The sequence below is a fragment of the Loxodonta africana genome, chromosome 13 (assembly GCF_030014295.1).
Source record: "Loxodonta africana isolate mLoxAfr1 chromosome 13, mLoxAfr1.hap2, whole genome shotgun sequence".
Taxonomy (NCBI): domain Eukaryota; kingdom Metazoa; phylum Chordata; class Mammalia; order Proboscidea; family Elephantidae; genus Loxodonta; species Loxodonta africana.
Window position 1 is genome coordinate 80,970,589 of NC_087354.1, and position 144,179 is coordinate 81,114,767.

Genomic DNA, 144,179 nt, shown 5'->3' on the forward strand with positions numbered 1-144,179 from the left:
TTTGATTTTCTAACTCCAGATACTCGCACCTTTAATTATACTACTTTACCTTGTCTTCTCTAGCTGCCCTTTGAAATCTTCTCTTCAGCTGTTTTATCTCATCATTTCTTTCTTTTGCCTTAGCTACTCTAGGTAATTCATCTAAGGAATGAATTGGCCCCTTTTCTTGAAGGACTAATTAAAACAAGTGTACTGTACTTCCTGCTACGTTGTTTGAGTTCACTGTTGTGACTGTTTTGTCATCTCATTGAGGGCTTCCCATATTTTATGACCATCTACTTTACCAACAATGTTGTTCTTTTGGTCTTTCCTGATGTCTTATCCGAAGTAAACAAGCCAAGCCTTGCCATCCTCACTTCTAAGTAGTATTATTATGCATAAAACGCCAGTAACCCAGTGCCATCAAGCATGCTACTTTATTTTCTCCAATTATACATTAAAATTAATAACTTAAAATCTGATTTGAGTTATTAATCATGTTTTCTTATAATCAAATTAACAAAAACATTGTTAATTTGAAAATACAAAGTTGTGAGGCTTTAGACTCAGGTTAACCTATTTAAAGCACCAAAATTCTTTTTTTTTTTTTTTACTTCTTTAATGTATATATTTTTTTATTGCACATTAGGTGAAGGTTTACAGAGCAAATTAGTTTCTCATTAAACGGTTAATACACACATTGTTTTGTGATATTCATTGCCAAAGCCACGACATGTTGACACTCTCCCTTCTCAACCTTGGGTTCCCTGTTACCAGCTTCCCTGTCCACTCCTGCCTTCTAGTCCTTGCCCCTGGGCTGCTGTGCCCCTTAGTCTCTTTTTGTTTTATGGGCTTGTTCAATCTTCGGCTGAAGGGTGAACTTCGGGAGTGACTTCATTACTGAGCTGAAAGGGCGTCCAGGGACCATAGTCTCAGGGTTTGTCCAGTCTCTGTCAGGACAGCAAGTCTGGTCTTTCTTTTTGAGTTAGAGTTTTGTTCTACATTTTTCTCCAGCTCTGTTCAGGACCCTCTATTGTAATTTGTGTCAGAGCAGTCGGAGGTGGTAGCCAGGTACCATCTAGTTGTATTGGACTCAGCCTATTGGACACTGTGGTAGTTGTGGTCCATTAATCCTTTGGACTAATCTTTCCCTTGTGTCTTTGGTTTTCTTCATTCTCCCTTTTTCCAGGTGGGTGAGACCAGTGGGGTATCTTAGATGACCGCTCACAAGATTTAAAGGCCCCAGACGCTACTCACCAAAGTAGGATATAGAACATTTTCTTTATAAACTGTGTTATGCCAATTGAGCTAGGTGTTCCCTAAGATCATGGTCCCCGTAGCCCTCAGCCCAGCAATTCGGTCCCTCAGGGAGTTTGGATGTGTCCATGGAACTTCCATGACCTTGCCTTGGTCAAGTTGTGCTGGCTTCCCCAGTATTGTGTACCATCTTACCCTTCACCAAATTTACCATTTATCTATTGCCTGTTTATTGTTTTTCCCTCCTCACCCCTCATCTCCCTGATAACCATCAAAGATTTTTTTCTTTATGTGTGTAAACCTTTTCATGGGTTTTTATAATAAGGGTCTCAAACAATATTTGTCCTTTGGTGATTGACTTATTTCACTGAGCATAATGGCTTCCAGAGTCACCTGTGTTTTGTGACGCTTCACAGATTCATCATTGTTCTTTCTCACTGCATAATACTCCATCGTGTGTATGTACCACAGTTTGCTTATCCATTCATCTGTTGATGGGCATCTAGGCTGTTTCCATCTTTTTGCTGTTGTGAAGAATGCTGCAATGAACATGGGTGTGCATATGTTTATTTGTGTGATGACTCTTATTTCTCTAGGATATATTCCTAGGAGTGGGATTGCTGGATCATATGGTTTTTCTATTTCTAGCTTTCTAAGGAAGTGCCATATTGTTTTCCAAAATGGTTGTATCATTTTGCATTCCCACCAGCAGTGCAAAAGAGTTCTGATCTCCCCACAGGCTCTCCAACATTTGTTATTTCCTGTTTTATTGATTCGTGCCAGCAATGTTGGGGTGAGATGGTGTATAATTGTGGTTTTGATTTGCATTTCTCCAATGGCTAGGAATGGTGAGCATTTCCTCATGTGTCTGTCAGCCACTTGAATGTCTTCTTTGGTGAAGTGTCTGTTCATGTCCTTTGCCCATTTTTTAATTGAATTATTTGTCTTTTTGTTGTAGAGGTGTTGGATTTTCTTGTAGATTTGTAATAGCCGATATTTTTTTCCCAGTTTGTAGGTTCTCTTTTTACTCCTTTGGTGAATTCTTTAATTTTTAGAAGATCTCAGTTGTCTAGCTTATCTTCTGGTGTTTCCGTGTTGTTAGTTATAGTCTGTGTCCTGTTTATGCCATGTTTTAGGACCTCTAGCATTGACCCTATTTTTATTTTCATGATCTTTTTATTTTTGGGTTTTATATTTAAGTCTTTGATCCATGTCAAATTAGTGTTTCTGTATGGTGTGAGGTATGGGTCCTGTTTCATTATTTGCAGATGGACATCCAGTTTTGCTGGCACCATTTGTTTAAAAGACTGTCTACTCCCAATTTGATGGACTATGGGCCTTTGTTGAAGATCAGGTGACCATCAGGGGATAGATTTACATCTGGGTTCTCAATTCTATTCCATTGACCAAATGTGTCTGTTGTTGTACCAGTACCAGCCTATTTTGACTACCATAGCTGTGCAGTAGGTTTTGAGATGAGGTAGTGTGAGCCTTCTTACTTTATTCTTCTTCTTCAATAGTGTAAAGAAACAAAATCCTCTTTTTTTAGAGTATTTTATATTTTTAATTTACTTTTTTATAGTACTTTAGATGAAGGTTTATAGAACAAACTAGTTTCTCATTAAACAGTTAGTACACATATTGTTTTATGACATTGGTTAACAACCCCACAACATGTCAACACTCTCCCTTCTCAACTCTGGGTTCCCTACTACCAGCTTTCCTGTTCCCTCCTGCCTTCTAGTCCTTGCCCCAGGGCTGGTGTGCTCTTTAGTCTCATTTTGTTTTATGTGCCTGCCCACTCTTTGGCTGAAGGGTGAATCTTAGCAGTGACTTCATTACTGAGCTGAAAGGGGGTCCAGGGGCCATACTCTCAGGGTTTCTCCAATCTTTGTTGGGCCAGCAAGTCTAATTTTTTTTTTGAGTTAGAATTTTTTTCTATATTTTTCTCCAGATCTGTCCAGGACCCTCTATTGTGATCCTCTATCAGAGTATTCAGTGGTGGTAGACGAACACCATCTAGTTGTCCTGGACTCAGTCTGGTGTAGTCCATAGTAATTCTGGTCCATTAGTCTTTTGGACTAATCTCTCCCTTGAATCTTTAGCTTTCTTCATTATTCCTTGCTCCCAAAGGGGTGAGACCAGTGGAGTATCCCAGATGGCTGCTCACAGGCTTTTAAGACCCTAGACACTAATAACCAAAGTAGAATGTAGAACACTGTATAAACTATGTTATGCCAATGGAGCTAGATGTTCCTTGAGATCATGGTCACCACAGCCCTCAGCCCAATAATTCAGTCCCTCAGGGAGTTTGGATGTATCTATGGAGCTTCCATGACCTTGCCTTGTGCAAGTTGTGTTGGCTTCCCAGTATTGTGTGCTTTCTTACCCTTCACCAAAGTTACCTTTTATCTATTGTCTATTTAGTGTTTTTTCCATGCCCATCCCTCCCCTCCCTTGAAACCATCAAAGATTGTTTCTTTTTGTGCATAAACCTTTTGACGAGTTTTTACAGTAGTGGTCTCATACAATATTTGTCCTTTTGTGATTGGCTTATTTCGCTCAGCGTAGTGCCCTCCAGATTCATCCATGTTTTGTGGTGCTTCACAGATCCATCATTGTTCTTTATCGTTGTGTAATACTTCATTTTGTGTATGTACCACAGCTTGTTTATCCATTCATCTGCCGATGGGCATCTAAGTTGTTTCCACCTTTTTGCTATTGTGAACAATGCTACAATGAACATTGATGAAGCACAAAAATTCTTAACTGTTGAAGAGTAGATAGGGTTCATGGTAATTTTAGCTCTCGGTTACTTGAGTGGTTGTTTAGAGAGTGCTAAGGCAATGGATGGACATGCTATCTTTTGGGTGTTCTTTTTGAATAACTATAAATTACTTATGCATTACTTATTTTTCTTTTTTAAATTTTTATTGTGCTGTAAGTGAAAGTTTACAAATCAAGTCAGTCTGTCATACAAAAACTTATATACACCTTGCCATATACTCCTAATTGCTCTCCCCCTAATGAGACAGCCTGCGGCTTCCCTCTACTATCTCATCATGTCCATTCTGCCAGTATGTGACCCCCTCTGCCCTCTCATCTCCCCTCCAGATAGGAGATGCCAACATAGTCTCAAGTGTCTACTTAATCCAAGAAACTCATTCTTTTTTTTTTTTTTTTTTAATTTTTATTAAGCTTCAAGTGAACATTTACCATTCCAATCAGTCTGTCACATGTAGGTTTACATACATCTTACTCCCTTCTCCCACTTGCTCTCCCCCTATTGAGTCAGCCCTTACAGTCTCTCGTTTCGTGCCAATTTTACCATCTTCCCTCTCTCTCTATCTTCCCATCACCCCTCCGGTCAAGAGTTGCCAACACACTCTCGCGTGTCCACCTGATTTAATTAGCTCACTCTTCATCAGTATCTCTCTCCCCCCCACTGACCAGTCCTTTTCATGCCTGATGATTTGTCTTCGGGGATGGTTCCTGTCCTGTGCCATCAGAAGTTCTGGGGAGCATTGTCTCTGGGATTCCTCTAGTCGCAATCATACCATTCGGTGTGGTCTTTTAATGAGAATTTGGGGTCTGCATCCCATTGGTCTCCTGCTTCCTCAGGAGTTGTCTGTTGTGTTCCCTGACAGGGCAGACATCGATTGTGGCCGGGCACCAACTAGTTCTTCTGGTCTCAGGATAATGTAGGTCTCTGGTTCAAGTGGCCCTTTCTGTCTCTTGGGTTCTTAGTTGTCGTGTGACCTTGGTGTTCTTCCTTTGCCTTTGCTCCCGGTGGGTTGAGACCAATTAATGTATTTTAGATGGCCGCTTGTTAGCATTTAGGACCCCAGGCGCCACAATTCAAAGTGGGATGCAGAGTGTTTTCATAATAGAATTGTTTTGCCCATTGACTTAGAAGTCCCCTCAAACCAAGTTCCCCAGACCCCAGCCCCTGCTTCGCTGACCTTTGAAGCTTTTCATTTTATCTCGGAAACCTCTTTACTTTTAATCCAGTCCAATTAGGCTGACCTTCCTTGTTTTGAGTGTTGTCTTTCCCTTCACCCAAAGCAGTTCCCATCTACAGATTGATCAATAAAAAGCCCTCTCCCTCCCTCCCTCCCTCCCCCCTTTGTAACCACATAAGTATGTGTTCTTCTCCGTTTTTTCTATTTCTCAAGATCTTATAATAGTGGTCTTATACAATATTTGTCCTTTTGCAACTGACTCATTTCGCTCAGCATAATGCCTTCCAGATTCCTCCATGTTATGAAATGTTTCAGAGATTCGTCACTGTTCTTTATCGATGCGTAGTATTCCATTGTGTGAATATACCACAATTTATTTACCCATTCGTCCGTTGATGGACATCTTGGTTGCTTCCAGCTTTTTGCTATTGTAAACAGAGCTGCAATAAACATGGGTGTGCATATATCTGTTTGTGTGAAGGGTCTTGTATCTTTAGGGTATATTCCGAGGAGTGGGATTTCTGGGTTGTATGGTAGTTCTATTTCTAACTGTTTAAGATAACGCCAGATGGATTTCCAAAGTGGTTGCACCATTTTACAATCCCACCAGCAGTGTATGAGAGTTCCAGTCTCTCCGCAGCCTCTCCAACATTTATTATTTTGTGTTTTTGAATTAATGCCAGTCTAGTTGGTGTCAGATGGAATCTCATCGTAGTTTTAATTTGCATTTCTCTAATGGCTAATGATCGAGAGCATTTTCTCATGTATCTGTTGGCTGCCTGAATATCTTCCTTAGTGAAATGTGTGTTCATATCCTTTGCCCACTTCTTGATTGGGTTGTTTGTCTTTTTGTGGTTGAGTTTTGACAGAGTCATGTAGATTTTAGAGATCAGGCGCTGGTCTGAGATGTCATAGCTGAATATTCTTTCCCAGTCTGTAGGTGGTCTTTTTACTCTTTTGGTGAAGTCTTTAGATGAGCATAGGTGTTTGATTTTTAGGAGCTCCCAGTTATCTGGTTTCTCTTCATCATTTTTGGTAATGTTTTGTATTCTGTTTATGCCCTGTATTAGGGCTCCTAGGGTAGATCCTATTTTTTCTTCCATGATTTTTATCGTTTTAGTCTTTATGTTTAGGTCTTTGATCCACTTGGAGTTAGTTTTTGTGCATGGTGTGAGGTATGGGTCCTGTTTCATTCTTTTGCAAATGGATATCCAGGTATGCCAGCACCATTTGTTAAAAAGACTATCATTTCCCCAACTGACTGACACTGGTCCTTTGTCAAATATCAGCTGCTCATACATGGATGGTTTTATATCTGGATTCTCAATTCTGTTCCATTGGTCTATGTGCCTATTGTTGTACCAGTACCAGGCTGTTTTGACTACTGTAGCTATATAATAGGTTCTGAAATCAGGTAGGGTGAGGCCTCCCACTTTCTTCTTTTTCAGTAATGTTTTGCTTATCCGGGGGTTCTTTCCTTTCCATATGAAATTAGTGATTTGTTTCTCTATTCCCTTAAAGTATGACATTGGTATTTGGATTGGAAGTGCGTTGTATGTATAAATGGCTTTTGGTAGAATAGACATTTTTACTATGTTAAGTCTTCCTATCCATGAGCAGGGTATGTTTTTCCACTTAAGTGTGTCCTTTTTAATTTCTTGTAGCAGAGTTTTATAGTTTTCTTTGTATAGGTCTTTTACATCCTTGGTAAGATTTATTCCTAAGTATTTTATCTTCTTGGGGGCTACTGTGAATGGTATTGATTTGGTTATTTCCTCTTCGGTGTTCTTTTTGTTGATGTAGAGGAATCCAAGTGATTTTTGTATGTTTATTTTATATCCTGAGACTCTTCCAAACTCTTCTATTAGTTTCAGTAGTTTTCTGGAGGATTCGTTAGGGTTTTCCATGTATACGATCATGTCATCTGCAAATAGTGATAGCTTTACTTCCTCCTTACCAATCTGGATACCCTTTATTTCTTTGTCTAGCCTAATTGCCCTGGCTAGGACTTCAAGTACGATGTTGAATAAGAGCGGTGATAAAGGGCATCCTTGTCTGGTTCCCGTTCTCAAGGGAAATGCTTTCAGGTTCTCTCCATTTAGAGTGATATTGGCCGTTGGCTTTGCATATATGCCCTTTATTATGTTGAGGAATTTTCCTTCAATTCCTATTTTGGTGAGAGTTTTTATCATAAATGGGTGTTGAACTTTGTCAAATGCCTTTTCTGCATCAATTGGTAAGATCATGTGGTTTTTATCTTTTGTTTTATTTATGTGATGGATTACATTAATGGTTTTTCTGATATTAAACCAGCCTTGCATACCTGGTATAAATCCCACTTGATCAGGGTGTATTATTTTTTTGATGTGTTGTTGGATTCTATTGGCTAGAATTTTGTTAAGGATTTTTGCATCTATGTTCATGAGGGATATAGGTCTAAAATTTTCTTTTTTTGTAATGTCTTTACCTGGTTTTGGTATCAGGGAGATGGTAGCTTCATAGAATGAGTTGGGTAGTATTCCGTCTTTTTCTATACTTTGAAATACCTTCAATAGTAATGGTGTTAAGTCTTCTCTGAAGGTTTGGTAGAACTCTGCAGTGAAGCCATCTGGGCCAGGACTTTTTTTTGTTGGGAGTTTTTTGATTACCGTTTCAATCTCTTTTTTTGTTATGGGTCTATTTAGTTGTTCTACTTCTGAATGTGTTAGTTTAGGTAAGTAGTATTGTTCCAAGAATTTATCCATTTCTTCTAGGTTTTCAAATTTGTTAGAGTACAATTTTATGTAGTAATCTGATATGATTCTTTTGATTTCATTTGGTTCTGTTGTGATGTGGTCCTTTTCGTTTCTTATTCGGGTTATTTGTTTCCTTTCCTGTTTTTCTTTAGTCAGTCTAGCCAATGGTTTAACAATTTTGTTAATTTTTTCAAAGAACCAGCTTTTGGCTTTGTTAATTCTTTCAATTGTTTTTCTGTTCTCTAATTCATTTAGTTCAGCTCTAATTTTTATTATTTGTTTTCTTCTGGTGCCTGATGGATTCTTTTGTTGCTCACTTTCTATTTGTTCAAGTTGTAGGGACAGTTCTCTGATTTTGGCTCTTTCTTCTTTTTGTATGTGTGCATTTATCGATATAAATTGGCCTCTGAGCACTGCCTTTGCTGTGTCCCAGAGGTTTTGATAGGAAGTATTTTCATTCTCGTTGCTTTCTAAGAATTTCCTTATTCCCTCCTTGATGTCTTCTATAACCCAGTCTTTTTTCAGGAGGGTATTGTTCATTTTCCAAGTATTTGATTTCTTTTCCCTAGTTTTTCTGTTATTGATTTCTAGCTTCATTGCCTTGTGGTCTGAGAAGATGCTTTGTAATATTTCGATGTTTTGGATTCTGGAAAGATTTGTTTTATGCCCTAATATGTGGTCTATTCTAGAGAATGTTCCATGTGCGCTAGAAAAAAAGTATATTTTGCAGCAGTTGGGTGGAGAGTTCTGTATAAGTCAATGAGGTCAAGTTGGTTGATTGTTGTAATTAGGTCTTCCGTGTCTCTATTGAGCTTCTTACTGGATGTCCTGTCCTTCTCCGAAAGTGGTGTGTTGAAGTCTCCTACTATATATGTGGAGGTGTCTATCTCACTTTTCAATTCTGTTAAAATTTGATTTATGTATCTTGCAGCCCTGTCATTAGGTGCGTAAATATTTAATATGGTTATGTCTTCCTGATCAATTGTCCCTTTTATCATTATATAGTGTCCTTCTTTATCCTTTGTGGTGGATTTAAGTCTAAAGTCTATTTTGTCAGAAATTAATATTGCTACTCCTTTTTTGCTTATTGTTTGCTTGATATATTTTTTCCCATCCTTTGAGTTTTAGTTTGTTTGTGTCTCTAAGTCTAAGGTGTGTCTCTTGTAGGCAGCATATAGATGGATCGTGTTTTTTTATCCAGTCTGAGACTCTCTGTCTCTTTATTGGTGCATTTAGTCCATTTACATTCAGCGTAAGTATAGATAAGTAAGTTTTTAGTGCTGTCATTTTGATGCCTTTTCATGTGTGTTGTTGGCCATTTCATTTTTCCACATGCTTTTTTGTGCTGAGACGTTTTTCTTAGTAGCTTGTGAGATTCTCATTTTCATAATGTTTAACTTTGTGTTTATTGAGTCGTTACGTTTTTCTTGGCTTTTTTCTTGAGTTATGGGATTGATATTCCTTTTTGTGGTTACCTTTTTATTTACCCCTATTTTTCTAAGTAAAACCCTAACTTGTATCCTTCTGTTTCGCCTTGTATCACTCTCCATCTGGCAGTTCAATGCCTCCTATATTTAGTCCCTCTTTTTGATTATTTTGATCGTTTATCTATTGATTTCCATGATTTCCTGTTGTGTGTATGATTTTGTTTATTTATTTATTTTTTAGAATTAGTCTTAATTTGTTTGTTTTTGTGCTTTCCCTGTTTGAGTTGCGTTGATATCAGGACGTTCTGTTTTGTGACCTTGTATTGTGCTGGTACCTGATATTATTGGTCATCTGGCCAAACAATCTCCTTTAGCATTTCTTGCAGTCTTGGTTTAGTTTTTGCAAATTCTCTAAACTTGTGTTTATCTGTAAATATCTTAATTTCTCCTTCATATTTCAGAGAGAGTTTTGCTGGATATATGATCCTTGGTTGGCAGTTTTTCTCGTTTAGTGCTCTGTATATGTCGTCCCATTCCCTTCTTGCCTGCATGGTTTCTGCTGAGTAGTCTGAACTTATTCTTATTGATTCTCCCTTGAAGGAAACCTTTCTTTTCTCCCTGGCTGCTTTTAAAATTTTCTGTTTGTCTTTGGTTTTGGCAAGTTTGATGATGATATGTCTTGGTGTTTTTCTTTTTGGATCAATCTTAAATGGGTTTCGATGAGCATCTTGGATAGATATCCTTTCGTCTTTCATGATGTCAGGGAAGTTTTGTGTCAGGAGTTCTTCAACTATTTTCTCTGTGTTTTCTGTCCCCCCTCCCTGTTCTGGGACTCCAATCACTCGCAAGTTATCCTTCTTGATAGAGTCCCACATGATTCTTAGGGTTTCTTCATTTTTTTAAATTCTTTTATCTGATTTTTTTTTCAGCTATGTTGGTGTTGTTTCCCTGGTCCTCCAGATGTCCCAGTCTACATTCTAATTGCTCGAGTCTGCTCCTCTGACTTTCTATTGCGTTGTCAAATTCTGTAATTTTATTGTTAATCTTTTGGATTTCTACATGCTGTCTCTCTATGGATTCTTGCAACTTGTTAATTTTTCCACTATGTTCTTGAATAATCTTTTTGAGTTCTTCAACAGTTTTATCAGTGTGTTCCTTGGCTTTTTCTGCATTTATCCGAATTTCATTTGTGATATCTTTAAGCATTCTGTAAATTAGTTTTTTATATTCTGTATCTGATAATTCCAGGATTGTATCTTCATTTGGGAAAGATTTTGATTCTTTTGTTTGGGGGGTTGGAGAAGCTGTCATGGTCTGTTTCTTTATGTGGTTTGATATGGACTGCTGTCTCCGAGCCATCACTGGGAAACTAGATTTTCCAAGTAGTCGGCTAAAAAAAAAATGCAGTCAGATCCCTATCTGAATTCTCTCTCTGGCTCCGGGTATTCGGATGTTAATGGGGTCGCCTGGGGAGGGTGGGGGAGGGATCTGAGAGCTAGGAGTGTAGCACCACAGAATATAGAGCTGAATACCACGTTCACGCTCCGCCCCCGTTCGCCTAAATCTGGGCTGGACGGGTCCCTGGCTAGGACACTGCTTTCCTTGCTTGGAAACCAGTCACTTCCTCCTGGGGACTTCCTCCGGTGCACGGCACCGCTCCTGGGCACTGGGTGGGCGTTTCCCGCACGAATGGGTGGGCCCGCCCCCAGGGTCTATTCAGGGATTATAATTGGGTCCCGCGGTCAAGCCCCGCCCGTGCGTGCGCCCAAATCCCAGCGGGATGACTTCCGGGTTGAGATGCTGCTTTCCCCGTTCCGGAACCAGTCACTTCCTCCCAGGGACTTCTCCTTCCAGAGCGCCACACCTCTTGCGCGAACTGGGTTGGCATCACCTGCACGGCCAGGTGGGCCCGCCCCCTGGGTCAATTCAGGGTAATAAAAATGGACCCCGCGCTCATGCCCCGCTCGTGCGCGTGCCCAAGTCCCAGCAGGACGGCACCCCGTCTGGGACTCTACTTTCTGCGCTTCGGGACCAATCACTTCCTCCCGGGGACTTCTCCTTCTGGTGTGCCACACCTCTCGCGCAAACTGGGAGGGCTTCACTCGCACGACCAGGTGGGCCCGCCCCCTGGGTCAATTCAGGGTAATGAAAATGGACCCCGCGCTCATGCCCCGCCCCGAGGGTGCGCACGCGCGCCCAGATCCCAGCGGAATGGCTCCCCGTCTGGGATGCTGCTTTCCCTGCTTTGAGATCAGACACTTCCGGGGATTTCTCCCTCTGGTGTGCCGCGCCACACGCGTGGACTGGGTGTGCGTTCTCCCGCACGAACGTGTGGGCCCTGCCCCGGGGTCACTTTAGGGAAATATAGTTGACCCCCCCCCGCTCGCAGCCCGTCGGCTTCTCGCCTAACTCCCGGCGGGACGGCACCCCAGCTGGGACGCTGTTCTCCCCCCTCCCAGATCAGTCACTGCCTCCCGGGTGCTTCTCCCTCCGGCTGCGCCTCTACGCCGCCCGCGCCAACCTGCTAAACTTCCTCCCGGGATGGGTTCGGGGGGGAAGGGGTGGGCCCCCTTTCTGTGCCGTCTGCCCCCCTGGGCTCTGCCCCAGATCGGGCTCCGAAGGTCACCTGCCTGGTGCGCTGGCTCCTAGTTCTGAAAACAGTTGCTGTCTGCCCATATTTGTTCGTTTTCCGTCTCTAAGTCTGTGCTTGTTGTTCAGAGTTCGTAGATTGTTATGTATGTGATCGATTCCCTTGTTTTTCCGAGTCTTTGTTGCAAGAGGGATCTGCGGTAGCGTCCACCTAGTCCACCATCTTGGCCCCGGCTCCCAAGAAACTCATTCTTCACGAGCATCTTTCTCTATGCCATTGTCCAGTCCAATCCCAGTACGAAGAGTTGGCTTTGGGAATGGTTTCTGTCTTGGGCTAACAGAAGGTCTGGGGGCCATGACCACCAGGGTCCTTCTAGTCTCAGTCAGACCATTAAGTCTGGTCTTTTTAAGAGAAATTAGAGGTCTGCATCCACTGCTGTCCTGCTCTCTCAGAGGTTCTCTGTTGTGTCATCTATCAGGGCAGTCATCGATTATAGCCAGGCACCATCTAGTTCTTCTGTTCTCAGGCTGATGTAGTCTCTGGTTTATATGGCCCTTTCTGTCACTTGGGATCATAATTGCCTTGTGTCCTTGGTGTTCTTCATTTTCCTTTTCTCCCAGTGGGTTGAGACCAACTGATGTACCTCAGATGGCCGCTTGCTGGTGTTTAAGACCCCAGACCCCACTCTAAAGTGGGATGCAGAATGTTTTCTTAATAGATTTTATTATGCCAATTGACTTAGATGTTCCTTGGGACCATGGTCCCCAAACCTCCGCCCCTGCTACTCTGGCCTTTGAAGCATTCGGTTTATTGAGGAAGCTTCTTTGCTTTTGGTTTAGTCCAGTTGTGCTGACCTCACCTGTATTGTGTGTTGTCTTTCCCTTCACCTAAAGCAGTTCTTATCTACTGTCTAATTAGCGAATACCGCTGTCCTACCCTCCCTCCCTCCCCCCTCTCATAACCATCAAAGAATATTTTCTTCTCTGTTTAAACTATTTCTCGAGTTCTTATAGTAGTGGTCTTATACAATATTGCTCCTTTTGCGACTGACTGATTTCACTCAGCGTAATGCCTTCCAGGTTCCTCCATGTTATGAAACGTTTCACAGATTCATCACTGTTCTTTATCGATGCATAGTATTGCATTGTGTGAATATACCATAATTGATTTATCCATTCATCCGTTGATGGGCACCTTGGTTGCTTCCATCTTTTTGCTGTTGTATACAGTGTTACAATGAATACGGGTGTGCGTATATCTGTTCGTGTAAAGGCTCTTATTTCTCTAGGGTATATTCCAAGGAGTGGGATTGCTGGATTGTACGGTAGTTCAATTTCTAGCTTTTTAAGGGAGGGCCAAATCGATTTCCAAAGTGGTTGTACCATTTTGCGTTCCCACCAGCAGTGTATAAGTGTTCCAGTCTCTCCACAACCTCTCCAACATTTATTATTTTGTGTTTTTTGGATTAATGCCAACCTTGTTGAAGTGAGATGGAATCTCATTGTAGTTTTGATTTGCATTCCTCTAATGATCATGAGCATTTCCTCATGTATTTGTTAGCTATCTGAATGTCTTCTTTAGAAAAGTGTCTGTTCATAACTTTTGCCCATTTTTTAATTGGGTTATCTGTCTATTTGTAGTTGAGTTCTTGCAGTATCGTATAGATTTTAGAGATCTGGTGCAGATAGGAACGTTAGAGCTAAAATTTTTTCCCAGTCTGTGGGTAATCTTTTTACTCTTTTGTTGAAGTCTTTGAATAAGCACAGGTGTTTGATTTTTAGGAGCTCCCAGTTATCTAGTTTTTCTTCTGCGTTGTTACTAATGTTTTGTATACTGTTTATGCCATGTATTAGGGCTCCTAACCTTGTCCCTATTTTTTTTTCCCATGGTCTTTATTGTTTTAGATTTTATATTTAGGTCTTTCACCCATTTTGAGTTTGTTTTTGTGCATAGTGTGAGGTATGGGTCTTATCTCATATTTTTGCACATGGATTTCCAGTTATGCCAGCACCATTTCTTAAAAAGACTGTCTTTCCCCCATTTAACTGATTTGGGGACTTGGTCAAATATCAGCTGCTTATATGTGGATGGATTTATGTCTGGATTCTCAGTTCTGTTCCGTTGGTCTATGTGTCTGTTGTACCAGTACCAGGCTCTTTTGACTACTGTGGTTGTATAACAGGCTCTAAAATCAGTTAGAGTAAGGCTTCCCATTTTGTTCTTCTTTTTCAGTAATGCTTTACTTATCCTGGGCCTCTTTCCCTTCCATATGAAGTTGGTGATTTGTTTCTCCATCTCATTAAAAAATGTCATTGGAATTTGGATAGGAATTGCATCGTATCTATAGATCGCTTTTGGTAGAACAGACATTTTTACCATGTTAAGTCTTTCAATCCATGAGCAAGGAATGTTTTTCCACTTACGTAGGTTTCTGGCAGTAGTGCCTTGTAGTTTTCTTTGTATAGGTCTTTTACATCTCTGGTAAGATTTATTCATAAGTATTTTATCTTCTTAGGGGCTACTGTAAGTGGTATTGATTTGGTGATTTCCTCTTTGATATTATTTTTTTGGTGTAGAGGAATCCAACTGATTTTTGTATATTTACCATGTATCCTGATAATTGCTGAACTCTTCTATTTTTTTTCTATTAGATTTCAGTAGTTTTCTTGAGGATTCTTTAGGGTTTTTTGTATAAGATCATGTCATCTGCAAATAGAGGTGCTTTGACTTCTTCTTTGCCAATCTGGATGCTCTTTATTTCTTTATCTTGCCTAATTGCTCTGGCAAGAACCTCCAGCACAAGGTTGAATAAGAGGGCATCCTCATCTGGTTCTAGATCTCAAAGGGAATGCTTTCAGGCTCTCTTCATTTAGGATGATGTTGGCTATTGGCTTTGTATAAATGCCCTTCATTATGTTGAGGAATTTTCCTTCTATTCCTATTTTGCTGAGGGTTTTTATCATGAATGGGTGTTGAACTTTGTCAAATGCCTTTTCTGCCCAATTGATAAAATCATGTGATTTTTGTGTTTTGTTTCATTTATATGATGGATTACATTAATTATTTTTCTAATGTTGAACCATCCCTGAATACCTGGTATCAATCCTACTTGGTCATGATGAATAATTTTTTGGTATGTTTTGAATTCTATTGGCTAGACTTTTGTTGAGGATTTTTGCATCTAAATTCACGAGGGATACAGGTCTGTAATTTTCTTCTTTTTTTTTTTTTTTTTGTGATGTCTTTACCTGGTTTTGGTAGCACGGATATACTGGCTTTATAGAATGCTTTTGGGAGTATTCCATCATTTTCTATGCTCTGAAATACCTTAGTAGTAGTGGTGTTAACTTTTCTCCGAACATTTGGTAGAACTCTGCTGTGAAGCCATCCGCGCCAAGGCTTTTTTTTTTTTGATGGGAGTTTTTTGATTACCTTTTCAATCTCTTCTTTTGTTATGGGTCAATTTAGTTGTTCTACCTCTGTTCATGTTAGTTTAGGTAGGTAGTGTTTTTCTAGGAATTCATCCATTTCTTCTAGGTTTTCAAATTTGTTAGAGTATAATTTTTTATAGTAATCTGATATGATTTTTTAAATTTCTGTTAGGTCTGTTGTAATATCACCCATCTTATTTCTTATTTGGGTTATTTGCTTCCTCTCCTGGCTTTCTTTTGTCAGTTTGGTCAACGGTTTATCAATTTCATTAATTTTTTCAAAAAAACAGCTTTTGGTCTTGTTAATTCTTTCAATTGCTTTTCTGTTTCATTTAATTCTGCTCTAATTTTTATTATTGGCTTTCTTTTGGTACCTGAGGGTTTCCTTTGTTGCTATCTTTCTATTCGTTCAAGTTGTAGGGATAATTCTTTGATTTTGGCCCTTTCTTCTTTTTGGATGTGTGCATTTACTGATATAAACTTACCTCTCAGCACTGCTTTTGATGTGTCCCAAGGGTTCTGATAGGAAGTGTTTTCATTCTCATTGGAGTGTATGAATTTATTTGTTCCATCCTAGATGTCTTCTATAATCCAGTCTTTTTTGAGCAGGGTATTGTTCAGTTTCCAAGTGTTTTGATTTCCTTTCTCTGCTTTTTCTTTTATTGATTTCTACTTTTATGGCCTTATGATCAGAGAAGATGCTCTGTAATATTTTGATGTTTTGGATACTGCCAAGGCTTGCTTTATGACCTATTATAAGGTCTGTTCTAGAGAACGTTACATGTGCACCAGAAAAGAAAATATACTTGATTGTTGTTGGGTGGAGTGTTCTGTATATGCCTATGAGGTCAAGTTGGTTGATTGTGGCATTTAGATCTTCTGTGTCTTCATTGACCTTCTTTCTGAATGCCCGGTCCTTCACTGAAATCTCCTGCTATTATTGTGCAGCTGTGTGTCTCACTTTTCAATGCTGATAGAGTTTGTTTTATGTATTTTGCAGCCCTGTCATTAGGTGCATAAATATTTAATATGGTTATATCCTCCTGGTATATTGTCCCTTTAAACATTATATAGTGTCCTTTCTTATCCTTTCTGATGGATTTAACTTTAAAGTCTATTTGGTCAGAAATTAATATTGCCACTCCTGCTCTTTTTTATTGTTGTTTGCTTGATATATTTTTTTCCATCCTTTGAGTTTTAGTTTGTGTCTCTAAGTTTAAGGTGTGTCTATTATAAGCAGTATATAGACAGATCGTGTTTTTTAATCCATTGTGCCACTCTCTGTCTCTGTATTGGTGCATTTAGTCCATTTTTTAGTGCTGTCATTTTGATCTTTTTTGTGTGTTGTTGGCAGTTTCTTTTTCCCACTCTAATTTTTTGTGCTGAGTAGTTTATCTTTACATATTATCCTTTCCTCATATTTGTTGTTGCTGATTTTTTTTCTACTGATTCTCTATTTTTTTCTTGTATTTTATTTTGAAGAGTAGGATAGTTTGTCTCCTTTGTGGTTACCTTAATATTTACCCATATTTTTATAAATTTAAACCTAACTTTTATTTCTTTTGTATTGCCTTGCCTTCCTCTACATATGAAAGATCTATGACTACATTTCTCAGTCCCTCTTTACTTTTTTAATGTTGTTTTCTTTTACATATTAACATCGCTGTTTCCCTTGTTTTGAACATTATTTTATCTTGATTCATTTTTGTGATTTCCCTGTCTGGGATGACGTCTGATTGCTCTGTCCAATGTTTTAGTCTTGGGTTGATACCTGATATTATTGATTTTCTAACCAAAGAACTCCCTTTAGTGTTTCTTGTAGTTTTGATTTGTTTTTTTTTTTTGAATTCCCTAAACTTCTGTTCATCTGGAAATGTCCTGATTTCACTTTCATATTTGAGAGACAGTTTTGCTGGATATATGATTCTTGGCTGGCAATTTTTTTCCTTCATTGTTTTATATAAGCCATCCCATTGCCTTCTTGCCTGCATGGTTTCTGCCGAGCAGTCCGAGCTTATTCTTATTAACTCTCCTTTGTAGGTGACTTTTTGTTTATCCCTAGCTGCTCTTTAAATTCTCTCTTTATCATTGGTTTTGGCAAGTTTGATTATGTCTTGATGATTTTCTTTTAACATCTACCTTATCTGGAGTTCGATGAGCATCTTGGATAGATATCTTCTTATCTTTCACAATATCGGGGAAGTTTTCTGCCAACGAATCTTCAACAATTTTCTCTGTATTTTCTGTTATCCCTCCCTTTTCTGGCACTCCAATCACTCATAGGTTATTTCTCTTGATAAGAGTCCCACATGATTCTTAAGGTTTGTTCATTTTCTTAAGTTCTTTTTTCTGATTTTTCTTCAAGTATATTGGTGCCAAGTGGTTTGTCTTCAAGTTCAGAAATTCTGCCTTCAACTCACTCAATTCTGCTCCTCTGACTTTCTATCAAGTTGTCTAATTCTGTAACTTTATTGTTAATCTTCTGAATTTCTGACTGCTGTCTCTCTATGGATTTTTCCAGTTTATTAAATTTTTCATTTTGTTCCTGAATAACTGTTTAATTTCTCAACTCCTTCGTCTGTGTGTTCCTTGGCTTGTTCTGCGTATTTCCACATTTCCTTCCTGATATCTTGAAGGGTTCTGTATATTAATCTTTTGTTTTCTGCATCCAGTAATTCCAGGAAGGCACTTTTATCTAAAAGATTCCTTGATTCTTTGTTTTGAGAGCTTTTTGAGGTCATCATGGTCTGTTTCTTTGTGTGACTTGATATTGACTGTTGTCTCTGAGCCATCTATAAGTTACTGTATTAGTTTATTTTATTTTTGCTCACTATATCCTTGCTCTTTGCTTTGTTTTGTTTTGAGATGCCCAGATGTGTTGCTTGAGTGAGCTAGATTGATTATTTTCATCTTTGGAGCCCTGACATCCTGTCCCCAGATGGCTAAAGCTGTTATCAGGTATATCAGTCTAGGAGTCCATTCACTTTTCTTGTATGAATTCAGCTCAGGTTTCCAGGTAGCTGATCATCAAGTCTGTGGTACAGGATCTGTCCTACAGCCCCTACAGGGGTGACTGGTGTAGGTACCAGTATCTGGTTGCAGCAGGGGTCACACTCTGAACAAGGCAGGGGGCTGTGAATCACCCCCCAAGTGTCTCTGAGGAACGCATGCCCCTCTTCCCTGTAGCATACAGGTGAGTGGGTTCTACAGATGGGCTATTGGCACCCAGTGTTTTTGGTTGTAGGGACTGGGAGGTCCCAGTTATCCTTGGGCCTCTGTTGCAGGTGTCTGGGTGACCTGAGTGGAGCAAGCAGTCCTTAGGCCCTTGATGTGGGTAGGTGAGGACCATGTTTAATAGGCAAAGTGGTGTCAAACATCAAACACCTAACTCTCCACTACACAGCTGAAACGGTTGCAGTCTGCCAACAAGGGCCTATTATCTTGAAATAGGCCCACAAAAGTCCATGCGGGGGGAAAGGTACTCAAAGCCCAACGACCATTTATAACTGGACAGGAGCTGCTTCTGTCCTGAGTTCCCATGGTTAGTGGAGTTGGCAAATTATCTTTTTCCCCAGTTGTGAATTTATTCCCTCTCCAAGGCTGGGAGGATGGGTCTAGGCACTCAACAGGACCTATCTCAGTCCCAGGGAGATCAACAGCCACGAAGCTGGCTTGGGGGTGGGTGGGGTGTGGTAAAATAGATGCAAGTACTTAGCTTTTGCCAAGAGTGCCATTCTTCTCTGGTTCTTGAGGTGTGAGTAGGCTGTGTGGCTGGCTGCTTCTCAGTGAGGAAACTGCAGCTGAACGCTACTACCAGCCCATCACAGCCACTCCCAGGAATGGTGCCTGAGGGTTCCTGGTGATTCAGGCCCAGTAACTCCTCTCTGCTTCTGAACCATCTCTTCCTCCCCCTGCTGCTCAGTTGGTTTTCTAACTTTGCCTTTGATGTTCAGGGTTCCTAGCTTGTTGTAAATATACTCGTTTCACTTGTTTTTTGAGGCCTTTGTTGTAAGAGGGCTCCCCAAAAGCATCTGTCTATTCTGCCATCCAGGCCCTGCCTCCCCTATTTATATTTCTTTATCTGGCATGAAATGATTAACAGTTTGACTGCTAACTGAAAGTCAGTGATGAGAATGCACCAGGTGCTCCTCAGGAGAAAAGACTTGGCAATCTGCACCCTGAAAGATTACAGCCTGAGAAACGCTATGGGGTAGTTCGAGTACGTCCTATAGTATTGCTATAATCAGAATTGACTCAATTGTACACACAACAACAACATACTAAAAACGTATTTCTTGCATCAAAATGAAAATGAGTCAAGTAATTTCTATTTCATTTTTTGTTTCATGACTGTAGTTAAAAGATGTTGACTTTTTTATACACACAGAATTCTTCTGAATTGTACATTCATATGCTGATTAAATGAAATGCACATCTTTCGATTTTTAACACAGGAAGCAACTGTTCTTTGTACACTTTGAGTAATATACTTATGAAAATGTTACATATCTGTGACAATGATCATTAACATTTATTAAATATACCATAGATACTTCTAGTCATTTGTGTATTCAAAGAGCATATACCAAGCTGACGAGTTCAGCCTTCTGAAAATGAAAGTTTTCCTGGGGAGTTTGCTGATAAGCTTCCTACTATAATTGAATGCTATGGTCTGCCATAGGCTCAGTCTGTGGGAGGTTTCTGCTTGTCACTCAGATGTAGCAACACTATCAGGGAAACTGCCTCTGTTTAAACACTCCTGTAGTTTTGAGCGGAATATTGAAAGTATTCTGTTATTGGCCAAAGTAAAAGGGCTTTATTAATACTTAGCTTGTAGGCCCATGAAGTTGCAAAATCAGTATCCATACAGTACATGACCCCGTGGATAAAGGTTACCTGGACAGGGTCAAATTCTCCAAATAGTCTCCATGCAATTTCACGCTCCTGTCTGTTTTTTCAACTCCTTTTGCAAAAAATATTTGGGAGCTCTATTTTGGAGAGATTTATCTGACTACTTGAAACAAAAGTACTGATTTATTATTATTTCCATAACCTTGGGGACTATCTAAAGGAGCACTTTAAGTTGTGTTTAGGGCATCTTCTAAAAAATAAAATAAAGCAAAACAAGAACATCTATTCAAAGATACCAAAAAATGTTGAATATTAAATAGGCACAAGTCATGATAGATAATATAACATAAATGGCTAAAAACAATTCCCATGTGGATTTTACATGTTCAAGGGAAAATCAGATACAAGAATTTTGTAAACTACAAGAATTGTAACATTGATGATTTTTGCTACATCTTTCAAAAGTGACCACTAGGTTATTTGCTAGATGAATCTCTTGTGTACTATATGGCAAAACAAATGTGACAATCCAAGTGGATGCTGGCAAAATGTAGAAACAAATATTTTAAATAAACAGTATTACAATGGAAAAACAGCATATGGCCAAAATCTATGTAATATTTTCAGTAAACCAAAAACAATAAGAAATATTCTTACATTGCATTTGGGTCCAACATTCCATTTCCTAAGAATATCACCTTCATCCAACAAACATAGAATACCTAATGTGATTGAGATTCTGTTTCCCGCTGAGTAGGCTACATTAGTGAGCAAAAGAAAGCTTCCTATCTTGATGGAGCTTTTGGCTTAGTAAGTAGTACATGACTATAAACCTAATAAGTAAACTACCTTATGAGTTTAGAGATGAAATGTGCAATGGGAAAAGAAGCAGAATGTAGTTGGAGGGATCAAAGGTACTGTGCTTTAGAAGATGATACAGGTTGCAGTCACAGGACATTCAAAAAGAAAAAAAAAAAACAGCATACACCTAATTTGGAAGGTGAAATTTGAATAAGATTTGACAGTGGTGAGGGAATTAGTCAAGAAGAAAAGCATGTTCCAGGCAGACTGCATAGCCAGAGCCAAGGCCTTGGGTGGAAGTTGCCTGATTTTGAGGAGGAGCAAGAAAGCTATTGCAGTTTGAGTGCTGTGAGAGAGAGGAAGAAGAAAAATCAAAAGAGGCTAGATAATACTGGGCTTGAAAGCCATTGTAAAGATTCTGTCTTTTATTTTAAATAAAATGGATAGATTCTACAGGTTTGTTTAATTTATATTTTAAAAGGTTTACTCTTGGTTACTGCAATGAGAATAGACTAGTAGCTGCATGTAGGCAAGTGAAGGAAATAAGAAATTGTCGAAGTCTACAAATTTACTTTTAAAGGTTGAGCCAAAAGAATCTTCTGGTGGATGACGTGGGTTGTGAGACAGATACAGAAGTCAAGGATGACTCTGTGATTATTGACCTGAGCAGACAGAAGGATGGAACTGATATCAAATGAGATAGACAAAGTTTTCTGTGGAATAAACAAGGAAGGTTAGTTCAGTTGTATACACATTAAGATTGCAACGTATTAAGAGTCCCTGGGTGGTGCAAATGGTCAAGTGCTGGACTCCTAGCTGAAAGGCTGGAGGTTCAAGCCCACACAGAGTTACCTTGGAAGAAAGTCCTGGTGATTTGCTTCAAAAGTTCACAGCCTTGAAAACCTTGTGGAGCACAGTCCTCCTCTGCACATGTGGGGTCACCATGAACCAGAATTCACTTGATGGTAACTAACAGCAATAACAACAATTAACCATCAGGTAAAGGTGTTGAGTTGGCATTTAGAGATATGAGCCTGTTGTTCTAGAGGGAAGCTCGAGCTGTAGATAAACATTGGGGAATCTCTAATATTAAAAGCTATGGGAAAAAGCAGAGGAATTATCAATAGAATGACCAGTGAAGTAGCAGAGAAAGCAAGAATGTAAGATTCCTTGTACCCAAAAGAAGAAAGTTAGTCATAGAAGAAGAGTGATCAACTGTGTCAAATGCTGCTGATGGGTCAAGTAGGATGAAGGCTGAAAATTGACCATTGGACTTACCAATATGCAGAGGTAGTGATGTGGTGGGAACAGAAGTTCAAGGAGTTTAAGAGGGATTGCAAGAAGAAAAATTCGAGTATACACAAGTTTCTTAAGTTTTGCTGCAAAGGAAAACAATAAAATGACACTGAAATGGAAAATGTGATCATTAAATTTTTTCATAACATAGAGAAATATCATGTCTGTTTATGTACTTATAAGGAGCTTTGGTGGTGCAGTGGTTAAGCAATCAGCTGTTAACTGAAAAAGCTGGCACTTCGACCTCACCAGCCACTTCTTGGAAACCCTATGGGGTGGTTCTACTCTCTCCTATAGGGCCACTATGAACCAGAATAGACTTGACAGCAATGGGTTTGGGGTTTTTTTTTTTTTTTTTTTTTGGTTTATATACTTCTAGGAATGATGCAGTAAAGAATGGACAAGAAATCAAAGTCATCATCCAAGAATAGAAATAAGGGTTTGGCAAGATAGTGTGGAAATTGGTCAAACAGATGGTCTAGGAATATATGACTTTTTGGCAATGTGAAGGGCCTACTTAAGGTTCATGGTTCTGATATTAAAGTAAACCTATTAAATATGGTTTTGATTTTTTTTTTTTCTCCAGTCTGTTGAGTTGCCAGAGTACAAGCATCCAGTAAATGGAGAAGGAGACCTAGCCAGGGTAGTACTTTGGCCATAAGAGCATGACAAAATGAGAAGGAGCAAGCGAACTGAGAGTAAGTACAGCTGGATGATGTGGGGTGTGAGGAGAGGGTGTGAGGCATAAAGGCGATGAGGGAAAAGAGGTGTCAGCTCAATGCATTAGAGATCCCAGAAAGATCGTTGAGGTCAGGAGAGCAGAACAAGCGAGCAGGAAAGAGCAAGGTGGTGAACAGAGAGAGATATGCATGAAATTAAAATTATGAAGGTTATTGACTTTGGGGAGATCTAGGTTAGTGCTGTACAATGGAAATATAAGGTGAGGTTGCCTTAGTTTCTTAGTGCTGTTGCAACAGAAATACCACAACTAAGTTACTCCAATGAACAAAAATGTATTTTCTCACAGTTCAGGAATGTAAAAGTCCACATTTATTCTGTCACAACTGCCTCATTTCATGTAGACTCTACAGCAACAGGTTTTTTTTTTTTTTTTAACATTCAGTTATTCTGTAATTGTCCTAGGCAAATTAAACAAGAACACAGGGGAACTTAATAGATAGACCGTTCCCACCAAGCTCAGGTCAAAAGTCATCACTGTACTCTGTTGGAACAGTTGTTTCACAATTGTATGAATAGGCAAAAACATTGAGAGAACAGAGGCATTAAAAAGTTTGGTCATCATAGGCCAGCAAAACTCAGAAAAACTTGTGCTGTGAAAATTGTATAGGTCACATTGATTGGTATAGAATCACAGTTGCATAAAGCTGATCACAGTTTCAACAGAATATTAATTTTTTTAATTAAATTTATTGAATATACAGTTCTATTTGTATATGTTATAAATTTGCTTTGAAGTTAAAATTCTATAAAAGGTACGAGAGTCTTAGATCTGATATTACGTTTGCATGGCTGTCTCCTCACCATTTATGGCTCCAAGTTCAATCTCTCAGAGGGTGAGACTCTCTGTTATTTCTTGTCTCATTGCCCTATTTTATTTTCTACATAGACAACATTATGATCTAAAATTATCTTATTACTTAATTTGTTTTAATTTCTATTGTCATTTATTTACCCCTCATTATGGGTTTTAGCTTCATGAAAGAGTATATCATATCACCCTGTTCACCATATTAATCACAGAGCCTAAAACACTGTTTGTAACATAGTCATCCTCCTCAATATGCTGAGTGAATTAATGTCTTTAGTGCAAATTTAGATAACCTTACAAATATATTTTAAATCAACACTTAAGACTGCATACATTTTAGAACAATATTTAAAGAATTATTGATCCTTGATGGTGCTAAATGACTTAACTTCTAAAACCTACATTTCCTTTACATTATTACTGGAAGAACTAACCATGGGTAACATATGATGAAAGTCAATTATCTTTGTTTCAAAGTTATGAAGGTTTAAAATCATATGATATTTGGGTAGGAAGTGATGGAAAATGGGATCTAAAAAACGACACAAATATGAGTCTTTAAATGTCCTATTTATATTTTGTTGTATTAACTTTGAATATCTTTCTTTTAATTTGGGTGTTCAAACGGGCCCAAGGCTTGAGGCAAATTTGGAACTAGTGAGATTTATTCTGTCACAACTGCTTCATTTCCTGTAGATGCTAGTAAACTTGCCATAGGTGTAAGATTCTAGATATTGCAATTTTGTTTACAAAAAAAATATAAGTTGAAACATAATTAAATTAACAAATAAAAACACACTGAGGTCAAGTCAATTGTTACCACAAAATTAGTTTCTTTATTGCTTGATATAATTAAGGCTATTCCTAGATTTACGTCAGTGTAAAACATGGGAATTTATCCTTGATAAAAAGAAGAATAAGTAAAGGTGTGTTACTGCAGTCTAACACTGGGAATTATAAGGCAACCTATGAAGAAAAAAGAGCAAGGACTTCAGAGTAAGAGAGATATTGGCTCTGTCAACTATCAGCATACGTATTCTTGACAAAGTCAGTTCTCAGAGGGTTAAGTAAAGAACCACATGAAACAACCCTAGGGCAGTGCAGTGTCTGGCATATAGCTATTTCAAACACATAGTTTTTTTTTTTTTTTTCCTCTCTTTTTACTTACTGAATTTTCTCCATTCAGTTCTGCAAATTATTTTCCAATTGTTTAGGAGTAATTGATTTCATCTTGGACTCATAAGAATACAAAATGCCCAGAAGAGAGCTACCTGAAACTGAGTGATTTTTACTGAGAAGGTGCTCAGAAAAAGTTGTTGGCTTGCTGACCAGCCTGTGTGCAAAGATTTAAGTATAAATACACTGCAATCCATGGCACCTGAAGCTTCATAACTTTAAAACAAACCTCACTGACTTTTTTCATGTGTTACTCGTGTTTATTCTTTTCCATGTTCCAAAATTCTTGTCAATACACTTCTACTATATTAGACATCTAAGCTTTTGAATTCATCTTTGACATTGCTCAACAAAGGGTGATGGCAAGATGATATTTAAATCTGTTCAGAAATGTTCACTATGTTGTTGATATTTACCAGGCTCACTATGGGGTACAAAACTTTTAAAAGAAAGTACCACAGAGTGCATGCCTAGAGAAAAGATAGCCCAATGAGAAAGCCAGGCACAAAATCAAATGATGATAATTAAATGTGCTAAGTTCTAAGAATGTAACTATGGAAAAAGTCTAGTGGAACTACAGAGGAGGAAGAATATGCTTTCCCTGGGGTATTATGGAAAGCATTACAAATGAGTAAGAGTCCAGAAGTTAGAAAGGCAAGGAACTCAATCTAAACATGGGGAATTTAGGAAATTTCAGGATAGTCTCTACGCTCTGTTTTTTGGGAAGAGATGGGAAAATAGAATCTGAAAAAAATGACACAATCTGCTTTACGGCAATGAAGTCTTTGGGCTCTATGCTAATGAGTTTGAGCATTATGCAGATTTTATTAAATTTTTTAAGTGATATAAGTTAATCCTGGTAGCACAAAAATTTACTCCCCCTTTCCTTTTCAAAGAATGGTTTCACTATTTGAATAGTTTACAAATTTTCCTGACTTGCAAGCCACTTTCAAAGTATAATAGAATGAGTGATATGAAATTGCTGATATTGAACCATTTTGATGTATAGAAGCATCAACTTCCTATGGTTCAAACTGTATATTATGGCTATAATGCCTAAAGTTCTCACCATTTACTGTTTTTAAGATAAAATGTGATTCTTAGAACTTTAAAAAAAAAGTACATTAATATTGTATCATAAAATTTATATTAATACAATTCATAGTATATAGGCAAATTTTAAGCATTTCTCACTTAAATAGTACATGATTTTAAAAAATCATTTAATTATATCATGAAAAGTAAAACAAATGAAACAAAAGACTCATTATAGGGTTTTAACAGTAAATTTGAGCTAGAGAAGAAAAAATTAGTGAGCTTGAAGATAGCTCAATTAAAATTATCCAGTTTGAGGAGCATAAATAAAAAAGAATGAAGAAAAATGAACAGACTCTTAGAGACCTGTGGCATAGCATCAAGCATACCATCATATAAAAAAAAGTAAATGCATTATGGAAATCCCAGAAGGAGAGGAGAGAGATAAAGGGTCACAAAAAATATCTGGAGAAATAAATGACCAAAAACTTCCCAAATGTGTTAAAAGACACAAATTCACACATCCAAGGAACTCAATAAACTCCAAGCAAGATAAACAAAGAGACCCATACTGAGAAACATCATAATTAAATTGCTGCCAGGACAAAGAATTTTGAGAGCAGAAAGAGAAGCAAATATTCACATAAAAGTTTTCCTCAAGAAGATTAACAGCAGATTTTGTATCAGAAATCCTGGAAGCAGGAATGGAATGGGAGGACATTCCTGATGTGCTGAATGGAAAAAGAAAAACTTGCTAAGAATTCTTTTTCTGGTAAAACTATTCTCCAAAAATGAAGGACAGAAACTTCCCAGACACACCCAAGCACTACTACCCAAAGTGATCTACAGATCTAATGCAATCCCAATCCAAATCCCAGCGGCTTTCTTTACCAATGTGAAAAAATTAATCACCAACTTTATATGGATAAGAAAGAGGCCCCAGAGAAGTAAAGCAATATTGAAGAAGAACAAAGTAGAAGGTCTTACATTACCTGATTTCAGAACATGCTACACAGCCACGGTAGTTAAAATGGCCTGGTACGGGTACAATGACAGACACATAGATCAATGGAACATAATTGAGAACCCAAACATAAGTCCATCCACCTATGGTCAGCTGATCTTTGACAAAGGACCAAAGACCATTAAATGGGGAAGAGACAGCCTCTTCATCTTCAATAAATGGTGCTGGCAAAAATGGATGTCCATCTGTAAATTGTGAAACAGGACCCATTCTTCACACTTGGCTTATTCACCTAGTGCTGCTATAACAGAAATACCACAAGTGGATGGCTTTAACAAACAGATGTTTATTCTCTCACATTCCAGTAGGCTAGAAGTCCAAATTCAGGGCACCAGCTCCAGGAGAAGGCTTTGTCTCTCTGTCGACTTTGGAGGAAGGTCCTTGTCATTAATCTTTCCATGGTCCAGGAGCTTCTCTGTGCAGGAACCTCAGGTCCAAAGGATGCGGTCTGCTCCCGGTGATGGCTTTCTTGGTGATATGAAGTTCCCAACTCTGTTCACTTCCCTCTCCTTTTATCTCTTGTAAGATAAAAAGTGGTGCAGGCCACACCTCAGGGAAACTCCCTGTACATTGGATCAGGGATGCAAACTTAGTGAGGGTGTTACAATCCCACCTTGGTCCTCTTTAGCATAAAGTTACGATCACAAAATGGAGGATAACCACACAATATTGGGAATCATGGCCTAACCAAGTTGACAGATATTTTGGGGGGACACAGTTCAATCTATGACAACACCATACACAAAAGCTAACTCAAACTGGATCAAAGACCTAAATATAAAACCTAAAACTATAAAGCTCATGGAGGAAAAAACAGGGACGACACTGGGGCCCTAATAGATGGCATAAATAGAATACCAGACATATCTAAAAATGAACACACAGCACAAGATTAACTAGATAAATGGGACCTCCTAAAAATTAAACACTTAAACTCAACAAAAGGCTTCTCCAAAGGAGTCAAAAGAGAACTCACAGACTGGGAAAAAAAAGTTTGGCTATGACATATCTGACAAAGGACTAATCTCTAAAATTTTAGAAAACTTCAACATCTCAACAATAAAAGGACAATCGAATTTAAAAGTGGGCAAAAGCTATGAACATACACTTCACCAAAGAAGACATGCAGGCAGTGTCATGGATTGAATTGTGTCCCCCCAAAATATCTGTCAACTTGGCTAGTCCAGGATTCCCAGTATTATATGATTGTCCACCATTTTGTCATCTCATGTGATTTTCCTATGTTTTGTAAATCCTATCTCTCTGATGTTAATGAAGTGGGATCAGCAGCAGTTACGTTAATGAGACAGGACTCAATCTACAAGATTAGGTTGTGTTTTGAGCCAATCTCCTTTTTTTTAAATTAACTTTTATTGAGCTTCAAGTGAATGTTTACAAATCAAGTCAGACTGTCACATATAAGTTTATATACACCTTACTCTGTTCTCCCACTTGCTCTCCCCCTAATGAGTCAACCCTTCCAGTCTCTCTTTTGTGACAATTTTGCCAGCTTCCAACTCTCTCTATCCTCTCATCCCCCCTCCAGACAGGAGATGCCAACACAGTCTCAAGTGTCCACCTGATAAAATTAGCTCACTCTTCATCAGCATCTCTCTCCTACCCACTGTACAGTCCCTTTCATGTCTGATGAGTTGTCTTCGGGGATGGTTCCTGTCCTGGGCCAACAGAAGGTTTGGGGACCATGACCGCCGGGATTCCTCTAGTCTCAGTCAGACCATTAAGTATGGTTTTTTTGTGAGAATTTGGGGTCTGCATCCCACTGATCTCCTGCTCCCTCAGGGGTTCTCTGATGTGCTCCCTGCCAGGGCAGTCATCGGTTGTAGCCGGGCACCATCTAGTTCTTCTGCTCTCAGGATGATGTAAGTCTCTATTTCATGTGGCCCTTTCTGTCTCTTAGGCTCTTAGTTATCGTGTGACCTTGGTGTTCTTCAATCTCCTTTGCTCCAGGTGGGTTGAGACCAATTGATGCATCTTAGATGGCCGCTTGTTAGCATTTAAGACCCCAGACACCACATTTCAAAGTGGGATGCAGAATGTTTTCATAATAGAATTATTTTGCCAATTGACTTAGAAGTCCCCTTAAGCCATAGTCCCCAAACCCCCCCCCAAAAATTTTTTTTTTCACCTAAAGCAGTTCTTATCTACTAATTAATCAGTAAAAAACCCTCTCCCACCCTCCCTCCCTACCCCCTTCGTAACCACAAAAATATATGTTCTTCTCAGTTTATACTGTTTCTCAAGATCTTATAATAGTGGTCTTATACAATATTTGTCCTTTTGCCTCTGACTAATTTCGCTCAGCATAATGCCTTCCAGGTTCCTCCATGTTATGAAATGTTTCACAGATTTGTCACTGTTCTTTATCGATGCATAGTATTCCATTGTGTGAATATACCGCAATTTATTTAACCATTCATCTGTTGGACACCTTAGTTGCTTCCAGCTTTTTGCTATTGTAAACAGAGCTGTAATAAACATGGGTGTGCATATATCTGTTTGTGTGAAGGCTCTTAACTCTCTAGGGTATATTCCGAGGAGTGGGATTTCTGGGTTGTATGGTAGTTCTATTTCTAACTGTTTAAGATAATGCCAAATAGATTTCCAAAGTAGTTGTACCATTTTACATTCCCACCAGCAGTGTATAAAAGTTCCAATCTCTCTGCAGCCTCTCCAACATTTATTATTTTGTGTTTTTTGGATTAATGCCAGTCTTGTTGGAGTGAGATGGAATCTCATCGTAGTTTTAATTTGCATTTCTCTAATGGCTAATGATTGAGAGCATTTTCACATGTATCTGTTAGCTGCCTGAATATCTTCTTTATTGAAGTGTGTGTTCATATCCTTTGCCCACTTCTTGATTGGGTTGTTTGTCTTTTTGTGGTTGAGTTTTGACAGAATCATGTAGATTTTAGAGATCAGGCGCTGGTCGGAGATGTCATAGCTGAAAATTCTTTCCCAGTCTGTAGGTGGTCTTTTTACTCTTTTGGTGAAGTCTTTAGATGAGCATAGGTGTTTGATTTTTAGGAAGCTCCCATTTATCTGGTTTCTCTTCATCATTTTTGGTAATGTTTTGTATTCTGTTTATGCCTTGTATTCGGGCTCCTAGGGTTGTCCCTATTTTTTCTTCCATGATCTTTATCGTTTTAGTTTTTATGTTTAGGTCTTTGATCTACTTGGAGTTAGTTTTTGTGCATGGTGTGAGGTATGGGTCCTGTTTCATTTTTTTGCAAATGGATATCCAATTATGCCAGCACCATTTGTTAAAAAGACTATCTTTTCCCCAATTAACTGACACTGGTCCTTTGTCAAATATCAGCTGCTCATATGTGGACGGATTTACATCTGGGTTCTCAATTCTTTTCCACTGGTCTATGTGTCTGTTGTACCAGTACCAGGCTGTTTTGACTACTGTGGCTGTATAATAGGTTCTGAAATCAGATAGAGTGAGGCCTCCCACTTTCGTCTTTTTCAGTAATGCTTTGCTTATCTGAGGCTTCTTTCCCTTCCATATGAAGTTGGTGATTTGTGTCTCTATCACTTTAAAAAATGACATTGGAATTTGGATCAGAAGTGCATTGTATGTATAGATGGCTTTTGGTAGAATAGACATTTTTACTATGTTAAGTCTTCCTATCCATGAGCAAGGTATGTTTTTCCACTTAAGTATGTCCTTTTTAATTTCTTGTAGTAGTGCTTTGTAGTTTTATGTATAGGTCTTTTACATCTTTGGCAAGACTTATTCCTAAGTATTTTATCTTCTTGGGGGCTACTGTGAATGGTATTGATTTGGTGATTTCCTCTTCGATGTTCTTTTTGTTGGTGTAGAGGAATCCAAGTGATTTTTGTATGTTTATCTTATAACCTGAGACTGTGCCAAACTCTTCTATTAGTTTCAGTAGTTTTCTGGAGGATTCCTTAGGGTTTTCTGTGGATAAGATCATGTCATCTGCAAATAGAGATAATTTTACTTCCTCCTTGCCAATCAGGATGCCCTTTATTTCTTTGCCTAGCCTAATTTCTCTGGCTAGGACCTCTAGCACAATGTTGAATAAGAGTGGTGATAAAGGGCATCCTTGTCTGGTTCCCGTTTTCAAGGGAAATGCTTTCAGGCTCTCTCCATTTAGAGTGATGTTCGCTGTTGGCTTTGTATAGATGCCCTTTATTATGTTGAGGAATTTTCCTTCAGTTCCTATTTTGGTGAGAGTTTTTATCATAAATGGGTGTTGGACTTTGTCAAATGCCTTTTCTGCATCAATTGATAAGATCATGTGGTTTTTGTCTTTTGTTTTATTTATATGGTGGATTACATTAATGGTTTTTCTAATATTAAACCAGCCTTGCATACCTGGTATAAATCCCACTTGGTCGTGGTGAATTATTTTTTTGATATGTTGTTGAATTCTATTGGCTAGAATTTTGTTGAGGATTTTTACATCTATGTTCATGAGGGATATAGGTCTGTAGTTTTCTTTTTTTGTGATGTCTTTACCTGGTTTTGGTATCAGGGATATGGTGGCTTCATAGAATGAGTTACGGAGTATTCCGTCATTTTCTATGCTTTGAAATACCTTTAGCGGTAGTGGTGTTAACCCTTCTCTGAAAGTTTGGTAGAACTCTGCAGTATAGCCATCCCGGCCAGAGCTTTTTTTTGTTGGGAGTTTTTTTATTACCGTTTCAATCTCTTTTTTTGTTATGGGTCTATTTAGTTGTTCTACTTCTGATTGTGTTAGTTTAGGTAGGTCGTGTTTTTCCAGGAATTCATCCATTTCTTCTAGGTTTGCAAATTTGTTAGAATACAATTTTTCGTAATAATCTGTTATGAGTCTTTTAATTTCAGTTGGGTCTGTTGTGATGTGGCCCTTCTTGTTTCTTATTTGGGTTATTTGTTTCTTTTCCTGTATTTCTTTAGTCAGTCTAGCCAATGGTTTATCCATTTCGTTAATTTTTTTTAAGAACCAGCTTTTGGCTTTGTTAAATTTTCAATTGTTTTTCTGTTCTCTAATTCATTTAGTTCAGCTCTAATTTTTATTATTTTTTTTCTTCTGGTGCCCGATGGATTCTTTTGTTGCTCACTTTCTATTTGTTCAAGTTGTAGGGACAGCTCTCTGATTTTGGCTCTTTCTTCTTTTTGTATGTGTGCATTTATCGATATAAATCAGCCTCTGAGCACTGCTTTTGCTGTGTCCCAGAGGTTTTGATAGGAACTGTTTTCATTCTTGTTGCATTCTATGAATTTCCTTATTCCCTCCTTAATGTCTTCTATAACCCAGTCTTTTTTCAGGAGGATATTGTTCAGTTTCCAAGTATTTGATTTCTTTTTCCTAATTTTTCTGTTATTGATTTCCACTTTTATGGCCTTGTGGTCTGAGAAGATGCTTTGTAATATTTCGATGTTTTGGATTCTGCAAAGGTTTGTTTTATGACCTAATATGTGGTCTATTCTAGAGAATGTTCCATGTGCGCTAGAAAAAAAGTATACTTTGAAGCAGTTGGGTGGAGAGTTCTGTATAAGTCAATGAGGTCAAGTTGGTTGATTGTTGTAAGTAGGTCTTCTGTGTCTCTATTGAGCTTCTTACTGGATGTCCTGTCCTTCTCCGAAAGTGGTGTGTTGAAGTCTCCTACTATAATTGTGGAGGTGTCTATCTCACTTTTCAGTTCTGTTAAAATTTGATTTATGTATCTTGCAGCCCTGTCACTGGGTGCATAAATATTTAATATGGTTATATCTTCCTGGTCAATTGTCCCTTTTATCATTATATAGTGTCCTTCTTTATCCTTTGTGGTGGATTTAAGTCTAAAGTCTATTTTGTCAGAAATTAATATTGCTACTCCTCTTCTTTTTTGCTTATTGTTTGCTTGATATATTTTTTTCCATCCTTTGAGTTTTAGTTTGTGTCTCTAAGTCTAAGGTGTGTCTCTTGTAGGCAGCATATAGACGGATCATGTTTCTTTATCCAGTCTGTGACTCTCTGTCTCTTTATTGGTGCATTTAGTCCATTTACATTCAGCGTAATTATAGATAAGTTAAGTGTTTAGTATTGTCATTTTGATGCCTTTTTATGTGTGTTGCTGACAATTTCATTTTTCACTTACTGTTTTGTGCTGAGACGTTTTTCTTTGTAAATTGTGAGATCCTCATTTTCATAGTATTTGACTTTATGTTTGCTGAGTCGTTACGTTTTTCTTGGTTTTTATTTTGAGTTATGGAGTTGTTATACCTCTTTGAGGTTACCTTAATATTTACCCCTATTTTTCTAAGTAAAAACCTAACTTTTATTGTCCTATATCGCCTTGCATCCCTCTCCATATGGCAATTCTATGCCACCTGTATTTAGTCCCTCTTTTTGATTATTGTGATCTTTTACATATTGACTTCAATGATTCCCTGTTTTGAGCACTTTTTTTTAATTAATCTTAATTTGTTTTTGCAATTTCCCTATTTGAGTTGATATCAGGATGTTCTGTTCTGTGACCTTGTGTTGTGCTAATATCTGATATTATTGGTTCTCTGACCAATTTCCTTTAGTATTTCTTGTAGCTTTGGTTTGGTTTTTGCAAATTCTCTAAGCTTGTGTTTATCTGTAAATATCTTAATTTTGCCTTCATATTTCAGAGAGAGTTTTGCTGGATATATGATCCTTGTTGGCAGTTTTTCTCCTTCAGTGTTCGGTATATGTCATCCCATTGCCTTCTTGCCTGCATGGTTTCTGCTGAGTAGTCTGAACTTATTCTTATTGATTCTCCCTTGAAGGAGACCTTTCTTTTCTCCCTGGCTGCTTTTAAAATTTTCTGTTTATCTTTGGTTTTGGCAAGTTTCATGATAATATGTCTTGGTGTTTTTCTTTTTGGATCAATCTTAAATGGGTTTCGATGAGCATCTTGGATAGATATCCTTTCGTCTTTCAGGATGTCACGGAAGTTTTCTGTCAGCAGATCTTCAACTATTCTCTCTGTGTTTTCTGTCCTCCCTCCCTGTTCTGGGACTCCAATCACATGCAAATTCTCCTTCTTGATAGAGTCAAACATGATTCTTAGGGTTTCTTCATTTTTTTAAATTTTTTTATCTGATTTTTTTCAGCTATGTTGGTGTTAATTCCCTGGTCCTCCAGATTTCCCACTCTGCATTCTAATTGCTTGAGTCTGCTCCTCTGACTTCCTATTGTGTTGTCTAATTCTGTAATTTTATTGTTAATCTTTTGGATTTCTGCATGCTGTCTCTCTATGGATTCTTGCAACTTATTAATTTTTCCACTATGTTCTTGAATAATCTTTTTAAGTTCTTCAACTGTTTTATCAGTGTGTTCCTTGGCTTTTTCTACACTTTGCCTTATTTCATTTTTGAGGTCATCCCTGATGTCTTGAAGCATTCTGTAAATTAGTTTTGTATATTCTGTATCTGATAATTCCAGGATTGTATCTTCATTTGGGAAAGATTTTGATTCTTTTGTTTGGGGGGTTGTAGAAGCTGTCATGGTCTGCTTCTTTATGTGGTTTTATATCGATTGCTGTCTGCAAGCCCTCACTAAGATATTGTAGTGATTTATTCTATATTTGCTCACTGAGTCTTATCTTGTTTTGTTTTCTTTCAATATATGTGGATGGGCTACTAGATTGTGCTGTCTTGATTGTTGTAGCCCTTGACTTACTTATGACCTATTACCAGCTGGCTTGGGCTGTTGCCAGATATATATGCCTGAGTCTATTCACTATTCTTGTGTAGAATCTGATTTTGGGTCATCAAGTGTGTGCTGCACCCTAACACCTATCCACCTTGAGAAGTAGTGGTGATAGTTGTGTGCACCAGATTCTATTAGCAGCTAGGATTCACACTCGGGGGGGAGGCAGGATGCTGACAGGCTTCCCCCAAGTGTCAGTGAGGTAGGTGTGTCTCTATTCCTAAAGCACCTTGGTGGGAGGGCTCTGCAGCTGTACCTTAGGCCCCCAATGCAAGTACCTCTACAGATTGGTAGGTGTCACCCTCCTTAGACCCCTAAGGCAAGAGGCTATGTGGTCTGGGGGGAGCTTCAGCCCTCAGTTCCCTGTTGTGGGTCAGTTAGGGCTCTGTTGAATAAGCAGAGATATCAGACCTGGGAAACTTGTTTTTCCAGTAAATCCACTAAAAAAAAATGCAGTCAGATCCCTATCAGAAATGCCTTTGCATTATAATAGCCACCTTGTTCCCTGTAGTGATGAAAACCCGAAATATGGATCATATATGCTTGGCTGGAGCTGGTTCTGTGGTTTTAGTCCAATTAGGGAAGGATTTTTGGTCCCTGGGTTTTTTGTGGTTGCTTCTCTCAGGCCAGAAGAATGGGTTAGGAAAAGACCAAAAAAAAAAAAGGGAAAAGAAAAGCTGCGGAGCCAGAGCCATTCTCCCTCTGGCTCAGGAACTTCCAATGTTAATGAAGCCGCCTGGGAAGGGGAGGGGAGGGTTCAGAAAAACAGGAGGGAGTAGCACCCTGGAATATAGACAAAGTTGCTTGTCTTGCTTGGGATGACTATTTTATCTGAGACTGCCTAGGGGCCTGTCGCCTATGTGTGCTGGCTGGGTAGAGATTGCCCCCCAAGGGTCTGGCCCGCAGAAGCCACGGTCAGTTCCTCTGCTGCCAGTCCAAAGCCCAGCGTCAAGGTTCCCCTGCTGGAATGCTGCACTGTCGGCTCCAAAATCAGTCACTGCCTCCCAGGGACTTCTTGTCCTGCCAGCCCCGTCACCGTGCCGCCCCCGCAGACCGGCTGGGCCCCCTCCCAGGGTTAGTTCAGGCGAGTAGGGCTGCACCCCATGTTTCCGCCGTGAGAGGATGCCGTGCTCAGCTCTCCCCTGCGCCCAGTCCTAAGCCCGGCACCAAGGTTCCCCGGCTGGGACACTGCACTCCCGGCTCCAAAACCAGTCACTGCCTCCCGGCAACTTCTCCTCCTGGCAGCCCCGTCGCCATGCCGCCTGCACAGACCGGCTGGGCCCCCTCCCGGGATCAATTCAGGGGGGTAGGGTTGCGCCCCGTGTTTGCGCCGTGAGAGGATGCCATGCTCAGCTCTCCCCTGTGCCCAGTCCTAAGCCCGGCACCAAGGTTACCTGACTGGGACACTGGCTCCAGGCTCCGAAAACAGTCGCTGCTTCCCCGTAGTTGTTCATTCTCCATCTCTGTCACTCAGGTCAACTCTTTAAATCTGTGTTTGTTGTTCAGGGTTCGTAGATTGTCGTGTATGTGATCGATTCACTTGTTTTTCCAAGTCTTTGTTGCAAGAGGGATCCGAGGTAGCGTCTACCTAGTCAGCCATCTTGGCCCCCTCCCTCTGAGCCAATCTGTTTTGAGATATAAAAAAGAGAAGCGAACAGAGAGACAGGGGACCTTATACCACCAAGAAACAAGAGCCAGGAGAATAGTGTGTCCTTTGTAGCCAGGGTCCCTGTGCTGAGAAGCTCCTTGACCTGGGAAGACTGATGACAAGGAACTTCATCAAGAGCAGACAGAAAGAAAAAGCCATCCCTTGGGGCTAGTATCTTGAATTCGGACCTCTAGCCTCCTAGACTGTGATAGAATAAATTTCTCTTTGTTAAAGACATCCACGTGTGGTATTTCTGTTATGGCAGCACTAGATAACTAAGGCAGCTAACAAACAAATGAAGAAAGGCTCATGATCATTAGCTATTAGAGAGATGCAAATCAAAACTAAAATGAGATACCGTCTCACCCCAACATTACTGGCACTAATGAAAAAAAATAACAAATATTGTAGAGGCTGAGGAGAAATTGGAACTCTTATACACTGCTGGTAAGAATGTACAATCTCTTTGGAAAACGGTATGGCACTTTCTAAAAAGCTAGAAATAGAAATACCATATTATCCAACGATCACACTCCTAGGTATATACCCTAAAGAAATAAGAGCAGTGACTTGAATAGATATATGCACACCCATGTTCATTTCAGCATGATTCACAGTAGCAAAAAGATGGAAACAACTTAAGTGCCCATCAACAGAGGAATTGGTTAACAACTATGGTACATGTACACGATGGAACACTATGAGATGATAAAGAATAACGATGAATCTTCAAAACATCTTACAAAAGGAATGAATTTGGAAGACATTATGCTGAGTGAAATAAGTCAATCACAAAAGGACAAATATTGTATGAGACCAGTACTATAAAGTAACAAGAAAAGGTTTACCACTTAAGAAAAAAAAGAAAAAAAAAAATTTTGATGGCTACCAGGGATGTCTTAGATAGAAGACACAATTTAATATTGGTGAAGGGAAAGGCAATACATTATATGGGGGAAATCCGTATGACGTGGCCAAGGCAAGAGAGGACACTGAGAGGGATATAAGAATAAAGGGCAGCTGGAACCCCTGGTGGCGTAGTGGTTAAGTGCTACAGCTGCTAACACAAGGGTCAGCAGTTCGAATCTGCCAGACACTCCTTGGAAACTCTATGGAGGCAGTTCTACTCTGTCCTATAGGGTAGCTATGAGTTGGAATCAACTCGACTGCACTGGGTTTGGTTTTTTGGTATAGGGGTGCTATGAGTCCAGATCGACTTGTCGGCATTGTGTTCTGGTTTTATGGTAACTACTATAGCTTAGCTTATGCAATCATGCAGCAATGCTATTAAGAAACAAAAATTTATGAATGGGCAAATAGATAGATAGATATGCCAAGAGGTGTGGCAGAATGTAAGGGAACTCACCCACCAGCAGATATGGGTTTGGTGGTAGATATTTCTACATACATGATTATAGGGGACGCTCATTAAGAGCACACATGGGGTAAGTGAAGGAACCGTCTTAGACATAACCAAACACCTTGCAAAATGAAGTTCCTAAGCTAGAAGACATAGACTTGGCAGACATCTACGTCAACTGGCACAACATAATACGTAAAGTCGATGTTCTGCATCTACTTTGGTGAGTAGTGTCTGGGAACTTAAAAGCTTGCGAGCAGCCATCTAGGATACAACTATGGGTCTCTTCCCACTGGAGAGAGGGATAGTGAAGGAGACCAAAGACTCAAGGGAGCAGTTTATCCAAAGCCTATACAACCCTGAGATCAGAAGAACTACATACTGCCTGGCTACCACCATCAGCTTCTCTGACTGGCATCATAACATGGGATCCTGGACAGAGCAGGAGATAATTGTAGAACAAAAAAAATCAAACTCACAAAAAAGGCCAGGCTTGCTGGTCTGTCAGAAACTGGAGGAACCCCGGAGGGTATGGCCCTAAGACACCCTTCTGACCTGGAAATGAAGTCATTCCTGAACACTACCTCCCAGCCAAACAATAGAGAAGCACATAAGATAAACAATAACACCCCAGAGGAATGCACTCCTTAGATAATCAGTTGTAAGATGAGAAGGCAGGAAGGGGTAGATAATCTGAGAGAAAGAAAATGTGGAAACCAGGGTGGAAACGAGGAGAGTGCTGACACATTGTGGAGAAGGAAACCACCTTACGTACAAACTATTGAATAGGAAGCTAACTTTCCCTGTAAACTTTCAACTAAAGCACAACAACAAAAAAAATCAAATTAAACAAAAAAGTTTACTGTAAGCATGAAAGGGAGCAGTAATAAAGTTTTAGCCATTCTCACTAGTTACACTGGAGTGGAAGTCCACAGACTCAAACAATAAAATTCCTCTCTCCTGGTCAAAAAAAAAGGCAAGGATCTGATCACTTCTCTGAGGAATTCTACCAAATATTTACATACAAAAGTGATAGGAATTTTCTTAAACTCTTCTGAAAAACAGAAGGGAACACTTCCTAACTTATGCTATGAGGCTAGCATTACCCTGATAATAAAACTAGACAAAGACACTAAAGGAAAAGAAAACAACAGACCAATATCCCTTGTGAATATAGATTTCAAAATCATCAGCAAAATACTAGTGAACTGAATTCAAAAGTATATTAAAAGGATGATACACCATGACCAAGTGGGACTTATCTCAGAAATGTAAGGGTAGATTAATAAAAACAAAACAAAAACAATGTATTATACTACATTAATAATGAAAGAAAAATAAACACATATAATCATCTTAACTGATGTAGAAAAAATAATTTGACAAAGTCCAATAGCATTTTGTGATTAAAAAAAAAAACTCAGAAAAGCAGGAATAGAGAAAGTATCTTCAACATTATATTGGGCATTTTTCAAAAACTCACAGCTTAAAATAAAAAATTTTTTTTTTTTTTACATCATACTTAATGGTGAATGACTAAAAGCTTTTCCCCTAAAATCAGAAAACAGACAAGAATACCTGCTATCACCACTTCTATCGAACATTGCATTGGAAGTTCTAGACAGAAAAATTATCCACCCCACCCACTGCTGTCGAGTCGATTCCAACTCATAGCGACCCTATAGACAGTAGAACTGCCCCATAGAGCTTCCAAGGAGTGCGTCTGGTGGATTCGAACTGCCGACCTTTTGGTTAGCAGGCATAGCACTTAACCACTACACCACCAGGGTTTCCAGACAAAGAAATTAGGCAAGAAAAATAAATAAAAGCTATCCAAATTGGAAAGGATACAGATGACATGGTTCTATATATAGAAAGTCCCCCCCAAAAAAATCCGCAGAAGAAATGCTTAAGTTAATTAAGCAGCAAAGTTGAAGCATGACACATGAATACACCAAAATCATTTGTGTTTTTATATACTACCAATGAACAAAGTAAAAAATGAAATTAAGAAGCAATTACATTTACGATAGCACACAAAAGAATTAAATATCTAGGGATACATTTAACCAAGGCGGTGAAACGCTTGTATCTTAAAGAATAAAAAACAATGCTGGAAGAAATTAAAATGAACTACATAAGACATGACATGTTCATGGATTGGAAGACTTATTATTGTTAAGATGGCAATAGTACCCAAAGCAATATATAGATTAAATGCAATCCCTATTAAAATTCAAATAGTCTTCTTCCATAAATGGAGTAACTGATCCTCAAATTTGTGTTGAATTGTATGGGATCCAAAATAGTCAAAACAATGTTGAAAAGAAGAAAAATTTGGAGGACTCACATTTCCTGATTCTAAGTTACTACAGAGCTACAGTAATCAAAACTGCGTAACTGGCATAAGGACAGATATATAGACCAAAGTACTGACAGTCTAGAAATAAACCCATACATTAATGACCAATTAATTTTTAACAGGGTTGTCAAGACCATTTAATGGACAAAGAACAACATTTTCAACAAATGGTGCTGAGACAACTTGATATTCAGACACAAAAGAATGAAGGTGGACCCTTGCCTGACACAATGTACAAAAATTAACTCAAAATGGATCAATGATCTAAATATAAGAGTTGAAATGATAAAATACTTAGAAGAAAATATAGGGGTAAATCTTCAGGATCTTAGATTTGACAATTAATACATAAAACATACATATTAATAATTAATTAATTGTCAAATCAACAAAATAATGAGCAACAAAAGATAAATTAGATTTCATAAAAATAAAAAAAAATGTGTATTAAAGAATATTGTCAAGAAAATGAAAAGACAACTTATAGAATGGGAGAAGGTATTTTCAAATCATGTACTCTAGCATCCTGAATATATAAAAATTATTACAACTCAACAAACAAAAAGGAAAATAACACAATTTAAAAAAGTGAAGACTCTACTGGACATTTATTCAAAGAAGTATTCACGTGTCCAACAAGCACATGAAAATATGCTCAACATCATAAGGGAAATGCAAATCAAAACTCCAATGAGATGGCACTTCACATCCACTAGGACCAATATGGAGCCCTGGTGGCTCAGTGTTTAAGAGCTCTGCTGTTAACCAAAAGGTCTGCTGTTCGAGTCCACCAGCTGCTCCTTGGAAACTCTATGGGGCAGTTCTACTCTGCCCTATAGGGTCACTATGAGTCAGAATTGACTCAACAGCAATGGGTCTATTTTTTTTGTTGTTTTTTAGGACCAATATGTAGCATCATGATAAATGGAGAAAATATTGAAGTAGTCAAGGATTTCTTTTTACTTGGATCCAAAGTCAGCGCCCATGGGAGCAGCAGTCAAGAAATCAGACGACGTATTGCACTGGACAAATCTGCTATAAAAGACCTCCTAAGTGTTAACCAAAGATATCACTTTGAGCACTAAGGTGTGCCTGACCCAAGCCAGTGTACTTTCAACTGCTTTATATGCATGTGAAAACTGGACAATGAATAAGGAAGGCCAAAAGGAGAGTTGATTGATGCCTTTGAATTATGGTGTTGGCGAAGAATATTGAATATACCACAGACTGACCAAAAAACAAACAAATCTGTATTGAAAGAAGTACAGCCAGAATGGTGCTTAGAAATGAGGATGGCGAAACTTCATCTCATGTGCTTTGGACTGTTATCAGGGAAGACCAAACCCTGAAGAAGGACACCAAGCTTGGTGGGTCAGCAAAAGAGAGGAAGACCGTCAACAAAATGAACTGACACAGTGGCTGCAACAATGGGCTTACACAGCTATCACTGTGAGGATGGTGCAGGACCAGGCAGTGTTTTGTTCTGTCATACATAGGGTCACTCTGAGTCAGAACCAACTTCGACAGCACCTAACAACAAAAACAGGATAGTTATATTTACAAAAATGGAAAATAACAAGTATTAGTGAGGATGTGGAGAAACTAGAGTCCTCATACATTACTGAAAGGAATGTAAAATGATTCAGGGGCTATGGAAGCCATTTCGGCTGCTCCCCAAAATGTTAAATATAAAATTACCATCCTATCCAGTAATTACACTCCTAGGTGTATACTCCAAAGTATTGAAAACAGGAATTCAAACAGATTTCATGTACATGAATGTTCACAGCATCGTTATTCATAATAGTCAAAAGGTGGAAGGAACCCAAACATCCATCAATGGAGGGGTGGATAAGCACATGGAGGCATATACACAAAAACCAAACCCATTGCCTACAAATCACTCTGACTCATAGTGGCCTATAGGACAGAGTACAGCTGCCCCATAGGGTTTCCAAGGGGGAACTGGTGGATTCGAACTGATGACCTTTGGGTCAGCAGCCGAACTCTTAGCCACTGTGCCACCAGGGTTCCATACATATACAGTGGCATGCTATTCTGTCATAAAAAATTAAACCCCTGATGCATTCTACAACACGAATGACCCTCAAAAACTTCACGCTAAGTAAAAGAAACCAGACACGAGGTCATATATTACGTGATCTCATTTACATGAAATTTCCAGAATAAAATCCATTCAGACAGAGATTAGTGGTTGCCTGGGGCTGAGGGAAGGGGAATGGGGAGCAACTGCCTAATGTGTGTTGAGTTTCCTTTTGGGGTGCTGAGAATGTGCTGGCATTAGATGAAAGTGGAGGTTGTGCAGCATTGTGGCTGTATTCAATGTCACTGAATCGTTCACTTTAAAACGGCTAATTTGACCCTATGTGGATTTCAAAACAAATAAAAAGGTCTAATATTTCTATAGGGAATAAAAGATAGTTTTATCTCTCTCACCAGTATGCTGACCAGTAAATGAAGGACATTCCCTTGGCCCAAAAGGCTCTCGTCCCAAAAGGAGAATAAGTTATTTAGTTACACTCTTTGTAAACAAACACCTAGCTGAACAACAAAGTTGAGAAAAAAGATACCAGGCATTCTCTGCTTATAAGGACTCCGTGGGAGGGCACCAAGAACGTTGACGCTGCCCCTTCTCCAGACAGGCCGGTTGTCTGGTGTGTAAGCAATTCAAGGGTCATCTGTGAAAAGTCAAAGGAAATATGAGCAATAGGATGTTTGGGTTATTTCCCAGTTCTCTCACAACAAAGCATTTTCATGTTGTTTATACTCCTGGTTAACCCTAAAATCATGATTTTATTACCCTATAATAAATTAAAACATGTTAGTATTAAACATGTTATAATTTATTAAACATGTTGTGATTTATTACAGGGTAATAAAATCATGATTTTTGGGTGGATCATAACCTTCAAAATTACAACAGACTTTAAATATCTTCATTTCTTTTAGTGAGGAAGCAGTTATACACAGAGCTTAACTGCATTACCACATATGACACAGCTAACCAGCGGCAGAGCCAGGACTTGGAATTCGGTTTCCAACTCCTTGTTACTTTAGTAAATTAAATGAAAACACCATTCTAGAGGGTGCAATAAGTGGGAAATATTTTCTCTATGTATGGTTCTCAGTGTGTACCAAGAGCAGAGGTGGTGAAGCTTCTACCTGGCGAAACAGCCTTTGAAGCAATTGTTTAGAAGTTATAATAGTAAATTATGTTTTCTATAGGAGGAAAATTTATGACATTGTTTAGAACTGTACACTCATGGCTATTTTTGTTTTAAAATTTTCTACAGACAATAAACCCCAGCACGAATGGTTCCTACTGCCCTGCCTGTGGAATGCAAATGATGAACATAAAGTTAATAGCACCTGTTCAAATTCCAAAGCTATGTGTCAGGAGCTTAACAGCTGATCACAATGAGGTGAGATTTGGGCTAGAAGAATTCTATTAATAGAAGGAAAGTGGGGATTTTGAGCATGCATTTTGTATCTATTATACAAAGAATTTGTTTTCCCAGATACATGGAAGTTCAGAGTTTGGTTTAAGCCAAGCCTTATAAGAGTATCTAAATGTGAGAAAATAAATGCTTAGATTCTACAAGCTCATCGTGTTATATATCCTAACACTATGCCAAGTGTGTTCTTCAAAATGAATAGTGAAGTACTTCCCCCTATTTTTTAAAAAACTTGTCTTCTATTTATCTATTTAATGTTTATTACTTTGAATATAAAAACAAAATTTGGCAAGTCAGATGATTCCGTCCGGCAGAATGGCCTCACTGTCCTTGCAAACAAACCGTCAGCAAGATAATCCACTCTAAGGTTGACAGGGCTTCAGCGTCTGTACCAACTGAAGTGGGAGCCCAGCCAAGAGTACACAAAAAATACTCTTTGGGTAGCTGATTGGCTGGCGCGGGAGGCACAGGACACATAAAAGGCAGCTGTGGAACATCTGGGAAGGTCAATGAGATTTACCAGGAGAAAAATCTACGGTGCTGTTCAGACAGGGAGTGTTCACCATGAGTGGGTGCCCACTTTTAGGAAAGAACTTGGGGTGAGTATTACTTCTAAGTGTGGCTAGATTCTCAGACGTGACAAGGGTGAGTACTTTAATTTCTGAGTTTATTTAGCATAGAAAACTGTCACCTTTATTGGCTTGTTTAATAATCTGCTCTGAAAAAAAAATAGTAAAATAATTTTACATACTCTAGTTAACTTGGAAACCCTGGTGGCATAGTGGTTAAGTGCTACGGCTGCTAACTAAAGGATCGGCAGTTTGAATCCGCCAGGCGCTCCTTGGAAACTCTATGGGGCAGTTCTACTCTGTCCTATAGGGTCGCTATGAGTCAGAATCGACTCGACGGCACTGGGGTTTTTTTTTTTTTCAGTTAACTGTGTTTTCTCAAGTGCTGATTTTTTTTTTCCTTTTCATTTATTGAATTTGCAGATATGCTTTTAAAAAACTGTCTGTAGAAGGAAGCGAAGAAGACAAAGCACAAAATGGTGTGAATAAAGCCAGCAAAGGGGGCCTCATCTATGGGGACTACTTGCATGTAAGTGGCGGGGTCAGTGGCAGCGTCCATCGTGAGGAATTAAATCCTGCTGGGGTAACATTTTCAGGTTCATTTTTTAATTTTATTATTTAGTTGCCAAACAGTTTTCTAAATCTAAAGATATTGCACAAATGCATGCTGTTTCAACTTTTGTTAGAATTCAGGAGACACATAGGTGAAAATTCCATCCAGCAGAGTATGGGATCCAGGGTCTGGGCAGAGGATTATAAATAAGATGCAGTGGAGCTAACAGGCAGACCTTGCACAACTTGTGTACATAAGACTTGGTCAATAAATTCCAGCCTAGATAGCTGCAAATGCATCCAGAAAAAACTTACCTTCAAACCCCCTGGTCACGAAGCAGAATTGTTGAAGGCACAGTGAGAGTTTTCTTGAAATCATCAATTAATAGAAAAGGGATGATAGTGAATGAGGTATTGATACATTTATGCCAGTTTCTCTTCTGTTCCTTTTAAGAAGCAAAAGGTTAGAGCCCTTGATGGGCTTCTAAAGTTGAACTGATGGAGAATGTCCAATTCTTTTCAGAGTAGGCTCTCTGGGGGAATACAGGACAGCAGGTGCGCAGTCAGCTGAGCATGGTGACAGGCTTTACCACGCATTTTCATAAGCTAGGAGGGACGTAACTTCTCAGTGAGTGTAATAGCCTTTGTTATGATAGAATCCATAGAATATCATTTTTCTAAGAATAAAAATAAGTTCAACTCACTCTTTGTGACCAGACTCAAGCATAGTTAAAAAAAAAAAAAAAAAAGCTTGGTTCCTGAGAACTTGGGAATATGGGGGACTTTTTGGGTATTGTATTCTACTTATTACTGGAAACCCTGGTGGCGGAGTGGTTAAGTGCTATGGCTGCTAACCAAAGGGTCGGCAGTTCGAATCTGCCAGGTGCTCCTTGGAAACTCTATGGGGCAGTTTTACTCTGTCCTGCAGGGTCGCTTTGAGTTGGAATCGACTCGACGGCACTGGGGATTCTACTTATTAAAGTGGATAAAAACCAAGTTCTGCCATTTCAAAATCAGCCTTTCTGTTTTCCTTTTAAAGTTGGAAAAAGTTTTGAATGCACAAGAACTTCAAAGTGAAATAAAAGGAAATAAAATCCATGACGAGCATCTTTTTATCATAACTCATCAAGGTAAGTTGCACAAAGGATCAGAGAACAACTATTCCACAGACATTTCTTATCAACAATAAGGGCATCTACAATTCTTTTTACTGTAAGATGGTGAAAGATCAAGGAATCTACTTTTATTTGAAATGCTTGAAAATATCTTGCTACCAGATAAATTTGAATAAGACTTCCTTCCAGGATTTATCACCTCATTCTTTATGCTGCTTCGTTGATAATTGAGTCAAGAGGGACTTTAGTTTTGTCCAAGAGACTTTCCATCCAAGTTTCACAATGAATTTGCAAGCTAAGATACTACCATTTCTCAGCTTAGAACTTTAAAAAACTTTTTGAGAAAGAAAAATATTTAAATTTCTTGAGGATTTACATAATATATAATTCTAGTACTAGACAAAAATATAAATTTTGAGCACACTGTGTGTTTACCTTATCCAGCCTTCTAATCTCTAGGTGGTCCTTGGCTGAGAATTAGGGGTTGAGAAGATCTCTCAATTCTTTGAAATTATGTGCAAAATTTCATGAATATGTGTCTTAAAGTAATCTGTGATCTCCAAATATTAAGAACATTTACTCTGAGGTTGTCAGTACATACTACTACCCCTTGGCTGACCAGGGCCCAATGATTTGTGCAGACATGTCCCCCTTCTCCACCAATTCTTGGTGTGATTTCCTCAATTGGTTGCTGGCCTCATTGATCAGCTAAAATGATAAAAGTCTTTGAGTTAAGGAAGTAAAAATGGAATAATAATTGGTTTAATGAGTTATTTGTCCTGTTTTTATATTTACATTTTTATTGGTGGCTTGTACCAAGTAAAAACCAATAGGAGAAGGATCACAGTGTAGCACAAATTTAGAATTAAACAATTTCAGAATCCCATCTCTCTACCAGTATAAGTTGTGTGATCTTTGACAATTTGCTCATGTCTTAGAACCTCCATTTCTTCTTCTGTATATTGGAGGTAATTATTTTATCTTCTTGCTCATAGGGTTCTGGGAAGATCCTAAGATAGAATGAGATAATGTACATTAAGCACTTAGCCCAGGACATGACACATATAAGCATGTGTCAAATAGTAGCTATCTTTATTAAAAAGAAAGTGAAATTTTCCTATGGCACAAAGTTAATCCTGAAAAAAAGCTTGTGTAAGCTGATACACAATTATTTGCTTTGCTCTTTGTACAAATATGAAAATTTGCATCCCCAAAGCCTCTCTAAACAAAATTTGAAGTTATAGTTGGATTTCCCTAGTTAGTACAGGAACATAGCCTTTACTTAAGTGACAGTTCCAAATTGGAGGCACTAGAGAGCTTTAAGATTATTGGACTTCTATGCTTACCTGGAGCCCTGGTGGTGTGGTGGTTGAGGGCTTGGCTGCTAACCAAAAAGTTGGCAGTTCTAATCCAACAGCTACTTCTTGGAATCTGTCCCATAGGGTCTCTATGAGACGGTACCTAACAACCTAACAGCAATGCTCATCTAATAACCACATTGATTATTTAATTCATTTATTTGTAAAATTATCACCCAGTGCTTACCTTATGCCAAACACTGCTACATTCTGAGGGAAAATAGATGCATATGACAAAGTCCTTGGTTTTTGGTTTCTAGAGGCTTGCAATATTAAGAGAGGACCAGCTTACAGGAAGAAGTATTTTATGCCCTCCGTGAACAGTCTAAAGGAGTCAAAATGTCTCCCCACATCTATCACAGTCTTAAGATTTTGTATAGTAGGTTTCTGTTTGTAGACGGGTAACTCTTGGCCATTTTTCAAAAGCGTTAACTGAATTTCAGGGAAATAATTTTTTTTTTTTACCCCAGGAGACATTGTTAGTAACTTCAGATGAACTGATTCCAACTATGCTTCTTCCAGTGTATTACATTGTATCACCCTTCTTTAGTGCCAATGTTATTATTGAGAAGGCCTTCAAGGAAGGGGAAAACAAATTCAAAGCAAAAGTCCCTGCCTAAATCCTTCAACAGAAATGCTTTGGCGGGATTCAGGTTTAAACAAATATCCTTGGACTCAAATGGATATTCTAAACAAGGATATACTGGATAATGCCCCTGGGAATTAGCCATGAGAATAATATGAAGTTCTTGTCACTATCGACTTATCACAAACATCTGCCCCCCTTCCCATCTACTCTGTGTCTATACCTGGCTAAGATTTTCACAGATAGACAAAACACTACATTTTAAATAACAGCTTTAAAATTTCAAGGTCTTTAACCATCACAGTCTTTCACTTAGTTTGGTGAATATTAATTTCTTAGTCTGTAGCTCTTAACCACTACGCCACCAGGGTTTCTTCTCAGTCTGTAGGTAGGGTTAAGTATCACTTCTGCTTTCCCACATACCTCCAGTTTGCATAAGAGAAGTTAGAACTGGGTCATGTGTTACATCCTTAAAAGATCTAAATTAGAGGGATGTTGAGAGGAATAAAGGTAACAATAATGAACATAAGACATTTAGACAATGTGCCTGGCACTCTAAAGGATTCAAAGAAGGAAGGCATTATAAATTTATTATTAATATGTATTTCTGGCATAAAATAGGGCTGAATTGGCCTTTGTTGATTTTAAAACTTCATTTTCATTTCTGTTTTAAAGTGTTATTCATGTCACTCTTATAGTCAAAGAGCTCTCCACATAACTCTTTTCTTCTTTTTTTTAACAGTTTATGAACTCTGGTTTAAGCAAATCCTCTGGGAATTAGATTCTGTTAGAGAGATCTTTCAGAATGGCCATGTAAGTTATTATGTCACAATATTGGTTTCATATGTTTTTTGAAGAATATAGAAAATGTTTAGTATTGAACAAAATGTAACACCAACTGTGGGGTTATTAAAATTTTTTTTTTTTAGTAATAAAAGACACTTTTCTGAGAGGACAGAGTTTAGACAGGTTTCCCCAGTGGCATGGTTGCCCTGGCTCTACTCAGAGCTCTAAGGTTTCTTTCAAATCTGTTTCAAGTCCCTTGTTCAGGACTCACATTTAAAAATATTGTTATAAATGACAATTACATCCCAGCTAGCTAATACCAGTCATTTAGCTGCTAGATACCAGAGCTGCATTTCTAATTAGTATGGGTCTTAACTGTGGAAAGATAGGACCAATAATGAGGAAAGTCAAAAATGAAAAAAAAGAAAGAAAGGAAAAAGAGGAGATGGCAAAAAGAGTAGCAGGGGAAGAAAAAGATGAAAAAAAATAAGAAGGGGAACGAGAAAGAATAAAAGGAGCAAGGAGAGCCAGGAGGACAAAGAGAGGTGGGAGAGCAGAGATCAGCAATCCCGGAAGTTTGCACGGCTCTCCCTCTGTGCTTCCTGCCACCTCGTCCCATACCCTTTCAGGCTGAGGCCCTCTACCTCAGCCCTGCTCCAACAGAGTTTAGGGAACAGGAAACATACACACAGAGACAATACTCTCCTCCAGTATGTAAACACAATTTTCATTTACGTCAATGGCATCTTTGTCCCTAAAGTAAAGTGCAGATTTATCCAGCTGTTGCTTAATCCTCACCCAGTAGTTCACATGTTACCTTGACCCTTATTCTGTGAAGCAAAACAAAGAGAGAAGCTGGTTTTGAAATCAGTGGGAGTTCTAGTCCAGAATTTACTTTTAACTTGCTTCCACGTAATTTTCTATTTTTAAAGAAAGAAAAATTGTTCTTATTTGCAGACATTTCTTGAACACAACTCAGAGTTGCTGTTAGTTCAACACATACTTACGGCAAATTTTAGTTCCAATGTTCCTCTTTATTATAGACATAACCAGAATGGAAATAATGAGAATGCTGACACATTGCGAAAAGTGTAACCAATGTCAATGAACAATACGTGTAGACATTGTTAAAGGGGAACCTAATCTGCCATGCAAACCCTCACCGAAAGCATGATAAAATATAATAAAAGGTAGAGGTAAAATTAACAGGAATGCAGTGTTAGTTGCAGCTTATTTTGCATCTTCTGTAAATCATAGTTGATGACTTGGTATTTTATTTCTTAACCATCAGGTCAGGGATGAGAGGAACATGCTCAAGGTTGTTACTCGGATGCATCGCGTGGCAGTGATCCTGAAACTATTGGTACAGCAGTTTTCCGTTCTGGAAACAATGACAGCCTTGGACTTCAATGACTTCAGGTGTGCATTTTTTTTTTTTAATGCGATGGGATTTACCTTTTCATTCTGGTGAGATAGAAGAAGCATGTGTCTGCTGTGTGATATCAGGAGCCTCTCCTACTACTGACACTTTGCCACTATAAGCACGTGTAGAGGTTTTTAACAGCAAACTAGTTAAGAAGTTATTAGGTATATTTCATCACCCCTTTTTACATACAAATATAATAATCAGTTTATTTCAATTCATCATTGTGTACCTTTTTTTTTCAAAAAAGGTTTTAGGCAAATTAAAAAAACGACTAAAACAGCTAATACAAGGTAGGTAATAAAATTAAACAAAATAAAGATAAAAGAGAAACAGTAGTGATATATAAAGAAGCAGGTCAGAGAAGAGTGTCAGTATAATTTATGGACTGGAACATAAAATCCTGCTCTAAATTTTCAGGGAGCCAAAGCCAAATGGAATGAAAACGACGTAATTTTCTTGGAGAAAAAGCTTTCTTTGGTACCAAAATTTGAGAAGAATTTCTTTTTAAAGAAAACTTATAATGAAGTCCCTGGGTGGTGGTTAAGCATTCAACTACTATCCAAAATGTTGACGGTTTGACCCCACCCAGGGGCAACTTGGAAGACATGCCTGACAATCTGCTTCCAAAAGGACACAGCCTTGAAAGCCCTAAAGAGCAGTTTGACTCTGCACACAAGGGTCACTATGAGTCATGAGTCGGAATTGACTTGACGGCAGCAACAACATATCTGTGCATGATACGACGTAACATACGGTGTCCCTAACATGTTTGACAATCAATGGAAGAGTGGTAAAATTCTCTTATGCTGGATTTTAATAAACTTAAGTCTTAGCACTATTTTAATAAAGAAGGTTTACAAGAATGTAAGAGTTTGGGTGGTTGTCAGAGGTGAGAGTATTAGTGTTTTTTGAGTGTCTACTGATGGAGCAGTGGTTAAGAACTACGCCTGCTAACCAAAACGTTTGCAGTTCACCAGCCACTCCCTGTAAACCCTGGGGGGCAGTTCTACTCTGTCCTATAGGGCTGGTATGAGTTGGAATCAACTAGATGGCAATGGGTTTGGTTTTTTGGTACTATGTGCTAGGTAACATCCCATTCAGTTTACTTTGTTAAACTCACTGGCACTCAAAATAATAATAATAATAAAAAAAACCAGGTAGTTAAAACCAAAATCAACCAAACCCAGTGCCGTCAAGTTGATTCCGACTCATAGCAACCCTGTAGGAGAGAGTAGCACTGCCAGGTAGTTAGATTAATGGTAATATTCAAGATATTGATAATAATGATAATATTACTTGTGGGTGGGGTTGAATAATATCTATAAATAACTTTTTGGCATTGTGGAATTAAAAAAATTTGTACACTGTCCGCCTGTCTTTATCTTGGGAAGAATTTAGTATGTGGGTGTGTATATATGTCTGTGTGTGTTTAGTATGTAAGTGCATATATATATACATATATATCCGTACACAGAAAAAAAAAGTCATTGTGGTTGAGTCATTTCCAACTCATAGCGACCCTATAGGACAGAGTAGAACTGCACCATAGGGTTTCCAAACAGCAGCTGGTGGATTCAAACTGCTGACCTTTTGGTTAGCAGCAATAACTCTTAACCACTGCATCACCAGGGTTTCCTCTGTACACGTATATATCATATATGCATGTACATACACACATGCATATGTTTATGTGTGTGTGAGTGTGTATATATATATATAGGAAACCCTGGTGGCATAGTGGTTAAGATGTATGGCTGCTAACCAAAAGGTCGGCAGTTTGAATCTACCAGGTGCTCCTTGGGAACCTATGGGGCAGTTGCCCTCTGTCCTATAGGATCACTATGAGTTGGAATCGACTTGACAGCAACAGGCATATATATGTGTATATATATGGAAACCCTGGTGGCCTAGTGGTTAAGTACTATGGCTGCTAGCCAAAGGGTTGGCAGTTCAAATCTGCCAGGCGCTCCTTGGAAACTCTATGGGGTAGTTCCACTCTGTCCTATAGGGTCACTATGAGTCAGAATCAACTCGACGGCACTGGGTTTGGTATTTGGATATATATAACAAACTTTCTTACTTTAAATTGACTAACAGCAAAAAATGGTGTTTATGTAGATTTCCTTATTTCAGTAAGTCCAAATCATACTCTAGGCAGTTGTGTGTCTCCTATTTTTGGTGATATTTGTTGTTGTTAGGTGCTGTCCAGTGGGTTCTGACTCAGAACAAAACATTGCCTGGTCCTGTGCCATCCTCACAATCTTTGGTACGCTTGAACGCATTATTGCAGGCACTGTGTCAATCTATCTGGTTGAGGGTCTTCCTCTTTTTTGCTGACTCTGCACTTTACCAAGCACAGTGTCCTTCTTCAAGGCCTGGTCCCTGACAACATGTCCAAAGTATGTGAGACAAAGTCTCGCCATCCTTACTTCTAAGGACTATCCTGGCCGTACTTCTTCCAAGACAGATTTGTTCATTCTTCTGGAAGTCTATGGTATATTCAATATTCTTCATCAACACCCTAGTTCAAAGGCATCAATTCTTCTCTGGTCTTCCTTATTCATTGTCCAGCTTTCACGTGCATATGAGGTGGTTGAAAACACCATGGCTTGGGTAGGTGTACCATAGTCTCCAAAGTGATATCCTTGCTTTACAACACTTTAAACAGATCTTTCACATTAGATTTGCCACTTCCATGGGCATTGATTGTGAATCCAAGTACAATGAAACCCTTGACTTCAATCTTTGCTCCGTTTATCATGATGTTGCTTATTGATCCAGTTGTGAGGTCATATAGTCATAGTAGTGTAGTCATAGTAGAGTAAAATTGACTTCTCACTAGAAAAGTCACCGTTACAGTGATTTACAATGTCAACGCTTCCTTTTTCTTCTCTTTCCCCATTTATTCTCAAAGAGAGTACTTATCTGCAGCATCAGGCTTCCAGAGTTTTCAGTTTCGCCTATTAGAAAACAAGATAGGTGTTCTTCAGAGCATGAGAGTCCCTTACAACAGAAGACATTATCGTGATAACTTCAAAGGAGAAGATAATGAACTGCTTCTTAAGTCCGAACAGGAGAAAACACTTCTGCAGCTAGTGGAGGTACATGCTCAAATCCTCTTTCTAAAATTGATTCAGTGCTTCTTGTTAATTCAACTTTTGCTAGATTACATGTTTAAAATTCATACAAAAGTTGCATCACTTGCATCAAGAAGGACAGAAATAATTTTTAAAAAATACTTAAACTGACAAATTTATTGAAATATTTAAAATATTGAGAAAAAATATAAAGGACCTTTTCAAGAACATCAGAAATCTGTGTATAATTAATTGTAGGTGAATATTTAAAAATGTCCTCATCTAATTAAAGCAGTATTTTTAAGCATTCCTATTAAGCAGCCTTTATTTAGCTGATTTTACACTGAATGTGGCTAATTATTTAGCAACTTGTATTTCTTTCAAATATTCCATCATTGAAAATTGCCTCCTGTTTAGTATGTTTCTTAATGAAACTAAATCCCTAATAGTAGACCCTTCAGAAATTTTTTCACCTTCATATGCAGATTCTCTATAAAAAAAATCTGTTGCCTTTGAGTTGATTTTGACTCATAGTGCCCCTATAGGACAGAGCTGAACTGCCCCACAGAGTTTCCAGGAAGTACCCTGTTGGATTTGAACTACGAACCTTTTGGTTAGCAGCCGTAGCACTTAACCACTACACCACCAGGATCTCCAGATTCCCTATAGGTGTATAAATACTCTTGTGGAATCATCCATTTGTTTCTTCCAGGTAAATTTACAAATAAAATGTGTATGGTTTTGATTTCCTTTGCAAAGTCTTTTCCTTTGCAAATTAAACTTTTTTTCTGGTGAATTAGACTGCTCATTAACCCCTTGGGTATTATAAATGTGGATTTTGTGTAATGTCTTATGTGTAATGTCATATAAGGGCTTATGAAGGTAGGGAGAGATTCACAAAGGTTATTTAGAATCTAAAAATAAGGTAAATGGGAACCCAGAGAGATGCATGAATTGAGTTCTGTTTCAGGATTAAAAAGTGTTGTAGGATCTTAAAATAATTTTGTGGGCAGCTGATTTCAAACCTCCTAATTACACAATATCCTTGCATTTTTTTTTTAAGTCATACCTTATATATGTTGTAATTCTTTCAACTACTAAAACATAAGGTATTTTGAGAAAATAAACTGGAAGACCTTATTTAAAGCAATGTTTAGATGTCTTCATAGACTTATAAAACAAATTTGATGTTCTCGTAATCATATACTTTAAAAAAAAAGAGAAAATATTATTAATCATGATTGCCCTAAAAATTTATAAAATGAAATATGATCAATTGCTATAACATAACTGAAGAAATTGAAGTGAAAGAGAAATATTTACAAATAAAAACTTATGACACATATTTTTCAAAACTATAAAGATTTACTGGGTAAAGTTCATACATTTTAGTTATAATGTATATTTTACATAGTTTAAATATTATCATATATTCACCTAAACATAATATTTGCTTAAGGAATGGCTGGAAAGAACACCAGGTTTAGAACCACATGGATTTAACTTCTGGGGAAAATTTGAAAAAAATATTAAAAAAGGCCTGGAAGACGAATTCACAAGGATTCAGGTATTTATGATACTATGAGTAAATGTACATTTATGCAGAAGAAATAGTGGAAATTTTATTTTAACCATTCTCTACTTTTCTCTTTTCATTTTTCTTACATTCTTTTTCTTTATAGGTGTATCATCTTGGAATGTCTTGCATGATTTACTTAATTTTATTTATGTGCAAAAAAATTATACTAAATTAAGGAGTTCACTGCAGGCAAGCTTTTGTCTGGAATAAACAGCTGAGGTTATTATTTTTTTACTTTCCATTTCTATTGAAAATTCTACATTATAACCAATTTTAGGAAGGAATGGGCATATAAAGGACCACTGAGACAAATATTAGCCATCTAATTTTTCCTTCATTTTTGTGTATTTATTGGATCCTTCCTGTTAGCTCCCTGACAATGTAAGTTTCTCCCATTAAAAAAAAACACTTGATTTCTCAGTTGCAGGCCTGTCTCTCTTCACTACTAAAACTTCTGAAAGAATTGTTTATACTTGATACATTGAGAGGCTGTATACAGTAATGCTTAAAGCATGAACCTTGAAGTCACACTGCGTGGGTTCAAACTCCACCTCAATTTCTTAACGGTTGTGTAACATTAAGCAAGTTACTTAACCTCTCTTTGCCTCACTTTTATCATTGGTCAAGTAGAAAATAAGAGTGCCTTATCTATAGTATGCAGCACAGTGGTTATGTTGGCACAATGATTATACACTGGATTGCCACCAAAAAGGCAAGCAGTTGTAACCCACCAGCTGCTCTTCGGGAGAAGGATGTGACAGCCTGCTTCCACAGAGATTTACAGCCTTGAGGCAGACCCAACATGGTGCTATAGACAGAAGCACCATGCTGTTCCTCTGTAGCGAAGGCTCGAGAAACTAAGTAAAACAGATACAGATGCCAATGCTGGAACTGTGAGCAACAAATGAAGGAATACAGATCTTGATCAAGCACCAAATGGAATAAGAAACTGACAGAGAATGAGGGGAGCTACAGAGTGGAAGTCCCACACCAGCTGAAGTGGCCAGATTCACCATCTTGGGCTACAGCCACCAAGAAAGGCAGACAGGGAATATGGGAAAGCAACTTCATGGAGCTCCCAAAAGGAGACAGAGCACCCACTAACCAGGGATACACGCTTTACCACCCTTCTTCCCTGTATGAGTCCTCTGCCACTTTCTAGCAGACCATGGTTGGTCACTTGGCTAGAAAGATACCAGCTCATGGCTGGCTGGATTCGCTATCTTGGACCTCAGGCACCAAGGACTGCGAATAGGGACTACAGGAAGGCAACTTCATGGAGCTCCCAAATGGAGGCAGAGCACCTCGTAAGCAGGAATACACACTTTCCCATGCCTCACCCTTTTTCCCGCTGTAAGACCATTGCTTTCAAATGGGCCAAGGTCACTGGGCTGGAGAGACACCAGCTCACTGCCACCAGGGTCCACCCCACCCCCACCAGCTGGCCCCTTCAATGCCATTTTTTGTTTGTTTTTTGATATTGTTACTTTGGCTGTGCTGTACTGCGTGGCTGCAGAGCCTCTGGCACATGACCTCCCTGGATCTGTGCCATCCACACAGGCTGGCTCTGTCAGTGCCATATTTTTAATTTCTATTCATCTTTCCCCTTCTCCCTTTTCCTTTTCCTTCCCGCCTAGGCCCTGCACTGCCTCTGCCCTTTCATGATAGGCTATTCCATGCCACCTAGAGAGAAAGACATCAGCTCACTGCTACCCCAATTCTGTCCACTCTCACCACTTGGCTAGGGAGCCACCAGCACACAGTCTCACTGAGTCTGTCCTGTCCCCACCAAATAAAACAAAAAAGCAGGGGGAAACAATCAAATCTACAATCAATAAACAAAGAAAATAATTCCTGAAAGTCCTGGAGACAGAAGACAATACCAAAGCATTTTTTTAAAAAACACCATTTTATTTTTTCTCTTTTCCTTCATTTTTTTTTTTTGCTTTTGTTTATCTGTGTTCTTCCACCCGCCCACTTAGCTCTGCACATCACATTCTCTCCTTTCCCTCTTGCGTATCTAAACTGTGCATTGAGCTCTGCACATCTGAACAGCACCAACACATTCTCCCAGACCCCACTCAGCACTACCCCCGGCTCCACCCCCTTGGCCCCAGCTCATGCCACAAAATACACATCCTAGCCCCGTGTGAGCCCCTCCACCCTTGATGGACCCACCCTGCTGCACCACAGCTGAGTGCCCAGCCATGTCCACCCAGACAAGGTGATGAGAACTATCATGCCCACAGGCAAGCAAGCAACGGAACATGTGCAGACTGCCTTCCAGGACATAACCAAATAAAACAAAAAAGCAGGGGGAAACAATCAAATCTACAATCAATAAACAAAGAAAATAATACCAAAAAAAAAAGCAGGAGATGGTGGCTCCAAAAAGCAACCAAAATAAAACACCAGATGGCCTTCTGGTAGAAGAAGAGGCACTGGAACTACTTGATAGCAAATTCAAAGCTCTAATAGTCAGGATTCTCCAATAAATGAAGGAAAATACAGACAAAAATAAGGAAAAAATAGACAAAATCATGGAAAGTACAGATAAAATCAGGGAAAACACAGACAAAGCAATGGAAGAGTTCAGGAAAATAATACAGGCACAAAACGTCAAAATAAATAAATAACTAGAAATCTTACAAAACCGGCAACTAGAAATCCAAAAGATAAACAACAAGATTTCAAAAACAGGCAGTGCAATAGAAAGTTTTAGGAGCAAATTTGAAACAATGGAAGACAGGATCAGCAAAATTGACTACAAATGCTTGGATACCAATTTGTTTGAGGAAAAATCAGAGAAAAGAATGAAGAAATCCTGAGAACAATGTGGGATACGATCAAAAGCAAAAATTTGTGTGTGATTGGAGTTCCAGAATGGGGGAAAAATTAAAAACACAGACAGGATTAAAGATTTGCTGAGAGAAAACTTTCCTAATATCAAGAAAGATGAAAAGCCAACCATCCAAGCAGCTCAACAAACCCCATATAGAATAGACCCCAAAAGAAAAACACCAAAACATATCATAATCACACTCACAAAAACCAAAGACAAAGAAAGAATCCTGAAAGCAGCTCGAGAAAAATGAAAAGTCACATACAAACAGGAAACAATAAGACCAAGCTCTGATTACTTGAGAGAAGCCATGCAGGCAAGAAGGCAATGGGATGACATACATAAAACCTTGAAAGAAAAAAATTGCCAGTCAAGAATAATATATCCTTCAAAACTCTTGCTCAGATATAATGGGAGAAATCAGGACATTTCCAGATAAACAGAAATTAAGGCAGCAGGTAAAAACCAAACCAAACTTACGAGAATCATTAAAGGGAGTCCTTTGGTTAGAGAACCAACAACATCAGACAACAACCTGAATCTAGCACATAAGACAGCATCAGCCAGATACCAACACAGACAAACTCTTAAGGATAAACAAATCTAAAAAGTTTACAACAGGGAACCAGAGAGGTCAATCTGTAAATGACAATAGCACCAGAACAATAAAAGAGGGAATAAATGGTGTAGGCCTAGAACTTTCAAATGGAGAGGAAGTCAAGGCAATACCAAGTAATAAAAGACTGGTTTAAACTTAGGAAGATGGGATAATTTTAAGGTAGCCATAAAGAAAATTAACAAACTTACCAAAACAGAGAAGAAAAACAAAGTCTCAGTAAACACAAAATCTACAAAAACAAAATTAATGAAAAATCCACAAACAAAAGAAATTCAGGATAGGAAAGTAAGAATAACAAAGAAAATATCAGCACCACAAAAAAAGCACTACAAAATGACAGCAATAAACTCACACCTATCAATAGTCACCCTGAATCTAAATGGCTTAAATGCACCCATAAAGAGACAGAGGGTGACAAAGTGGATAAAAGCAGGACCCATCAATATGCTCTCTACAAGAGACACATCTTAGAAACAAAGACATAAATATATTAAAAATCAAAGGATGGAAAAAAATATATCAAGCAAACAGCAACCAAAAAAGAGGAGTAGCAATACTAACCCAGATAAAATAAATTTTAAAACAAAACAAAACAAAAAAATAGAATCAACAATACCAAAAGCTGGTTCTTTGAAAGGATCAACAAAATTGACAAACCATTGGCCTAACTGACAAAAGAAAAACAGAAGACACAAATAACCCAAATGAGGAATGAGATGTGGGCAATTACAACAGACCCAACTGAAATAAAAAGAATCATAACAGAGTGCTATGAAAAAACTATACTCCGACAAATTTGAAAATTAGAGGAAATGAACATATTTCTAGAAACACTCTACCTACCTAAACTAACACAAACTGAGGTAAAAAATCTGAACAGACCCATAACAAGAGATTGAAAAGGTAATTTAAAAACTCCCAACAACAAAAAGCCCTGGCCCAGGTGGCTTCACTGGAGAATTCTACCAAACATTCAGAAGAAAGCTTCCACCAGTACTAGTAGAACTATTTCAGAACGTAGAAAAGGAAGAGATACTTCCAAATTCATTCTATGAAGCCCTGGTAGAATGATACCTGATACCCAAACGAAGCAAAGACATCACAAAAAAAGAAAATTATAGACCAATATCTCTCATGAATACAGATGCAAAAATTCTCCACAAAATTCTAGCCAATAGAATTCAGCATCATATCACGCGGGATTCAACCAGGCATGCAAGGATGGTTCAACATTAAAAAAAATCAATCAACATAGTCCACCACATAAATAAAAGAGTCACATGATCATCTCAACTGACACAGAAAAGGCATTCGATAAAGTCCAACACCCATTCCTGGTAAAAACTCTCAATAAAATAGGTATAGAAGGGAAATTCCTCAACATAATAAAGGGCATCTATACAAAACCAGCAGTCAACACCATTCTTAATGGAGAGAGGCTGAAAACATTCCCCCCTGGGCACAGGAAGAAGACAAAGATACCCTTTATCTCCACTCCTATTTAACATTGTGCTGGAAGTCCTAGCTAGAGCAGTAAGGTGAGAAAAAGAAATAAAGAGCATCCAAATTGGTAAGGGAGAAGTAAAACTAACCCTATTTGTGGATGATATGGTACTATACATAGAGAACCCAGAGGACTGCACAAGAAAACTTCTGAAACTAATAGAAAGTTTCAGCAGAGTAGCAGCACAAGATAAACATACAAGAATCAGTTGGATTCCTATAGACCAATAAAGAGAACTACAAAAAGGAAATCAGGAAAACAATACCATTTACAATAGCCCTAAAAAAATAAAACGCTCAGGGATAAATCTAACTAGGGATGTAAAAGACCTGTCTATACAAACACATCTGTACAAAGAAAACTATAAAACAGTACTGCAAGAAACCAAAAGAAACCTACATAGATGGAAAAACATCCCATGCTCATGGATAGGTAGACTCAACACTGTAACAATGTCAATTCCACCCAAAGCAATCTACAAATACAATGCAATCCTGATCCAGATACCAACAGCATTCTTTAAAAAGATGGAAAAACTAATTATTAACTTTATATGGAAAGGGAAGAGGCCCTGGATAAGTAAAGCACTGTTGAAGAAGAATAAAGTAGGAGGACTCGCACTACCTGACCCCAGAACCTACTATACAGCTACTGTAGTCAGACATCCTGGTACTGGTACAACCAGAGACACGTTGACCAGTGGAACAGAATGGAGAACTCAGATGTAAATCCATCCACCTACAGTCTCCTGATCTTCTACAAAGGCCCAAAGTCCACCAAATGGGGAAAAGACACTCTTTTTAACAAAATGGTGCTGGCAAAACTGGATGTCCATCCGTAGAAAAATGAAACAGGACTCATACCTCACACCATATACAAAACCTAATTCAAAATGGATCAAAGACCTAAATATAACCCCAAAACTGTAAACATCATAGGAAAAAAAAAGATCAACACTAGAGGCCCTAATATACAGCATAAATGCATACAAATGATAACATGAGCACCAGAAGGCAAGCTATATAAGTGGGATCATATATATATATGTAATATCACACACACATATATATATATATGTAATGCCTATGATGTTAAAGAGGCAGTTATGTTAATAAAGCAGGGCACAATCTACAGGATTAGTTAGATCTTGAGTGAATCTCTTTTGAGATATATATGAGAAAAGTCAGCAGAGAGAAGAGGGGACCTCAGTACACCAAGAATGAAGAAGCAGGAGGGGAGCATGTCCTTTGGACCTGGGGTGCCTGTGTTGAGAAGCACCTAGACCAGGGGAAGATTGAGGACAAGGATCTTCCCCCAGAGCCCACAGACAGGGAGAAAGCCTTCTCCTTGAGCTGGCACCCTGAATTTGGACTTCTAGCCACCTAGACTCTGAGAGAATAAATTCCTGTTTGTTGAGGCCATCCACTTGTGGTATTTCTGTTATAGCAGCAGTAGATAACTAAGATTGAAATTATTCTTTCTTTTGGGAATTTAATGCAGTATTTTCTCCACAGGCTAGGGAAGAGTCAGAAGAAAAAGAAGAACAAATGGCTGAATTTCAGAAACAAAAAGAGGTGTTACTGTCTTTATTTGATGAGAAACGTCATGAACATCTCCTCAGTAAAGGTCAGTGTTTTATTCTAATGGTCTTTTCCATGGAATTTATGAATGTGAGATCAAAACATAAGTGTGCAAGACTATCAAACCATATTTGGTGGAAATAGAATAAAAATTGATATACTACTCATAGAAAGTAGAATGTTATCTATGAGAGACTTGGGTTAGGTTTTATGCTCAGTTTATTTTAAAGACATTAATCAACATTTTTTCATAGTATATGTCAGACATTAGGAGTACCAATATAAATTGAACATATTCCTTCTTCAAGTAGTTTATAGCCTAATAGGGGAAGGAGTGAAAGCTAATATTTTTAAGTAGAGGTAGGAGAGGGAAGGAATAACTCTACTATAAGAGCAAGGTTGGCTTTGCAAAAGAAATAAGTGTCCCAAGCAGACCAGAAAAAGTACACATGTAAGTTATCATAATCGATATTGTTGTTATTAGCTGCTGTTGAATGGATTCTGACTCTTGGTGACCCCATATGTTCCAGAGTAAAACCGCTCCACAGAGTGTTCTTGGCTGTAATCTTGATGGAAGCAGATTGCCAGGACTTTTCTTCCATAGTACTGTGGGGTGGTTGAACTGCATTTGTGCTCCAACTGTTTGCACCAAGTAGACCTATTGTTAATATGAAACTAATTGATCAATATAATCAGTCCCTTCACTAAGTAACTCTTCTCTTTTACCTGTTTTAACTTGTGTTTATCTTATTTGGAACTTGAATTGTAAACTACCTAAAAACTTTTTTTGGAAATAAGCAAAATAGAAATAGAAGATAATTTTTATAGTATAAGGTACAAGACATAGCAGTATACAAAACCAGCATTAAAGTCTGAAACCAAAAGGTTATTAGCCTCAGTTGTCTAAAACAAACAAATAAACAATTAAGAAATAGCGAAGTCTTATTTTCCTGCAATTAGGTGTAAAGCTTTTTATAAGAGCACACATATGAGATTTTAGGTAATATTTTTGCACCTTGAAGCCAAGTAAACTATCCCTAAGTAAATACAGAAAATGACTTTTCAAATAAAGATTATTCATTATGTATTTTCTACATGATTATTTTCCTAAGATGACATTTTAGTGTTGAGAATTTAGATAGATACAGATATCAATAGACATAGATGTAGATAGTTTGTCTTTTAAAATATGTTAAAATATTATGAATAATAGGATTTCAAATGTAAGTTAAGGGATAACAATTTAAAACTCACATTGTTTTCTAAAAACATATGAAGCATTTATTTATGGTAATGATACCAAAATTAATATGACTCTATTTATTAAATTACATATTAAACCAAAAGTCACTATGTATCTTGCAGGTGAAAGACGGCTGTCATACCGAGCACTTCAGGGGGCGTTGATGATATATTTCTACAGGTAAAATCAAAGCAGAAGAGGAGAGGAGATGAAAATAGAAATTGAAGGAGTGGACTCTCAGATAATACAAGTATAACGCTTATGAGTTACAATCACAGTTATTACAGTCACTTCATTTTAAGAGAAAAACAGAAACTAACCAGTAGTGGGGTTGGTTTCATGAGCAATTTTTGCCTGTAGATAGCAAGGATATAACTATCCCTGTACTGGGTAAAATAATATAAATTAATCAAATATCCTTTTTATGAAATTCTACAAAGTATTATGTGACAGAGTTTGCTAAGGAGTCAAAGTTTATTCTATCTCAGAAACTCAGTCATGAAATGTGTTGTCTTTCAACAATATTGTAGGGGTTTTCCTGTTTTGTAAAATGAAGAAAGGATGGAGGAATCACCTTATAAGCCTTTATTTTCTTTAGTAATTTAATGTAACATTGCCTTTGCTGTCTATAAAGTGTTTGAGGTGTCCCTTAAATGTCCACTTACTCCACGTGTATAAAGGTTCCATCCCCATGGATTAAATGCAGAAGAAAATGTGGAGCACGCTAGCAAAAAGGCCTCAAATAACTTCGTTTACTGAATAATTCTTCCTTCCTTGGATTTAGTTAATTTTTTTTTTTAATTCTCAGATTTCTTCAGGATGGAGCATCAAATATTTTTATTCTTTTCCTAGACTCTTCCTAAATGTCTGTCACTCAGGCATATGTGTCTGAAACTGAAAATGTTCTCACAGGGTTGAGGGTTAGATGAAGAAGGAAAAATAGAGAGAGGAAATAATAACACTTGTCTTCTTGTTTGACTATCTTTACCTAGAAGAAGCTTGGTGAGTATTGCTAGCTGGGAAAACTTTTGAGAAAACATGCTATGTGTGGTTCTGGCTGGTTGTTCATGTGTATCACATGAGGTGTCATAGACTGTTCACACCCACGTTGCAAACTAAGCAGTAGTGTCCTCCATTTTGAGAGGAAGAAACGAAGACAGAGACAGCAATCCAAAGTTGCACAGCACCTAAGAAGCACTGTTGACACTGGTCTCCAGAGATGATTGATTTTTATAAAACACATGCCCTTTCTAACACACTGCATTTGCTTGAATAGACTTCTTTCATTCTTTTTCCTTTTTTTCCTTTAGAGAAGAGCCTAGATTCCAGGTCCCTTTTCAGTTGCTGACTTCTCTTATGGACATAGACACACTCATGACCAAATGGAGATGTAAGTCCTCCCCTCCTTAGCCCACCATCCTGTCCTTTCCCTTACTTGCTTTCACTTTCTCTCTCTGCCTCTCGTGTGTGTGCTTGTCTTCTTTTTTAAATAAGTTGCAGGATAGACTAATTCAGTAAGCACAATAAGCCCAGTGCCTAGGGCCCATAGTACTTTTGAGGACCCATGAAAATGTTTTATTTTAAATCAGAAAGCAGAAAATGAACTTTTAGTTCAGAGAAAATGATTGCATATATATTAACATGCTTGCCTTTATGCCAATGCAGTTGTAAAATAAAATTTTTAATAGTTCTTGTTTTTTTAATTGAGGAAGGGGCTCACTACATCACTACACAAAAGTGCTAAGGACTCAGGACAGTCAGGAGGTGGCCCTGCTCTCCTCTGTTGGGTTCACAAGCTGAATGTAACGTCAAATGGAGTAAAATGCACATGGCCTAAACCAAGTGGGGTGCCAGGCAACCCAGCGGCCTCCTCAGGCTCTCGTGGATGAACCTTCCCTATGGCTACCTGATAAGGTGTCAGCCTTTGCTCGGGAGCAATAATCATTACCAGCCCCTTGTTTTTAGAACATTGTGGAATTAATGGCAGAAAAATATCCATGGAGTCAATTTGTGTGTTTGCCTAGATAACCACGTGTGCATGGTGCACAGAATGCTGGGCAGCAAGGCTGGCACTGGGGGGTCCTCAGGTTACCAGTACCTGCGTTCAACCATCAGGTGAGATGGGAAATCCACCCTTTCATCTTGGTGGGAGTCACCAGTTCTGTTTTCATATGTATTTGTGCATTGTCTAGGAAAATTCATCTATATTTGCTCGTGTCTGAACTTCTACCAATATATTTGTAGTTAGATAAAGGTATTCGAATGTCCCTGGGTGCAGCAAATGGTTGGCATGCTTCACTGCTAACCAAAAGGTTGGAAGTTTGAGTTCACCCGGAGGCACCTTGGTGATCTATTTCCAAAATAACCAGCCACTGAAAACCCTATGGAGCATAGTTTTACTCTGACATACATGGGGTGGCCATGAGTTGAAACTGACAGCAACTGTATGTTTTTTTTTTTAATTGGAACCTTTGGAATTCATTATACAAAATCATTAATTATTGGAATTCATCATTCGATCTGGTGATGAAAAGAGACATGGAGCTAAGAGCTGAATAACCTGTGAGGAAACGAAGGAGTTACGAGTGCTTACATCCAGGCAGAAATGTCTTCTACTCATCCTGGCTCAAAAATTTGTCTAGATTAAAACTGTCATCATTAAATTTCACTTATGTCATATTGGCCAGATCCAGTCAAAAAGCAGTTTCTTGTTTCCTGATATCCAAAAAAAAAAAAACAAAACCCACTGCTGTGGAGTCAATTCCAACTCATAGCGACCCTATAGGACAGAGTAGAACTGCCCAATAGAGTTTCCAAGGAGTGCCTGGAGGATTCAAGCTGCCGACCTCCTGGTTAGCAGCCATACCACTTAATCACTACACCACTAGGGTTTCCTTTCCTGATATAAATATTTTATGTTATTAATAATTGCTTCTATCTATACCAGAGTGCTCTTTTCATAGTGTTTAGAAGTAAAGTGGTCAGCATTTATTGAGCACTTAAAACATGCTAGAAAATTTTCTAGGCCGTTTGCATTATTTTGTTTAATCTTCACAGCAGGACATGATGGATGGATGGCTGGGTGGCTGGGTGGCTCGGTGGCTGGCTGGCTGGCTGGCTGGGTGGGAGAGACATCTGGACATATTGGAAAAACTTACACATTCCCTTGGGAAAGCATAATCAGCTCAAGAATAAGTTAAATACTCAAATTTAGCTCCCCAAGTTCCTCAGGAAAAACTGTTTTCATCCTTGTTTTACTACCAGATTGGATGATTTTTAAAATTCACTGGCTTTGATTTCCACCATTTTTTATGTACTCTAACTTTCCCTGAGAATAAACTCTACAATGATTTTTAAAATGCCTTGATTTGGATTTTCCCCGTCTTCACATATTTTCTCTTTCTCTGGGGATAAAGTCAGTAAACATAAATCACCAATGGCTATTCAAAATAAGTGCACGGAACAGGAGTGGTGGTGGGAATAACCAACATAAACTGATTATTTTCAGTGTGTCCTCATATCACTCAATCTTCACAAAGGCCTGGAAAGTAGGAATTTTAGTTTTTATTTTACAGAGTAAGAAACCAAGGCACTGAGGATTTAAAAAACTTGACCAAGCTCACAAAGATTGTACATGATGAAATCAGGATTTGAGCCCAGATTCATTTGACTTTAAAGGATAGTGTTCTTCCACTATAATACTGCAACAGTGTTAAAACAGTCAGCTACCAAACACAAAAGCAATTTTTAAAGTTAAAATACCTTTACAGATATGCATTATACATTTAAGATACTCTATCAATGTGTTTTTTTTTTTTTTTATAAAAATGTGTTAGTCCATCATGGCAGCTACTTATCAGCTACTTTGCAGTTGGGAACTATTCCCCAGTAAACAACTAAGAACTCTACATGCTTTAAATTTATCAGTTCGCACACCATTCTTTAAAAGTAGAAAACGAGAACACACCTTATCTTTATGAAAGCAGCGTGACAATAAAACAACAGTAGGTTCTAAGCCAGACGAGCTGGGCTGGCATCAACCAAACACATAATACTGTTTTACAGGCATGAACTTTGAAGATGGATTAAGAACTAGATAACCTTAATACTAATATTACATGTTGTTTTTGATAGGTGCCATTGAGTCAGTTCTGACTCACAGTGACCCCATGTGACAGAGTAGAACTGCCCCATAGTGTTTTCTTGGCTGTAGTCTTTACTCAAGCAGACTCTTAGGTCTTTCTCCTGTAGAGCCACTAGGTGGGTTTGAACTACCAACCTTTTGGTTAGCAGCTGTCGTATCACCTACGTATATAACATATGTTGTTGTTGTTAGGTGCCATCAGAGTCAGTTCCAACTCATAGCGACCCTAAGTACAACACAATGAAACACTGCCTGGTCTGCGCCATCCTCACAATCATTGTTAGATATATGTATGTGTGTATGTATGTAATTATGTATGTATGTGTCATATTTAATATAACTTTGAATCCTAATAATTTATGGCAAAATGTCATAATCCTAGACATGAAATTTTTGGATATAAACTTTTAAATATTTCATGTTACTGAGTCTAAAATGTGTGTATATATGCGTTTTTCCAGTGACAGGTACAAGGTATTTGTAGATCTATTTAACCTTTCAACATATCTAGTTCCACGACACTGGATACCGAAGATGAACCCAATCATTCATAAATTCATCTACACGGCTGAGTACTCTGACAGCTCTTACTTCAGTAGTGATGAATCAGATTGAAATCACCTGCAAAATCTATGAAGAACAGTGATTTCTCACTGTATATTTTTTATTTTCTATGAATTTTCATGAGTACACAAATAGCCTTAATATGTGTATATACAAGTTAAGCACCACGGTGTTCTGATTCAATTTCAAAAATCATTTTATTATCTCAAGTTTGTGATAAGATTAAGATAAAAATATTCAGTTAAATTTTAACACTGTACACAGAGCATTTTTCTACTAAAAATTCAATTTCCCTTGATAATTCACTTACTTCCTTAATGTAATAATTTTCTCATTGTTTCAAACTTTATCAGCTTGTAAACTTCATTTATTTCAAATATTTATACAATAAAATGCATCATTCTGTACAAGGACTTTTGATTAAAATTTTCATAAATAAAAATTAGTCTTTTTACCATGTATTGTTTTTGAAACATTGCCTGTATTTCCCAGAACTCTTGATCACCAATGGCAGATATCCATCTGAAACTTGCCTTAAAAAAAAAACAAAACAAAAAACAAACCCACTGCTGCCCAGTCCATTCTGATGCATAGCGACCCTATAGGACACAGTAGAACTGCCCCATAGGGTTTCCAAGGAGCAGCGTGTGGATTAGAACTGCCAGCCTTTTGGTTAGCAGCCAAGCTCTTTACCACTGTGCCACCAGGGCTCTAAGAAGAACACAATAAGAAAACCTATTGGATTCTTACTGACAATGAAATTTCAGAACAACAGTTTGTCTTTCAAGCAATGCTAATTACGGTTCCTCATCACATTGTTGGATGCCATACTGGTCATTTAATTTCAATTAGTTTGTTTCTCTTAAGAAGCCATTTTGCCCTTTTAATTCCTTCCACATAATCTCTCTACACTTCAAGGGGTGAGCGACATTTGCTTGAGATAAAGTAACTGATGGCTCAAAATCCTTACAGTATTCCATCTTATAGGCTGCTGATAGGCACATGTAATTTCTGCCTGGCCATTCCTGTACATGGGGTAAACTAATGTGGGTGACTGCAATCCCACAAAGAAAAAGAAACTCTTATTGTCACTTTGATTTACCTAAAGTTTCTCATTAAAAAAAGGAAATGAGCAAACAAAAAAATATCGACTCTTCAAGCTGAAATGATCTAAGATGTCTCCTAACTGGACCAGAGTGGTAACCTGTTTCACAGGTCCTGCCAGCTGATGGGTGCGGGTGTTCTTCCTGCTGACTTTGGCTGTCCATCCCTCTACAAGAGGGGACCACTCTCAGGTCAAACACTACAAGGCCCTGGAACCTTCTCTCGCTGGGTTGTGGAAACCTAAGGGTGAACGATGCTTTAGAATGAAGTACTATTTTACATTTCATTATAAAAAGCTTAATATTTGGAACTGTCTCTTGATATGCCCAACATATCACACGAATACAGCAGAAACGGAATCTGCAATACCTAAACGGGAAAAAAAAAAGGAATTCTTAGTACTGGCCTATTCCTTCTTTAAATGCTTTTTAAACAGCAAATTAAAACTTATTTCTCACTTGGTTTCATAAAAAGTTAATATCTACTAAGAAAATAATTTCATAGTCATAATGACCCACTGATGTAAACACGAAAACTGCAAAAGCAGAACTCAGAAGAGATGCTTGATATTTTTGTTTCAAGAGAATAACAACAACAACAAATAGTTGTTAAGTCAATAGGTGAATGCATCTGAAATCTGAATTGCATGCATATATAATTTATAGGGTTTTTTAAATATAATTCTAAAATTCAAATGCTAAGATTTGAATTTTAATTAACAAAATCAATAAATCACAAGTATATTATGCTTTCCCAACTCACAAGAATATAGACCCCAACATCATGGAAAACAATAAATAGCTCATCATGGTTTTCACACAAAAAAGTGCCTATTATGTACTTTTTTGCCAACCACACAACCCCTTCTGTGTATTATTTTTGTAAACACACTATGCCAATATTTTTTTACAAGTTGCTGACTTCAATTAACACTAAGAAGACATAATTAAACTAGGAAACAAGCAGACCTAACATAACCTAATGGCTTCACTTAAGACGATCTGATAAGCTTTTCACATTCAACTGTTGACCTAATGCACTATAATTATCAACTTAATAGAAACAAATGCACAGTTCCAATTATTTATTTTCTGATTACTGGGGGACTACCAATCTGGATCCATGACTTCTTGACCATGGATTATACTTTCATTATACAATTATGATCAAAAGTTACATTTTTGGACTATTTTTAAACACATAAGCAGGAGATGAAAGAAAATGAACACAACAATAGGATGTACCTGTAATAGGGAAGGATGGGTGAGTAAGGCAGACATCCCCTTCTGGAAATGTCAGGAGACGTGTGGCATATGCATGGGCAAGCTATGCTAGAACTGCTTGACTTAATTTCATCATTTGTGCACATTCTGTGTGTGGGCATGTTATTTCTGTGGGCACATTATTTACCAAAACAATGGCATCTGAAGGCTGCTATTTTGCTGTAATTAACAAGATTTTTGACATCTTTTGGGTTCATCAAATGCTATCTACCTTATAGAGGTAATGTGGCCATCACTGGGAGTCAACTTTCAGGAAATATTCACTTTCAAGAAGGATTTGGGTTTGTACATACTTGCTTACCTGGTAAAAACTATGAACTAAGGTGGGGGGAGAAAATTATCCCAAGCCACTCTTAGAGCTGGGGAAGAGAACGCGTGAGGCACAGTCGTAATCGAGGCAACTGTGAGCCAATATCTGAATTATGTTCTTGGCACTCTCCCGCCACAGCTTTGAAAACAGAAAACCCAGGCTCCACCACTCGTACAGTCAAAGACATCATGTGTGTTCAGTAGCAAGCAGGAGTTCAATGAATGGCAGAAGTCATTGATCTGCAATTCCAATAACGTAAAAGCCCCAAGGGCACTGGAAAGTGGAGGTCTGATTGGGCTGCCAGCGCTCTGGCTGAAAGATTCCTGTGCTGTCAACATTTTTCAATACATAACTTATAAAAGCTGTTTCACTGGGATCATAGAAACCCGTACAAAACAAAACACCAGTTGCTGTCAAGGCGGTTCTGACTCATGGCGACCCTATATGGGTTGGGGTCATATAGCAGGTCACTTATTATCTATAAAGGATTCTACTTTATAGAATGATTGGATAGTAAGTTACTCTGTTGTTGTGTGCTGCCTAGTCCACTCTGACTCATAATGACCCTACAGGACAGAACAGAACTGCCTCATAGGGTTTCTAAGGCTGTAACCTTTATGGAAACAGAAAGTCACATCTTTCTCCCGTGGAGCCACTGGTGGATTTGAACTGCTGGCCTTTTGGTTAGCAGTTGAGCAGTTAACCACTGTGCCACCAAAGCTCCTTAACAGTCACTAGATTGAGTAAAAATATTTCTATGACTCTCTTTTATCAGTCTCAATCTGAAGGGTTCTATAATTTTTTAAAAGTTCTACATATGTCGGAACTATTTGTAACAGGAAATTAAATGATTGTTCGAACCTGCAATATCAGCTTGGGTCTAGCTTGATTCAGAAAATGTGCTGATTTTCCAGATCAAATGTTTTAGAACACAGGCTTAATTTCAACTTTAAACTGTTCACTAGCTAGTTGGTTGTTTATTTTAGAAAGTTTGTTATTCAGGAAAAGAGCACTTTTGATATTTGTTTAAGCCTCTGATTTCTAGTGGGTATTATGCTAACAGGAAACCCTGGTGGCACAGTGGTTAAGTGCTACGGCTGCTAACCAAATGGTCGGCAGTTCAAATCCGCCAGGAGCTCCTTGGAAACTCTATGGGGCAGTTCTACTCTGTCCTATAGGGTCGCTATGAGTCAGAATCAGCTCGATGGCACTGGGTTTTGGGTGGTTTATTATGCTAAGATTTTGTATGTGACAAAGGGCATATAAACAGAATCTCAGGAAACAACCCTAATGCTCAGATATTCAGCTGAAAGATAACTTTGATTCCAATGAAAAACTGATTTTCGATAATCCTTAAGTAGTATAATATGCAAATTAAGAGGAATTTACACAGATATAAAATGCAAATTTGGAACTAAAAGACAAACCTGGAGAAAGTCAGCCTCCTAAGTTGAGTGTTTATCTGGTTTTTGAAGCAGCTAACTGATAAATTATTACTATACCTTATCATTTTTTGCTCATTATATTTTATTTGTTTTTACTATAGGCCTCTTCAGAGACTATTTTAAAAATAAGTATGTGCAATAGTCTGTTTAAAACTACTTTTTATTTTTATTAATTAATTTTTTAAAAATAATTGAAAGATGAAAATTACTACTGCAAAAATGATCTGAGTGTATAAGAACCATATTATAAACTGTATACTTTTATAGTTTTAATACTTTCAAAGAGTCTTCCTTGGCATTTAATCTGGATTTTTAAACATAAATTCATTATAGAAAAAAATTCATTACTTACCACAAATATTAGCTCCCATTTTTACATGGGCATAGCCATCCACTCCCCACGAACTCCCCCACGAGTTCCGGACGATCCAATATGGAGTACTTCCTGTAAAACATAAAATCATAACCAACACTTAAAAAACTCACACTTGTGAATGCAGATGTGTCTTTAAAATTGGGTTCTTGATAAATAAGAGTAGCTCTGGGAAAAAAGATTAAAAGTGTAATGTAAAGTTAAGCTAGCTAAGGAAACTTGAGCTATAGGTAATGTACCACTCTGAACAGTAGAAATATATGTCTAAATTAATTTCCCTTAATGCAGACACTGTATAAAATAAAAACAGTCACACATTTCTAGGGAGTTAAGGCAAAAAAATCTAGAAATGTATAAAATTATAAACATTCTCTTTTTTCCCAACAATTATCCTAAACATTTCACATGGAAAATGAATATATTTTAAACAAGAATTATCATCATTTTAACAAGGTATCTACCAAAATTTATAGGTGGAATCTTGCATGAGATTTATACTTAGAAGTCTACAAGGAGTTGGGAAGGACCAAATTTCAACTTTCTAAGCCAACGGTGATCATTTGGCAATTAGAGCTGAAGATGGAAGCAATCAGCACATACCTGTTGTATCAAACCCAGTTACGAGAACAGCATGGTTTGCTTCTCCGCTAGAGCAGTGGTGCTGTATCACGCCTCCCAAGTAATCTTGCCAGCTCACAGCATCTACTACCACTATCAAAGGGCCAAAGGTGAGAAGTGCTTTTGCCATTTCATCTTCTCGGTCACTATCAAAAAAGGAAATATTTGGTTAACGCATTTGTTTTTGAAGGTAAAATATAAAAAATGAACCATTTAACCTGTGTATAAAAAAAAAAAATTTTTTTTTTTTTCTTTATGGAGTAGGTTTGGCTGCAATTACAAAAGAACTAAAAAATGGACACTAAATGAAATGTGGCTATTGGCGGTCCTGTACTGGCATGGGGCTCAAAGATGTCAGGAACCCAGGCTCTTTCTATATTACTGTTCTGGTATCTGCTATGTGAGGCTTCCATTCCCAGAGTCAATTCATGGTCCAAGACGGCCGCTGGACCTCCAGCCATTTAATACATATTTTAGACAGCAAAAAGTAGGAAAGAAGAAGTTTTCCATCTTGTTGAGAAGACTTCCTTCCCAGAAGTAACACACACTTCTGCATGTATCTCCACAGATTTCACTGGCCAGAACTCAGTCATATGGCTTAAATCTAGCTTCAAGGATGATAGGAAATGAAATTGAGTAGCTGCAAAGTTCACAGCTAAAATAAAAAGATTATTTTGATACAAAAGAAGAAAAAATGGATAAGTGGAAATATCTTGTCATCTCTGCCACACCATGTGAAATCAAGAGACCAACCAATTTATCTTAGTGAATATCAAATACAGAAATTAAATGGATGGATTTTCTAAAAGGGGTTAACATAATCATATGATAGAAGAAATGTTAAAATTTCCAAACTAGGTGCTAGATTTTCAAAAAAGGACACAATTATTGCTTTCATAAATGGACATCTATTGATAAAGTCTTTCATTATATAATGTTTGGCCTTCATCCGTCTTAATACTGGTTGCCATCAAGTCAATTCCAATTCATGGTGACCCTCTAGGACAGAGTAAACCTGCCCCATAGAGTTTCCAAGGCTGTAATCTTTAGGGAAACAGATTGCTACATCTTTCTCCCACAGAATGGCTGTTTGGTTCAAACTGCTGACCTTTTGGTTAGTAGTTGTGTGCTTAACCATTGTGCCACCAGGGCTCCTTCTCCATCTTAATAGTATATGCTTAAACCACCATTTACATTTTCTAAAGGTCAGCTTTGTGGTTAAAGGATACTGAAAGCAAGTTGCTGATATTTCAGGCCATTATTCAGATAGCATTTAGTAGTTTATTGCTGCAACAGGCTATGGGTGGATTAATGGTTTGAAAGAGTAAATAGTACCTCATCACGCCCAGCTGGAGGCCAGTTTCTAGGAAAGGGACACTTTGTTCAAGGATCAAGAAAGAATTGCATGCACAATAGTGAAATTCAAAAGAAACCGTACATTGATTCCACACATTTATTCATATTACAAGCTAAACTCTGTTTTTTGGGAATCTACAACCAGGCATTTCTGAATTTTGATACTATATTACTAATCACTAGTCATTAAGATTATCTTGATACAAGATAAAATTATAAAATTCTTAAAAGCCATCATGGTAGGTTATAGCTTTGAAATTCTGTGTTAAAGAAAAAAAAGAAAAAAAAACCAGAACATGGCCATGGAGTTAATTCTGACTCATCATGATCCCACGTGTTACAGAATAGAACTCTTGTCTAATCTTTATGGAAGTAGATAGCCAGGCATTTCTTCTGCAGTGCTTCTGGGTGTATTCAAACTGCCAACCTTAGTAGTTGAGTGCAACCCCTTTATAGTATTCAGGGACTTGAAGTCCTTCAGACCTGGGTACAAATTTCAGCTGTACACTACAGTCATTCCACCTAATTTGTAGAATCAATATAAGATAAAATTGTGGGTACAAATTATGTACCATGGCTAGCACAGGAGTTCTACTCTAACTTTACAACATTGTTTCCTTCCTCATTGCGAAGTCATCTAATAAATTTTGTTTAACCTAAGTTTCAGTGTATATAGTATACTTCATTGTATTCAAATTCTTTGAATATTTTGTAATTCAAATACAATTTATATGATCTTCTCTGTCTGACCCAGAACATAGTTGTCTCTGCTTCTTTAAGGCAACAAAAGATATACTGTGAAATACATCACATCAGTGATCCAGTTTCAGGGGAAAGTGTGAAGGAGAGAGATCAAGGAGAATTTTTTTTTTTTTTTCTTTAAAGAAAATAAAGGGCTGTTAACATTGTAGGATGAAAGAAATAACTGAGGCAGGCTGAAAAAAATATATCAACGATATTGAAAAATAAGAAATAAGGGGTCCTGTGATAGTAAAGACAAACCAAGCCAGGCAACTGTTCCATGTAGCTCCGGAGCTGAACACCAGAAAGATATGGGCCTTTAGCAACTTAAAATATATTCCAAACAGCATCTGTCTCCATTATTAGTCCAATGTAGAACTCTTATCAAATGCACGTTTGTTGATAATGGATATATTATATTATCAAATCCTGGTTCCATGAGCTTGCTATTCATTTTTCCAGCAGTGATTTACAAAACCTACAGTCTTCAAAGAATTCTCTTAAATTTTATTTCCACCGAAATTCAGTGATTAAAGCAAATCATGATCAGCAAGAGCCTGTACCTGTTAAGACTTGCTTTAATCACCAGTAGTCTGGTTCTTCGTTTTCCTTTGCTCCAGGTGGGTTGAGACCAATTGATGCATCTTAGATGGCTGCTTGCTAGCATTTAAGACCGTAGACGCCACTCTCCAAAGTGGGATGCAGAATGTTTTCTTAATAGATTTTATCATGCCAATTGACTTAGATGTCCCCTGAAATCATGGTCCCCAAACCCCCGCCCCTGCTACGCTGGCCTTCGAAGCATTCAGTTTATTCAGGAAACTGCTTTTGCTTTAGTCCAGTTGTGCTGACCTCCCCTGTATTGTGTGCTGTCTTTCCCTTCACCTAAAATAGTTCTTACCTACTACGTAATTAGTGAAATCCTCTCTCCCTCCCTGCCTCCCTACTCTCGTAACCATCAAAGAACATTTTCTTCTCAGTATAAACTATTTTTCAACTTCTTATAATAGTGGTCTCATACAATATTTGTACTTTTTCAACTGACTAATTTCACTCAGTATAATGCCTTCCAGATTCCTCCATGTTATGAAATGTTTCATGGATTCATCATTGTTCTTTATCGATGCATAGTATTCCATTGTGTGAATATACCATAATTTATTTATCCATTCATCCGTTGATGGGCACCTTGATTGCTTCCATCTTTTTGCTATTGTAAACAGTGCTGCAATGAACATGGGTGTGCATATATATGTTCGTGTAAAGGCTCTTATTTCCCTAGGATATATTCCAAAGAGTGGGTTTGTTGGATCGTATGGTAGTTCTATTTCTAGCTTTTTTAAGGAACTGCCAAATCAGTTTCCAAAGTGGTTGTACCATTTTACATTCCCACCAGTAGTATGTAAGTGTTTCAGTCTCTCCACAACCTCTCCAGCATTTATTATGTTGTGTTTTTTGTATTAATGCCAGCCTTGTTGGAGTGAGATGGAATCTCATTGTAGTTTTGATTTGCATTTCTCTAATGGCTAATGATTGTGAGCATTTCATCATGTATCTATCTGTTAGCTACCTGAATGTCTTCTTTAGTCAAGTGCCTGTTCATAACCTTTGCCCATTTTTTAATTGGGTTATTTGTCTTTTTGTAGTTGAGTTTTTTCGGTACCATGTGGATCTTAGAGATCAGATGCTGTTTGGAAATATCATAGCTAAAAACTTTTTCCCAGTCTGTAGGTAATCTTTTGACTCTTTTGGTGAGGTCTTTGGATGAGCATAGGTGTTTGATTTTTAGGAGCTCCCAGTTGTCTAGTTTCTCTTGTGCATTGTTAGTAATGTTTTGTATACTGTTTATGCCATGTATTAGGGCTCCTAGCATTGTCCCTATTTTTCTTCCATGATCTTTACCATTTTAGATTTTATATTTAGGTCTTTGATCCATTTTGAGTTAGTTTTTTTTTGTGCATGGTGTGAGGTATGGGTCTTGCTTCATTTTTTTTGCAGTTGGATATCCATTTATGCCAGCACCATTTGTTAAAAAGACTGTCTTTTCCCCATTTAGGTAACTTTGGGCCTTTGTCAAGTATCAGCTGCTCATATGTGAATGGATTTGTATCTGGATTCTCAGTTCTGTTATTGTACCAGTACCAGGCTGTTTTGACTACTGTGGTAGTATAATAGGCTCTAAAATCAGGTAGGATGAGACCCCCCACTTTGTTCTTTTTCAGTAATGCTTTACTTACTCGGGGCCTCTTTTGGGAATGGGGATTTTTGAAGTGCCCAGAGCCTGATCCATATATATAGCAGTTGCTGTGAAAGACCTTCCTACTACAGTACACATTAGCCCAGCTTCCTAGGATGAGTCCTGCAGTTCTCAGCCTGAGCTCTATCTCTCGCAAAGTGCCAAGGATCACCAGTTACCCTCCAACCTCATGCCAGATGCGGCCTTAACTAATAAATCATGGGAGGTGATGAACACCAGCTTGGGTGGGTTAACTCTGAAGTGCGTATCTCACACTGGATCCCAGAGCTCCCCAGCTACCTTACATAACAATGAAATCCTGCTTTCTATGTTCTGTCTTCCTTCCTCATTCCCCCTACCAAGGTTAACAAATCACTTCCTACATGCCCCAACAAAGCTTTTGATGTTCCCTTTCAAATCTTCCATATCTCAGCTAATGGTAAATCCATTTTTCAGGTGTTCAGGCAAAAAAGCCTGGAGTCATAGCTGCCTCTCCTCTCTCTTACCCTCCATGTAAAACAAAACAAAAACACAGAGCCATTGTCATCAAGTCGATTCTGACTCATACGGACCCTACAGGACAGAGTATAACTGCCCCATAGGGTTTCTAAGGAGTGGCTGGTAGATTCGAACACGACTTTTACAGTTGCGGTGGAACACTTTAACCACTACACTGCCAGGGCTCTACCTTTCATATAAAGCCCTCTGTACAACCTGTGGAGCTTCCCCCTCTGTGAGGGATATTTATCTATTGTCTCTCATCTTCAAGAATATCATTTTAATACTCTGTATTTTGGTGTTTTGACTTGGAGTTTTCTAACTCCCTTGACATGTAACTTTTGACTAGATGATGGCAATTGGATGTTCTAAACGGACATTTAGCAATAATTATGAGGATGACATGGACCAGGCAGTGTTTTGTTCTGTTGTACGTGGGGTTGCTATGAAGAACTGACTCGATGGCACGTAATAGCAGCAACAACAAAGGGATGTTGGAAGGTGGAAAGAGGAGAAAAGGGGCTTCCTGTTTTTTAATTCCTGCCAGTGTTGTACCACCACAGAAAGAGCTGGCTCAAACCCCCAGATTCTCTTGGCACCCCCAGTACCAGTGGTGTGGCACCCTTCTGTGGAGGTCTAAGCATTAGCTGCAGAAAGTCCCCACAGGGACACTCTTCTGCAAGCCTATGTTTTAACAATGTCTTCTCGTTCTTTTGTTTCACCAGCTCCAGGGGTGGTAGTTGATTCTGTAATTATTAATTCCTGAATTACTTTAGCATTCTCTCGGCACACTTTCAGTCTCCTAACTCTTGGGTATCTTGTTCCCTACGCTGAATCCTTTCTGTTGGACCCAGTAGGGTCACTTCTGTTTTCCTGCGACTTCCACCCTGCTTCACAGTATAAGTGGGCCACATGCAGCATGTCGGATAAACAAATGTTTGGGGCTCTCTGCACTAAAAACAAACAAACAAACTATATATATAGTTGTTATTTAATTGAAATACAACTTTAACTGGATGCCCTGTATTTTCATTTGCTAAAGATGGCAACCCTACTCCTAACTGGTCACTGTGCTCCTGTCCTTACCCTGTTCTATCTGTTCTTTTGTGGAAGCCAGAGTGATTCTATTAAAATTCAAGTCAAGCCATGTCATTTCTCTTCTCAAAACCCTCTAATGGTTTTATATCTTAGAGTAAAAGACAAAGAACCAACCCCCCTCTTAAGTTAATAACTGGTAACCTCTCCTCATCTCCTGCTAGTTCTGTCCTTCTTCTTTCCACTGCAGCCACACCGGTTTCATCATTATTCTTCAAGCACATCAGATATGTTTCTGCCTCAGGGTCTTTGCACTTACGGATTCCTCTGCTTGAAAGAGTATTTCTCCAGATATCTGCATGGCTAAGTGTCCTTTTCAGATCTTCACCTTCTCAGTGAGTCCCTCGATGGCAATCATTTCTAAAATTTTATATGCCCCTTTCTCCAGATATTTCTTATTTTCTCACTGTTTTATTTGGTTCTCTTTAGAAATGATTGCTTCTAACACACCGTACATTATTTTTTTGTTGTTGTTTTGATTATTGCCTGTCTCTCCCACTACAATGTAGTCCATGAAGGCAAGAGTTTTTATCTGTTTTGTTCACTGTCAAATCCCTTGAACCTAAAACTGTGTTAAATAAATATCTGAATGAATGAATAAATAAATAAAAGATCTTCCTGAAGAATCTAACACAATCAGCTTAACATTACTCTAGCCAGGAAAGCCTACTGTTCACTATAAATGCCAAAATTTTTATTGGAACTCTTCCTTCTTAACTAAAGGTTGGTTAGATCCTGTTTCAGGCTCAATACCAATGACCTTAGATTCTCTCTCTCTCATGCTCACCCACACATGCTCTCCAGTATAGACTGATGCCTATTATTCTTTTGTGTCTTCCTAACTTTTTCAATCTTCTATGCATGACAAAGGATTTCCTAATTACATTTTCAAAATGTAGTTCCTTCTTGTTCACACCCTTTCCTTATACAAGATTTACGAAGATACCGGTAATAAAGGACAATAGTATTGAAAACTAAAAACAAAACAAAACAACAACAAAAACAAGGTATTTGACTTATGTCAGAACCAGCTTATGACAGAGTCATTAGAACGGAACCCAGTTGTAGGCTGGGGATTAACTGCACTCTTAAGGAACTAATGACTTATAAAGGCACGCTTTCTCGCTTTAGAAGTTTGTCGTCTTTACCTCCAAAGGAGGTGTTGGGAATGTGCTCGGTGACCCTGTACATTTCATCTGAGATCCTATGTAGCCTGCCAGGTATGGACCCAAGGCTCACTGGTGTACGTTTCCCAGGGTCACCCTTGTTATGGAGAGGAGGTGTGTCCTGTGCACACTTACGCTTATTTAGAGGGATTATATTTTTTGCAATGGTCCTATTTCACCCTTGGTTTTCTTCAGATCTCATGGGTACACATCATCTGGATCAAGAGAGTCTTTTACATTCATTATCAAGTAAATTACAGGGCATTCTGTTATTACCTTATCTAAATTTAATTTAATGCTTCTGTTTTCTCTGTTTAAGTTTTGGGATGTGAAGTTCCCTTTCATATATATATTTTTTTAATTTTATTGTGCTTTATGTGAGAGTTTACAGCACAAACTAGTTTCTCATTCAAATTTTTATACACAAATCATTTTTTGACATAGTCTGCAATCTCAGCAATGTGTTAGCACTCTCCCCCCTTCCCTTTCCACCCTGGGTTCTTCCTGTCCATTCACCCAGTTTTCCTGTTCTTTCCTGCCTTCTCATCATTGCTTTTGGGCAGGTGTTGCCCATTTAGTCTCATATACTTGATTGAACTAAGAAGCACATTCCTCGCATGTGTTATTGTTTGTTTTACAGGCCTGTCTAATCTTTGGCTGAAAGGTGGACTACAGGAGCGGCTTCAGTTCTGAGTTAGCAAGTTGTCTGGTGGCCACAGTCTCAGGGGTTCCTCCCGTTTCTATCAGGCCAGAAGTCTGGTCTCATTTTGTGAATTTGAATTTTGTTCTAGATTTTTCTCCTGCGCTGTCCAGGACCCACTGCTGTGATCTCTTTATTTCTTAATAAAAATTGAAAGCACGAGTTAGTTGAGTTTCCTTTGTCCTTATCATCTCTGAACACCTATCCTGTATTCCATCAGCTGGTCACAATGATTCTCTAGCTGGCTTTTTGTTTCTCACATGTTTTTTTATTGATTGTTTCCCCCTGAACCTACCCAAAGTCAATCTGCCCTTCAAGTTCCAACATGAGTCCTCTTCCCCAGCCTATCTTTTCTATCCCTGCACTCTTATCATGACCCTGTGCTACGCAATTTATCTTCAGTAAAACGCTCTTCCCTACTTGTTCTTAACCTGAAAGCTTTTTTTTATGCTTTTATTACAGCCTGTGACTTGAAAATTACAGGGACATAGAGTATGTCCAAAAATACTTCTTGATACATAGGCTGCTTCATATCAGAGTCTACACAGAGCAATTCTGAATTGATTCAACAGTAAGACTGAAATGTGCTAATAGTATTACTGCACAATTGGTAAGAGAAAAGTGCTAAGTATAAATCATACCTTAAACTGAATTTGTTGTTGTTGTGTGTCAACGAATCTATTCTGACACATAGCGACCCTCTAGGACCGAGCAGAACTGCCCCATGGGGTTTTCTAGCCTGTAATCTTTATGGCAGCAGATCACTAGGTCTTTTCTCCTGCAGAGCCAGTGGTGGGTTCGAACCAACAACCTTTCAGTCAGCAGCCAAGCTCTTAACCATTGTGCAACCAGGCCTCCTTAAACTGGATTTAAGTGTGTTAATTTAAAATTGTTATTTCTATTGTAATTAGACACAGAAAAGTAAGTTGATTGTATTCAACAAACAATACCCATAATACTCCACTGTAATTGGCAATTACTGTCTAGTAAAAAGCAGATTTTAAAACATTTAAGAGCTTGAGGTAATCTTGTTATTAATTCCGAATATTCAACAGATCATAAATTAAAGAACACAGAGAAAAAGATATTTACCTGAAGTCATATGCAGAATAACCTTTGATTGAAAATCCAGAATGTGAAACAGAAAAATATTGGCACAGGCCATTTTGTGCTTTAAATGGGTATTCTGAATCCTTCACCAGTTTTACTTGCATCTGAAAAAAAAAACAGCCACAATTAAATTAAAACAATTAAGTTGGCATTTAACTGTTTTAAAAATCAAACAAAATGCTTCAATGTGTTAAAATAAGGTCCACCTTGGCCACATCTTCATCATGTGGGTGCTTTTTGGGTTCTTAGGACCTTAAGGTCTTAGGTGCTTGTCATGGATATGCTAGGTAATCACAGACAGTATCCTTCTTTCTCCATTTGACTCCTCTTTTTCCCATACCTTCCTTCTCTAGAATCTCCATCTGTCTGGTAACAAAGCTTAGAGTCATCTTGCTCCTGAAGGAACGACAAGGTACATTTTCCTTCCAGTCTTCTGGTTCTACATTAGCAAGTCTTTGACGGAGCCCTGGTGGCGAAGTGGTTAAGAGCTACAGCTGCTAACTAAAGAGTCGGCAGTTCAAATCCATCAGCTGCTCCTTGGAAATCATGTAGGGAGTGTTCTACTCTGTCCTCTAGGGTCACTATGAGTCAGAATAAGACTCGTTTAAGTACAGTGATTTAGCAAGACAAGATAATGGTTAGGTTAAGCATTCTTCTACCCACATCTCTCATGAGTCACACATTTTATAGTTCTCCCGTCCTGAATGCTGGGCTTTGGCAGGGGGGAGGGGAACACAGTTGCTGTTTGCATCAATTGCTACTTATAGCGACCCCATGTGTTTCAGAGCAAAACTGTGCTCCACAGGATTTTCAGTGGCTAAGTTTTTGGAAGAAGATCACCAGTCTTTCTTTTGAGATGTTTCTGGGTAGAACTGAACCTCCAACATTTTGATTAGCAGTTGTGTGAGTTAATCATTTGCACCACCCAGGGACAAGAACACACAATTCACCGTCCGCACAATGTGTACAGAGCAGCTCAAGGCATATATCAAAAAACCAAACCCACTGCTGTCGAGTTGACTCCAACTCATAGCAGCCCTATAGGACAGAGAAGAACTGCCCCATAGGGTTTCCAAGGAGCAGCTCGTGGATTCGAACTGATGACCTTTCAGTTAGCCGCTGAGCTCTTAGCCACTATGCCACCAGGGCTCCCAAATCATATACCAAAAAAAACAAACCCATTGCCATTGAGTAGATTCTGACTCACAGCAACCCTAGAGGACAGAGTAGCACTGCCCCATAGGGTTTCCAAGGAATGGCTGGTGGATTCAAACTGCCAACCTTTTGGTTCCATCAGCCAGGCTCTTAACCACTATGCCCCAAAGCATATGTTGTTGTCATTAGGTGCTGTTGAGTCGGTTCCGACTCATGGCGACCCAAAGCATATAGTAACACAAAATATAGTGAATCCAGGTCTTAGGAACATTGTCTTGATTAAAACAAACAAACAACAACAACAAAAGATGTAATAGTGCTCACACTGTGTGGTTTCATACAGTTGAGGCTTGACTGGGGACAATGTTAGAGAGTTTACAAAGAACATTGAGGGACACTGTGTTAGACTGGGTCAAGCCCTGAAGTGGGCGACAGGTGCAGTTTGGCTCACCCAATGACTTGGTAATGTGATTTCACCTCTCAGGTCTCATTTCTTCATCTATAAAAAGAGTTACTAAATTAGCTGACTTTAATATCCCTTTTCACCTCAACGTTCAGTAATTGTATGGAAATCATTTTCTCTCGTCTTTCTCGGTCATTCTGTAGCACTGATCTGCAAACAAGTATTTTCCTATTAAGAAATAAACATAAATATGTACTGAAAACAGATTTCAGGTAAGATGTTTCGCCCTTTGATTTCCTGATGACTGATTTGCCTAGAAACAATTCATTTTTAAACCTTCTGATTAATTCAAGCTTTGCTTATCTAAATTTCTGAACCTGAAAACCTTATTTAGCATATGAAAGTAAATTGTTTGAATACTAAACACACGTTAAACAAGCAAAAAAGAAAAGAGTTTAAAATTATTCACCTTATTTAACCAGTTCAAAGCACTGAGAGTAGAGCCTCCATTGCAGCCATAATTACTGTATGAACAGTCAATGACCTGCTGAACGCTCAGGTCTTCCAGAGGCTCCCCTTTGATGGCACATGCGGATTCCACCGCACCTACCACACTGAAGGCCCAGCATCCTCCACACTGTTCAAAAATATAGGAAAAGAGTGATATTTATCATCAACCAGTGATTAAATCATGTCTACCAACATTTCTAAATAGAAAATATATCAAATCAAATAAAGTTTACAGAACCTGGAAGTCTACAAAACATACATATCCATCATCTAGATTTTCAAATGGAAAAAAAATAAAAGAAAACCGAAAGTCTCTTTTAACTGTGAAAATATAATTACTAATTAAAGGTAAATTAGTTATATCATTATTGCAAATTCAGACAATGCAAGATTAAAGTAAACTTTCAGAGACTAAGAAAATGCTTAGACCAACTGATGAATTTTTCAAAGACTAATCGGTCCGCTGAATATATGACATCTGTTTATAAGCAATGTTTCTACAAAGAGTGAGAACCAAATCTCACCCCACTCTTTAAACACAACTAATCTTTCACCGGGTCCTCTGCCTCTCTATCATCCACCATTCCTATCCCAAGGGTGGACGTCAGTGATGAGATGAAGTGGGGTGAGGATGTAAGTTTAATTCATTATTTGAGGGACACAAGAACTGAATGAATTAATTTTTTAAGCTGTATTATGGCTTGAATTTTGTCCCCCACAAAAGATATGCTGAAGTCCTAAATTCTGGTACCTGTGAATATGACCTTATTTGGAAATGGCATCTTTGTAGATGTAATTAGTTAACGTGAGGTCACACTGGAGTAGGGTAAGTCTTAATCCAACATGACTTGTGTCCTTATAAAAAGGGAAGAGACACAGATACAGAGAGATTCAGAGGGAAAACGACCATGTGAAGACGGAGGCACAGGTTGGAGTGATGCTGCCCTAGGCAAGGAATGCCTGGAGCTACGAGAAGAGGCAAATGGCCTCTGGAAGAGGTAAGGATCTTCCCTTATAGGCTTTCAAGGGAGCATGGCCCTACCAACACTTTGATTTTGAACTTCTAGACTGTACATACATGCAGAAGCTGCACATAGATCAGGAGGCAGTCATTCAATCAGAGCAAGGGGATATTATGTGGCTTAAAAATCAGAAAATGAATGTAGTACGGTTGTATCCTTTCACCTTACTTATTCAATGTGTATGCTTAACAAATAATTCGAGAAGCTGGACTATATGAAGAAGAACGAAGCATCAGGATTGGAGGAAGACTCATTAACTACCTGCCTGCTGAATATAAACACAACTTGAAGTACATACTGATGAAGGTCAAAGACTACACTCTTCAATATAGATTGAACATAAACAAAAAGAAAATCTTCACAGCTAGTCCAATAAAAAACACCATGATAAATGGCTAAGAAACAGAGGTTGTCAAGGGTTTCAGTCTACTTGGATCAATAATCTTGAAGTAGCAGCCATGAAATCAAAAGGCATATTGCGGAGGCGGAGCCAAGATGGCGGAATAGACAGATGCTTCCATCGAGCCCTCTTTACAACAAAGACCCGAAAAAACAAGTGAAACGAATACATTTGTGACAAGCTGGGAGCCCTGAGCATCAAAGGCAGGCTTAGACAACAAACTGAGGGGCAGGGGAAGGCAGAGACCGTTCAGAAGCGGAGAGGTGTTACCGGACCTGAATTGCAGGAAGCCCTCAGGCACCATTCTTGGAGCGGAGGCAGCGGTGGCGGCAGAGGCGGGCTGGTCTTAGAGTTCGGCCACAGTTTCCTCAGGAAGAAGCAGCCAGCCACACAGCCCACTCACACCTCCGGAACCTGAGGACAAGGGCTCTCTCGGCAAAAGCTAAGTACTTGTGTATATTTTACCGTGCCCCCCCCAACCCAGCTTCAGCGGCTGAATCCGTAGGCCTGAGATAGACCCTGGTGAGCACCTGTAGCCGTCCTCCCAGCCTTGAGGAAGGAAAAAAAATTTGCAACTGGGGGGAAAAGATAATTTGCTAGCTCCATTAACTGGGGGAGCTCAGGATGGAAACGGCTCCTGTCCAGGCATAAACCATGCATGGACCTTGAGCACCTTTCCTTTCTGCATGGACCTGTGTGGGCCTATTTCGGGAGGATAGGCCCTTGTTGGCAAACTCCAACCATTTCAGCTGTGCGGTGGAGAGGTGGGTGTTTGACATTTGACATTGCTTTGCCTATTAAACAAGGTCCTCACCTATCCACAACAGGGACCTAAGGACTGGTGGCTCCACTTGGGTCACCCAGCCACCCGCAACATGGGCCCAGGGATAACTAGTACCTCCCAGTCCTTACAACAAAATCTTTGGGTCCCCATGGTCCTTTTGCAGAGCCCAGCCAGCAGCATGCTCTAAGGAACAGAGACACGTTTTCCTCAGAGACACTTGGGGGTCGGTTCTCAGCCCCCTGCCTTGTTCAGAGAGTGACCCCCTGCTGCAATCAGATACGGTTATATACCCCAATCACCCCTGCCCCTCTAAAGACTGATGGACAGAGCCTGTACCACACACTTGATATCAGCTACCTGGAAACCTGAGCTGAATTCATACAAGAAAACTGAATGGACTCCTAGACGGATATACCTGATAACAGCTCTACCCAGCTGGGGACAGGACACCAGAGCTCCAAAGGCGAAAATAATCAAGCTAGCTCACTCAAGCAACCCATAGGGGTATACCAATACAAAACAAAGCAAGCAGCTATGACAGAGTAAGCAAGCGTAAATGAATACAATAACTTATAGATGGCTTGGAGACAACAGTCAATATCAAGTCACATAAAGAAACAGGCCATGATCACCTCAACAGGCTCTCAAAACAAAGAATCCAGGGATCTTTTAGATGAAAGTGCATTCCTGCAATTACCAGATGCAGAATACAAAAGTTTAATATACAGAACCCTTCAAGACAGCAGAAAGGAAATGAGGCAATGCGCAGAACAAGCCAAGGAACACACAGATAAAGCAACTGAAGAAATCAGAAAGATTATTCAGGAACATAATGAAAAGTTTAATAAGCTGGAAAAATCCACAGACAGCAATCAGAAATTCAGAAGATTAACAATAAAACTACAGAATTAGATAACTCAATAAAGTCAGAGGAGCAGAACTGAACAAGTAGAAGCTAGAATTTCTGAACTCGAACATAAATCACTTGGCACTAATATATTTGAAGAAAAATCAGATAAAATGATTTTAAAAAATGAAGAAACTTTAAGAGTCATGTGGGACTCTATCAAGAGAAATAACCTACGAGTGATTGGAGTATCAGAACAGGGAGGGATAACAGAAAATACAGAGAAAATTGTTGAGGATTTGTTGGCAGAAAATTTTCCTGATATTGTGAAAGATGAGAAGATATCTATCCAAGATGCTCACTGAACTCCACATAAGGTAGATCTTAAAAGAAAGTCACCAAAACATATTATAATCAAGCTTGCCAAAACCAAAGATAAGGAGACAATTATAAGAGCAGCAAGGGATAAAAGAAAAGTCACCTACAAGGGAGAGCCAATAAGAATTACCTCGGACTACTCGGCAGAAACCATGCAGGCAAGAAGGCAATGGGATGACATATTTAAAAAATTGAAGGAAAAAAATTGCCTGCCAAGAATCATATATCCATCAAAACTGTCTCTTAAATATGAAGGTGAAATTAAGACATTTCCAGATAAACACAAGTTGAGGGAATTCATAAAAACCAAACCAAAACTACAAGAGATACTAAAAGGAGTTCTTTGGTTAGAAAATCAATAATATCAGGTATCGACCCGAGACTAGAACACTGGGCAGAGCAACCAGAAGTCAACCCAGACAGGGAAATCAAAAATAAATAAATAAATAAATAAAGCAAGATTAAAAAAAAAAAAAAAAAAGCCCAACACAGGATAACAGCAATGTTATTATATAAAACAAGACAACATTAAAATAATAAAGAGGGACTAAGAAATGTAATCATACACCTTCCATATGGAGAGGAAGATACAGTGATACAAAGAAATAAAAGTTAGTTATACATTTAGAAAAATAGGGATAAATAATAAGGTAACCACAAAGGAGACAAACTAACCTACTCATCAAAATAAAATACAAGGGAAAAATACAGACTCAGCAGAAACAAAAACAACAAATATGAGGAAAGGACAATATATAAAGAAAATCTACTCAGAACATAAAATCAAATAGGAAAAGGAAGCTGTCAACACACACAAAAAAGACATCAAAATGATAGCACTAAATTCATACCTATCCATAATTACCCTGAATGTAAATGGACTAAATGCACCAATAAAGAGACAGAGAGTGGCAGAACAGATAAAAACCAAGATCCATCTGTATGCTGCCTACAAGAGACACAGCTTAGACTTAGAGACACAAACAAACAAAAACTCAAAGGATGGAAAAAATATATCAAGCAAACAACAATCAAAAAGAGTAGGGGTGGCAATATTAATTTCTGACAAAATAGACTTTAAAGTTAAATCCATCAGAAAGGATAAGGAAGGACACTATATAATGATTAAATGGACAATACACCGAGAAGATATAACCATATTAAATATTCATGCACCCAGTGACAGCGCTGCAAGATACATAAAACAAACTCTATCAGCATTGAAAAGTGAGATAGACAGCTCCACAATAATAGTAGGAGACTTCACCACATTACTTTCGGTGAAGGACAGGACATCCAGAAAGAAGCTCAATAAAGACACGGAAGGTCTAAATGCCACAATCAACCAACTTGACCTCGTAGACATATACAGAACACTCCACCCAACAGCAACTAACGTATTTCTTATCTAGTGCACATGGAACATTCTCTAGAATAGACCACATATTAGGTCATAAAGCAAGCCTTAGCAGAATTCAAAACACTGAAATATTACAAAGCATCTTCTCTGACCATAAGGCCATAAAAGTGGAAATCAATAACAGGAAAATTCGGGAAAAGAAATCAAACACTTGGAAACTGAACAATACCCTGCTCAAAAAGACTGGATTATAAAAAGAAAACATTAAAGATGGAATAAAGAAATTCATAGAATCCAATGAGAATGAAAACAGTTCTTATCAGAACCTTTGGGACCCAGCAAAAGTGGTGCTCAGAAGCCAATTTATATCAATAAATGCACACATCCAAAAAGAAGAAAGGGCCAAAATCAAAGAACTATCCTTACAACTTGAACAAATAGAAAGAGAGCAACAGAAGAAACCCACAGGCACCAGAAAAAAACAAATAATAAAAATTAGAGCTAAACTAAATGAAATACAAAACAGAAAAACAATTGAAAGAATTAACAAGACCAAAAGCTGTTTTTTTGAAAAACTCAAGAAAAACAGGGGAGGAAGCAAATAACCTGAATAAGAAATGAGATGGGCGATATTACAACAGACCCAACTGAAATTAACAGAGTCACATCAGATTACTATGAAAAGCTGTACTCAAACAAATTTGAAAACCTAGAAGAAATGGATGAATTCCTAGAAACACACTACCTACCTAAACTAACACAAACACAAGTAGAAAAACTAAATAGACCCGTAACAAAAGAAGAGATTGAAAAGATAATCAAAAAACTCCCAACAAAAAAAAAAAAGCCCTGGTCCAGATGGCTTCACTGCAGAGTTCTAGGAAACTTTCAGAGAAGAGTTAACACCACTACTACTAAAGGAATTTCAGAGCATAGAAAAGGATGGAATACTACCAAATTCATTCTATGAAGCCACCATATCCCTTATACCAAAACCAGGTAAAGACACCACAAGAAAAGATAATTATAGACCTAATCTCTCATGAATGTAGATGCAAAAATCCTCAACAAAATTCTAGCCAATAGAATTCAACAACATATCAAAAAAATAATTCACCATGACCAAGTGGGATTCATACCAGGTATGCAGGGATGGTTCAACATTAGAAAAACAATTAATGTAATACACCACATAAATAAAACAAAAGACAAGAATCATATGATTTTCTCAATTGATACAGAAAAGGCATTTGATAAAGTTCAACACTCATTCATGATGAAAACTCTCAGCAAAATAGGAATAGAAGGAAAATTTCTCAACATAATAAAGGACATTTATACAAAGCCAACAGCCAACATCACCCTAAATGGAGAGACCCTGAAAACATTCCCATTGAGATCGGGACCCAGACAAGGATGCCCTTTATCATCACTCTTATTCAACATTGTGCTGGAAATCCTAGCCAGAACAATTAGGCTAGATAGAGAAATGAAATGTATCCAGGTTGGCAAAGACGACAAAGTATCTCTATTTGCAGATGACATGATCTTATACACAGAAAACCCTAAGGAATGCTCCAGAAAACTACTGCAACTAATAGAAGAGTTCAGCAGAGTATCAGGATACAAGATAAACATACAAAAATCAGTGGGATTCCTCTACACCAACAAAAAGAACATAGAAGAGGAAATCACCAAATCAATGCCATTTACAGTATTCCCCAAGAAGATAAAATACTCAGGAATAAATTTTACCAGAGATGTAAAAGACTTACACAAAGAAAGCTACAGTACACTTCTGCAAGAAACCAAAAGAGACTTACATAAGTGGAAGAACATACCTTGCTCATGGATAGGAAGACTTAACATTATAAAAATGTCTGTTCTACCAAAAGTGATCTAAACATTTAATGTAATTCCGATCCAAATCCCAACGACATTCTTTAATGAGATGGAGAAACAAATCACCAATTTCATATGGAAGGGAAAGAGGCCCTGGATAAATAAGACATTACTGAAAAAGAAGAACGAAGTGGGAGGCCTTACTTTATGTGATTTTAGAACCTATTATACCACCACAGTAGTCAAAACAGCCTGGTACTGGTACGACAACAGATACATGGACCAATAGAACAGAATTGAGAATCCAGACATAAATCCATCCACATATGAGCAGCTGATATTTGACGAAGGCCCCCAAACAGTTAAATGGGGAAAAGACAGTCTTTTTAACAAATGGTTTTGGCATAACTGGATATCCATGTGCAAAAAAAATGAAACAAGATCCGTAACTCACTCCATGCAGAAAAACTAACTCAAAATGGATCAAAGACCTAAATATAAAATCTAAAAGGATAAAGATCATGGAAGAAAAAATAGCGACGACGTTAGGAGCCCTAATAAATGGCATAAACAGTATAGAAAACATTATAAAGAATGTAGAAGAAAAACTAGATAACTGGGAGCTCCTAAAAATCAAACACTTATGCTCATCCAAAGACTTCACCAAAAGAGTAAAAAGACTACGTACAGGCTGGGAAAAAGTTCTTAGCTATGATATTTCTGATCAGTGCCTGATGTCTAAAATCTACATAATACTGCAAAAACTCAACTACAAAAAGACAAATAACCCAATTAAAAAATGGGCAAAAGATATGAATAGACACTTCACTAAAGAAGGCATTCAGGTAGGTAAGAGATATATGAGGAAATGTTCACGATCATTAGCCATTAGAGAAATGCAGATCAAAACTACAATGAGATTTCATCTCACTCCAACAAGGCTGGCATTAATCCAAAAAACACAAAATAATAAATGTTGGAGAGGCTGTGGAGAGACTGGAACACTTCTACACTGCTGGTGGGAATGTCAAATGGTACAACCACTTTGGAAATCGATTTGGCGCTTCCTTCAAAAGCTAGAAATAGAACTACCATACGATCCAGCAATTGCACTTCTTGGAATATTAGAAAAATAAGAGCCTTTACAGGAACAGATATATGCACACCCATGTTTATTGCAGCACTGTTTACAATAGCAAAAAGATGGAAGCAACCAAGATGCCCATCAACGGGTGAATGGATAAATAAATTATGGTATATTCACACAATGGAATACTACGCAACGGTCAAGAATAGTGAGGAATCTGTGAAACATTTCATAACATGGAGGAACCTGGAAGGCATTATGCTGAGTGAAATTAGTCAGTTGCAAAAGGATAAATATTGTATAAGACCACTATTATAAGAACTTGAGAAATACTTTAAACTGAGAAGAAAACATTCTTTTGTGGTTATGAGAGGGGGGAGGGAGAGAGGGTGGCAGAAGTGTATTCACTAATTAGATAGTAGATAAGAACTACTTTAGGTGAAAGGAAAGACAGTACACAATACAGGGGAGGTCAGCACAATTGGACTAAACCAAAAGCAAAGAAGTTTCCTGAGTAAACTGAATGCTTCGAAGGCCAGTGTAGCAGGGGCAGGGGTCTGGGGACCATGGTTTCAGGGGACATTTAAGTCAATTGGCATAATAAAATCTATTAAGAAAACATTCTGCATCCCACTTTGAAGAGTGGCATCTCGGGTCGTATACGCTAGCAAGCAGCCATCTAAGATGCATCAATTGGTCTCAACCCACCTGCATCAAAGGAGAATGAAGAACACCAAGGACACAAGGTGATTACGAGCCCAAGAGACAGAAAGGGCCACATGAATCAGCGACTACATCATCCTGAGACCAGAAGAACTAGATGGTGCCCGGCTACAACCGATGACTGCCCTGACAGGGAACACAACAGAGCACCCCTGAGGGAGCAGGAGAGCAGTGGGATGCAGACCCCTAATTCTCATAAGACCAGACTTAATGGTCTGAGACTGAAAGGACCCCGGTGGTCATGGCCCCCAGACGTTCTGTTGGCCCAGGACAGGAAGTATTCCCAAAGCCAACTCTTCCGACATGGATTGGACTGGACAATGGGTTGGAGAGGGATGCTGGTGAGGAATGAGCTTCTTGGATCAGGTGGACACTTGAGACTATGTTGGCATCTCCTGCCTGGAGGGGAGATGAAAGGGTCGGGGGGGTTAGAAGCTGGTGAAAAGGACACGGAAAGGGAGAATGGCTGGAGAGAGAAGGCTGTCTCATTAGGGGGAGAGTAATTGGGAGTGTGTAGCAAGGTGTATGTGGGTTTTTGTGTGACAGACTGACTTGATTTGTAAACTTTCACTTAAAGCACAATAAAAATTATTTTTTCAAAAAAGGCATGTTGCTCTGAAGAATTACGTAGCAAAAGATTCTTTCAAATGCTAAAAAGGAAAGATATCACTTTGATGACTTAAGTGTGTCTGACCAGTGCTAAGGTCTTTTCTAACACCTCATGTATGTGCAAGTAGGACAATGAAAAAGGAAGACTGTAGAAAACTTGATGCATTTGAATTGTTGTTTTGGCAAATAATATTGAATACAGAATGGACTTCCAGAAGAACAAATTAGTCTTGGAGGAAGTGCAGCCAGAATGTTCCTTGGAATGGAAAATGGAAGATTTCCTCTTGCTTACTTTGGACACATCATCAAGAAAGACCAACCAGTAAAAATAGACATCATGTTAGGTAAAGTAGAGGGTTAGCAAAAATGAGGGAAAACCTCCATGAGATGACTGACACAATTGCTGCAACAATGGGCTCAAACATACCAATAGTCATGAAGACGGTGCAGGACCAGACAACGTTTAGTTCTATCATACATATGGCTGCTATGATTCCAAGGTGACTGGATGGCAACTAACAGCAATACAGTCCACAACCATGAGAGATAAACTTCTGTTGTTTTAAGCCACCCGCTTTGTGGTATATTATGGTAGACCTAGGAAACTAATAAGGCTGTATGCAGACAGATGCCAGCATGCACCATTAAGTATGCATATCACATATGCACGTGAAATATCTTAATGCTATAAACCCAAATTAGTTATTCCTCAATCAAATACTGGCTGACCATTTTAGCTGATTCTGAATCTATTTATTCACCTCCTTTTATCTGACAAATTGGAACAACATATTAAAAAGCCTGGTCCTGAAATAAAAGGAGGTGATGGAGGAAACAGAGCCAGTGGATCTCCCTAAAGGAAGACGAAGGAACCACAGAAAAGGCAAAGATGAGCCCTAGGATTCGAAACTGGACTAAAGTTACACACTCTTAAGACTGTGTGCTGCAGTGTTAGGCAAAGGAAGAACAATTGGATATATTTGAGTTTGAGCAACTTAATGGCTTTAAGTGGTCTTATTTGTCTCTACATTCCCTGTGCCTATGACACAGTAAAATAGTCACTAAATGAATCTACAGCAGGGGCCCCAGCCCTTGAGAAATGTGACAACCATACCTATATAGTCAAGGAGGGCAGTCCTGTTGGAAAATATCCTCCATTATATTCCTTTAATTAAAGATTTCTATTTTTTTTATTAGAAGTTCCCCTTAAATGCAATTTAGATACTTCCAAAAGGACTGAGTATGACTAATTCACACTTCGCTGTGAAAATCTAATACTTGACAGGCTTAATTGAAGGAGAAGAAGGGAGAATTAGGAAGAGGATTTAAAAATAAACCATGCAATAGGACCCTAAAACATAGATTTTACCTCTTTTGTAATTTTGTCCTGGGTCCCTGGACTTAGTGTCCTGTGGGTCAATGAAAACCATCTTCTCTACTGCCTTTGACAAAAGGCTGAATAGAGAAACAGCTGCCGTTTGTTTGCAATCCCAGAAGAAGGCATTAAGAGGACACATGGGCAGGAACCCTAAGGTGAGGGTAAGAACAGTGAAGGGAAGCCTTCAGTACTGTCTAGTAGGGGGCAGGAACCCTAAGGTGAGGGTAGGAACAGTGAAGGGAAGCCTTCAGTACTGTGTAGTAGGGGGCAGGAACCCTAAGGTGGGGGTAGGAACAGTGAAGGGAAGCCTTCAGTACTGTATAGTAGGGGGCAGGAACCCTAAGGTGAGGGTAGGAACAGTGAAGGGAAGCCTTCAGTACTGTCTAGTAGGCAGACCCACAGAGGACAAGAGCAAAGGCAGAAGCACCATGGTGATAATCCGACTCATGGCGACCCCATAGAATTTTCTTGACTGTAATCATTACAGAAGCAGATTGCCAGGTCTTTTCCACAGTGCAGCTGGTGGGTCTGAATTGCCAACTTTACGTTAGTAAAAACCCACTGCTGTTGGGTCAGTTCTGACTCATACTGACTCTACTGGTTAGTGGTGGAGAGCAAACCATTTGGACCACCCAGGGACCTCGGAGATCTATAAAATAAGATTTCATTCTTTCTAGAAAATACTTTTATCATGAAGATTACATAAGGCTTTGGGGAGGGAGATAAAATTCTGTTATGGATTGAACTGTGTCCACCTAAAATATGTGTTGGAATGGTAACCCCTCTATACCCACTATCCTTGAGTCAATTCTGACTCATAGCAAACCTATAGGACAGATTAGAACTGCCCCATAGGGTTTCCAAGGAGCAGCTGGTAGATTCAAACTGCCAGCCTTTTGGTTAGTAGCCGAGCTCTTAACCACTGTGCTAACCCCTATATGTCGTTGTTGTTAGGTGCCATGGATTTTGAACTCATAGCGACCCTATGCACAAAAGAATGAAACACCGCCAGGTTCTGAGCTATCCTCACAATCGTTGTTATGCTTCAGCCCATTGTTACGCTCACTGTGTCAATCCACCTCCTTCAGGGTCTTCCTCTTTTTCACTGACACTCTATTTTATCAAGCATGATGTCTTTTTCCAGGGACTGGTCCCTCATGATAACATGTCCAAAGTAAGTGAGACGAAGTCTTGCCATCCTCACTTCCAAGGAACACTCTGACTGTACTTCTTCTAAGACAGATTTGTTCATTTTTTTGGCCGTACATGGTATATTCAATATTCTTCATCAACACCCTAATTCAAAGGCATCAATTCCTCTTCAGTCTTCCTTATTCACTGCCCAGCTTTTACAGGCATATGAGGTGACTAAAAACATCGTGGCTTGGGTCAGGTTCACCTTAGTCCTTAAACTGACATCTTTGCTTTTTAACACTTTAAAGAGGTCTTTAGTAGCAGATTTGCCTGATTCAATGTGTCATTTGATTTCCTGACTGCTGCTTTAATGGGTGTTGATTGTGGATCCCTTATATAGGTGGATGTAATTCCACCTGGGAATAGGGATTTCTTTGTTACATTAATAAGACCGTTACCAGTGTGGTGTGTGTCCTAAACCTAATCACTTCTGAGTTATAAGAAAAAGCAGATTAGACACAAAAGCAAGTAGAAACAAGGGAGCATTAGCCTAGAGCTGGTGCCCTGGTTTCAGGCTACTAGCCTCCTGACCTATGAGAAAATAAATTTCTGTTCATTAAAGGCACCCACTCGTGGTGTTTGTGTTATAGCAGCACTAGGAAAGGAAGACAAATTCTTTATTCATTTATTTTTCTTTCTCTTATTATTAGATTTGGGGCAAGCTGTTTAAAAATCTGGGTCTCATGTTTCCTCATCTGTAAAATGTGTACAGTAATAGTACTTGTCTCACAGATATATTCTACCGATTAAGTGAGCTGATACGTGTTTAGAACACAGACAGCAGGTAGTCAGCATATGTAAGTTACTTTAACTAGGGCTTTTTTACTACATAGTTCCCAGAGGGCAGGACTGACATGTTCCAAGATAACATCAGAGACAAACTATTTTTCACTGTAACCGCACATAGATTTAGGAACTCTGGTGGTGCAGTGGTTCACAGCGCGGGTGCTAACCAATATGAATCCACCAGCTGCTCCTTGGGGCAGTTATACTTTGTCCTATAGGGTCGCTATGAGTCGGAATCAACTCAACAGCAGGGGGTTTGGTTTGGCTTATGCATAGACTCATGTGTTCCAAAAGTAAGACCACCGGTTGTCCCAGCAATGCTAAGTTTATGAATTCTGATCAATGCCAGGCTGCACTAGCTGATTCTGCCCTAGAAACAACGTATGTTAACCCCAGGCCACCATACTTTGCAATTACCCTTGCTAACTAACCCCCAACCCTCACTTTGACATGCCACTGAGATTCTCTCAATGTGCTGCTCTCCCTTGCTCAGCAAGATTAAAGAGCCCAGCTTTGTATACTAAACAGGCCTCTCTCTGTGGAACAGGACTCAGAAATGTGGTATTAAAGATGAGGGGCTCAGGCTAGGGGGATTAAGTAAAAAGGCAGATATGTGGACTGTTTTGAGATATGTGATGGAGACATATGTCAAACAGAACCTGGCGATGGTTAGATATGGAGTGTGGATTGGGTAAAGAGAGGAATCAAGGCTTTGCATTTGTGGCTTCAGTTGAGTGGTATTAATTACTGAGCTGGGAAAGATCAGATTAGAGGCATTACTTTAGGGATTGTTCATGAGTTCTGAACATTTTGGACACATTCAGTCTGAAATGCCTATTAAACATGCAAGTGAAAATATTCAAGTGGTTGCCTATGGAATTTTTAGAGCACAAATAACATTTTGTATACAATTATGTCAAATCAAGACATTTTCCTAAATATTGTGATGAAGCACAGCTATTAGATGGGAAGAAAACCACAAGCAACAATATAAGGACTATTATCTGCTGTGATCAGAATTAGAAGAACCGGCAGGAAATAGGCTACTGCAGAATTTTTCAGGGAGCAGAACTTTTTGACTTTAGTTAGCTTCCAAGAATCTTCTCCTCAACCACCACGTGACTGTCAGTTTGTCATACTGTGAGGGCTTGCATGTTGCTGTGATACTAGTATTTCAAATGCCACTGGTATTTCAAATACCAGCAGGGTCACCCTTGGTGACCAGGTTTTAGTGGAGCTTCCAGACTAAGACAGACAAAGAAGAAGGACCTGGCAGTCCACTTCTGAAAAAAAAAATGGCCCTGTGAAAATCTTAATGGCAGCAAAATATGGTCTGATATAGTGCTGGAAGATGAGCCTCTTAGGTTGGAAAGTACTCAAAATATGACTGGGGAAGAGCTACCTCTTCAAAGTAGAAAATAAAAAATAAGTAGAGTTGACCTTAATGACGTAGATAGAGTCAAGTTTTCAGGACATTCATTTGCTGATGTGGCACCACTCAAAATGAGAAGAAACAGCTGTAAATATCCATTAATTATGGGAGTGTGAAATGTAGGAAATATGAACCTAGGAAAATTGGAAATTGTCAAAAATGAAACGAAACACATAAATATTGATATCATAGTTGTTAATGAGCTGAAATGGACTGGTATTGGCCATTTTGAATCAGACAATCATATGGTCTCCTGTGCTGGAAATGACAAATTGAAGATGAACAGTGTCAAAAAGAATATTTCAAGATCTATGCTGAAGTACAACACCATCAGTGATAGGATAATATCCATATGCCTATAAGGACGACCGGTTAATTATTATTCAAATTTACACACCAGCCACTAAGGCCAAAGATGAGGAACATGAAAATTTCTACCAACTTCTACAAGATGCACTGATAATTACTGGTGATTGGAATACGAAGGCTGGAAACAAAGAAGAAGGACTGGTAGTTGGAAAGTATGGCCTTTGTGATAGAAATGACACTGGAGATTACATGACAGAATTTTGCAAGACCAACGACCTCTTCACTGCAAGTACATTTTCTCAAGAAAACAAACAGTGACTATACACATGGACCTCACCAGCTGGCGTACAGAGAATGAAATCAACTACGTCTGTGAATAAGATGATGGAAAAGCTCAATTATCATTAAACAGAACAAGGCCAGGGGCCTACTGTGGAACAGACCATCAATTGCTCATATGCAAGGTCAAGCTGAAGCTGACGAGAGCCAAAGTATATCCCACTTGAATTTAGAGACCATCTCAAGAATAGATTTGACATGTTAAACACTAATGATTGAGGACCAGACTAGTTGTGCAATGATATCAAGGACGTCATTCATGAAGAAAACAAGGGTCATTAAAAAGACAAGAAAGGGAGACCAAAATGGATGTCAGAAGAGACTCTGAAACTTGCTCTTGAAAGAGTAGCTAAAGGAAAAGAAGGAAATGATGAAGTAAAACAGCTGAACAGAAGATTTCAAGGGGTGGTTCGAGAAGACAAAGTATTACAATGAAATGTGAAAAGGCCTGAAGATAGAAAACCAAGAGGGAAGAACATGTTCGGCATTTCTCAAGTGGAAAGAACTGAAGGAAAAATTCAACCCTTGAGTTGCAATACTGAAGGATTCTACAGGAAAAATATTAAATAACACAAGAAGCACCAAAAGAAGATGGAAGGAAGGAATACAGAGTCACCATACCAAAAAGAACTGGTCAACATTCAACCATTTCATAAGGTAGCATATGATTATGAACCGATGGTACTGAAGGAAGAGGTCTAAGCGGCACTGAAGGCACTAATGAAAAACAAGGCTCCAGGAATTGAAAGAATATCAACTGAGATATTTCAACAAATGTATGCAGCTCCAGAAGTGCTCACTCGCCTATGCCAAGAAATTTGGAAGACAGTTACTTGGCCAATGGACTGGAAGAGGTCCATATTTATACCCATTTCAAAGAAAGGTGATCCAACAATGTGGAAGTCATTGAACAATATCATTAATATTACACACAAGTAAAATTTTGCTGAAGATCATTCAAAAGCTGTTGCAGCAATACATAGATAGGGAAATGCCAGAAATTCAAGCAGGATTTAGAAGAGGATGTGGAACCAGGGATACCATTGCTGATGTCAGATGGATTATGGTTGAAAGCAGAGAATACCAGAAAGATGTTTACCTGTGTTTAACTGACTATGCAAATGCATTCGACTGTGTGGATTATAACAAATTATGGATAACACTGACAAGAATGAGAATTCCAGAACGCTTAATTGTGCTCATGAGGAACCTGTACTTAGACCAAGAACAGTCATTCAAAAACAACAAGGGGATACTGTGTGGTTAAAGTCAGGAAAGGTGTGCATCAGGGTTGTATCCTTTCACCATACTTATTCAATCTGTATGCTAAGCAAATAACCCAAGAAGCTGGACTACACAAAGAAGAACATGGCATCAGGATTGGAGGAGGACTCATTAACAACTTGTGATAGGCAGATGACACAGCTTTGCTTGCTGAAAGTGAAAAGGACTTGAAGCACTTCTGATGAAGATCAAAAACCACAGGCTTCAGTCCATGGATTATACCTCAACATAAAGAAAACAAAAGTTCTCACAACTGGACCAATAAGAAACATCATGATAAATGGAGAAAAGACTGAAGTTCTTAAGGATTTCATTTTACTTGGATCCACAATCAACATCCATGGAAACAGCTGTCAAGAAATCAAATGATTCACTGCATTAGGCAAAGACGTCACTTTAAGACTAAGGTCTGCCTGACCCAAGCCAAGACGTTTTCAATGGCCTCATATGCATGTGACAGTCAGACAACAAATGAGGAAGACTGAAGCACTGATGCCTTTGAATTATGGTGTTGAAGAAGAATATTGAATATGCAATGGACTGCCAGAAGAATGAACAAGTCTGTCTTGGAAGAAGTACAGCCAGAACGCTCCTTAGAAGCAAGGATGGTGAGAATTTGTCTCCCTTATTTTGGACATGTTATCGGGAGGGACCAGTTGCTGAAGAAAGACATCATACTCGGTAGAGAGTAAGTTAAAAAGAGGTAGATTCTCAACAAGATGAATTGACACAGTGACTGCAATAATGGGCTCAAGCATAGCAAAGATTTGTGAGGATGATGCAGGAACAGGCAGTATTTTGTTCTGTTGTGCATAGGGTCTCTCTGAGTAGGAACCAACTCAACAGCACCTAACTTTAACAACTACTTATCTTCAAACTGGAAAGCAGAGCAGCATAAGGATAAAACATGGTCAACAGCATGTGAGAAAGAAAGAAAAATACAAACAGAAACCGTTCTGCACACAGATACCACTTCTTTGGGGTTATAACAGTTAGGAGGGAGTAAATGAACAGTTAAATCCTAACCAAGTCCAGTTTAAGGAAAAGGGTTATTGAGGTGAGTTTAGGGTGAGTTTGGTTTCCAGCATGGCTGGATAAAGACAGTCTATGACATCATCAGACAAGGCTCTCCCTGTCTCCTGGTTTGGTGTGTCTCTTCTACCTTTGTTGGCTTCATTCTCAGAAAGACTTTCTCCTTCATGACACAAGTTAGTTGTCATGAGCTAATGGGGTATAGCCTTCCAGGTGCCATTCAGTAGAAAAGAACAAGCCCTCTTTTACAGTAGAAAAGGGTAAGCCACTTTTTACAATAGCTCCCACACTAGTCCTGTGATTCAACCTCTGTGCAAGCCCATCTCTGAACCAACCACTGCTACAGGAATTTGGTGGACTGATTGACTTAACTCTGGATCCATCCATGGATCTGAGATTGTATCCCACATACATGTCATAGGAGAGCAGGAGCAAATGAAAATCAACTACTTTTGCCACAATGGAACAATTAATGGGTGCTGCAAACCAAAACAACACACGTCTATTTTATTTATTTAAACAGCAGCTCCCTGCAAATAACTTGTAGATTGAGATAATACGAATAAGTACAATATAAAAATCAAAGACCAAATGGATACTAAGGACAGCTGTAAGTCCTTACTTGGAAAAGGAATTCACAAACTTTAATAGCTGTTGAACAAATATCTGTGAGTGTATATACAAATAGGTGCGAGGGGTGAGATGCTAAAGCAAGAACATGAGAAGACACTTCACTGTGAATCCAATAATAAAGCAAATGAAATCGTAGTAAAATTTAACGTACAGCAAGCAATACAGAACCTGAGAAATAAAATGGATCATTCTAACTAGACTGAGAAACTTTTGGCTGCAAAACATACCATAAAAGAGAAAGCTGAATGAACTGTTGCGGTTTCCACTGCAAACACACTGAGATTATACCCCTGAAGTTAGGGAACTGGTTTGGGCAGTCAACTGACATTCCCTATGCCAATGGTGAGGTGAAGAAAAGTAGGATAGAAGGAAAATCGGTCTTTGAGGGACTCACTCTCTGGCGTCTATACAGTCAGTACTGTTAATGACACTTGTTTTGAAAACCCAAGTTTGTTACAGTGTTTAATATATTAGGGAACAAGAACCTTTGCTTATGTGTCATTTCATCTACAAGAGATACAGTAGGAAAATACAGAAAGCTGTACCCAGCTGAACTGAGCTCTGTAGAAATACACAACACACGTGCATGCACACAGCTCAATCATCTACCTGCTACCTCAGTTCACTGCGTGTGTTATGAGCCACACCCATCCACATCTAGTGTTAGAACGTTCTGTGCACTTTCAGATGGCACTCCTTCCACCATGTCACATTAACTCACAAGCTGCAACCTTTCTAATGCTCGCTTCTAAAAGCATACATGATCCGTTTTTCAAGATAGAGTACTGTATTTATTGCAGTGTTCATGTATTTTTTATAATTTATTTTTGTTTTTGTTCAGAATACACACAGGAGTACACCAATTCAACAATTTCTACATGTACAATTCATTGACACTGATGACACTCTTTGAGTTGTACAACCATTTGCATCCCCCTTTTCTGGGTTGTTCCTTCTCCATTAGCATAAATTCACTGTCCCCTAAGATTCCCATCTTTCAAGGTACTATTGTCAGTTTGATCCCATATAGACAGAGCTTAAAAGAGCACAATACTCAAGGCAGGCATTCTTCACGAAGTAAACTATTGTTTGGATTTAAGAAGATTTCAAGGGATATTTTTAGTTTATGGTTCAAAGATTATCTCAGGGCAATAATTTCAGGGATTTTTCCAGCCTCCATAGCTCCAGAAAATCAGGATTCCATCATAATTTGAAATTATGTCCTGCACTTTCCCCCTTTTGATCAGGATTCTTCTAAAGAATCTTTGATCAAAATGCTCAATAATTATAGCCAGGCACCATCCAGTTCTTCTGATCTCATGACAAAGGAGGCAGTTTTTCATGGAGACAATGAGCCACACATTCCATTTCCTCCTCCTATTCCTGACTCCCCTTCTTCCTCTGTTGCTCCTATTTTTTAAATCATTTATGTGTGTAAAGCTGTTAAGATTTTTTATTAGTTTCCTATTTTTTTGTGTCATTGACGAAGTTTTTGAGTGCTGTGTTCCTATCTCCATGTTTCCCATAAACTCCAGCACTTTTATTGAGTAGTTTTGCATAGGTGGGGATTTTTAGGAACACGCATGTCACCGTATAGCAGAACTGACTGCACTTTTAAGGATCACAGATTAGAAAACGTGTGATCCCACAGGAGGCTGTGGTAGGGAAAGGGTCTTCTGATAGAGATCAGAGAATGAGGCATGAGAACCCAAGGAATAAGTCCACGCTGTTAGTAAATGTTACTTTTTCAGTATTGTTTCCCTTTTGAACCACTTACCATTTAGTGGCCATGTTTACCTTCTCCAACCTTCCATCTGCTATTGTATAGAAGGCCTGGTGTCTGTGATCCAGCTACAGGAAGTCTCCCTGAGGGAGTGTGCTGAGGGCAATGGCTATCACCATGAGGACACACAAATGAAGGATGAGCTTCAGGAATTAAAGTCAGGGCTCTGATGTCTACATCTCATCCCATCAGAGAGTCTGCTTTCATTGCCATTTTTGGGATGATTGAGGTTTGATTTTATCTAGAAAGATGATGAGTCCATTTACAAGTTTTTGACTGAACTTGATCGCAATAATGCCTTCCGATGCTAAGTTTTTTTTTTTTTTAAAGAATCTGAAACTTACCATCTTCTGGTTTCTCACTTGCGTTACAACATGCTTCTCTCTCCAGTCAAATCTCACTGGCAAGGATACGTTGGTGATTGACATTTGTAGGTCTGTTGGGTATCTGGGAAATCTGGAAGGCTTGCTTCTCAAATAAATTGCTGAATGGAAACATGAAATGAAAATACGACCAGTAACACATTATAGGGCGAGATCCTTACAATTATTTCTCTAGGACATTTTCAAAAAGAAACATATTGTAGAAACTTTCCAAGAGGAAGCTTGTCATTCTAGATTTTTCTTTGTGTTTTTCCATTTCAGGAAATACATCCAGCTGAAAGCTAGCAAAAAACAAGAATTCCTAACATAAGGCTGGAGTTGACAGATAAAATGACTTGTCTGGTAAAATCAGGCCAACAATAAAAATGGATACAATCAACATCATCTGTTTTATCATTAGCCTATGGAACCACGGGTGTCTTGAACAGAAGTAGCACTGGAAAACTGCAGAAGTGATAAAACACAATGTCCCTTATAGCCAAATGGAAATGTGTATAATTATGCTTTTCAGCAGCTGCATAAACACTTAAGTGCTTAGCTACCAACGAAAAGGTTGGTGGTTTGAGTCATCTCAGAGATGCCTCAGAAGAAAGGCCTGGAACTGCAAAGATCATAAACTAAAAAAAAAAAAAAAAAGCCATTGCCATTGAGTTGATTCTGACTCATTGTGACCCTATAGGACAGAGTAGAGCTGCCCCATAGGGGTTCCAAGGACCAGCTGGTGGATTCAAACTGCCAACCTTTTGGTTAGCAGCCAAAGTCTTAACCACAGCACCACCAGGGCTCCCCAAAATATCATAGCCATTGGAAATCCTGTGGAGCACAGTTCTACCCTGAAACACATGGGGTTGGGTTGCCATGAGTCATAATCACCTTGATGGCAATTTTTTTTTTTTTGGTTTGGCCATCAATATATTTTTCTAACTCTCAGCACCTGGCACATGCTTGACACTTGGGTTTGTAAATACTTAATAAAGGTTAACTTTTACTCAATTTACTAGATTTATAATTAAACAATTCCTCAAAAGTTAAACGAACAAGTTAAAATTGGGAAATTAATCTACTCAGAGAACAATTAGACCATACCTTTAAACTCTTCAGGAAACAAATAAGAAAACTGATTTATTCCATAGGAGGCAGTAGAGTTTTCATTAGGAAATAGAGAATTCAAATATCGATGTCTGTTAAGGCTTTCCTTTGAAGAAATAATAAAAAAATAAAAGCTCATTTATATCAAGCATGTTGACTTTTCAAAGTGATTTGTATATAACCCACTTCAAAAATATTTTTCAGGTGCAAAAGTCAGTGATTGATTTATTTCCTACAGGTCATAATGAAAGGTTTTAGAAGATAGCCAGATCAGATTTAAAAGCCTGTTGTATTAGAACTACTCTCTGATTTCAGATATTTTATAAAAGCATGGAAAAATATGTCTTACTTATTTCTGAATTCCCTTCACCAAGCATGCAGGGATTACTAAATGTATGTTTGCTGAAATGCTGGCTCAGTGAAAAATACATAAATAAACTGCAAATGACTAGGGGCAAATTGTCACCTACAGATATTCATATAATTAAACAATTACGACATTTGAAGTGTGTTCTTTTCATCTTTGTTATTTCCCAGCACTAAGTAACAAAGCATGAAATAAGGAATGAGTAAATAAAATGAATAAATAAACCTAATTCTATTTAAGCTTTGTAGATAACTACACCTCATTTGGAGCCCTGATGGCGCGGTAGTGAGGAGCTCAGCTGCTAACCAAAAGATCATCAGTTCAAATCCACCAGCTGCCCCTTGGAAACACAATGGGGCATTTCAACTCTGTCCTATAGGGTTGCTATGAGTTGAAATTGACTCAGTGGCAACAGGCTTGGGTTTTTTGGCATCTCAATTAGGGTTATAAGGTTTGTGGAAGAGATGCAACCCAGGAAATGTTCCAGGAAGATACGTTGATTTTTCTATTTGGAGGGAAAATATGGCCATTATTTACATCTCCTCGGCTTTGAATTTTGTTATATCTTGCCTTCTATACGAACATGACTCAAATTTCTAATACTGACCAAATGAGTAGGATAAACAAAATTTCAGGAGACTGACATTTGGAAGCAGCGGTAATGGAATCAAAGGACATAATGCATTGAGCAAGTCTGTTACCAAAGACGACTTTAAGGTTTTAAAACCAAAGAACCACTTTTACGACTAGGTCCATCTGACCCAAGCCATGGTCTTTTTAATTGCCTCACATGCATGTGAAAGTTGGATAATGAAAACGGAAGACAGAAGAATTGATGTATTCGAATTGTGGTATTGCTGAAGAATACTGAATATACTGTAAACCGCCAAAAGAACGAACAAATCAGTCTTAAAAGAAATAAAACCAGATGTTCCTTAGAAGCAAGGATGGCAAAACTCTGGCTTGTTTACTTTGGATATGTCATCAGGCAAGATCAATCACTAGAAAAGGGCATCATGTTTGGTAAAGTCAGCAAAAAAAAGGGAAACCCTCAGTGGGATGGACAGACAAACAGCCACAAAAACGGACTTGCACATACCAACGGCCAGGAAGATGGCGTGGGACCGGCACTCTTTTGTTACGTTATATATAAGGTCATTCATCATGAGTTGGCGCCAACTTGATGATGACGACAACGTAATCTGGTAGGTTTTCAACTGTCCCTTCTGTATTTATGTTATTAAGGGTTTACTGTGTGTCTGTCTCTCACAAACCTATATGCAAAATGAGAGCAAAGCTCATCTGTCTTATTCATCACTGTGGTCCCCACATCAAGCACATGCCTGACACACAATAAGTACTCAACAAATATTTGTTGTTGAATAAATAAATAACGTTTTATGTTTGCCATGCCCTTAATGGTTTTAGGGTAAAGGAAACCAAGCACAAAAGACTATGTGCTCTATGATTCCAATTATGTAAAATTCTAGAAAAGGCAAAAATACAGTGATAGAAAAAAAAAAAAACAAAACAGTGGTTGTCTGGGGCCAGACTAATAGGAAGAAGGAAGACTATCCAGAGCAAATGGCTTAAGAAACCGAAAAATGAGGAATTGTGCTACAGCTTATAGGAGCTCTGGTGGCGTGGTAGTTAAAAGCAATGGACTGCTAACCGAAAGGTCAGTAGTTTGAAACCACCAGCGGCTTCATAGGAGAAAGATGTGGCAGTCTGTTTTCATAGAGATTTACAGCTTTGGAAACCCTACAGGGTGGCTGTGAGTTGGAATCGACTCGCCGGCAGTGGGTTTGGTGCTGTACCTTGATTACAGAGGTGATTACATGATTTCATAATATGAAAATTCACCTAACTGTATACTTTAAATTGGAAGATTTTATTTACATGTAAATAATATCTTAGTAAACAAAAACAACTGGATAAAATACATTTCGCCAATATTAACAAATTAAGCTCTTTGAAAGACCTTTGTTATGGAATGAATTGTGTCCTCAACAAAGGTATGTTGAAGTCTTACTTCTAAAAAGTAGCCATTGAAAATCTTATGGTTCACAACAAGAATATTATCCACATAGTATTGGAAGATAAGTCCAAACCTGCCAATGATCATGAAGATGGAGCAGGACTGAGCAACGTTCTACGGTTACATGTCATGCTGTCATGAGTCAGAGCCCATGTGAAGACAACTAACACCAACAAGCGAAATAACAATGCCATCTTATTTTTGCTTATAAAATTCGTACATTGTTTATAAAGTAAGACACTGGGAAACTGGAACATGCACACATATACGTGCTATATAATCTGGTACACCCTTTTAAGAGCCCTCAAACTGCACAAATTCTTTGGCCCAGATATTCTAGGAATGCATGCCAGAATCATGAGTGGGGGCAATGATATCACTACAGACACTTAAAGGGTGAGTATATGGCTGCGTTCACACGCGTGGCTGGGAAACTGAGGTGGTAGTTTACCACATTTTTTCCACACAGTTGGACACTAAATGCAAAGTGTTTTTGTACACTGTGAGAAAAACAAACATTGCCTCTCTTAGTAAATAACAGGTTAAAGCCAAAATACTTAAAAATAATCAAATCTATTCATCTTTCGCTCAATGAGTTTCAAAGTTCTTCTCTTAATTTTGCATAGGCTAAGACATTTACTTTATCATCTGAATTTTAGTCATTCTGGTTATGAGGTAGCTATATTAACAGCAACTTAATATTGAAAGAAATGATTATTGATTTATTTTTAATATTCATGTCCCTAATACTCAATGATAATTCCAGTAACAGCTACTTGATTTTAGCCTTTAGCATGTGTTTGAAAAGGCAGACGTCTCTTCAAATATATTTTCTACTTGCTGTCACTTGCTGTTCTTTGATTTATGTCAGCATCTACAATATTTGCAGGGCTTGTGGAAATGTTGCTCTCTTCTGCATATTTAACCAGGGCCAGCTTCTAGAAGAATCCCATTTATGAATTTTGTCTGTCATTCCAGGACAATTACTCCTGCCATTTCACGTCTATCCAGGGCCCATGCTAGGACTACTTGATATTTGTAATTGGCAACTTCTTGCTATGAAAAAAAAAACACGCTGGACCCCAAAGTATTCTGTCCCACAATCTCCCTGCCCCCAACCACCGCCACCCTGTTCCCTTGACTCTGCAATATGACTAAAGTCCTTTCCTGGAGGCTCTGAACAAAGGATCATTCCCTTACACATCTACACGCACACACTTAAGGATGGATTTGTTTAATCTTTTCTCGACTTTGCAACATACTAAAATGTTTCACCACATAGACATCCCACTGCTGTATAATCTTTGACTACATAATTAACCTCTCTGAGCTTTCTTCATTGACAGATGAGGTAACGCCAACCTGTCAAAATGTGAGGATTAAATAAGGTAACAGTTGGGAAACATATTATAGTGTCTGGCTAAATAGATGCTCAAGGAAATACATCCTGCTGAATCCTCCTTTGCCCTGAAATATAGAAATTTGGATTATAGCAAGTGTCATTCAAAGACCATGTTTTCAGACTTACTTAGGTTAATGTGGAGTAAATATTTCCGAGGGAATGGGAAATGAGGACCAATTACCTACAGAAAGCTATCTTGTGCTTCAAAATAATATTATCAGGAATATTTTTTCTGTGTGTTGTAACAGTAGGATGCATATCCGGTTTATTTAACAGTGGTTTCGCATTACTTACATTTTAAAAAGCTCTATATTTCATTCCTCGAGAGTATCTGCTCTTTTAAGAGACTTTTCTGGCCCATCTCTTACAGCTAAAGCAGATTTCCTAAAAGTATTACAAACTTTGACTATCTTGAGCACTTGCTGCTCGTTGTATTAACAACCTCTGTGGTGGGACCAGTGTTTTGTGCTGGACTACTAACCTAAGCGTTGGTGGTTTAAACCCACTCAGCGGAAGAAGGACTTGGCTATCTGCTTCCCTAACGATTATAGCCAAGACAACCCTGTGGAGCACAGCTGTACTCTGCAACGCCCAGGGTCACCAAGAATTGGAATAGAGTTGACAGCAACAGGTTTGTTTTGGTTTTGTCATAGAACCAAAAGTAGCCAAAAGTTCCATTAACATATTTTATTAACATAAGGTAATAGAGACTACAATAGTGATTGACTGAAGAGTACTGTACCTAAAGCCGTATAAAATATTAAAGACTAGAGCCCTCATTTCATTTATCACAGAAAGATATAAAATTTGGAGGGTACGAATCATTACAACTTTTAAATGTGCAGAAGTCTGAAAATCAGATGGATATACTGGTGGAAAAATTACAGCTGATAAATCAGAACAGGTTTTGAACAGATGTGGTGCCAGGTGATGGTGTGTGTATCCCTTATGATGATCCCATGCACTGACAGGGTAAATTTTACATGAAATTACTAGCTGAGGAAACAAGCAGTTTGTAAAGATCACTTTCTCTACTGAACCTCAAAGGCCACTGCTTGCCTTTCACTTCCATTACTAAGGCTTAACAGCCCTCATGTACCGATTCTGAGGTCTGGTTTAGGATGAATCATAAATTCTATACGTGGAATTTAAATATTCTCTTTGGTTTCCGAAAGTTGCAGTGAATTCGGGGATGGGCAAAAGAGATAAAACATTTGTACGCTATATAGGAGAATTACTGAGAATTTCTCTCAAAACTTGAGGGTTGTACCTTAGCACAGTGCTTCTCAACTGAGAGTGATTTTGTCCCCCAAGGGGACGTGTCACAATGGCTGGTGACTTTTTTGATCATTACACTGGGAGTCTGATAGCAATGTTACTGGTGTCTGGTGGGGGTAGAGGCCAGAGATGCTGCTAAACATCCCACAACACACAGAACGGCCCCCACAAGAAAGAATGACCAGATATACATGGGATCACTGTTGTATTCTCTACTGCCTTATGTATTTCTTTGCGTTGCTGTTCAGAAGCCCTGTACTAGAATAATTAAAATATAATTTCATTGAATATACTTTTACGAATTACTGCTTTAGAAAAGTTTCTTACATAAGACATTTTATGGGGGGTGTGCTGAGGTCTGTGTAAAAAGAATGCACATATATATTTACTAGGTAAAGTAATAAGAAATTTGTAGTCATTCAGACTGAACGTGGTCATGTGAGTGTGCGCGCGCACGCGTGCGTACCTATGCTCCTGTATTCACAGACTGAATTAAAAAAATGCTCTTTTGTGAACTGGATGAAGGAATTTGTTTTTCTCGTAGACTAGTCTCTATATTCGTCTGTTCACTGGAAAATGAGTTATAGCACAATGTTGAAAGATAAAAATATGAATTTATTAGATTATGATTTCTCAGAGTTCTGCACATGTCTTATTCTTTATATCACTCAAAAACTTAGAGCAACCTCATACATAGTAAATATTACATAAATTAAATAAATCATGGAATAAACAGCTGGACAGGTGGACAAATAAATTCATAAATTCTGATACAAGATTTCATTTAGGCACTGTATGCTTTAAAGAAGAAGAATCAGTACTTGAAAAATACACCCCGGTGACAGAAACGACACCAGAGACCGCATGATAGAGTTTCACAAGACCAATGACTTATTCACTGCAAATAACATTTTCAACAACATAAACAGTGACCATACATGCGAAGCCCACCAGATGGAATACACAGGAACCAAATTAACTACACTTGTGGAAGAAGACACTGGAGAGGCTCAATATCAACAGTCAAAACAATGCCAGGGGCCGACTAAGGAACAGACAATTAATTGCTCATATGCAAGTTCAAGTGGAAGCTGAAGAATATTAAAATAAGTCCATGACAGCCAAAGTACCACCTTGAGTATATCCCACCTGAATTTAGAAATCATCTCAAGAATAGCTTTCACACATTGAACACTAATGACTGAAGACCACATGAGTTGTGGAATAACATCAAGGACATCATACATGAAGAAAGCAGCAGGTCATTAAAAAGACACGAAAGAAAGAAAAGACCAAAACGGATGTTAGAAGACACTCTGAAACTTGCTCTTGAATGTAGAGCAGCTAAAGTGAATGGAAGAAATGATGAAGTAAAAGAGCTGAACAGAAGATTTCGAAGGGAATCTTGAGAAAACAAAGTATTATAATGGCATGTGCAAAGATGTGGAAATAGAAAACCAAAAGAGAAAAACATGCCTGGCATTTCTCAAGCTGAAAGAACTGAAGGAAAAATTCAAGCCTCAAACTGCAAAGATGAAGGATTCTATGGGCAACATATTGAATGACGCAGGAGGTATCAAAAGAAGATGGAAGGAATACACAGAGTCACTGTCCCAAAAAGAATTAGTCAACATTCAACCATTTTATGAGGTAGCATTATGATCCAGAATGAATGTTATTGAAGGAAGAAGTCCAAGCTGCACTGAAGGCACTGGCAAAAAAAAAGGCCCCAGGAATTGACAGAACACCAATTGAGATATTTCAACAAACAGATGCAACACTGGAGGTACTCACTTGTCTATGCCAAGAAGTTTGGAAGACAGCTAACAGGTCAACCCACTGGAAGAGATCCATATTTGTTCCCATTCCAGAAGAAAGGTGATTCAACAGAATGTAGAAATTATAGAACAATATCATTAATATCACGTGCAAGTAAAATTTTGCTGAAGATAACGCAGTCAGTTGCAGCAGTACATCGACAGGGAACTGACAGAAATTCAAGGTGAATATCATTGCTGATGTCAGATGGATGTTGGCTGAAAGCAGAGAATACCAGAAAGATGTTTACAACTCTGTTTTATTGACAATGCAAAGGCATTTGACTGTGTGTATCATAACAAATTATGGATAACACTGTGAAGAGTGGAATTCCAGAACACTTCATTGTGCTCATGAGAAACCCGTACATAGATCAGAAGGCAGTCATTCGAACAGAACAAGGCAATACTGCATGGTTTAAAAATCTGGGAAGGGGTGCGTCAAGGCTGTATCCCTTCACCATATTTATTTAATCTGTATGCTGAGCAAATAATCCAAGAAGCGGGACTATATGAAGAAGAACATGGCTTCAGGATGGGAGGAGGACTCATTAACAACCTGCATTATGCAGATGACAGGACCGTGCTTGCTGAAAGTGAAGTGGACTTGAAGCACTTACTGATGGAGATCAAAACCACAGCCTTCAGTACGGATTACACCTCAACATAAAGAAAACAAAAATCCTCATAACTGGACCAATAAGCAACATCACGATAAACGGAGAAAAGACTGACGTCTTCAGTGACTTCATTTTACATGGACCCACAATCAATGCTCACGGAAGCAGCAGCCAATAAATCAAAGGACGTATTGCTTTGGGCAAATCTGCTGCAAAAGTTTACTTTCAAGTGTTAAAAAGTAAAGATGTCACTTTGAGGACTCAGGTGCGCTTGTCCCAAGCCACAGTATTTTCATTTGCCTCATATGTATGGGAAGGCTGAACGAATAAGGAAGATCGAAGAAGCATTGATGTCTTTGAATTATGATGTTGGTGAAGACTACTGAATATACCATGGACTGCCAGAAGATGGAATAAGTCTGACTTAGAAGAACCGTCAGAGCGCTCCTTGCAATGGAGGGTGGCGAGACTTCATCACAGGTACCTTGGACATGTTATCAGGATGGACCAGTCCCTGGAGAAGGACATTATGCTCGGTAAAGTAGAGGGTCATCGAAAAAAAGGAAGACCCTCAATGAGATGGATTGACACAGTAGCTGCAACAATGAGCTCAAATACAGGAATTATTGTGAGGATGGCCCAGGACTGGGCAGTAGTTCTTTCTGCTGTACACAGGGTCATTACGAGTTGGAATCGGCTCGATGGCACCCAGCTTTAAGCTAGAACCATCAGAAATATTCTGCTGAATAAAACAATCTTTTGTCAAATTCACCTCTTTATCATGATGTTAGGCAGAAAACGCAATTCTTGGATAAAGTTTATTTGGAGGAGGTAATCCAGTGTTCAGGTGACTGATTATGACAAGCAGGTACCTATGGCTGGTTAGTTAGGATCACTCATTGTAAAGATACTATTATCTCCTATTTTATGCATCAACAAATGTGCTTAAAGGTAAAAATAATTTTGTAACAATGTAGCACGTGTCACTGCCACAGGAGTAATTAAGGAGAAGCTTCTGAAATTTTATGCAAAGTCATATGTGCATTTGCAGTGAACACAATTCTGAAGTGAGTATGAACAACTTCTATTAAATTCATTAGTGGGTCTGCATCCCCCAAAGAATAGCAATCTAACTGTTCTTCAGCATAACTATGAGCGTCACTAAGTATGAGTGTACGCCTAGGTTTGGCACAAAGGAGGGCAGGTAGAATATAACAGTTAGGAGCTTCCTGAACACTAGAAGTTTCTAAAGGAGTGAAAGAGCAAAGACAAGAGCTGCTATTCCTTCTTTCCCAGGTTAGTTTTCCTGGATGGCATCCCATAATAAGTCAAGGAGGGGCCCAGTTATAACTGAATAACATAATGATAGTTCGTGGGAAAGTGGTCCTAAATGTCACCTAACTTCCATTTAGGGAATATTCCTGGGGAACTTGCGAAAATGCATGAGACGGAAAGGAAAAAACCTTTCACTATTTTCTAAGTCCACGACCATCAAAGGCATTACTAATCGATCAAGCACTTTTTCCAACTGTGTCTCAGCTGCATGCCCTGGATACTTCTCAACACCCTCTGCCAAGCAGTTTGCAAATGTGGTGAGACCTACTAAAAACAAAAACCCCTATTGCTATCCTTAAGTGAGACATCAGGATCCAAAGACTCTAGCTCTTGGTCCTCAGTGTCTGCCTGCTTTGCACACTATAACCTATAGTTCTCTGTAGCACAGCACAGTGTGCTTTATAACTCCATTTTCATCTTTTTAAGTTTTATTTAATTTTGTTCTAATTTTACTTCATTACAGATCAAGATAGCTTTCTAGATTCTGACCATAATTAGCCTGATACATAAACAATGGAGGGTGTCAATTCAACCAATTCAGTATGACATAATTTTACAGAGATTAGTTTTCTAGGGTCATAATGATTTTTAGTTACTGCATATGTTAATCCATCCTGAAAAAGCCACACTCACGGTTATCAAGGAAGCAGGCCCTTTCTATTGATTGCTGAGTCCAGCTCTCTGCTCCAGGTCCAAACAGCCATGCCAGTTCAAACCCAATTATGTTTGGAAGGATCAACCTCATGAAGTGATCTCCCATTAGCAGCAATTAATTTAAACATTTTTTTTCATTCTTTCTCAACCCAAGGTTTTTTGAGGGTAGTGGTAGATCAGTGGAAGAATTCTTACCTTCTAAACAGGAGAATTCTACCACACACAAGTAAAAATTTGCTGAAGATCATTCAAAAACGGCTGCAGCAGAGCATGGACAAGGAGCTGCCAGAAATTCAAGCCGGATTCAGAAGAGGACGTGGAACCAGGGGTATCACTGCTGATGTCAGATGGATCCTGGCTGAAAGCAGAGAATACCAGAAAGATGTTTACTTATGTTTTGTTGACTGCGCAAAGGCATTCGACTGTTGGATCATAACAAATTACGGATAATGTTGCAGAAAATGGGAATTCCAGAACACTTAATTGTGCTCATAATTGTGTGCACAGACCTAGAGGCAGTCATTAGAACAGAACAAGGGGTCAGGAAAGGTGTGTGCCACGGTTGTATCCTTTCACCATACCTATTCAACCTGTATGCTAAGCAAATAATCCGAGAAGCTGGGCTATATGAAGAACAGCATCTGGATGAAAGGAAGACTCATTAATAACCTGTGATATGCAGATGACACAACCTTGCTTGTTAAAAGTGAAGAGGACTTGAAGTACTTATTGGTGAAGTTCAAAGACCACAGCCTTCGGTATGGATTACACCTCAACATAAAAAAAAACAAAAATCCTCACAACTGGACCAATAAGCCACATTATGTTAAACAGAGAAAATACTGAAGCTGTCAAGGATTTCATTTTACTTGGATCCACAATCAATGCCCATGGAAGCGGCAGTCAAGAAATCAAAAGATGCATTGCATCGGGCAAATGTGCTGCAAAAGATCTCTTTCAAGAGTTAAAAGCAAAGACGTCACTTTAAGGAGTAAAGTGCACCTGACCCAAGCCATGGTATTTCCAATCTCATCATATGCATGTGAAAGCTGGACAACGAATATGCAAGACCGAAGAAGAATTGACTCCTTTGAATTGTGGTGTTGGCGAAGAATACTGAATATAGCATGGACTGCCAAAAGAACGAACAAATCTGTCTTGGAAGAAGTGCAGCCAGAATGCTCCTTAGAGGCAAGGATGGCGAGACCGCGTCTTACATACCTTGGACATGTTGTCAGGAGGGATCAGTCCCTGGAGAAGGACATCATGCTTGGCAAAGTACAGGCTCAGCAGAAAAGAGAAAGACCCTCAACGAGGTGGACTGACACAGTGGCTGCAACAATGAGCTCAAGCATAACAACGATTTTAAGGATGGCACAGGACCGGGCAGTGTTTCGTTCTGTTGTGCACAGGGTCACTTTGAGTTGGAACCGACTCGACAGCACTGAACAACAACAACAACAACATGGACTGCCAGAAGAACAAACAAATCAGTCTTGGAAGAAGTACAGCCAGAATGCTCTTAGAAGTGAGGATGGTGAGACTTTGTCTCACAACTTTGGCCATGTTATCAGGAGAGACCAGTCCCAGGAGAAGAACATCATGCTTGGTAGAGTAGAAGGTCAGCGAAAAAAAAGGAAGGCCCTCAAGGAGATGGATTGACACAGTGGCTGCATCAATGGGCTCAAGCATAACAAGGATTCTGAGAATGGCGCAGGACTAAGCAGTGTTTCGTTCTGTCATGCAAAGGGTCGCTATGAGTTGGAACCAACTGTACAGCACCTAACAACAACACACAGGAGGCCCAGGTCCAACTTCCGGCCTATCCACCTGAGGCACAGCCACCACTCATCTGTCAGCGGAGTCTTGCATGTTTGTTATGATGCTGAACAGGTTTCAGCAGAGCATCTAAACTAAGACAAACTAGCAAGAAAGGCCTGGTGACCTTCTCCCAAAAATCAGCCAACGAAATGCTACAGAAAAGCACAGTGGCCCTATTCCATTGTGCATGGGGTCACAGACAGCTGATAATAACAGCAACAAGTTTCTTCGTAACTCTTCCCTCCTCTAATTGCAACTTTCCATCTCCCAACCTGGAACCTAGTATTTCTCCTGAGAACAGTTGTATTTTCTATACATTCATCTCCTGATATGTTCTTTTCACAGGGCCAATATGAATAACTACATAAATAATAGATATAACCACAAGTAGTTGTCTTCAAGTCCATTCTGACTCATGCTGACCCCATGTGTGCAGAGTGGAACTGCACTCCACAGAGTTTTCAAGGCACCTCTGGATGGGTTCGAACCATCAACCTTCATGTTAGCAGTCAACTGCTTAACCTTTTGCACCACTTAGGGATTCCAAATTATATATATATATAAAATAAATTATAGAAATAACATGTTATATATATGTGTATATGTATATATATGTAACCTAACCCAACTCATTACCTCCAGCTAATTTTGACTCCTAGAGACCTTTTTTTTTTTTTTTTAGAGATCCTTTAGGACAGAGGAGAACTGCCCCATAGGGTTTCCATGGCTATAAGTCTTCAAAGAATCAGACTGACACATCTTTTCCCCTCAGAGTGGTGGTGGGTTCCAACGGACGACCATTTGGTTAGCAGCCAAACACTGTGCCACCAGGGCTCCACATATACGCATAATTTTTACTCTATCCCCCTTGAGCCTCCAGTCCTTAAATGTGATTTTTTGAGGAACGTGGCGGTGCACTTACTGATTTAGCCAATGAATACATTCATTAGTACAGATGCGTCTATTCTCACCCTCCTCCCCCCACAGGTCCCAAGGGGTTCTGGTCACCACAATAGCAAGCAAGCCCAGGGCAGAGGTAGAACACAGGACAGAAACTGTGTTCTCAAGGGGTTGTGAGTGCTTCTGGTTTCAAAAGCTGGATCTGAGCTGCAAGGGTAATAAAGTGGAGAAGAAAGTTCACAGGTCAGTGTGGGCCACAGATAAGAATGGACGGTCAGTCAAGGCAGGAACCTCCTAACCATTAATTACAGCAGGTGAGGGCACAGCAATAGGAGCCCATGAGAAGCCCCAAGAAAAAGATCAGAAATGAATAAATACAATCCCCCTAAGTCATATTAGTGAATTCACACTTATTTTTTGGTTCAGAATGAAGCAATTTCTTTTATAATAAATTACAACATGATAATGACATCTTTTGTTATTAAAAACAAATCTTAAACAGTATCACATACACAGAACACGGTGAGGCAAACTCTAAGTCGCTATTTCTTGCGGTCCCCTGGGCTTCAGAAAGTGTTATTATGAAGTCTTTTCCAAATAATCTGAAGAGGAATTAGATTCTTCCATTTTCTCGAAATCGGTCTCCACCAAGTCAGCAGAAGCTTTTAAAGTGGTAAACTACTTTAAGGAGTTCCAAAAAAACAAACCAAACCCACTACCATGGGGTCTACGCCGTCTCATAGAGACCCCAGAGGACAGAGTTCTCCAAGGAGCGCCTGGTGGATTTGAACTGCCAACCCCTTGGTTAGCAGCCATAGCACTTAACCGCTACACCACCTTAAGGAGCTCCGGTTCAGAAAAATCCATAAATGGCAGGATTCTCAGCATTTACATAATGTAGTCTCCTGTTCAGAAATTTCTGATCACAGGAGGAAGTTAACATCGCACCCCTCCGGGGGAAAAACGACAGGTTTCCTGCGCCAGTAGGCAGCACCATGCTTCTGCTTCTTGTAAAGGTTTGAAGTGGGTGAGAATGGTCAAGGGGACTGCTAAAAGGGGTACTTCTTCCAATCAAGACTACTTTGCCCACATCCCCTGACTGCTGTGGACGCATGGTATAAATCCACAGCGCAAATCATTCATGGAAAATCAAATCTTTCGTTCGCGAAAGACACGGGAGAAAGGGGCAGACACCCTGGCACACGGAGCACGGAAAGACAAGCTCCATGTGAAAGCCCAGCGCTGGCACCGCAGACTCGTTACAGAGCCACAGCCAGGTGGCCGCCGAGAGCGCCGCACCCCGTGGCCCCTCCACCCAAGCCCAGTCCCGGGACAGGAAGGGGCGAAAAGGAAACAGAAACGCTGGCGCCCGCTCGGTACCCGGAAGGCGGCTGCCTCTCGCTCGCGGCTCGGCGGCCCGGTCCGGGAGAAGGTGGCGCCGGGGCCCGCGCCGCGCCCTCTGCCGCCGTCGTCGCCGCCGCCGCCGCCGCAGCAGCAGACCAGCCAGAGCCACGGCAGCGCCCGCAGCTCCATCCCGGCCGGAGCCCCTCCGCCAGCAGGCCGGCTGCTTCCTCTTTCGGTTCATTGGCTCCTCCCTCTACCGGGCTCGGGGGACCGAGGGGTGGAGTGAGGGCGCACGGGGCTGCGCACGCTGGCTGTCTTCAGGTCCCTGGTGCTCTGTACCCGGAAAGCCGGTTAGCTGGAAGGTTGGAGATTCTCGCAGTTTTACTTGAAGCATCAGGCACAGGGCCATGTACCACAGAGGAAGATCTTTATACAGTAAATAAAAGTCTTCATAGAGTAACACGAAAATACAAACTTCTGTGTGAACAATTTGATTTCTGCTGTCTCGGTACTATATAATCAAGAAAATGTCAAGGTACTTGGCATTTTTTAAGAGCCGTATTTCCCGCAATTTCCTTTATTTTTCTTCTTTTTGTCTCAAATTGGAAGATGCAGACAGTAATTGAATCTAACTTGACCTTAATCCTGTTGTTAGGTCTGCATCGATTCCTTATTTCCTGGACCTCGCGATCTGGACCTTGCGCTGGAGATAATGCTTGCAAATTTACACGGAGGCATTCATTTAACAGAGGTTTACAAACGTGTGACGCTAATAATAACTGTGAACATAAGACACCATTTCTTTTTTAAATTGTGCTTTAAAGTGAGAGTTTACAATTCAAGTCAGTTTCTCATATAGAAACGTAAACACACATTCTTATGTGACCCTAGTTGCCCTCCCTACAATGTGACAGCACACTCCTCTCCACCCTGTATTCCCTGTGTCCATTCAGCCAGCTCCTGTCCACCTCTGCCATCTCTTCTCACCTCCAGACAGAAGCTGCCCAGATAGTCTCATGCATCTACTTGAGCAAAGAAGCACACTCTTTACCAATACATTTTATGTCTTATAGTCCAGTCTAATCTTTATCTGAAGAGTTGGCTTCCGGAATGGTTTTAGTTTGGGGCTAATAAAGAGCCCAGGGGCCACGACCTCTGGGGTCCCTCTAGTCTGACCATTAAGTCTGTTCTTTTTTCTAGAATTTGAGGTCTGCATTCCACTGTTCTCCTGCTCCATCAGGGATTCTCTGTTGTGCTCCCTGTCAGGGAAGTCATTAGTGCTAGCCGGGCACTGTCTAGTTCTTTTAGTCTCAAGCCGATGGAGTCCCCGGTTTATGTGGCCCTTTCTGTCTCTTGGGTTCATATTTTCCTTGTGTCTTTGGTGTTCTTTTCCTTTGCTCCAGCTGGGTTGAGATCAATTGATGCATTTTAGATGGCCACTTGCTGACATTTAAGACCCCAGACGCCACTCACCAAAGTGGGATGTAGAACGTTTTCTTAGTATACTTTGTTATGCAAGTTGACCTAGATGTCCCCTGAACCCAGGGTCCCCAGGCCCCCTTCCCTGCTACTCTGACCCTCAAAGTGTTTGGTTGTATTCAGAAAACTTCTTAGCTTTTGGTTTAATACAGTTGTGCTGACTTCCCCTGTATTTTGTGTTTTCCTTCCCCTCACCTAAAATAATTCTTGTCTACTGTATAATTAGTGAATACCCCTCTCCCTCCCTCCCCACCCTCATAACCATCAAAGAATGTTTTCTTCTGTGTTTAACCCTTTTCTTGAGTTCTTATAATAGTGGTCTCATACAATATTTATTCATTTTGCAACTGACTAATTTCACTCAGCATAATGCCTTCCAGATTCCTCCATGTTATGAAATGTTTCACAGGTTCATTGTTGTTCTTTATCATTGCATAGTATTCCTTTGGAAGAATATACCATAATTTATCTATTCATCCATTGATAGGCATCTTGTTTGTTTCCATCTTTTTGCTACTGTAAACAGTGCTGCAATGAATACGGATGGGCCTATGTGTATTCGTATGAGGCTCTTATTTCTCTAGGGTGTATTTAAGGAGTGGGATTGCTGGATCTTTTTTTATGGTACTTCTAGCTTTTTAAGGAAGTGCCAAATCCATTTCCAAAGCGGTTGTACCGTTTTACATTCCCACCAGCAGTGTGTAAGTGTCCCAGTCTCTCCACAACCTCTCCGGCATTTATTATTTTGTGTTTTTTGGATTAATGCTAGCCTTGTTGGGGTGATGGTGGTGTAGTGGTTAAGTACTACTGCTATTAACCAAGAGGTCAGCAGTTCGAATCCGCCAGGTGCTTCTTGGAAACTCTATGGGGCAGTTCTTCCCTGTCCTATAGGGTTGCTATGAGTCAGAATCAACTTGATGGCACTGGGTTACTGGGTATTAGGGTGAGACGGTATCTCATTGTAGTTTTGTTTTTCATTTCTCTAATGGCTAATGATCGTGACCATTTCCTCATATATCTGTTAGCTGTTTGAATGTCTTCTTTGGTGAAGTGTCTGTTCATGTCCTTTGACCATTTTTTAATTGGGTTTTTTGTCTTTTTGTTGTTGAGGTTTTGCAATATCTTATAGACTTTAGAGATTACTGGCTGATCGGACTTGTTGTAGCCAATTTTTTTTTCCAATCTGTAGGTTGTCTTTTCACTTTTTTGGTGAAGTTTTTGGATGAGCATAAGTGTTTGACTTTTTTTTTTTTTTTTTTTAAATTTTTATTAAGCTTCAAGTGAACATTTACCATTCCAATCAGTCTGTCACATGTAGGTTTACATACATCTTACTCCCTTCTCCCACTTGCTCTCCCCCTATTGAGTCAGCCCTTACAGTCTCTCGTTTCGTGCCAATTTTACCTTCTTCCATCTCTCTCTATCTTCCCATCCCCCCTCCAGTCAAGAGTTGCCAACACACTCTCCCGTGTCCACCTGATTTAATTAGCTCGCTCTTCATCAGTATCTCTCTCCCCCCCACTGACCAGTCCTTTTCATGCCTGATGATTTGTCTTCGGGGTTGGTTCCTGTCCTGTGCCATCAGAAGTTCTGGGGAGCATTGTCTCTGGGATTCCTCTAGTCGCAATCATACCATTAGGTGTGGTCTTTTAATGAGAATTTGGGGTCTGTATCCCATTGGTCTCCTGCTCCCTCAGGAGTTGTCTCTTGTGCTCCCTGACAGGGCAGACATCGATTGTGGCCGGGCACCAACTTGTTCTTCTGGTCTCAGGATATTGTAGGTCTCTGGTTCAAGTGGCCCTTTCTGTCTCTTGGGTTCTTAGTTGTCGTGTGACCTTGGTGTTCTTCCTTTGCCTTTGCTCCCGGTGGGTTGAGACCAATTAATGTATTTTAGATGGCTGCTTGTTGGCATTTAGGACCCCAGGTGCCACAATTCAAAGTGGGATGCAGAGTGTTTTCATAATAGAATTATTTTGCCCATTGATTTAGAAGTCCTCTCAAACCAAGTTCCCCAGACCCCAGCCCCTGCTTCGCTATCCTTTGAAGCTTTCATTTTATCTCGGAAACCTCTTTACTTTTAATCCTGTCCAATTAGGCTGACCTTCCTTGTTTTGAGTGTTGTCTTTCCCTTCACCCAAAGCAGTTCCCATCTACAGATTGATCAATAAAAAGCCCTCTCCCTCCCTCCCTCCCTCCCTCCCCCCTTTGTAACCACAAAAGTATGTGTTCTTTTCCATTTTTTCTATTCCTCAAGATCTTATAATAGTGGTCTTATACAATATTTGTCCTTTTGCAACTGACTCATTTCGCTCAGCATAATGCCTTCCAGATTCCTCCATGTTATGAAATGTTTCAGAGATTCGTCACTGTTCTTTATCGATGCGTAGTATTCCATTGTGTGAATATACCACAATTTATTTACCCATTCGTCCGTTGATGGACATCTTGGTTGCTTCCAGCTTTTTGCTATTGTAAACAGAGCTGCAATAAACATGGGTGTGCATATATCTGTTTGTGTGCAGGGTCTTGTATTTTTAGGGTATATTCCGAGGAGTGGGATTTCTGGTTTGTATGGTAGTTCTATTTCTAACTGTTTAAGATAACGCCAGATGGATTTCCACAGTGGTTGTACCATTTTACAATCCCACCAGCAGTGTATGAGAGTTCCAGTCTCTCTGCAGCCTCTCCAACATTTATTATTTTGTGATTTTTGAATTAATGCCAGTCTAGTTGGTGTCAGATGGAATCTCATCGTAGTTTTAATTTGCATTTCTCTAATGACTAATGATCGAGAGCATTTTCTCATGTATCTGTTGGCTGCCTGAATATCTTCTTTAGTGAAATGTGTGTTCATATCCTTTGCCCACTTCTTGATTGGGTTGTTTGTCTTTTTGTGGTTGAGTTTTGACAGAATCATGTAGATTTTAGAGATCAGGCGCTGGTCTGAGATGTCATAGCTGAATATTCTTTCCCAGTCTGTAGGTGGTCTTTTTACTCTTTTGGTGAAGTCTTTAGATGAGCATAGGTGTTTGATTTTTAGGAGCTCCCAGTTATCGGGTTTCTCTTCATCATTTTTGGTAATGTTTTGTATTCTGTTTATGCCCTGTATTAGGGCTCCTAGGGTAGATCCTATTTTTTCTTCCAAGATTTTTATCGTTTTAGTCTTTATGTTTAGGTCTTTGATCCACTTGGAGTTAGTTTTTGTGCATGGTGTGAGGTATGGGTCCTGTTTCATTCTTTTGCAAATGGATATCCAGGTATGCCAGCACCATTTGTTAAAAAGACTATTATTTCCCCAATTGACTGACACTGGTCCTTTGTCAAATATCAGCTGCTCATACGTGGATGGATTTATATCTGGATTCTCAATTCTGTTCCATTGGTCTATGTGCCTGTTGTTGTACCAGTACCAGGCTGTTTTGACTACTGTAGCTATATAATAGGTTCTGAAATCAGGTAGGGTGAGGCCTCCCACTTTCTTCTTCTTTTTCAGTAATGTTTTGCTTATCCGGGGATTCTTTCCTTTCCATATGAAATTAGTGATTTGTTTCTCTATTCCCTTAAAGTATGACATTGGTATTTGGATTGGAAGTGCGTTGTATGTATAAATGGCTTTTGGTAGAACAGACATTTTTACTATGTTGAGTCTTCCTATCCATGAGCAGGGTATGTTTTTCCATTTAAGCGTGTCCTTTTGAATTTCTTGTAGCAGAGTTTTATAGTTTTCTTTGTATAGGTCTTTTACTTCCTTGGTAAGATTTATTCCTAAGTATTTTATCTTCTTGGGGGCTACTGTGAATGGTATTGATTTGGTTATTTCCTCTTCGGTGTTCTTTTTGTTGATGTAGAGGAATCCAAGTGATTTTTGTATGTTTATTTTATATCCTGAGACTCTTCCAAACTCTTCTATTAGTTTCAGTAGTTTTCTGGAGGATTTCTTAGGGTTTTCCATGTATACGATCATGTCATCTGCAAATAGTGATAGCTTTACTTCCTCCTTACCAATCTGAATACCCTTTATTTCTTTGTCTAGCCTAATTGCCCTGGCTAGGACTTCAAGTACGATGTTGAATAAGAGCGGTGATAAAGGGCATCCTTGTCTGGTTCCCGTTCTCAAGGGAAATGCTTTCAGGTTCTCTCCATTTAGAGTGATATTGGCCGTTGGCTTTGCATATATGCCCTTTATTATGTTGAGGAATTTTCCTTCAATTCCTATTTTGGTGAGAGTTTTTATCATAAATGGGTGTTGGACTTTGTCAAATGCCTTTTCTGCATCAATTGATAAGATCATGTGGTTTTTGTCTTTTGTTTTATTTATGTGATGGATTACATTAATGGTTTTTCTGATATTAAACCAGCCTTGCATACCTGGTATAAATCCCACTTGATCAGGGTGAATTATTTTTTTGATGTGTTGTTGGATTCTATTGGCTAGAATTTTATTCAGGATTTTTGCATCTATGTTCATGAGGGATATAGGTCTAAAATTTTCTTTTTTTGTAATGTCTTTACCTGGTTTTGGTATCAGGGAGATGGTGGCTTCATAGAATGAGTTGGGTAGTATTCCGTCTTTTTCTATACTTTGAAATACCTTCAATAGTAATGGTGTTAAGTCTTCTCTGAAGGTTTGGTAGAACTCTGCAGTGAAGCCATCTGGGCCAGGACTTTTTTTTGTTGGGAGTTTTTTGATTACCATTTCAATCTCTTTTTTTGTAATGGGTCTATTTAGTTGTTCTACTTCTGTATGTGTTAGTTTAGGTAAGTAGTGTTGTTCCAAGAATTTATCCATTTCTTCTAGGTTTTCAAATTTGTTAGAGTACAATTTTATGTAGTAATCTGATATGATTCTTTTGATTTCATTTGGTTCTGTTGTGATGTGGTCCTTCTCGTTTCTTATTCGGGTTATTTGTTTCCTTTCCTGTTTTTCTTTAGTCAGTCTAGCCAATGGTTTATCAATTTTGTTAATTTTTTCAAAGAACCAGCTTTTGGCTTTGTTAATTCTTTCAATTGTTTTTCTGTTCTCTAATTCATTTAGTTCAGCTCTAATTTTTATTATTTGTTTTCTTCGGGTGCCTGATGGATTCTTTTGTTGCTCACTTTCTATTTGCTCAAGTTGTCGGGACAGTTCTCTGATTTTGTCTCTTTCTTCTTTTTGTATGTGTGCATTTATCGATATAAATTGGCCTCTGAGCACTGCTTTTGCTGTGTCCCAGAGGTTTTGATAGGAAGTATTTTCATTCTCGTTGCTTTCTAAGAATTTCCTTATTCCCTCCTTGATGTCTTCTATAACCCAGTCTTTTTTCAGGAGGGTATTGTTCATTTTCCAAGTATTTGATTTCTTTTCCCTAGTTTTTCTGTTATTGATTTCTAGCTTCATTGCCTTGTGGTCTGAGAAGATGCTTTGTAATATTTCGATGTTTTGGATTCTGCAAAGATTTGTTTTATGCCCTAATATGTGGTCTATTCTAGAGAATGTTCCATGTGCGCTAGAAAAAAAAGTATATTTTGCAGCAGTTGGGTGGAGAGTTCTGTATAAGTCAATGAGGTCAAGTTGGTTGATTGTTGTAAGTAGGTCTTCCGTGTCTCTATTGAGCTTCTTACTGGATGTCCTGTCCTTCTCCGAAAGTGGTGTGTTGAAGTCTCCTACTATATATGTGGAGGTGTCTATCTCACTTTTCAATTCTGTTAAAATTTGATTTATGTATCTTGCAGCCCTGTCATTAGGTGCGTAAATATTTAGTATGGTTATGTCTTCCTGATCAATTGTCCCTTTTATCATTATATAGTGTCCTTCTTTATCCTTTGTGGCGGATTTAAGTCTAAAGTCTATTTTGTCAGAAATTAATATTGCTACTCCTCTTCTTTTTTGCTTATTGTTTGCTTGATATACTTTTTTCCATCCTTTGAGTTTTAGTTTGTTTGTGTCTCTAAGTCTAAGGTGTGTCTCTTGTAGGCAGCATATAGATGGATCGTGTTTTTTTATCCAGTCCGTGACTCTCTGTCTCTTTATTGGTGCATTTAGTCCATTTACATTCAGCGTAATTATAGATAAGTAAGTTTTTAGTGCTGTCATTTTGATGCCTTTTTATGTGTGTTGTTGGCCATTTCATTTTTCCACATGCTTTTTTGTGCTGAGACGTTTTTCTTAGTAGCTTGTGAGATCCTCATTTTCATAATGTTTAACTTTGTGTTTATTGAGTCGTTACGTTTTTCTTGGCTTTTTTCTTGAGTTATGGAATTGATATTCCTTTTTGTGGTTACCTTTTTATTTACCCCTATTTTTCTAAGTAAAACCCTAACTTGTATCCTTCTATTTCGCCTTGTATCACTCTCCATCTGGCAGTTCAATGCCTCCTATATTTAGTCCCTCTTTTTGATTATTTTGATCGTTTAGCTATTGATTTCCATGATTTCCTGTTGTATGTATTATTTTGTTTATTTATTTATTTTTTAGAATTAGTCTTAATTTGTTTGTTTTTGTGCTTTCCCTGTTTGAGTTGCGTTGATATCAGGACGTTCTGTTTTGTGTCCTTGTATTGTGCTGGTACCTGATATTATTGGTCATCAGGCCAAACAATCTCCTTTAGCATTTCTTGCAGTCTTGGTTTAGTTTTTGCAAATTCTCTAAACTTGTGTTTATCTGTAAATATCTTAATTTCTCCTTCATATTTCAGAGAGAGTTTTGCTGGATATATGATCCTTGGTTGGCAGTTTTTCTCGTTTAGTGCTCTGTATATGTCGTCCCATTCCCTTCTTGCCTGCATGGTTTCTGCTGAGTAGTCTGAACTTATTCTTATTGATTCTCCCTTGAAGGAAACCTTTCTTTTCTCCCTGGCTGCTTTTAAAATTTTCTGTTTGTCTTTGGTTTTGGCAAGTTTGATGATGATATGTCTTGGTGTTTTTCTTTTTGGATCAATCTTAAATGGGGTTCGATGAGCATCTTGGATAGATATCCTTTCTTCTTTCATGATGTCAGGGAAGTTTTGTGTCAGGAGTTCTTCAACTATTTTCTCTGTGTTTTCTGTCCCCCCTCCCTGTTCTGGGACTCCAATCACTCGCAAGTTATCCTTCTTGATAGAGTCCCACATGATTCTTAGGGTTTCTTCATTTTTTTTAATTCTTTTATCTGATTTTTTTCCAGCTATGTTGGTGTTGTTTCCCTGGTCCTCCAGAAGTCCCAGTCTACATTCTAATTGCTCGAGTCTGCTCCTCTGACTTTCTATTGCGTTGTCAAATTCTGTAATTTTATTGTTAATCTTTTGGATTTCTACATGCTGTCTCTCTATGGATTCTTGCAACTTGTTAATTTTTCCACTATGTTCTTGAATAATCTTTTTGAGTTCTTCAACAGTTTTATCAGTGTGTTCCTTGGCTTTTTCTGCAGTTATCCTAATTTCATTCGTGATATCTTTAAGCATTTTGTAAATTAGTTTTTTATATTCTGTATCTGATAATTCCAGGATTGTATCTTCATTTGGGAAAGATTTTGATTCTTTTGTTTGGGGGGTTGGAGAAGCTGTCATGGTCTGTTTCTTTATGTGGTTTGATATGGACTGCTGTCTCCGAGCCATCACTGGGAAACTAGATTTTCCCAGTAGTCAGCTAAAAAAAAATGCAGTCAGATCCCTATCTGAATTCTCTCTCTGGCTCCGGGTATTCGGATGTTAATGGGGTCGCCTGGGGAGGGTGGGGGAGGGATCTGAGAGCTAGGAGTGTAGCACCACAGAATATAGAGCTGAACACCACGTTCACGCTCCGCCCCCGTTTGCCAAAATCCGGGCTGGACGGGTCCCTGGCTAGGACACTGCTTTCCTTGCTCGAAAACCAGTCCCTTCCTCCTGGGGACTTCCTCCGGTGCGCGGCACCGCTCGTGGGCACTGGGTGGGCGTTTCCCGCACGAACGGGTGGGCCCGCCCCCAGGGTCTATTCAGGCGATTATAATTAGATCCCGCGGTCACGCCCCGCCTGTGCGCGCGCCCAAATCCCAGCGGGATGACTTCCGGGTTGAGACGCTGCTTTCCCTGTTCGGGAACCAGTCACTTCCTCCCCGGGACTTCTCCTTCCGGAGCGCCACACCTCTCGCGCGAACTGGGTTGCGTCACCTGCACGGCCAGGTGGGCCCGCCCCCTGGGTCAATTCAGGGCAATAAAAATGGACTCCGTGCTCACGCCCCGCTCGTGCGCGCGCCCAAGCCCCAGCAGGACGGAACCCCGTCTGGGACGCTAGTTTCTGCGCTTCGGGACCAATCAGTTCCTCCGCACGGCCAGGTGGGCCCGCCCCCTGGGTCAATTCAGGGCAATAAAAATGGACTCCGCGCTCACGGCCCGCTCGTGCGCGCGCCCAAGCCCCAGCAGGGCGGCACTTTGTCTGGGATGCTACTTTCTGCGCTTTGGGACCAATCAGTTCCTCCCGGGGACTTCTCCTTCCAGTGTGCCGCACCTCTCGCGCAAACTGGGAGGGCGTCACTCGCACGACCAGGTGTTCCCGCCCTCTGGGTCAATTCAGGGTAATAAAAATGGACCCCGCGCTCATGCCCCGCCCGCGCGCGCGCGCGCGCGTGCCCAGATCGCAGCGGAATGGCTCCCCGTCTGGGATGCTGCTTTCCCTGTTTTGAGACCAGACACCTCCGGGGATTTCTCCCTCTGGTGTGCCGTGCCACACGCGCGGACTGGGTGCGCGTCCTCCCGCACGAACGCGTGGGCCCCGCCCTGGGGTCACTCCAGGGAAACACAGCTGACCCCCCCCCCGCGCGCGCCCCGTCGGCTTCTCGCCTAACTCCCGGCGGACAGCAGGGCACCCCAGCTGGGACGCTGTTCTCCCCCCTCTCAGATCAGTCACTGCCTCCCGGGTGTTTCTCCCTCCGGCTGCGCCCCTACGCCGCCCGCGCCAACCTGCTAGGCTTCCTCCCGGGATGGGTTCGGGGGGGAAGGGGTGGGCCCCCTTTCTGTGCCGTCTGCCCCCCTGGGCTCTGCCCCAGATCGAGCTCCGAAGGTCACCTGCCTGGTGCGCTGGCTCCTAGTTCTGAAAACAGTCGCTGTCTGCCCGTATTTGTTCGTCCTCCGTCTCTAAGTCTGTGCTTGTTGTTCAGAGTTCATAGATTCTTATGTATGTGATCGATTCCCTTGTTTTTCCGAGTCTTTGTTGCAAGAGGGATCCGCGGGAGCGTCCACCTAGTCCGCCATCTTGGCCCCCTCCCCAGTGTTTGACTTTTAAGAGCTCCAGTTATCTAGTTTCTTTTCTGGTGTTTGTGCATTGGTAGTAATGTTTTGTATTCTGTTTATGCCATGTATTAGGGCTCCTAGTGTTGTTCCTATTTTTTCTTCCACGATCTTTATCATTTTAGATTTTATGTTTAGGTCTTTGATCCATTTTGAGTTTCTTTTTTGTGCATGGTGTGAGGTATGGGTCTTGTTTCATTGTTTTGCAGAGGGATATCCAGTTATGACAGCATCATTTGTTAAAGAGACTGTCCTTTCCTCATTTAATGGACTTTGGGCCTTTGTCAAATAGCAGCTGCTCATATGTGGGTGGATTTATATCTGGGTTCTCAATTCTGTTCCATTGGTCTATGTGCCTATTGTTGTACCAGTACCAGGCTCTTTTGACTACTGTGGCTGTATAATAGGTTCTAAATCAGTAGTGCAAGGCCTCCCACTTTGTTCTTCTTTTTCAGTAATGCTTTCCTCATCCAGGGCCTCTTCCCTTTCCTTATGAAGTTGTTGATTTGTTTCTCCACCTCAGTAAAAAATGCCACTGGAATTTGGATTGGGATTGCGTTGTATCTATGGATCACTTTGGGTAGAATAGACATTTTTACAATGTCGAGTCTTCCTATCCATCTTCTGAATATCTGTTTATTGTCTCTCTATGGATTTTTGCAGTGCTATTAAATTTGTCATTATGCTTTTGTTTAATCTGCTTAAGTTCCTCTTACGCTATGTCTATGCATTCCTTGGATTGCTCTGTGTTTTGTCTGATCTCCTACCTGATTTCTTGAAGAGTTCTGTGTATTAATCTTTTGTATTCTACCTCTGGAAGTTCCAGGAAGTTCTCTTCATCCAAAAGATTTCCTGATGCTTTGTTTTGGAGCTTGTTGAAGCCATCATGGTCTGCCTCTGTATGTGATTTGATATCAACTGTTGTCTCCACGCAATCAATGAGTTATTGTAGTTATTTATTTTATGTTTGCTTACTGTGTCCTAGTTTCTTGTTTTGTTTTGATATGCCCAAATAGGCTGCTCAAGTGAGCTAGTTTGATTATTGACCTTTGAAGTTCTAACGTCCTGTCAGCAGGTGGTTAGAGCTGTTACTAGGTATATACTAGGTATATAAGCCCAGAAGTCCATTTACTTTTCCTCTATGGGTTCAGCTCAGGTGTCCAGTAGTTGGTCACCAATTGTGTGGTGCAGACTCTCACCTACAGGCTTAGACAAGCAGGGGTGATTGGTGTAGGCACAGGTATCTGGCTGCAATAGGGGGTCATGTGCTGAGCAAGGCAGTGGAATGACAACTGCCATTGAGGCCTGTGAGGAAAGTGTGTCCCTGTTCCCTAGAGCACCTAGGTGAGTGGTTTTTGCAGCCGGACTATGGGCACCCAATGCCATTGTCTGTAATGACTGGGAGACCCCACTCATCATTGTACCCCTTCAATGGTGGCTAGGTGGCATTGGGTGAAGCCACCAGTCCTCAGGCCCCTGATGTGGGTAGGTGAGGACCCTGCGTAATAGGCAGAGTGGTGTCAAATGTCATGAACCTACCTCTCCACCTTATAGCTGAAACAACTGAAGTTAGACTTCAGGTGTATACCCTGTTGTACTGTGGTAATGAGGGCCTATGCTGTTGAAACGCGCCCACACTGGTCTATGCAGGGGTGAAAGGCATTCAAAGTCTGTGGACTGCTTATGTCTGTGCCTAGGCAAAAGTGCTCTTTCTGCTCTGAGTTCCCAGCTTAGGGGAGCTGGAAGATTATTTTTTCCCCTGTTTGTTAATTTGTTCTTTCTCCAAGGCCAGGAGGGTGGCTCAGGGCACACGATAGGTCCTATTTCCAGCCCAGGGAAAGTGGCTCTCCCTGAAGCTGACTAGGGGCCTGGTGCAGAGCAGGGAGGGGTCAGTTAAATGGGAGAGTTTTTTCCAAAGGGGTGTTTTTTGGTCCTCAAGGAAGGTTAGACTCAAGTATTTATCTTTTGCCGAGAGCGCCACTTTTTGCTCAAACACTCTGCTGCTTAGTCTCTTCAGATGTTGAAAATGGGTTCTGAATGCCACTGTTTGCCTCATGGTGCTGTGGGGTGCCAGTTTCCTCTGGGCTGGGTCTGGCAACTCATCACTGTTTCTGAAATGTTCTCCCTCCCCCGACACTCAGTCTGATTCTTCAACTTTGCTTTTGATGTTCAGGGCTCCTAAATTGTCATGTATAACCAATTCGCTTGTATATTTTTGGGTCTTTTCTGTAACAGAGACCACTGGAAGTGTCTGACTACTCCACCATCTTGGCTCCACCTCAATACACCATTTCTTGACTAATACTGTGGCCATTTCAAAACCTCCCTATGCCAGTCCTTCCATTCCTTAAGGTAAACAAAACATCTAGTTCTTAAGTTAGTGGTAAAATTTAAATGAAGTAACTCATATAAAACCCTTTGTAAGATGCCTGTCACATTTGAAATGCTCAGTAAGTGCTAGCTATTTACTAATTTTTTAAGTAATTTTTTTTGTCCATTTTATTATTGCTGCAGTGTTTTCTACCTGCAGCTTAGTGCATAATAACCTGTTCTTTACATTTTCTTCTCTTATTTATTTATTTATTTCAAAATCTTTTTACTTCATATTAACCCAATCCTAGAGGAGGGACCACAGGAGGAACAAATATAATGTTCAAGTCAGTTAACGCCCCAGTTTGGCAGATTCTGGGGTTAAGAATTTGCTGGTACTCTCCTTTACAGAGATGGGTGAGCAGCCCTGCTGGTGCAAGTGATCAGCTGCTAATGGAAAGGTTGGCCGTTGGAACTGTAAACGGAAAAGTTTCAAACTGGAGGCACTTGTGTCAGATGGCAGAATGATGGGACTAACATGCATTTCCAGGAAACGAAAGGTCAGGATGTAAACTGTTTGTTCATAGGAAGGATGTGTCAACATGTGAAATCTTGTTCTGGGGACAATATGTTCAGGACTGCAGTCATGTATAACCCAACTGGCTGGTGCCACTCACCTAGGTGGTAACTCACTCTGTCCTAGCCCACTGGCTGACTTTTACGTTTCAAAGGACTTCAAGCTGAATCTGATCTTATCTATAATCAGTCATTAACCCCCTACTTTTCCTTTGTTCTCTGTGTATATAGACCCCTCTCTCCATTGAACAGCAGAGTGCTTTGTATTTTTACTTAATGCTGCCCAGTTCTATGAGTTCAAGTCGACTAGACAGCAACTGGTTATTAGTTTGGCCCAGCTCAAACTGTATTATTCCTCAATAAAACCCCTTCTTTCTCTCTTAACAGTGTACAAGATTTTCTTCTTTAACAGAATCTACCAGTCACTCATAGGGTCCTTGTGAGTCGGAATCGACTTGACGGCAATGGGTTTACCAGCTATTCAGTTGGTGAAAGATCTGATGATCCGCTTCTGTAAAGATTATAGCCTAGAAAACTCTATGGGGCAGTTCTATTCTGTCACATGAGCTCACTATGAGTCAGAATCCACTTGAGGCCACCCAACAACAACAATGGTGACTGAGTAACATCAAATGTCCATTATTAGAGTTGTCATAGATGACTCTTGGAACAGCACAGCACTGCTTTTCAAAATGTAATGTGCACAGGAATAACCTAGGGATCCTTCTAAAATGCAGATTCTGATCCAGTATGTCTAGAGTGGGTCCTGACTCTGCTGTTCTAATAAGCTTCCAAATACTGCTGCCGGTGCTGGTTACATAGGCTACACCAAGTGGCAAAACAGTAGAACACTGCTACTCTCCTCTGGTCCCCCCCACCCCCACCCCAAGTGATAGTAAAACCCAAAGAGGGTTGGGTATCCATCTCAGAAAAAATTCTATTTGCCTTTCTGGCATTCCATCCCTACTTATTTCTTTGGGTGGTGAGCAGTAGATGAGTAGTATCTTTTTCTCTGGGCCTCAGGACCATCTATATTATTTACACAGCTCAGTGCAAAATGAAAATATGGGGCCCCTTATTCATAAATTACTAAGAATTTGAAGATAGCAAACGCAAAACATTAAAGACAGCCTGGCGCCCTTGCAAAAATGGTGCTCTTTGCAACTGCACAGGTCTAGCACCCATGAAGTCTGAACTTGCTGGGCCTTTTTATTATAATCTGTTCTACAGAAAGCTTCCAGAAGTCTTAGATCTTGATGTCACAGCCCTTTTGGACTTTTTAGAACCAACATCTAATTTATGTTTCTAGTTTTTATCTAGGCGCAGTGAGTAATAGTGTTCTCTGATGCAAAATTGGTAATAAAAATGATGTATATCTGTTCTGGATATTAAGAGGAAAGACATGGAAGTCTTTATATATATATATATATATATATATATATATATATATATATATATATATATATATATGCCTGATGAGATACATTGCCCTGGAAAATATGGTGATAAAGATTTAATTTAGATAAGAAGTTTATAGATCAATGTGCATGCTTACCTCAATGGTTCTTCAGCACCTAGCCCATTTTTTGGAACTCACTCAAGCCAATATGTTTTTTAAACTGAGGTTTGCTTTCAGATAATAGATACCGTTTTTTGACAACCTACTGAGTCAGAAAATTTAAATATGGGCAGTCATCCTTATCCCAGGGTAATTGGAACTGTAAAAAAGCCATTTGAACCATATTTAGTTCATTGGCTTACATCAACAAATATTTATTAAGCACCTAATAAGTGCCAGGGATCGAGGTAATGAGGATACATCAGTGTTTTAGTGACTAAAGAGAAAAAAATCCCTATCCTCACGGAGCACTGAGAGATGCAGAGTAAAATTAACGAAGTTAGATAGTTTATTAGAAGGTGATAAGTATTATGGGGAGAATAAAACAGGATATGTTGGATCCGGAGTGGGAGGAGGAAAGAGGAGTTGCAGTTTGAAGCAAGATGTTCAGAATAGGCTCTGGTGAGGAGACGTTTGAATAAAGACTTGAAGAACCTGGGAAGAACCACTAAGATAGAAGAATAACCAAATCAAAGGCCCTGAGGTGGAAGTATGCCCGGCATGTTCCAAAACACCAAGGAGGTTGGTGTGGATGGAGTGCAGAGAAGAAGGGTGAAAGCAGAAGACAATATTGGTAAGAAAAACACAGATCATACAGCCCTTTGTTGTTAGGTCCTGTTGAGCTGGTTCCAACTCATAGCAGCCTATATACAACAGAATGAAACACTGCCTGGTCCTGTGCCATCCTCACAATTGGTATGTTTGAGCCCATTGTTGCAGCCACTGTGCTGATCAATCTCCTTGAAGGTCTTCTTCTTTTTCACTGTCCCTCTACTTTACTAAGCATGATGTACTTCTCCAGGGACTGGTCCCTCCTGATAACATGTCCAACACATGTGAGATGAAGGCCTCGCCATCCTTTCTTCTAAGGAGCATGCTGGCTGTACTTTTTCCAAGACGGGTTTGTTTGTTCTTCTGGCAGTCTATGGTATATTCAGTATTTAGTTAAAAAGGGGACCAACTTTACTGTAAACAGTAAAAAAAAAAAAAAAATAGCTTGAAAAGTCTTTTGTCCTGAAAAATTAAGGTTACAGGTATCCGATAATTCTTAGAATAAGCATCAATAAATTGCATCTTTAAGGGGGATGGGAAACCCTGGTGGCGTAGAGGTTAAGAGCTGCGGCTGTTAACCAAAAGGCTGGCAGTTCGATTCTACCAGGAGCTCCTTGGAAACCCTATGGGACAGTTCTACGCTGTCCTTTAAGGTCACTATGAGTCAGTATCAACTGGACAGCCATAGGATATTTTTTTTTTCATAAGGGGGTGTAATATTTTCATGAAATTTAAAAAATAGCCCATGGGTCTTCCTTCAGCCATGTATTAAATACTTATTGCTACCTAAGAAATAACCCCAAAAGTTAGAAAATTAAGAGTACAAACATTTGTTTTTTCACACTACTTTGGGTCTCTCATGGGGTTGCAGTCAACAGTCGAATGTCACTGCAATTGTCTGAAGGCTTCACTGGGGTTTCATGTGTATGTGGAATCCTCTGTTCTTCTCCACCTGGGCCAATTCAGAGGGCTATCGTGACATAGAAGCTGTCTTCCTCCAAAGCAAGTGAAGAGAAAGAGGGGAGAGAGAGATAATTTATTGATTGAGAGTGGACAAAGGAATAACTAAAATGGAAGCAGCAGTATCTTTTATAACCTAATCTACAAAGTTAGACACCATCACTTCTGCTATTGGCTACACAGGTCAACCCTGGTATGATGTTGGCAAGAGGGTTACACAGGGCATGCATACCAGTGGTACGGGTCATTGGTACCTTCTTGGAGGCTTGTGACCACAACCTCTTGTGGTTCAGTAACAAACATGGTCAATTTTTGTGTGTGAAAATATTCCAGAACTTCAACCAGTCTCAGCAATGACTCTCAACCTTTATAATACTTAAGTCATTATTTAATGTTGTATCTAACCTGTCATGAACCTTCTTAGTTTTCTTCAGTTTTTAATTCTTCTCCTTCATTTTTAAATGGTCTGCTATAGAGTTATTTTTGTTTTTACCTAATAAACACTCTGTTTATGATTTACCAAGTGCTGTTTTAAACACTTCACACATATTCACCATATTTGATCCTCATATCAATTCCTTGAATTGGATACTGTTGTTATTTCCACTTTATAGATGGGGAGACTAAGGCACAGAAAAGTTGAGTCACTTGTTTGAGGTTATGCACCTCAAACTGGCAGATCTAGAGTTTGAACCCACGGGGTCTATGCTATGCTGCCTCTCCAGTTATTCATCATCACTTTTGCATGTTTCGCAAAATCTTGCACCTTCTGAAGATATGCAGATATTACTTGGTTATCAGTGAGTATTATAATTGCATGGTAATCAGCTACAGATTGTCAAATAACTTGAGACATAAGCTGAGAAAGATGCTAGTGCTATACTGGGAGAAATATCTGAGTGCATATTAATTTCTAAGAGATTAGTTCTTTAGTGCATGTTTCCACGATAGGTGTCCCTGCACAAGCTGGGGACTGCTGCGTTTCAGATAATGAATAGGAAGACAAGAAGGAACCTTGTCCACCATCTCTAATTCTTGCAGTGCACCTGCAAGTTAGGCATTGTTATCCTCACTCTACACATGAGGAAACTGACATGCATAGTAATCAAGGAGCTTATTCAAGATGCCAAGTAGTAAGTGGCAGTGGTGGCCGTGGTGAGAGGTAAACTGGGCTGTCCGAGCCCACACACGCTTTTTACACATGCTTTTTCTCCTACACCGGGCTGCCCTCGGGTACTCCAAGGCATGTCTTCTTCTTCTTCTTGTTTTTTACTATTACTTTTATTTTGTGCTGGCTTTCATTTTCTAATTAATCATACCTGTTGCAGAAAACTTACAGGAAAGCCTGTCATTCAGTAATACACTTGAGTCATTGTATGCTTTCTGGATAAGATTGTTTTCTTTGTTTTTTTTTTTTCTCCCTGTATTATGGGAAGGGACACTATTCCTGTAGGTGGTTAATTAACTGGTGTTTGGATGGAAAGGTTTGATTGTGGTTGGCCTTGGACTTTATAGCTGAAAATTTTACTAATGCCTCGAAGCCCCCCTTCTGCTTTTGTTTTTGCTGTTGTTGTTGTTGATCGGGTTCCTACAACCATTGCACTTGTCCTTAACCTCTTGTGTTGGCAACAGTCCAGAAAAGCAATATAAATCCTAAATAAGAAAATGTGTTACACCAATTCTAGGTAAGGAACTTTCAAATTTTCGTTCTGGTCCTAAGAGAGGAAATGCTGCCTGAACAGCCACCGCTAGTGGGCAGTATTTGCCACTCTTTAGAAGTGCCCTGTTCCAGCATCTCAGCTGAATTAAAGGCTGCAAGGGGAGCTGCCCAAAATGAGCTGAAACACAGGCCGGTGTGGCAGCGCCACCCACCAACGTTTAACAAGGCAAGAAAATACAATTCATGACAGGGGCTAATGTATACCTGTTTTCTCCATACAATTAATGCCCTGAGAAACACCTAAAACCACTGGTGGTTTCTATGGAAACCTCAATCCATTTCTATTCTGCTGACATTTGAATAAATGTGAACAAATGAAGCTTTTAGCTCAGCTGCATTACAGGCCCTGTGGAGATGGAGCTAAAGGGGTTTATTTTGGAACCATTATTAACTAGTCACAGCGGAATCCCATCAGTTCTATTGCCTCAGTCCATTCCCTGTAGACTTAGACTGCTCCGTCCTCTTAAGTACGTCAGAACATTCTGAGGTCACTAGGTAAAAACAATACTTGTTACTTGTCAATGATATCTTGCAGGGAGATAAAACTCTCTTTACCTCACATGCAATTTTAAATAGCAACAATTTGTCATGTTCATGATCTAACAAAATACTTATGCTACATTTTGCTTTAATAGCTTCTCATTCCCCTTAAATTAGACAGAGCCCGCAAAAATTTTGACTTCTATTGCTTGCGCAAAAACTGCATTATTCCAAAGATGAGGTGTAAGAAAAGGATGACTCAAAGGAAGGGGGCACACAGATAAAAAAGCAGCCTTCAGGTAGAATTTGGATAGATGAGGGTCACCTATGATGGTTGTAAAATCAGCCTTACCCTTGGTGGCTATAAGCAAAAAACCAAACATGTAGTCACTCATAGTTACACTGGAGGAAATCCTATACCCTTGGCAGCATATTCAAAAGAAGGCCACTTCCAGCTAACCCACAAAGCTGATGAGCCGCAGAAAGAATGATTTTGTTTTGCGGCTTTGAAGGACTACATTGTTTAAATGATTTTTATTAGACGGGCATTTTTTAATACTGTTTTGTGCACCCAGAAAAACAATCGTTAAAGTAATCCGTGGACTAAAACCCCCAGTAATGTTGAAATGGGGGTGATGTAATAAAGTGGGTAAAACACAGCCTTGGCTATGGATAAACTTGCAGTCTTACATGGGCTTGCTTTTTGACTGTGTGACCATAAGAGACTTGTTTATCCTCCTTGAGCCTCAATTTCATTAGATATATTTGGAAATAATAATTTCTGGTCCTGGTGTTGTTATGAAGATTAGAGATAATGGATAAAGAGTCCCTGGCTCATAGAAGTTGATTGATAATGGTGGCTGTAATAGTTGGCTTTATAGTTTTCTTTTTGGGAAAGATTTAGAACCAACAACTGTAGACTTTACTCTCTCAATTCTTAGTGACTTAGACAAAAACTAACTCCTTATGTTTGAAGACTGTAGCCTTTCCCTCTCATATGCAAATTATGAGTAACGAGAAAAGGAAGGCCAAAGAATCAACACATTCAGATTGTGGTGTTGGTGAAGAAAATTGAATATACTGTGGATGGCTAGAATAACAAACAAACTTCCTTGGAAGAAGTACAGCCAGAATGTTCCTTAAAGGGAGGGTGGTAACACTTTGTCTCACTTTACTTTGGACACATCATTGGGAAGGAATAATCACTAGAGAAAGACATCATGCTTGGTATAGTAGAGGGTCAGCAAAAAAGGGACCTTCAACAAGGTGGATTGACAACAGTGGCTGCAACAGGGGGCTCAAACAGCAATGGTTGTGAGGATGGCAAAGGACCAGGCAATGTTTCATTCTGTTGTATGTAAGGTTGCTATGAGTAGAAGTCCACTCGACGGTATCTTACAACAACAGGTCCTTCCTGTCTTTTCTGCTTCTTAATGATCTTTTCCACTGATGCTAAGACTGTATTAGCAGTTCTATATTATAAGAGTTAGCTGTTGTTATTATAAAGGAAATAAAATACTTTTCTAATGATTCTAACTTGTTTAGGTTTTATAAATACAGCATTTCCTCCCTAGCCATAACTTCCTCATAGATAATGTCATGGATTGAATTGTGTCCCCCGAAAACATGAGTCAACTTGGCTAGGCCACGATTCCCAGAATTGTGTTGTTGTCCACAATTTTGTGATCTTATGTGGTTTTCCTGGGTTGTAAATCCTACCTCTATGATGTTAATGAGACAGGATTTGAGGCAGGATTCAATCTACAAGATTAAATCAATCTCTTTTGAGATATAAGAGAGAGCAGAGAGACGGGGGACCTCATACCACCAAGAAAGTAGTGCCAGGAGCAGAGCGTGTCCTTTGCACCTGGAGTCCCTGCACCGAGAAGCCCCTAAACCAGGGGGACATTGATGACAAGGACCTTCCCCCAGAACCGACAGAGAGAACAAGGCTTTCCTTGGAGCTGGCACCCTGAATTTGGACTTCTATCCTCCTAAACTGTAAGAGAATAAACTTCTGTTTGTTAAAGCCATCCACTTGTGGTATTTCTGTTGTAGCAGCACTAGATAACTAAGACATATATGTATTCTCATTGACCCAGCAAACTCAGAGAATTTTTGTGTATCATTATATTTCTGGAGTTAGAGATATTTAAGGAAATATATTTTTTGGAGTTTGGAAGAGAAAGTAGAGATAACATGGATGGCAGAGTATGAAGTGATTTCTGCCTGGGAATTCAGGGAGAGAGAATGTTAATTGAGATTGAATGGAGGCTCTCTGTGTGTGTCTGATGTAGTGGGAGGGGGCAGAGATGTTTTAAAAGAATCTGATGGCACCTGCCTGCTTGGGTGTTAAGTTAGTATGGGCAGAGATAAGATCATTTAGACCTCAGGTCTTACAAAAGTGGTTGAGAAACAGCTAGTAAGTTAAATGAAGACTAATCAAACACAAATCTTCTTACCATGAAGCTTTCTGAAACTTAGCCCACATAGCCTGGGAGTGACTGCAATATTATCAAAAAAAGCGGACCAAGGAAAGGAGGTGGATCTGAACATTAAGGCTTTTAAGAATCATTAAAATCGTGGAATGTGTATGCTTAAAGAGCATATACAAATCCTATAGTCTAGTCTTTTTAGAAGTACTTGAGTGGCTCAATTACTAACTGAAAGGTTGGCAGTTCAAACCCATTCAGTGGTATTACGGAATATAGTTCTGGTGATCTGCTTCCATAAAGATTACAGCCAAGAAAACCCTATGGAGCTCGATTCTACTCTAACACGTGGGACTGCCATGAGTCAGGATGGACCTGACAGCAATGGGTTTAGTCTTTTTAATTTGCAGATGACACATCTGTTAATGAGATGTAGAGGGATTAAGTAGTATACCTAAAGTCACTCGCTGGCACTTGAACACCCAGAGATTAGCATGGGATACTGACTCCTTCCGTCTTACTTCTTCCAATAGCTTATGCTGCTGCTTTGAGTGGATACACACCTTCCACTTTTTAAAATAAAATTGGCTCCTTTATTTTTGCAATTTGAAAACACAACCACTGCTAATCTGCTTCATGAAGTCGTCCCATAGAGCTATAAACCTGGACAAACTCCCCTTAATTACAAATTTCTAACAGATCATTTTGCACTCACCAGTGATAAAGTTTGAACTACTGAGAAAATGGTTATTCAGTGTAAGATGCTTAATCTATTTTTTGGCTCAGTATTCAAGTCATAATTGATTGATTATGAATATTAACTATTAAATTAAATAATGTCATACTACGAGCAATATGACATCTAATGAAAGATAAGTTAACATTCTTTGAGCTCCTATTTTCACGTCAGAAACTAATTTATTTTTAATTAATTAATTGATTTTATTGTACTTTAGATGAAGGTTTACAGAACAAACTAGTTTCTCATTAAACAGTTAGTTTTTATAAATATTGTTTTATGACATTGGTTAACTTCCCCATGACATGTCAACACTTGCCCTTCTCAACCTTGGGTTCCCTATTACCAGCTTTCCTGTTCCCTCCTGCCTTCCAGTCCCTGCCCCAGGGCTGGTGCACCCCTTTAGTCTTGTTTTGTTCCATGGGCCTGTCTAATCTTTAGCTGAAGGGTGAACCTCGGGGGTAACTTCATTACTGAGTTGAAAGGGTGTCCGGGGGCCATACTCTTAGGGTTTATCCAGTCTCTGTCAGGCCAGCAATCTTTCTGAGTTAGAATTTTGTTCTACATTTTTCTCCAGCTCTGTTTGAGACCTTCTATTGTGATCTCTGTTAGAGCAGTCAGTGGTGGTAGATGGGCACCATCTAGTGGTACTGGACTCAGTCTGGTGGAGGCTGTGGTAGATGTGGTCCATTAGTCCTTTAGACTAATCTTTCCCTTGTATCTTTAGTTTTCTTCATTCTTCTTTGCTCCCAAAGGGGTGAGGCCAGTGGAGTATACTAGATGGCTGCTCACAGGCTTTTAAGACCCCAGACGCTACTCACCAAAGTAGAATGTAGAACATTTTCTTTATAAACCATATTATGCAATTTGAGCTAGACATTCCCCAAGACCATGGTCCCCACAGCCCTCAGCCCAGCAATTCCATCTCTCTGGGTATTTAGATGTGTTTATGGAGCTTCCGTGACCTGCCTTGCACAGGTTGTGCTGGATTCTTCACTATTGTGTACGGTCTTATCCTTCACCAAAGTTACCAGTTATCTGTTGTCTAAAACCCAGTCTATTTAGTGTTTTTCCATCCCCACCCCTCCTCCCTCGTAACCATCAAAGATTGTTTCTTTTTGTGTGTAAACCTTTTCATGAGTTTTTACAGTAGTGGTCTCATACAATATTTGTCCTTTTGTGATTGAGTTATTTCGCTCAGCATAATGCCCTCCAGATACATCCATGTTATGAGATGCTTCACAAATTCATCATTGCTCTTTATCCTTGTGTAATACTCCATTGTGTGTATGTACCATGGTTTGTTTATCCATTCATCTCTTGATGGGCATCTAGGTTGTTTCCATCTTTTTGTATTGTGAACAATGCCACAATGAACATGGGTGTGCATATGTCTATTCATATGACGACTCTTACTTCTCTAGGACATAGTCCTAGGAGTGGAATTGCTGGATCGTATGGTATTTCTATTTCTAACTTTCTAAGGAAGCATCATATCGTTTTCCAAAATGGTTGTTTCATTTTGCATTCCCAGCAGCAGGGCATAAGAGTTCCCATCTCCCCGAAGCCTCTCCAACCTTTGTTATTTCCTCTTTTTTTGATTCGTGCCAGTAATGCCTGGGTGAGATGGTATCTCACTGTGGTTTTGATTTGCGTTTCTCTAATGGTTAGTGACCCAGAGCATTTCTTCATGTGTCTTATGTTGGCTGCTTGAACGTCTTCTTTGGTGAAGTGTCTGTTCATTTTCTTTGCCAATTTTTAATCGGATTATTTGTCAGACACTAATTTAGTTTTCTTATACAGTAAAACCGGCCAAAGCTGAAACCCGTGTAAGTCAGGAACTTGTCAGAGAAGGGAAACTCAAATATTTTCCACTAAAATGGGTGATAGAAAAGTGGTAAGAATGCACTCGGTCAAAAGCAGAAAACTTGTGAGACCTGGAAAAACAAGGCAGTCCCTTCAAGGTCCAGTTCTCACGGGTTTCACTGTATATTATATTTTCAAGAATTAGATGTCTATTTCTTTATGTCTCCTAGTGACAAAGGAGTGTTAGAAAATTAACTGTTGTAAACACAAAACTATCAAGAAAGAGTATAGTGGTAAAAGAGTTTGTAGTGTGGGGTCAGATAATTTAGATTTGATGTTGGCCTTATGTGTATTTGTTGCGAAATCTTGGGCACATTCCCCAACTGTATTTTAGTTTCCTCATCGGAGAAATGAAAGATTAAAAAAAAGTCTATCTTTAAAGAATCAAATGAGAAGAGATGTATAAAATACTGACAGTGCCTAGTACATAAAAAGCATTCCTTGATGTTAGCTAATATTAGTATTTGTATTCATATTAGTATTTCTATGTGAAAAGTGTGCATTGTTATGAACAAATAAAACCTTGGCACTTTTAGTGGAAAGGTGATTCAAGTTGATTTGGTTACCGACCATCATGAATTTTAAGTTCATGTTATACAATTTCACACAAGTAATTAAAACAAAAATAAATTTACTGGTTTCAGTAATCATTTGTGTATTATTTCAAGGTTGAGCACATGAGGGCAGCATGGTACCTTTTTAGAAAGAGAAGTAGCTTGGGTGGGGGGAGAAATCTAGTATTAAAGTTGTAGAAATTATAGACACAGAATTAAAACTAGAAGACTTGGTAATGATCCTCTAGTCCAAACTTTCATTTTAAAATTGAAGAAACTGAGCTCCAAAGAGGCGAAATAGCAAGTCCAAGTGGTACAAGTGATGCCCATGGACAGCAGAGCAAAGAATCAGTCCATCGCATTATTGCTAGCAGTAAGAATTGCATTATAAGAGCACTAGGTGCTCTCGCAGACTTCTTATTGTGCACTAATACTTCGTGTGACAGTGTTTTTGGAGGAAATTCTATATTTCTGATAATGAACTAGCTACAGGAATGTCCTTTTCTGGAGAACTAGAGAAAAAAAAAGAGCCTCATTTCTAGAACAATTTAAGTGTATACTTGAAGGCAGAAGAGAGCTGTATGACTTCTCAAGGTTGTCATTAATATTTTGCTCACAACCGTATGTTGGTGAGTTGCCTTGAAACTGCAGCACCATCTCCAAGAAGCAGCAGCACGCTGCTGGGAAGAGGCCACATCAGTTTTGCCTAGTAAATGTCGCCTTCCTTTTTGTGAGCAACTCCCCATCCAGTCACATAATCACATAAGTACATGCGTACACACAGCACCACGATGGGGGTACGTAGGGGCAGAGATGCTTTCATCGTACATGCCCCACTTCCAAACTTCTCAAATAAACATTCAGCCAATACTCTGGGTAAACAGAATATCTTACTAGCCAACCCCACTACTTCCATTTCCTCAACCTCCCTCATATATTTTCAGCCTTGGCTCCTTTCCTTCTGTCCTGCCTTTGTTGTCACTCATCGGCATCTCTCCATCGGCCTCAAAAATTGGCCACTTTGACCGCTGTTTGTACATTTTATGCATTAAGTGTATTCATTAATTCAACACATAGTCTATGAAATATTGAACCTCTGCATTATGCTGGGTACTGACCTTGAGTGCTCAGTGATCATCACAGTGTTTGGGATTTAGTGGGCCTTTAAAAAATGTGTTGAATGAATGAATAAATAAATCCTACCCTTTATCATGTGAAAGAATTTTTCTTTCTATCAGAGGCCTAACATTTGTCCTTCCAGCTAAGAGTGAGCAAATCAAGGTTATTAACTTAGTGGGAAGAAAGAAGCTTATCTCTCTGTTGCTAGGATACCTCTCTGTCCAGCCACAAAGCTATGCATATTTATAGTTTTAGGTTGAAGGACAAAATAGATTCCAATTATGATTAACATAAAATAAAGAGGCTTAAGATAATATTGTTAGTTGCCAGACTATATGATTTTTAAAAATTTTAGTCTATTAAGGCACAGTCATGCATCGCTTAATGTCCAGGATACATTTGGTGAAATAGGAAGTTATGTGGCTGAATGTTGTGTGAACACCATGTTATATAAAGGCAGTCCCTGGGTTATGAGCGAGTTCAGTTCCTAAGTCTGTCTGTCTTTGAAATTTTTATGTAAGTTGGAAGAGTTAGGTATGGTTTGTATCTAATGTCAGTCAAATATTTGTCTTAGTATATAGTATATAGTGTACCTTTCTATGCACAAAAAAGTTAAAGAAACACTTCCAGATACATTAAAACATCTTTAATATAATAATATGGTAATAATAATAATGTTTTGATACACATGGCAAAGTGGTGCCCGTTTATTATTATGAACCATTGTATGTACCTCGAATTTTTAATATAATAAGCTTTACAGGGATTAGATCATCTTCTATGCCCCATTCTGTGATCAAGACTTCTAAACTGTATTATAGTCTTATGGGGCCACAGACATATATGCAGTAAGGACGTTGCCTGAACGGACGTTATGCAGTGCATGAGAGTATATAATGACCCCTTGACAGTATAGACTTCGACACATTACAGGTAACAAAAATGAGATACAAAGGAACGGATCATTTGGGCAAGTTTGCACA

The 144,179-nt window shown here is 39.1% G+C and overlaps 2 protein-coding genes across 2 annotated transcripts; one reads left to right on the top strand and one right to left on the bottom strand.

Annotated features, from left to right (window-relative positions):
- The first annotated feature begins 43,618 nt into the window (after positions 1–43,618).
- Positions 43,619–67,251, top strand: TDO2 (tryptophan 2,3-dioxygenase). The gene is made up of 12 exons (XM_064296156.1): positions 43,619–43,623; positions 44,649–44,754; positions 45,817–45,907; positions 48,579–48,649; positions 49,914–50,041; positions 52,963–53,149; positions 54,585–54,692; positions 61,184–61,295; positions 62,615–62,672; positions 63,803–63,882; positions 64,517–64,607; positions 67,098–67,251. Exons 1-12 carry the CDS (start codon positions 43,619–43,621, stop codon positions 67,249–67,251), a joined length of 1,191 nt encoding a protein of 396 aa, XP_064152226.1.
- Positions 67,252–68,330: 1,079 nt separating this feature from the next.
- CTSO (cathepsin O) lies at positions 68,331–117,699 on the bottom strand. Its single transcript, XM_064267637.1, has 10 exons — positions 117,610–117,699; positions 113,704–113,866; positions 110,877–111,118; positions 103,995–104,103; positions 102,870–103,009; positions 83,263–83,430; positions 81,218–81,339; positions 72,316–72,479; positions 71,695–71,787; positions 68,331–68,673 (listed from the first exon to the last, which is right to left on the bottom strand). Exons 3-10 carry the CDS (start codon positions 111,093–111,095, stop codon positions 68,639–68,641), a joined length of 1,050 nt encoding a protein of 349 aa, XP_064123707.1. The 5' UTR covers positions 111,096–111,118; positions 113,704–113,866; positions 117,610–117,699; the 3' UTR covers positions 68,331–68,638.
- Positions 117,700–144,179: the final 26,480 nt, after the last annotated feature.

What these genes read in the sequence shown, in the direction of transcription:
- TDO2 (XM_064296156.1), top strand. An exon ending in TTTTATCATAACTCATCAAG is followed by an intron (nt 45,908 to 48,578) that starts GTAAGTTGCACA and finishes TTTTTTTAACAG; the next exon opens with TTTATGAACTCTGGTTTAAG. An exon ending in CACTTCTGCAGCTAGTGGAG is followed by an intron (nt 53,150 to 54,584) that starts GTACATGCTCAA and finishes TATTTGCTTAAG; the next exon opens with GAATGGCTGGAAAGAACACC.
- CTSO (XM_064267637.1), bottom strand. Translation starts at nt 111,095, where the DNA reads ATGATATTCACCTTGAATTTCTGTCAGTTCCCTGTCGATGTACTGCTG. An exon ending in CTTTGAACTGGTTAAATAAG is followed by an intron (nt 81,340 to 83,262) that starts GTGAATAATTTT and finishes TTTTTTTTTCAG; the next exon opens with ATGCAAGTAAAACTGGTGAA. An exon ending in AACTGGGTTTGATACAACAG is followed by an intron (nt 71,788 to 72,315) that starts GTATGTGCTGAT and finishes TATGTTTTACAG; the next exon opens with GAAGTACTCCATATTGGATC.